At 36.0% G+C, this 140,577-nt stretch overlaps 16 protein-coding genes, 1 long non-coding RNA gene and 4 pseudogenes across 34 annotated transcripts; 9 read left to right on the top strand and 12 right to left on the bottom strand.

Moving 5' to 3' along the window:
- Positions 1–30,948: 30,948 nt before the first annotated feature.
- Positions 30,949–36,845, bottom strand: LOC148917230 (uncharacterized). The gene is made up of 5 exons (XM_089052384.1): positions 36,630–36,845; positions 36,464–36,535; positions 33,972–34,777; positions 33,592–33,665; positions 30,949–32,843 (listed from the first exon to the last, which is right to left on the bottom strand). The coding sequence occupies exons 1-3, from the start codon at positions 36,843–36,845 to the stop codon at positions 33,989–33,991; spliced, it is 1,077 nt and encodes a 358-aa protein (XP_088908510.1). The 3' UTR covers positions 30,949–32,843; positions 33,592–33,665; positions 33,972–33,988.
- A 733-nt stretch (positions 36,846–37,578) lies between these two features.
- LOC103331765 (arginase 1, mitochondrial-like) lies at positions 37,579–40,947 on the bottom strand (annotated as a pseudogene). Its single transcript, XR_016126996.1, has 7 exons — positions 40,870–40,947; positions 40,702–40,767; positions 40,143–40,253; positions 39,526–39,716; positions 39,116–39,120; positions 38,842–39,019; positions 37,579–38,170 (listed from the first exon to the last, which is right to left on the bottom strand). The product of XR_016126996.1 is annotated as an arginase 1, mitochondrial-like (transcript).
- A 4,983-nt stretch (positions 40,948–45,930) lies between these two features.
- Positions 45,931–50,819, bottom strand: LOC103331744 (arginase 1, mitochondrial). The gene is made up of 7 exons (XM_008234394.2): positions 50,515–50,819; positions 50,268–50,416; positions 50,006–50,165; positions 49,475–49,608; positions 47,461–47,670; positions 46,540–46,650; positions 45,931–46,402 (listed from the first exon to the last, which is right to left on the bottom strand). Exons 2-7 carry the CDS (start codon positions 50,406–50,408, stop codon positions 46,142–46,144), a joined length of 1,017 nt encoding a protein of 338 aa, XP_008232616.1. The 5' UTR covers positions 50,409–50,416; positions 50,515–50,819; the 3' UTR covers positions 45,931–46,141.
- A 2,517-nt stretch (positions 50,820–53,336) lies between these two features.
- Positions 53,337–57,498, top strand: LOC103331743 (nitroreductase family protein). Its single transcript, XM_008234393.2, has 3 exons — positions 53,337–55,080; positions 55,630–55,819; positions 57,148–57,498. The coding sequence occupies exons 1-3, from the start codon at positions 53,434–53,436 to the stop codon at positions 57,273–57,275; spliced, it is 1,965 nt and encodes a 654-aa protein (XP_008232615.2). The 5' UTR covers positions 53,337–53,433; the 3' UTR covers positions 57,276–57,498.
- A 1,694-nt stretch (positions 57,499–59,192) lies between these two features.
- LOC148917229 (uncharacterized) lies at positions 59,193–60,194 on the top strand. The gene has a single exon (XM_089052891.1). It carries the CDS (start codon positions 59,289–59,291, stop codon positions 60,090–60,092), a length of 804 nt encoding a protein of 267 aa, XP_088909017.1. The 5' UTR covers positions 59,193–59,288; the 3' UTR covers positions 60,093–60,194.
- A 316-nt stretch (positions 60,195–60,510) lies between these two features.
- LOC103331741 (ABC transporter F family member 4 pseudogene) lies at positions 60,511–62,205 on the bottom strand (annotated as a pseudogene).
- Positions 60,511–65,259, bottom strand: LOC103331742 (YCF20-like protein (DUF565)). 6 transcript variants are annotated; one of them, XM_089052893.1, is made up of 6 exons: positions 65,121–65,259; positions 64,621–64,990; positions 63,510–63,716; positions 62,497–63,206; positions 62,320–62,355; positions 60,511–62,282 (listed from the first exon to the last, which is right to left on the bottom strand). In XM_089052893.1, exons 2-4 carry the CDS (start codon positions 64,650–64,652, stop codon positions 62,735–62,737), a joined length of 711 nt encoding a protein of 236 aa, XP_088909019.1. In that variant the 5' UTR covers positions 64,653–64,990; positions 65,121–65,259; the 3' UTR covers positions 60,511–62,282; positions 62,320–62,355; positions 62,497–62,734. The 6 variants fall into 6 exon arrangements, with proteins under 6 accessions (XP_088909019.1, XP_088909018.1, XP_088909020.1 ...); XM_089052892.1 differs by having other exon boundaries at positions 60,511–62,355; XM_016794109.2 differs by having other exon boundaries at positions 60,742–62,355; positions 62,618–63,206.
- Positions 65,260–66,218: 959 nt separating this feature from the next.
- On the top strand, positions 66,219–69,824 carry LOC103331764 (myosin-4 protein (DUF641)). Of its 4 annotated transcripts, none has more exons than XM_089052887.1 (3): positions 66,219–66,458; positions 66,578–66,638; positions 68,198–69,824. In XM_089052887.1, the coding sequence occupies exon 3, from the start codon at positions 68,261–68,263 to the stop codon at positions 69,527–69,529; it is 1,269 nt and encodes a 422-aa protein (XP_088909013.1). In that variant the 5' UTR covers positions 66,219–66,458; positions 66,578–66,638; positions 68,198–68,260; the 3' UTR covers positions 69,530–69,824. The 4 variants fall into 4 exon arrangements, with proteins under 4 accessions (XP_088909013.1, XP_088909016.1, XP_088909015.1 ...); XM_089052890.1 differs by having other exon boundaries at positions 66,232–66,458; positions 68,259–69,824; XM_089052889.1 differs by having other exon boundaries at positions 66,232–66,458; positions 68,191–69,824.
- A 1,765-nt stretch (positions 69,825–71,589) lies between these two features.
- LOC103331740 (pectinesterase inhibitor 9) lies at positions 71,590–72,467 on the top strand. Its single transcript, XM_008234389.2, is given in 3 exon segments — positions 71,590–71,738; positions 71,740–71,994; positions 71,996–72,467. Coding segments are annotated over 3 exon segments (642 nt in total). The 5' UTR covers positions 71,590–71,645; the 3' UTR covers positions 72,290–72,467.
- Positions 72,468–73,928: 1,461 nt separating this feature from the next.
- TTN1 (ARM repeat superfamily protein) lies at positions 73,929–83,762 on the top strand. Of its 2 annotated transcripts, none has more exons than XM_008234388.3 (17): positions 73,929–74,289; positions 74,776–75,323; positions 75,988–76,090; positions 76,479–76,655; positions 77,210–77,401; positions 77,854–77,970; positions 78,172–78,276; positions 78,830–79,000; positions 79,090–79,305; positions 80,135–80,333; positions 80,658–80,863; positions 80,961–81,185; positions 81,278–81,838; positions 81,924–82,190; positions 82,824–82,868; positions 82,984–83,169; positions 83,309–83,762. In XM_008234388.3, the coding sequence occupies exons 1-17, from the start codon at positions 74,110–74,112 to the stop codon at positions 83,594–83,596; spliced, it is 3,786 nt and encodes a 1,261-aa protein (XP_008232610.2). In that variant the 5' UTR covers positions 73,929–74,109; the 3' UTR covers positions 83,597–83,762. The 2 variants fall into 2 exon arrangements, with proteins under 2 accessions (XP_008232610.2, XP_088908778.1); XM_089052652.1 differs by having other exon boundaries at positions 74,095–74,289; positions 76,475–76,655.
- Positions 83,763–84,170: 408 nt separating this feature from the next.
- Positions 84,171–84,586, bottom strand: LOC148917228 (transcription elongation factor 1 homolog pseudogene; annotated as a pseudogene).
- Positions 84,587–85,241: 655 nt separating this feature from the next.
- On the top strand, positions 85,242–86,370 carry LOC148917227 (uncharacterized). The gene is made up of 2 exons (XR_016127245.1): positions 85,242–85,788; positions 85,909–86,370. It is a non-coding gene; the product is annotated as an uncharacterized LOC148917227 (long non-coding RNA).
- Positions 86,371–91,011: 4,641 nt separating this feature from the next.
- LOC148917226 (transcription elongation factor 1 homolog pseudogene) lies at positions 91,012–91,311 on the bottom strand (annotated as a pseudogene).
- A 7,198-nt stretch (positions 91,312–98,509) lies between these two features.
- MAP1A (methionine aminopeptidase 1A) lies at positions 98,510–104,158 on the bottom strand. The gene is made up of 16 exons (XM_008234385.2): positions 103,957–104,158; positions 103,611–103,661; positions 103,261–103,425; positions 102,907–102,982; positions 102,716–102,763; positions 102,537–102,581; positions 102,112–102,211; positions 101,762–101,813; positions 101,626–101,667; positions 101,084–101,145; positions 100,908–101,006; positions 100,025–100,098; positions 99,864–99,933; positions 99,709–99,774; positions 99,532–99,620; positions 98,510–98,959 (listed from the first exon to the last, which is right to left on the bottom strand). Exons 1-16 carry the CDS (start codon positions 104,028–104,030, stop codon positions 98,882–98,884), a joined length of 1,191 nt encoding a protein of 396 aa, XP_008232607.2. The 5' UTR covers positions 104,031–104,158; the 3' UTR covers positions 98,510–98,881.
- A 784-nt stretch (positions 104,159–104,942) lies between these two features.
- Positions 104,943–107,358, bottom strand: LOC103331735 (Plant invertase/pectin methylesterase inhibitor superfamily). Its single transcript, XM_089053051.1, has 3 exons — positions 106,911–107,358; positions 105,764–106,102; positions 104,943–105,634 (listed from the first exon to the last, which is right to left on the bottom strand). Exons 1-3 carry the CDS (start codon positions 107,356–107,358, stop codon positions 104,943–104,945), a joined length of 1,479 nt encoding a protein of 492 aa, XP_088909177.1.
- A 1,472-nt stretch (positions 107,359–108,830) lies between these two features.
- On the bottom strand, positions 108,831–109,793 carry LOC103331736 (uncharacterized). 3 transcript variants are annotated; one of them, XM_089051533.1, is made up of 2 exons: positions 109,613–109,793; positions 108,831–109,353 (listed from the first exon to the last, which is right to left on the bottom strand). In XM_089051533.1, exon 2 carries the CDS (start codon positions 109,300–109,302, stop codon positions 108,961–108,963), a length of 342 nt encoding a protein of 113 aa, XP_088907659.1. In that variant the 5' UTR covers positions 109,303–109,353; positions 109,613–109,793; the 3' UTR covers positions 108,831–108,960. The 3 variants fall into 3 exon arrangements, with proteins under 3 accessions (XP_088907659.1, XP_088907660.1, XP_088907661.1); XM_089051534.1 differs by having other exon boundaries at positions 108,831–109,345; XM_089051535.1 differs by having other exon boundaries at positions 108,831–109,308.
- Positions 109,794–114,229: 4,436 nt separating this feature from the next.
- On the top strand, positions 114,230–117,288 carry LOC103331733 (Plant invertase/pectin methylesterase inhibitor superfamily). Its single transcript, XM_008234384.3, has 2 exons — positions 114,230–115,173; positions 116,407–117,288. Exons 1-2 carry the CDS (start codon positions 114,321–114,323, stop codon positions 117,087–117,089), a joined length of 1,536 nt encoding a protein of 511 aa, XP_008232606.2. The 5' UTR covers positions 114,230–114,320; the 3' UTR covers positions 117,090–117,288.
- Positions 117,289–119,176: 1,888 nt separating this feature from the next.
- On the bottom strand, positions 119,177–121,137 carry PDLP8 (plasmodesmata-located protein 8). The gene is made up of 3 exons (XM_008234381.2): positions 120,233–121,137; positions 119,468–119,575; positions 119,177–119,373 (listed from the first exon to the last, which is right to left on the bottom strand). Exons 1-3 carry the CDS (start codon positions 120,999–121,001, stop codon positions 119,369–119,371), a joined length of 882 nt encoding a protein of 293 aa, XP_008232603.1. The 5' UTR covers positions 121,002–121,137; the 3' UTR covers positions 119,177–119,368.
- Positions 121,138–123,521: 2,384 nt separating this feature from the next.
- On the top strand, positions 123,522–125,927 carry LOC103331729 (coiled-coil protein). 6 transcript variants are annotated; one of them, XM_008234379.3, is made up of 5 exons: positions 123,522–123,681; positions 123,766–123,851; positions 124,567–124,662; positions 124,773–125,187; positions 125,260–125,927. In XM_008234379.3, exons 4-5 carry the CDS (start codon positions 124,843–124,845, stop codon positions 125,725–125,727), a joined length of 813 nt encoding a protein of 270 aa, XP_008232601.2. In that variant the 5' UTR covers positions 123,522–123,681; positions 123,766–123,851; positions 124,567–124,662; positions 124,773–124,842; the 3' UTR covers positions 125,728–125,927. The 6 variants fall into 6 exon arrangements, with proteins under 6 accessions (XP_008232601.2, XP_088909357.1, XP_008232599.2 ...); XM_089053231.1 differs by having other exon boundaries at positions 124,567–124,668; XM_008234377.3 differs by lacking the exon at positions 124,567–124,662.
- Positions 125,928–130,148: 4,221 nt separating this feature from the next.
- LOC103331728 (auxin-responsive protein SAUR36) lies at positions 130,149–131,405 on the bottom strand. Its single transcript, XM_008234375.3, has one exon. It carries the CDS (start codon positions 130,887–130,889, stop codon positions 130,371–130,373), a length of 519 nt encoding a protein of 172 aa, XP_008232597.2. The 5' UTR covers positions 130,890–131,405; the 3' UTR covers positions 130,149–130,370.
- A 2,977-nt stretch (positions 131,406–134,382) lies between these two features.
- On the top strand, positions 134,383–135,151 carry LOC148917225 (uncharacterized). The gene has a single exon (XM_089051526.1). It carries the CDS (start codon positions 134,672–134,674, stop codon positions 135,071–135,073), a length of 402 nt encoding a protein of 133 aa, XP_088907652.1. The 5' UTR covers positions 134,383–134,671; the 3' UTR covers positions 135,074–135,151.
- Positions 135,152–140,577: the final 5,426 nt, after the last annotated feature.

The raw sequence follows: 140,577 nt of genomic DNA, 5'->3' as shown, positions 1-140,577 counted from the left end.
AGCAGCATTAAATTATAGGGAGCTACTAGGAGTCATTTCTCTCTCCTCATATTTAGGAACTCCTAAATAACTCTCTATTCTAGGAGGTGGATAGGGAGCGTGTTTGGAGTTGCATTTTTTCGATTCCTCCCTAAAATTTATCTAAGGAGGTGGTTTAGAGAGTTCATTGTGGATGCTCTTAACAACTCTTGTATTTGAGTTTGTAATTTTTCTATGAATGTAGTTACTAGATTGTACTTTGATATCTACAGAACTATGATCCCAAGGAAGTCTCATTTGTAACGTAATACTGTTTAAAACAAAAAAAAAATGGTGAGATCTAGAATAAGTGCGGCCCATGCGTATGCTTGGCGTCATCAAATTACGTGCACAATGATGCAATACAAGCTTCTTTCTGCCTAAAAACATGCCTGATCAACACCAAAATAGCTAGCATGGCAACTTATAATTTTTATATCATTAATCCTCACAGTTCTAATAATGTTGTCATCATGCAGCAGTACTACTGCATCAACAATCAGCAGTCGTTCATAAACTTTGCGGCACAACCAACATTGCTCCAAGCTTCAACAACATCTAGCCGTCATCATGGCAAAAAGAATAATATTCTTGCCCTTCACCATTCCTACAATCCTGACTTTGGTCCAGCTGGGATATACACAAGAGGATCTGTTCAAAACACACCCCATATCATGATGGTTGTTCTGTCCAGCGTCCTCGCATATTGCTTGGCCTTCAGCTTGCTAGAGCTACTACTACTAGTTATGAAGCTTGCTATTATTAGTAGTGATGAATTTGACAGCTATGAATACATATACAAATGGTGCCAAATCATCATGATGCTCTTTGGTTCACTCTCAGTTGCTTCACTCTTGTGGCTTCTGCTTTTTTTGTTGAGATTTGGATTTCAAAGGGAGCAGAGAAGTATCAAAAGAAGAAGAAAGAAAGGTTCAGCTCAAAGAAGAAAACAGAATCCTCTCAGCAACCTCCTTTTCATTGCAGAGATCATGCCTTTTTCATTCATTTCTTACATCAGTAATCATCACCATTCAAATACAAGAGCCAATGTGATTATGACACATGGAAGTACAGGGCATGTGAGCCGTTGGCAAATAACAACCTGATCTAAGACCTTACACTTGGTGATGAGTCGATTTTATATTATATATTTATCCCTATTCTTAGTATATTTTGGTTAATATTTTGGAACAATTTTGATACTTTGAATTATATTTCCAATATAGGACTGTCGACTTCCTCTGGAGCAAAACATAATCAAATGGACGAATTTTGGAGTAATTCCAGTTGGAGGACGTACGTGAGTCACTTAACTTGATCGTATCAAAATTTCAGACTTTTCTACCAAGCAATTATCTTCTGGTAATAAAATAAAGGAGCAGTGCGCGATCTGGAACAGTGACGTTTTGGGCTTTTATTGCGTTTTTGGAGCCCAAGATAGCCTGTTTTAAAGATAAAAATATTCTGAACACTTCTCCAGAAGGCCATGAACCCATATGAGGTCATCTCGGGCTCCAAAAACGCAATAAAAGCCCAAAACGTCACTGTTCGAGCACCACACACTGCTCCTTTATTTTATTGCCAAAAATAATGCTTGGTAGAAAAGTCTGAAATTTTGATACGATCAAGCTAAGTGACTCACGTACGTCCTCCAACTGGAATTACTCCAAAATTCTTCAATTTGATTATGTTTTACTCCAGAGGAAGTCGACAGTCCTATATTGGAAATATAATTCAAAGTATTAAAATTCTTCCAAAATATTAATCAAAATATACTAAGAATATGGTTAAATATATAATATAAAATGGACTCATCAAAATACCCCCAAACTTAGCTCTTTACTTGTCCTCAAGCAAAACAAGATTCAAACAAAAATAAAAACTTAACAAACTATACACCTTGGCTAAAACTTAATCAGAACAAAATTTCCACCTTCAAGTTGCAATCCATAGCATATTTTAAAAACTAGAACATCTGTTCAATAGATCCAACTAATCCCACCATATGAGCTCAATCTTACATAATTCTCACTCAGCTAAAAATAAAGGAAGTCAACTATGCTAAGTAAACCATTCACTAATGAGAAATTATTGAGCAATTTACTTTTCAACACTCCCTTCTAAATTGCTAACTGATTTCACACCAAGTAAACTTCTCAAATAACTGAATCTGTCCTTGGAGAGAGCCTTGGTAAAAATGTCAGCAATTTGTTCTTTACCTTTGCAGTAAACCAAATCAATCTCACCATCTTGAATTGCATCTCTGATGAAATGAAACTTCCTACGAATATGCTTACTTCTTTGATGAACAACTGGATTTTTAGACATAGTTATAGCTGAAGTGTTGTCACATAATAGAGTAGTAGCCGTGGCTTGTTCTTCTCCAAAGTCTTCAAGCACAAATTTGAGCCAAATGGCCTATGAGGTTGCTTCAGCTGCACTCACATACTCTGCTTTTGCAGTAGAAAGTGGTACACTATGTTGCTTAACTGAGGCCCATGAAAATACACAACTTCCAAATGAAAAAGCATATCCTGAGGTGCTTTTCATGTCTTCTTCATATCCACTCCAGTCACTATCACAGTAACCAATCAATAATGCAGATTTTCTAGCTGCATACCCAATTCCATAGTCAATTGTTCCTTGTATGTACCTTAGAACTCGTTTGGCAGCTTCATAGTGCTTCTTAGAAGGATTGTGCATGAACCTTGCAAGTAGGCTAGCAGAAAACATAATGTCAGGCCTAGTTGCAGTTAAGTATAAGAGGCTTCCAACAATTTTCCTATACAAGCTTTCATCTGCAGCTTCACTTCCATCCTTCCTTAGTAATTTATCAGTGGCAACCAAAGGAGTGCTCACTAACTTGCAATCTTTGAGCCCAAATTTATCTAAAAGAGTGAGAGCATACTTCTTCTGGTGTATGATCCCTTCATTTTGTATTACTCCCATGCCAAGGAAATGGTGGAGAAGGCCTAAGTCTGGCATTTCATACTTACACATCATCTCAGCCTTGAATTCTTCCATCATTTCATCACTACTTCCAGTATACACTATGTCATCTACATAGATTGACACAGTTAGTGTTCCAACACCTTCTTTGGCTCTCACATAAAGAGTTGCTTCACTTGGACTTCTGTGGAAACCACATTCAGTTAAGTAAGTGTCAATTTCACTAAACCAAGCCCAGCCTGTTTGAGTCCATAGAGAGCTTTTCTTAATCTGTACACTTTATCTTCAGCTCCTTTAATCACAAAACCTTCAGGTTGATCGACATAAACTTCCTTTTCAAGAATGCCATTCAAAAAAGCTGATTTGACATCCAATTGACACAATTTTCAACCTTTCTGTGCAGCTAGTGCAATGAGAGTTCTAATAATGTCTAACCTTGCTACTGGAGCAAAGGTTTCATTGAAATCAATCCTTGGTTTCTGTGTGTAACCCTTGGCTACAAGTCTTACCTTGTGTTTTTGAATGGAGCCATCAAAGTTTTGTTTTGTTTTATATATCCACTTCACTCCAACAATTGGTTTGCTGCATGGTCTGTAAACCAATTCCCAAGTGAAATTCTTCTCTATCATTGATATCTCTTCAGTCATAGCCTTGTTCCAAGCTGCATCTTTGGCAGCTTCATTGTAACTTTCAGTTTCAATAATGCTCATTTGCATTGAGCATCAACCTCACTTAAGTTCTTCCATTTTTGTGGAGTATGATCAAAAGTTTCAGAGATTGAAATGGATGAATCATGTGTAGCTGACTCCATAGTGGTTTGCAGGTCATTAACCACTTGCGATCTCTATGGAGATTGAACAGACTGAAGTGATTCATTAGAACATGAGCCAATTTCTGATATTCTCGGACTTTCTTCATTATTCCATGGAATAGTTACTTGTACTGCTTCATTCAACTCCCAATTCCACATTGCTTTCTCATCAAAGATAACACTCCTTGAGAGTTCAATCTTTTTAGTTTCTAAGTTAAAAACTTTATACCCTTTTTCACAAATTCCATATCCAAGAAATACTCCCTTCATTCCAATTTCCTCTCGTTTGTGTCCTTTTTTGAGAAGGAATATGAATGTAGCACAATAAGCCAAATATTCTCAAGTGTTTGACACCTGGTTTTCTCCCATTAAACTTCTCCAATGGTGTTGTGTTGTCCAAAGCACTTGTTGGACTTCGATTCTGTAGATAAATAGCTATGTTCACAGCTTCTGCCCAAAACTTCAATGGAATCTGCTTCTCATGCATCATGGTTCTTGCCATCTCTACCATTGTACGATTCTTTCTCTCTGCAACACCATTATGTTGTGGAGAGTAAGCTACAGTCAGTTGTCTTTCTAAACCCAACTTTTCACAAAACTTTGAAAATTCCAGTGAGGTATATTCTCCTCCCCTATCACTTCTTAGCTTTTTAATTTGATAACCACTATGCAGCTCAACCATGCTTTTGAACCGTTTGAAAATGTTAAATGCTTGAGACTTGTGCTGTAAGAAAAACACCCAACACATTCTCGTGTGATCATCAATAAAGGTGAGAAAATATCTCTTCCATCCAAGAGTAGTAGCCTGCATTGGACCACATATATCTAAGTGAATCAATTCAAGCGGTTGAGTAGCTCTCCATGTCTTTTCTTTATCAAATGAGCTCCTATGACTTTTGCCTATAGCACAACCAGCATAAACTTTCTCAGATTCTTATAGTTTAGGTAAGCCCTACACCATGTCTTTCTCTTGTAGTAGCATTAAGCTAGTGTAGTTTAGGTGTCCATATCTTCTATGCCATAACCAGGATGATTCTTCCAGAGTTGTTCTATTTGCCATGGGAGGATTGACATATTTGAGGTCTAAGGGAAAACATATGTTCCCTTTCATTTGAACTCTTGCAATCAGCTCTTTCATATGCTTATCTTCATAAATGTCAACCTCATTATTACCAAACACCAACCAATGCCCATGTTCTATCATCTGTCCTACACTCAACAAATTCTCATCCAAACTAGGTACAATCATAACTTCTCTAATGTACCTAGTAACACCTTGCACATCTATAGCCAAAGTACCTTTGCCTATTGATTGTACTAAATCACCAGTACCCATCTTAACTTTACAGTTCACACTTCTATCTATATCAATAAGCAAAGACTCATGGGCAATCATATGGTTACTACATGCACTGTCAACATACCAAACATTCACATTTCTTCCAATAGTAGCAGAATGACAAGCATAAAACATAGTTGCAGGTTCTGTTACCTTACTAGCCAGGTTTGCAAGTCTCTCAGTCTTATTTGATTCACAGTCTTTAATGACATGCCCAAAACGATTGCACCCATAGCACTTTGGCTTTCCTTTAAACCAGCATTTTCCATAGTGAAGCTTATCACAATGCTTGCATTTCCCTTTAGCTTGATCTGATTTTTCTCCTTGACTATGTTTTCCCCTTGATTGGCATAACTTTGAGGTTTAGAATCCCATTTATTATCCTTTGATTTACAGTTCTTCTTGGATTTGTTGTTACTGAAACCAGGATTTGACTGAGATCCATTTTGATTCACACTCATACTACTGAAGGCTTTCTCAGTAGTATTCTCAGCATGCCTATATAGGCACTGTGCATATTCTCAATAGTATTTCAATGGTTTCAATGCTTTTAGTTTGCTCAATTACATAACAGACTAGATCAAAATCTTTGGTCAAGCTTATGAGCAGTTTCTGAACAAACATTCTCCGGGTAAATTTTCTCCATAGCCCTTCATTTGATTCATCAACTCAAGTAAACGTGTGAGATACACAGACAATGTTTTATCATCCTTCATCCTTGTGTACTCAAAATCTCTACGCAGACCTTGTAACTTGATGGATCTCACTTGTTTATCACCATGAAACTCTTGATACAGAATATCCCAAGCACCCTTTGAGGTTTCTTCATTTGAGATTCTGGGAAAAATATCATTTGAGACAGCCCTTGGATAATCCCCAGTGCCTTAGCATCCTTCATTAATGAGCTTTCTTCCCAGAATCCGATGACCTTACATCATCCACCTTCTTCCCCTTCTAATCTGGAATTTGAAACCCCTTTTCAACTAAATCCCAGATTCCATGAGATTTGAAAATCGTTCTCATTCGAATCTTCCAAAACTCATAGTTTTCCCCATTGAATATTGGGGTTCTAAGATCACTCCCACCTGACCCAGTCATCTGAGACTAGAATCAATGAACTGAGTCGGAAATTTCTCATCTGATTTCCAAGCTCACCTCACACAACTTCAACGCCCACTATTCAGATCCAACCTTCGCTCTTGATACCATGTTGAGATTTGGATTTCAAAGGGAGCAGAGAAGTATCAAAAGAAGAAGAAAGAAAGGTTCAGCTTAAAGAAGAAAACAAAATCCTCTCAGCAACCTCCTTTTCGTTGTAGAGATCATGCCTTTTTCATTCATTTCTTACATCAGTAATCATCACCATTCAAATACAAGAGCCAATGTAATTATGACACATGGCAGTACATGGCATGTGAGCCGTTGGCAAATAACAACCTGATCTAAGACCTTACACTTGGCATATGAGCTCAAGCTTACATAATTCTCTCTCAGCTAAAAATAAAGGAAGTCAACTATGCTAAGTAAACCATTCACTAATGAGAAGTTAGTGAGCAATTTACTTTTCAACATTTTCCGAACTCCTCTTCTTGCCTACCTCTGCTCTACCTAACCTTATGCTTCTTGTTTTTGCTACTGCTGTTGGGATTGGCCTCCAAACTGTTGTCGGTCATCACTAAATTCCTTTCTCGGCATTCAATCGAAGATGAATCAGTGTCAAGAGGACAAGTCCACTGTTGCCCCTCAGCTCAGCACAGTGAATTTGTCCCTAAGGTAATCAATCATGCCGAAGAAACTTGCTATTTAATTCACCATTAGTTTCAGATATAATTTGTACTTTTTTTTCTTCTTATGTATTGTCTTGTAAGACTAATAATGTGATAAAATAAAAAGAGGTATATATCTAATTATTTATACAAAAGTGATTACCCACAACCACTGTATACAAAAGTAATTTTGGTCGGGCACATTTGAGAACCCCACAAGCCAAAATCCAATCATAATTTAAGTCTATCAATAGATTAGGTCAGTTGTGGAAGATAAGGGAGCACCGACATCCTTAACTATTATTTTTTGGGAATAATATTAGTCTTACCATAATTGTATACCTCATGATGTGGCAGATAATGTATATATACCACATTATGTAAAATATTAGTTTTTATTTTTCTAATTTTATTTATTAAAATACACTTCATTCATTTAATTGATGTGGCATATGATATGTATATCCTATATCATGTAGTATAGAAATGTGGAATAAAAAATTGATAAGTGTAGTATACTCTTTTTTGGATAGGGCTGACCTCCTGAACCTTTCTAGACCTCAATTTATCTATAAATTAACAGTAATGCTATTTAGACACACAAGATTGACCGCATTAACTGATCATCTTATGTGGCAGCTGATGTGGTAATGTCATGTCAATCAATGAATATTATTATGTTGGATTCTATTTTTATTTATTTCTATTTTTCAATAATCCTTCAATAAGAAGTCAATCGTTGTAATCCTAAAAGCACATGTAAGAAGGCAATTTCATTTTAAGGAGATAGAACCAAGTTCTAGACTCGATCATCATGGGCGGAACCACACTAAGGGCTACAGTGGTTCTCCTATTTGGATTCAAATAAAAATACTAGAAAATCAAATTTCCACAAAATCAAAATATGAAAAATCGGTTTTAGTGCAAAATACAATTTAGGCTAAAAATTATGGCTCATTAAGTCAATATATACTTCATACTAAAATCCCATAAAATCAAGTTTTCTTATTTGATGTATGAGGAATAAAGCCGCCAAAAATTATCTTGAGAAAATGATTATTCTGGAAACCCATTTTTCATACTTAGTCAATATTTTTACATAAAACAACTTTACATCTCCAAGTGTCATGATATGTGGCAATTTGACATGAATGTCAAATAAATAATTATTGTAACCAAATCATTTAAGATAAAGAATAAAATAAAAATAAAAAAGAAAAATAATAAATGAAAGTAATAGTCAATAATAAAATATTCATTTGACATCTTGCTTTTGAGATGTCAAAAATAACATCTCAACCTCTAGCCTTCATTCCACGTTCATATCGGTTGGAATGATGTGAGATGTTATTTCTAGCTGTTAAACATCTATGTACGTTTGACACATCGGTTGGAATGCTCTTACATGTATGATATGAATGCATGAAGGAACCTAAGATCAATCTAGGTATTAGATGTTCAATCTACTATGGTGTTAAACCCTATTTGATTTATGTTAAAACTTATTGAAATTAGTTTATGGAGCTATGAACTAATTTGGCTCATATGATTTAATGTTTACTGTTTATTTCTAGAAAGACTATAGAAATTGGAAATACAAAAAAAAAAAAAAAAAAATATCATTAAATTTTAAGCTAATAACTTTAGCAATCCCACCCGTTGAAAAATTCCTTGTTCAGCCCTTATCGATCATCTATAAAGTATTCTTAAAATTTTCCTTATCGTTATTTTCTTATATTTATTTCTAATTTATAGTGAAGTTTTGTTTTCAAAATTCTGTACATATAGTAATTATCTTTATATTTTACCAACACCATCTTCAATGCCACCTTGTACCCAGTGCCCACTCCACTCCACTCCACCCTCAATTACCCACTCGCCATGCCCAGTGAATAATGAAATACAAATGCAGATTCATTGGAGTTTTGTCCTTTCTATAATTAATTAGGGATTTGGTTTTTTTATTCTATGCATTTTTTTCCATCTAGAGTTCGTGAGAACTCTTGTGATGATGGGGTGCAATGATGGCTAGGTAGTGGGGGAGAGGAGGAGAGGGGATCTAAAAGAAGAAGAAAAAAACTGAGGGGAAAGGCACCCAACTCGTATTCCATATTTTTCAGAGAGAGAGAGCATAGGAAGAGGGAGGGGGAAGGGTGGAAGTTGCATACTTTTTATTATTATTAATTTTCTTTTTTTATGAATTTTTTAAAATAAATTTGTTTTATTCAAATTACGTGGCACAACGGGCTTCCCCAACAGTCATGACGATGACTTACACGTGGGTCAAGATGATTTACATACACGCGGGTCACGTTGAATTTCTACTTGTGTTTGGCCGGCATGCATTTGACAGGTTTGGCTAATAACCGAACTTAAAGTCATCATCAAGACTTCAGACCCAAAAAAAAGTTCTCATCAAGACTGAATTATTGCATAGATGCTTTTCTACAACTTTTATTTCACAAAAGAGATAATGTGATTGGTATGTGGCCCTTGTATACTACAATATTTTGTATACAAGGCTCTGAGTACTTTGCTACCAAAATGGTAGGTCTTTACGTAATATATGATTGGTTGCTCTGAATATAATTAAGTGTAAAATGAAAGAATAATTTTATCCAAGAATGTGAGTGTATGAACAGGTGGTCATGATTTTGTTCTAACGTTTAACTAATTTGATCCAACAACTAATCAATTTGATTCAAGATTAAGAAATAAGGCCTCACCTAAGATATATAAGGTTGGATTGACTTGGATTTTATTTGTTCTCTAGCAGTTTTAATAATCTCAACAAAGTCCCAACTCCCAACAAAGTGACAATTCCAATTACAATGTTAAAAATTTAATTTTAGTCCCAACCCGTCTTGTAACGGGTAACTCATCTCATCTCATCAAAATATTTATCCAATTTCAATTTTCACAAAAGAAAACAAAAAAGACAAAATGGTTGCCTTTATCCTTCCACCTCGCTTCTCCTCCACACGCTCTTGAAACTAGTTCCTTTGTACATCCAGGTAAAGAAAAGTGGCATGTAAAGTAAGGTAGTGAAGCTACCCACATAGCTTCCAGTTGAGCATTATTGGTTATCTAGTTATGACAAGGTGAGGTTCATTGTATATTAGCAATGTGGATTTATTTCCCATATATACAACCTTCACGTAGGAGGAGTTTTCTCTTGTGATTGGGATTTCAGCTATATATAGCTTGTCAGGAATGGAGTTAAAATCTATAATTTGGAGGGCTAAAACTTCAAACTCTAATGAAAAAAATATTTTAATGTTCAAAGTACATAACAAAGGCATATATTTTAAAACACCAAGAATGGTAAAATGAACAAAAGATAGTTTAATAACCAAAACAAACAAGAAAATAGAGCAAAATTCAAGAGTTGCATGCATGTATTGGAAGAGCAATAAGAGTAAAACAATATTTTTTGCACCTATTACTGCTTCTATGTTTATTTGTAATTTCAATAGATTTGGGTGTAGTCAACGAGGGTTGGTTAAATTGGTAAAGATTGTTCTCTTGCTATTAAGACCTAGGTTCGAGTCTCATTACCGACAATCCCTCTTGGTGGCGTAATATGTATAAAACCAAAAAAGGGGCTAAGACCCCATCTGTAAGTCTTCAAAGAACCTTGGTATGCCATGCCCTTGTGATGAGGTAGCCTCCTCTCCCCCCCTAAACTTTTGTTCACCCAAAAAAAAAGATTTTATTTGTTCTCTAGCGGTATTGCCGTCCATAAACTCAACAAAGTGGATGAATGTGAGATAAACCCAATTGAATTTGGAAGGCTCTCAACAAAGATGCTCCTAACAAGTGACAATCCTAATTACAATGTACAACATGTTGTCCTGGCCCAAATAATATGAAGGCACAAGAAATGCAGGAAGGGTTAATATTAATATTCTTATAACCGTTAGAAATTTAGAATGCATGTCCCGCTAACTCATCTTATCACATCAATATATTATCAATTTCGTCAATTTTCACAAAAGAAAACAAAAAAGACAACATGGTTGCACTTTATCCTCACCTCGCTTGTCACTTCTCCTCCGCACGCTCTTGAAACTCTTGTTGTTCCTTTGTGCATCTAGGCAATGAAAAGTGGTATGTAAAAGGTACGTAGTGGACCTTGCTTGAAGCTAGTTATGATAAGGTGAGGTTCATTGTATATTAGCTATGTGGATTTATTTCCCTCATATACACAACCTTCACGTAGGAGGGCTAAATTTCAGCTGTATATAGCTAGCCAAGGATTGGAGGGCTAAAACTTCAAGCTCTAATGAAAAAAATATTTTAATATTCAAAGTACATAACAAAGCATATATTTTAAAACACCAAGAATAGTAAAATGAACAAAAAATAATTTAATAAGCACAACAAACAATAAATAGAGCAAAATTCAAGAGTTGCATAACACAAATATATTATATAGTAATGGTCACTGAATTATACCCATAGTTCAATTTTTGTTCCTAAACTTCAAAAATAGTTGCTATCATCCTTAAATTAGGTCATATATATATATAATAAAATAAATTAAAAATTGATCATCGCAAGTTCACAGTTGCAGCAAGAGATAGACAAATACATACTATATCGTCATATAATATATTAAAAATGCATAACAGCATAGTACAAAAAATAAGTAAACAATTGAGTGCGGCCCTTTGATCACACTGGTCCAAACCTGCCTACGCGTGGGAACGTAAAATACAGCAAAAGTTGAATTCATGTAAAGTTATCAGAATGCAAACGTTATATACAGTAAAAACTTACGGCATCAAATAATGGCGGGGAGGCCTCCTTATAACTTTCGGTATATATGGTTCTGGAGAAGAAATTTCTTGAGATGGGCGGGAGAAATTCTTAGTGTTTACATGCAACCTATTTAGGGACAACCGACATTAATGTTGGGAGTAAAGTGGGGCCCATCTAGGCATGAAGTTATGAAATTACGGGCACGATTATGACAAAGACCTTGGTGGTCTTTGTCTTAGAAAATTACAATTAGTCAACAAACAATGCTTTGCTTTCAATTTCAATGGCAAGCTTGGATGAAAAATTATTACTCAACCTGTGTAAAACTTACTGTATTTTACTCGAATGAATGAGATGGATTATTGGTAATGGTAAAAATATAAAATTTTGGACATTCAATTGGATAAGCTCAAATCTCTAAATAGATGAAAATGTTTGAGATTATATTATTCATGGAACTTGGAATCCTGAAAAGTTATATTCTGTATTGCATTTATAAATTTGTTTGGGGATCAACTTCTAATGGAATTTTCTCCATCAGTTCGGCTACACAAGTTTACAACTTCATTATTATAAAAGAGATATATATATTTATTAGCTTGCTAAAATATGAAAATTTAAAAGCTTCCGAATATTAAAAAAAAAATTCAAGATTTCAACTATATTTTTCTATTTGTCAGAAATCCAAGATTTTCATTAAGGAGCAAAGTGAGAGACTCAAGAATCTATTCTTATACAACTAATGGAGGACTATAAATTCTTAAGTTCTTATTCAATTGTATAAGGGCCAAAAAATCCTTAGATTTCAATGCTTATAATATAAATATTAATGGAGAACTAGAAGTTCCTTAATTCTTATTCAATCATGTAAGGGCCAGAAGATCTTTAGATTTTAATTCTTATACTATAAATATTTGTGGACTTGAAGTTTTAAAAGGCAAATGAAGACCTGAATCTCTTTGATTCATTTTTCATTGGAACTAAATGTTTCAACAATTTATTTTATTGCAATATTTTAACTTTAATTTTAATTTCTTTGTACTTAGATCTTTCTTTGGTTTCATTTTTATTCGTATATAATTAAATAAAGACCCGAAGTCTCTTAATTCTCAATCCAATAATATCTATATAAGGATTTGGAGTTCTACAATTCTCAGAAAGCAAATAAAGACTAGCAGTTCTTTGATTTTTCTTTAACTGGAACCAGAAGTTACAATAATTTATTTTATTCTAGTATTTTAATTATTATTTTATTATTATTGTTATATTCCGTTTTTTTTTTCCTTTCAATAATTTATATTTAAGGACCTGAAATTCCTAATATGACTCGAAGTTCAAAAATCTTAGAACTCAATCTAATTATGTCGAATCTAAACCTGTTGAAAAATAAAGTCAATAGTATAATAATAAATCAACACAATTAATTGAGGAAAGGTAAACTGTAATGAGGGTATTTTTGGAATTTAAAAAGTACAATAAATTAAATTTGTAGCTTAATTAGGTAAGTGGCTTAGTTGGATCCTAGTCACCGGGTTTTTCTTATAAAAGTCAGGGTTTTATTTATAGAAAAAATAACGTGATGGGTTGTAGGTAAGAAAAAATGAATTTCAAGGGAAAAGATAAACTTACTATTAAAATAAAATAAAATAAAAGATGGTGAAATCTAGAGTAAGTGCTGCCCATGTATGTTTGGCGTCATCAAATTACGTTCACAATGATGTTGGAGTACAAGCTTCGTTCTGCATATAAACCTAATATCAAACCAAAATAGCTAGCATGGCAACTTATAAGTTTTATATCATGAATCGTCACAGTTCTAATACGCCTAATGTATGCTTGCAGTACTACTTCATCACCAATCAGCAGTTGTTCATAAACTTTGCAGCGCAACAACCAACATTGCTCCAAGCTTCAACAACATCTAGCCGTCATCATGGCAAAAAGAATAATATTCTTGCCTTCACCATTCCTACAATCCTGACTTTGGTCCAGCTGCGATATGCACAAGAGGATCTGTTCAAAACACACCCCATAATCATGATGGCTGTTCTGTCCAGCGTCCTCGCATATTGCTTGGCTTTCATCTTGCTAGGGCTACTACGACTAGTTATGAAGCTTGCTATTATTAGTAGTGATGAATTTGATAGCTATGAATACATATACAAATGGTGCCAAATCATCATGATGCTGTTTGGTTCACTCTCAGTTGCTTCACTCTTGTGGCTTCTGCTTTTTTCACACTCCTCTTCCTGCTCACCTCTGTTCTACCTAACCTTGTGCTTCTTGTTTTTGCTGCTGCTGGGGTTGGCCTCCAAACTGGTGCCAGCCGTCACTAAATTCCTTTCTCCGGCATTCCTCCGGGGACAGAACCGTGTCAGGAGGACAAGCCCGCTTTTGCCCGTCAGCTCAGCACAGTGAATTTGTCCCTAGGGTAATCAATCATGGGTCCCGTCATACTAGTTCCACCCGTAGAATATAATTATATTCTTGTGTCTCTGTTCTAATTTGCATGTGCAAAAAGGGATCGACAGTTAGTCCGCGTGTCCGTTGTTTACTCTCACTTTCCTCTCCATTTTAATTATATAATTTTCTTCTAGAATTGAATGAATGGGGAAACTCCATTGAGTGGAGGCAAATAACTATATTTCAATCTCTACTAGCTCTATACAACACTAAATAGTACCTGCCATGTTTCATATGAGCACATGGAATTAACCCTACGTGGTTGTTTGTATTGGTCATTGTGATGACTTTTAGGCCTAATGTTTTTTTTTTCCTTTGATGATGACCTTTATGCCTAAATTATGGAAGTAACTTATCTTTACGAAAAATAAGTGTCATCGCAATATATAATCTTGTATGTTAAGGCCTCAGTTTTAGGGAGGACTAGATTGGACTGGACTAGACTAGCAAAATGCTTACATGTTATATAATCAAGACATGATATGGATATTGTTGTCTAACTTGGAGGATGAAGGAGGACTATTCATAAGAGGTTGATGACTAAAACTTATCCCTCCTAATCTCACTATTTTCAAGGGGATTAAGGAGATATAAGTTTTATTCATCAACCTCTTATAGATAGTCCCCATTCTTTCCTCCAAGTTAGGCAACATATATCCATATTATGCCTTCAATGCAAATAAAATATAGGCATTTTTCTAGTCTAGTCTAGTCCTCCCTACCAAACAAGCCCTAAGGGATTGCATCATGCCGAAGAAACTTGCTACTTAATTCGTCATTAGTTTCAGATATATAAATTAACTTTATGATATCACCATATGATAAATTTGTACTTTTTTTCTTCTTCTGTATTGTATAGTAAGACTAATAATGTGATAAAAGAAAAAGAGGTATTTATGCTAATAAGGACCCTTAATTATTTACTAACAGAATAAGCGCCATCTCATTTATTATTTTTCCAATGGGCCTCCGAAATCTCAGAATATGTACACAATTTTTATCTTTATTGACAGATATATAGACCATACTAAATCACAATTAAGGCCAAACTGAGATCAAATACTAAATGCATGGGGCTAGTGATTACACAAAACTAATTATGTATTAACTGGTATAGGGCAAGTAATTAATCGCAAGGGAAAATTATATATTGTAATACAAGATTTTTAGTTTCAATTACCCTAATAATTATTATTTGTAAAGGAGAAGGACACAACACAACCAGGAGGAAATTGTTGACGAAGTTAAAGGATCTTCACAGGCTACAATCTATCTTGGCCTGTCTTCGATCATGACAAAGGGAGTTCGGCTGAGCAATTAGCCACAAAACAAAAAGAAAAAGACTACCAAATCTAAAGCAACCAGCAGTTAGATTACACACAACAGGTTGTGAAAACAAAACATGTTTAGCAGACAAACATGCAAATTCCACGAAATAGCAGAGCAACCCTAATGTTAAAAAGAAGAAAGAATAACTAAGCCACCGAGCTTTGGAATAATCAAAGTCTATATATGTCAAAGTCACAATGGTTTTGATCCGGTCCGTTCTTTGCTGGGATTCAGTGGAACCCATCCTTTAGGAAACGGTCATGATCTATACACTTCACATTTGAAGGCCAAAAAGGTCTTACCTTCAGATATCTGTATTTAATGGATAGACTCAGATGGCTTACCTTCAGGTATCTAAACAATAAGAGCTATCTAGATTCAGATACGTTGCTTTTTCAATAGTTGTTCATATTATGCAATATGCGTGCATTTTTCTCAATAGCTTTTCGGCTCGTTTTTTCTCTTTGATTTATTTGTCTTTTTTTTGTCCGTTTGTGGAATCAGTCTTCATCTTCTTTGCTTTTGGAGAAGAGTAGACAATTAAACCCTGAATTCTTCGACCCAATTTCAATTTTATTAAGAAAACTCCAGGCCTCAGAAACAACATGGAAATGGGAATGGGTAGATTTGATGGAAGATGGAAGGGTGAAGACGTTAGGAAGAGAATAGAACCAACGTCAGGCTACAGATCAGGACACGGGGGTTATTTTTTCTTCTGATAAATTAATTGCTCACTTTTCGGTCATTTGGAATTACACTTCTCTGTTCGTATCGAGTATCAAAGGAATTACTCAGAGTCTCTCTACAGTTTCCAAAGGCTACATGCAGACACACTCTGCAAAATACGAGAGGAAGAAAACAAAGTTGTATATATACAAACCATTCCAAAGACTACATGCAGACACACTCCATTGCAAAAATAGACGTAAGGCGAGGCGTTTTTAGTAGAAGGAGACGTATATCAATGTTTTCAAAGGCGATGCGTATAGGCGAGGCGTTTTTAGTAGAGCTATACGAGACGTAAGCCTTGAAGCGTTGAGGCGTAAGCCTTTTGAACATTAATTTATTTTAATAAGAAAAATTTATGAATAATACAATACAATTAAATTGTACAACTAATTTTTATTGAACCATAACAATCTTTTAAATATAATTAAATATTTAATAAGGGTAGAAATTAGGGTTGCACTATACAATATACATATATATATATATATAGTATTCCATGTGTTAATATATTAATTTAGAAAGAAAAAATGTAAGTAGAAAACGGCTGGAAATAGAAAAGGCATGAATATTGGATGAAGGGAAGCAATAAGTGAGGGGAAAAAGGGAAGCGAAGAAAAAAAGAGCGTGTTTTTTTTTCAAAACACTCAAGTGAAACGACGTCGTTTCACTTTAAGTTTTTTTTTAAAAAAACAGTTCAATCAAACGACATCGTTTCTTTAGTAAAACCTATAAAAAAAGTCGTCTTCCTCGCGATATCATCTTCCACGTAGAGCCGCACCGAATTTGCAGAAGCTGAAAATTCCTTCCATTTCAGAGTGTCCAGATCTCGCCCGCCTTGCTCTACCTCGCTCCGCCTTTCAACACTTTGTAAAGCCTCCTCACCCCTTCCCTCGCTAAATGTGCAACTCGCAAAATAGCCGACCGCCTCGGGCGTTTTTCGCCGCTGCGCGCTTGATGTAAAGCATGCCTTTGAAAACACTGATATATATATATATATATATATATATATATCAATCCCCTTTTATTGAGGGATTTTTCAAATAATTTTATTGAGGAACACCCTTTAGGGTTTTCTATGAAATTTTTTTCAACAATTCAAACCATCTATTTTTTAAGTCTATATTCATAGATCATCCTTGCAAAAAATTAGAGAAATTAAAAATCATTTCAACATCCAATTGTGTCCTACAAAATCAATGAACACAATGCTTTAAGAAAATACTAAAATTTCAATAACTCAATTGAATAAGTGATTTTTTGTAGAGATAATCTTTGAATGAGTATCTACAAAATAGACGGTTTGGATTAGTGAAATACAATCCGGAGTGTATCCTACAAAGGATGTCCCTCAAATAAACTTATTTAAGAGATCCCTCAATAGAAGCTCTATATATATATATATATATATATATGTATATATATATATATATATATCTATGTTCAAGCAATAAACTTCTGGGTTGAATGTTGGGTTTCCCACATTCTTCTTATTATTTAGCTTAGCAATGCATAACTGATGACCACTACTGACCCAGGACAGAGTCCCAACTCTCGGATAAAATAAATTACCTAATTTAAAATTTGCTACCCAAACCTTAGTTAAGCCCAATGAAGCCTACTCTTATTGGGCTGTGTATTGGGGGACTTTTTTTTTTTTTTTTTTTTTTTTGAGAACCTTTGGCTTACTTTTCTTAAAAAACAAACAAATAGGCCGAGCATCCAAAAATTCGTCTGGATACGAAATTACAAAAGCCTTTGGAATAAGTAACTCTGCAGTTGCCAATCTTAATTTTGTACATATGTGTTCTTGGCTGTATGATCAATCAAGTATAAAAGCAAGTATGACTACTTCTTCTTGCAATATTCCCTCGTCTCCTCTGACTAAAACCAAAACATTCTTTTTAAGAATTGGGATTTCAGTTTACCAGTAATTTATCTTGGCCGGGATGATCAATTCTTTCAGTCATGGACGTCGTCAATCTGCAGGTTTTGTCAATGTTTTTTGTCGCAGTACAAGTGATGTCCGCTGCTCCTAGGACATCTGACCATCATGTCATTTTTGCATTCATCATTCCGCTGCTGCTAACGTTGGGCCTGATCAGATATCCAGCTGAAGATCTGTTCCAAACACACCCTATCACAACCATACTTGTGGTGTCTAGCTCACTTGCATATTGCTTGGCCTTCGGTTTGTGGGTACTAATTATACGGCACAATCTTCCTCGTCCACAAAGTCATGCATATGCATATTTTTGGCGTCGTATGGCATAAAGGTGTTTGGTTCAGTCCATGGGCGGTGCTATGCACAGGGCATGCCCAACCCAAATTTTTTTTAAAAAAATTACCTAACATGTGTTATAATTCCATCCAAAAATTAAACAAAATTAAAAACAAAACATATACATATGTTGCCCATCCAGGTGGTCTCATATCTTCTCTCTCCTTCTTTTTTTGCCTATTAGACTTCCACCCATGAGCCTGTTTCTCTCTCTCTCTCTCTCTCTTTGCTACCCGACAGCAACAAATTTCTCCCTCTTTTTTTTTTTTTTTTGGGGTCAAATTCTCCCTCTATTAGCTACATTTTCTATTATTTTGGGTGGGCAATTTGGCAACAATATATTCTCCTCTCCTTTTGTCAACAAGAAGTATTATTCTCATTCTCTCATTTTCTATATATTCTTAATTATAGTTTTAATTTAAAATTGAGTATTTTAGGAATTAAGGATGAATTTTAATTTTGGGATTTTGTTGAAATTAGTTAGGGCTTTGATTAGGGATGAATTATTGTATGGCTTTGATTTGGAATTTTGTTAAAATTGAGTATTCTAGGGTTTAGTTATGGATGAATTATAAATTTTAGTTTGGTATTGTTGATATGCTATTAGGGTAAACAGCCGAAAACCCCCCTGAACTATAACGCTTTTCGAAATATCCACTCTGAATTATTTTTTCAGCCAATTTAACCATCAGACTATTTTAAATGGTCAATTTACCCCCTGCCGTTAGTTTTCATCCAATTTCATCCATTTTTCTGTTTAAATGTCACTTGTTAGGCACGTGACTCACAATTCAATTAAAATTTAAAAAATTTAAGTTTAAAATAATTAAATTGTTAAAACTACAAAACTTTAAAAAAATAAAAAATAAAAGAGAAACGGGCAGAGCTTGATCAACATTAGGGCTTTTGGGGCTGAGAATCGACTATTACAGTGCGAAAACGCTCCGTTTCGTCGGTGGATGGGGCTAGAGGGGGCTTGGCGGAGAGGACTTTTCCCAGGATTTGTATCTGGGAGCATGATGGGGAGGCTTCGATGTTCTACATAAACGGCAAAGGTTTCGATCGAGATGGGTTTGTCGAGTTCCGTCCCTGTTTTTTTGGCAAGCCCAAGAAGCCTGGCCAGACCATATCAAACGGGCATAAGAACTACGATTTGATGCTCAATCTTCAACTGGGTATTAGGTACTTTTTCTGATTTTTCTGATTTTTCGATTTTACAAGTTGTGGAGTGATTTTTTGCTTATGGGTTTTCTTTATCAATGGAGGCTGGTGTTTGATGTTGTGGTGTTTTTGGTTTTTAGATACTCTATTAGGAAGCATGCTTCGATAGTGAAAGCTCTTAAGCCAAGTGATTTCAATCCCAAAGAGAAGTTCTGGACTAGGTTTCCACCGGAAGGATCGAACAAAACGCCACCCCATCAGTCGTTTGAGTTTTGGTGGAAGGACTATTGTCCTATTGTCCTAGAGGTTAATGTAATTAAAATACTATAATTAGAAGCTCTGCTAAACAAGCCACAATTGTTTGCTTCTTATTTGATTGTGAGTGTTGTTTGGGCTTTGTTATAAACATCTGCTGTGTAGACACAGCTTTACCGTCTGACTGAGCACTTCTTGAGGAAAGTAAATCTTCCTGTGATCCGTAGAACTGCAGATACGGAGTTAGCTGTTGCAGATGCAATTCTGTCACGTCTCACAGCTTCCACAAAGGCTCCATGAAGTTCATGTGTCCAACGCATTCTAGGTTTGGTTGGGGCAGACCTGGAGAGAGACGGAGAAGAAAGAAAAGAGAGAGAGGAGGAAGGAAAAGGAAAAGGAAAAGGAAAAAGAACAAAGAAAAAGAAAGAGAGAAGAAATCATTATTTTACATTTTCTTTATTATTTTTGGTATTGTCCTTGTAAAATAACGAACTTGCCCTTATAATTAACAGAAAATTGGATGGAAGCTAAAAACTTAACGGCATGGGGTAAATTGACCATTTAAAATAATCTGAAGGCTAAATTGGCTGAAAAAATAATTCGGGAAAAAATAATTCGTGGACATTTCGACAAGCGTTATAGTTCAGGGGGTTTTCGGCCGTTTACCCTATGCTATTATGAAAATTTGTTTGATTTTTTATTGTATGTTTGAATAAAATTCTTTCTACATATTATTCATAGGCTATCTTTTAAGAGTTTCAAGCCTCGCAGGTTAAATTTTAGATTTAAATAGTGATGTTTTGTATTGCATTGCATTTACTTTTGGTTTTAGTTTTAGCTTTGTTGAACTTTTATTTATGGATAGAGATGCATTTGAGGGTATGGCTCATTATGTCCCCCTAACTAGGTATATATTTTTATGTTTATTAATGAAATTCACTCGTACCATCTAGTTTAGTATGTAAGTTTTGCCCAACCGAGTTTTGAATCCTAGAATCGCCACTTACTTCGCTGGTATCGATTTTGCTTCTGCAAGAACCCTACTGGCAGCATCTGCTTTACATTTGTCTTCAAGATGAGAGGGATTGAAATCACCAATGAGAGGGATTCCATTGCGTACCTCTCCCAACCCAAGATTGTCTTCAAGCTGTATAACGAGTTGTGTCGCGTCATCTTCCATGGTGGACATTCGAAACAGGCCCCTTCTTAGGTGTGGAGCTAAGGAGGGCACAAGAGAAGGAAGTGGAAAAGATTCTGCCTTTGATTGCTCTAGGAGGGGAAAGAGCTTTGGGGGATCATAGCTCGATAAAGATTGAAAGACAGAGGAGGAGGACCAAAATAAAATCAGACTTGGTAATGACGACAGCAAGTTCGAGCGCACAGGTTTAATGATGGTGTGAGGGTTCAGGGAGAGAGAGATAGTAGCAATTTAGGACAAATACCACTCTGAAGGGTATGGGTTTCTCATCCTTTAGGAGAGAAAAAGTATATCTCCTTTTTAATTTCTAGAAGAAACAATCAGCAGCCTTAAAGATCAACCTTCACGTCTGGCTTTTATCCTGTGCCCCTTTCCTTGTCATGTAATTTTTTGTGTTCAACAACTGGTATTTTAAAATTCAAAACACGAGTATTAACTAATACATGGTATAATATGTTATACGGTGGAATTGGTTATAATATGATTACAGATATGTCATTTCAAATGAGCTGAGACTAGAAACGTGGTTAAATGGACCAAGACGAAGAACGAATCTATATTATATATACAGGTCTATTACAAGGTTGTCATACAGAAAAGTAGACAACTGAGGACGTGCTGCTAACAAAAAGAATCAATGTACTTGAGCTCTACCACAAAAGGTTGAATCTTCAAAATGTCAATTTTTTAACTTTTTTTATTTGCTAAATCTTCAGAAGGAGGGTGAAGAGGTGGGGAAGGGGCTGGTGGCTAGGGTTGCTGAGGGGGTGGGGCTGCGTGGAGAAAGGGAGGGGGGGGAGAGAGATAGAAGGCGAGAGAGTTTTAGTTTTAGTTTTTTATTTGTTTAAAATGTTATTTTATTATTATTTTACTTTAACAATTGAAGACTATTTTAGGAATAATAGTGAGTGAAAAGATAGGATTGTATTTTTTGAAATTTACATGGTCGGTGGAAAAATAAGGTGAATGGGAAAATAAGTCATTGGTAGAAATAGCAACACTCATTACAGTTCAAGTGCATATGGTCAATTTTTTTTTACAACATTTTGATTTTTTTTTAGCTTAATTACACATACAATTTTATATCTTATGTATAAAAACAAAACACCAAGTTATATCAATCTTTTAAGTATTTCATTTTCTAAAACCTGCATTTATATACTTTTTAAACCTAATGGTCATGTGAAACGAAACGAACCTTGCAGGTTGAAGCCAATACCATCAACCTAACAATCTTAACAATTCTTTGACAAAAGAAAAAAAAAATAGTCTTGATGATTTCAAGCACATAATCTTTTCTTGCTCTTTAGTGATAATCCGATCTTGAAATTCAATTATCTTGTGCTCCACTTCCATTTTCTCTTCTATGTACCTACAGGAAAGTTAACGTGTTTGTGTTTTCATTAAAATAAATAATAAAAAAATGTTTGCGTTTAGGCAATATGCTTACAAGAAATTTAACATATTTGCCAAAAAAATTGTTTGTTTTTATCCGAAATACCTACATGAAATTTAATCTGTTTGTGTTCTCACACCTCCTAAAAAAATTGTGTTTAGATGGAGTATTTTTTTCATTTATTCGATTTGAAAGGAAGTATAATTTCTTTTGTTACTTGTTTTTTTGGGTGTTTGGATAGTTTATTTGTTGCATGGATAGTGGTATGTATTTCCTTCTATCTACGTAATATAATATCAATAAAATTACAATTAGAGGCAAACGCACAAAGGCCCATTCTAATAAGCTTGACCGCACAATTCTATAGAGTTTTTAGATGCAATAGTTCTTGAATTTGTACCCAAATTGCATTTTGGTCCTTGAATATACAAAATTACTGACTCAACTTCACTTCCATTACCATCGTTGGTCCTTGCATTACATTTTCTATCACATTTAGGGGCAAAACTGTATTTTAATGTTCTTTCTAGTGGAAAACACCACTAGCATCACCCTCTTCCTATTAGCTTTGACCCCTACCCTCCCCACCCATCCATTGTCGCTGAGCACCCAAACCCACCCAAAAGTGATCTTCCCATTAAATCACTCCTTACCCGCTGCACATATTCTCATGCCTGCTGATAAGTTCATAATTCCAAAAGTTTTTAGCATCTCTTTACTTAGTTTTTGTTCTTAGTTCTTTCCTATAATAAGCTAATCTAGTTCTTTTAGTGTTTTGTACGTTAAACAAAGCAAAGATGGGGTTTTGAGTTGAAATTGAAGTTTTCCTAATCAAACTAGAAAATATCAAGTTCCTTAAGGACCAAATAATAGCACAACCAGTTCCTTTTGAATAAGCCTAATTATAAAGACCTATAGAGGCAACCGCACGAATGCCCATTCTTGTAAACTCAACCCACCCAAAAAAAAAAAAACTCGTCCAAGGTGCTTTTCTTTTTTTCCTCATCCACTTTTATTTATACACATAAAGCAAAAGGCAAAGAATGGTGAAATATTCAAAATACCAGAAAATGTCATTGGTTAATTCTAACTTTAAGAATTGAAATTATTAATTAAATGAGAATAATATGGTAAATTCACATTTTTTCATATTAAAAAAATAAAAATAAAAATAAAATCATATAATATATCCTACTTTTATAGAACATAACTACCCATGTTATTTTTTCTTAATTCTAAAAATAAAATTAAAAAAGAAAAAAGAAAACCACGCATGTGCCAAGTGGCTAGTTAATTTTAAAATTCATCTAAATTTCATCGTTTCTGTCATATCCAATAAAAAATAATAAAAGACTTGGAAATATATATATACGCAGACAGGCACATTCTAGAGGGTGTGTTTTTTAAAATGTAAATGCAAATTCCAGGAAGGAACAAGCCAAAGTCTATGAACATTGTATATAGACAAACTCAAGCCTCAAAACCCAGCTCTTTCTACACACACACACACAGATATATATATATATATATATATATATATATATTCTGTCTGAGCAACACCAAAATAGCTATAGTATATGGCATTGGCAACTTATCCTTTTTACATTGGAATGAATGTCATCAATCTTCACAGTTCTAATGTCGTCATCATGCAGCACTTCATACACAATCAACACTTCTTCTTCGTCAACTTTGCAGCACAACCAACAACATTGTTTGAAGCTTCAACGACATCTAAGCGTCACCATGGCAAAAACAACACTATTCTTGCTTTCACCATTCCTACAATCCTGACGTTGGTCCAGATGCGGTATGCACAAGAAGATCTGTTCAGAACGCACCGTATCATCATGATGGTTGTTTGTTCCAGCGTCCTCGCATATTGCTTGGCCTTCAGCTTATTAGGGGTACTGCTGGTGCTTATGAAGCTTAGTGTTATTAGTGATGAACATGATCAGAGTCATGCATACATATATAAATGGTGCCACGTCACCATGATGCTGTTTGGTTCAATCTCAGTTGCTTCACTCTTGTGGCTTCTGCTTTTTCCACACTCCTCTTCCAGCCGCCTTGTGATCTATCTAATCTTGAGCTTGTTAGTGCTGCTGGGCTTGGCCTCCAAACTCGTGCCGGCCGTCGCTAAATTCCTTTCTCCGGTTGGCCGAGGACAGAACCATGTCAGGAGAGCAAGTCCACTTTTGCCCCTCATCACAGTGGATTTGTCCCTAAGATAATCAATCTGGGTCTTATTATGTTGTTGTGTCTCTCATAGTCAAACAATATGGATAGAATATTTTTTAGGTTGTATTTCATTATCTAAAAAAAGGTATTTATAGTACAAAGATGTAACCCTATTAAGATCAAACTAGGAAACAAGATAAAAACCTAATTACACAATATCTGTACAAAAAGGAAAAAAATATAATCCTAATAAACTGGGAAATAAATATCTTAATTAAGTTAGGATCTCGGTAACAATCTCAAGTGACATGTGAAAAAGGAAGAAATGATGACCATTTGTCCTCTGGATCATGATTCGTCCTGTTTTGTGTCTAATATATAACGCCGCCAAGTTTAGTAAATTAATTCACCAAATCATGTTATGTGTAACGTTATAGGTACTTGAGAAAAAGAAAATGGATGGCTTGAACATGAGTTTTGTTGTTTATTTTGCACCTATATATTGCTTGCTTTTCAGTTTCATAGAAAGGGAGTAAAGGCGCGAGCTTTTTCCTCCTTGCATGTTTTTTTTTTTGGGGCACGTGATTAATCATTGAATGACCTCAATGAAACGTTTAATGCTGAAAGCCACACTTGTGACCCCAATGAAACCTTTAATGCTGAAACAACAACTTATATGTTTTGTTGTATCACTAATTAGTAATCAAAATTAATTAATTAATTAATTGAATAAAGTATACAATAAGAAAGGTTGTGCTATAGCCTACAGCTGTTCAAGATATTCAGAAGGCTTGACACTTCCTTGAATTAATTCAACCGCTTATTCTTGCTCAAACCCCGGCCTCCTTGCGGCTTAGGCTCCAAAGGCAAATTCTTCATGTCAAGAACTTGAATTTTCTTTTTCTTGTTCTGGTACTCTTGATAGCCTTAGTGAAGCTTTTGCTTACTACTCACTAATGGGTGCAGTAGATCCTGAAAGGGTATGGACACATTCACTCTCAGTAATATATATGTTTTTTCCAGTTTCAAAAATAGGTACCATGAGGAATCCTTTGCCGGAAATGCAATGACTATGGCTTCTTTCCACCATTTTTCACAACCCCTATGCAAATTAGACACTTGACAAACATTATTCCCACAAATTGACCACTAAATATTATATTGTGGTGAAATTTATTTTATTTTATTTTATTTTAAACAAAACTGACTTATCTTGATCAAATAAAAAATTGAATGTTTGTGGAGAACCAAGGATTTAGTATTATTTAGATAATTAGATACCTTCTTCAGGCCCTAAACCCTTCCGCATTGATTTTTTTGCAAGAAATGAATCCCTCTTAGCCCAATTATTTTCTTTTCGAGATTTTGTTGTGACAGGTTTTTTTTTTTGGTCAAGCCAACTAAATGAAAAATCAATGCATTTGTGTTTTTTTTTTTTTTCCTTATTTGGCTTTGGTCAATTATTGACGTGTCCTTCAATGGAGGTAATGTGTTATACATATAGTGGCTGATTCTTCTTTCAATATTGTCATCTCTGCTAACTGTCTGGCTCTCTCTCTCCTCCCTTGGCTTTCTTCTCCATTTCTCTATGGCCTCCTTCACCTTTTCTTTTCTCACCACCACCATAATCTTCTCATCCTCTACCCACTTCACTTGAAATTCCACACCAACTCTCACTGCAATCTTTAGAATTTGTTCAACAAGTTTCTCATTCATAACTTGGAGGTCTGGGCAGCCAGACCCCCAACTTTGTTGGTCTTTGTCCTTCAAAAGGATGACTCCCATGCCCCCCCAAGGAATTAGTTTGTTAGGCTAGGTGATTTGACGTGCTTCCAGTCTGAAGACGTATGTTTTGTTTTTTATGCCTAGTCTGGTGTGTTGGTGGTTCTTTTTTATTAGTTCTTGCTGGGGACAGTGCATGGGTTATAAGAATCAAGCATGTGAAGGTGAGATTTGATATTTATATTAGGCTAAAAGTCATTTTTGGTACTTGTAGTTTGGCATTTCAATCACTTTTGACCATATAGTTTCAATTCCGTCAATTTTGACCACGTAGTTTAATATTTTTAGCAATTCAAGGACAAGTTAGTATTCCTGTCAATTTCTTTGATGATGCAAGGGGTAATTTCATCAACCCAAAATCCTTGAGAATAAAAGCTCGTCTGAAACTCCCCTAATTTCATATTAGTGCTTGAAATTGGTCATTTGGGTTTAGGTTCTTCAAAAATTGGATTAATAGTTGAATTTCGAGCCCTAATATGAAATTGGGAGAATTTCAAACAAGCTTTTACACTCAAGGGTTTTCGGTTGAAGAAATTGCCCCCTTGCATCGTTAAAGAAATTGATAAGAATACTAACATGTCCTTGAATTGCTACAAATATGAAACTACAATGGCAAAATTTATGAAATTGAAACTACAGGGTCAAAAATGTTTGAAGTGCCAAACTACAGGGACCAAAAGTGACTTTTGGCCTTTATATTACCCACTTAAAGGTCTCACACAATACTCCATTTATGAAATACTTTAAAATCAATAAGTTTTTTAATACCATAGTACTTTTATTGACTACTTAAAAATCATAATTGAATACCAATGTACTTATATTGATTACTTAAAATTCCTAATTGAATACCACTTGACTTTTAAACTTCAAAACAATCTATTAGAATTTCAACAGCATGACGCTTTCTTCTTTGCAGCACTTTGGATTTTCTCCTTTTGCTTCTTGCCTTCAATTTCAGTAGCACGTCGTTCCTCCTTCTGATTTCTCGCCTCTGCTTTTTGCCTCTGGCTTTTTTTTCGCTTTTCATTTGAGCCTTTTTATAGCCATGAAGAAATGGTTGGTGAATCATGGAGTGGGCAGAGATAAAGAAGGAATGTTGCCCACTGAACATTGCATCTCCAACAGACGTGGGGCACTTTCTTGTCTTGGGCTTTTATCTTGGGCCCTTTCCTTGTCATGTAATTTTTTGTTTTCAACATATAGAAATTTGGAAACCACACAGTTCAATTACAAGGCTAAAGCTAGGGACCTGGTTTTGTATATCTACACGGTTTCTTTCTTACCCTAACTGAAACAACATTTTATGTAAATTAAAATGACTAATTATTTTATTTAGAAACTGACCCTTTTTTGTATGTAAATATACCATTCTACCAACCCAATGATTCTCAGAAAAGAAAATTGTGTTTTGGATAAATGAGTCATTTGGCACAATAATTTTCTTTTTTATCCATTTAACCATAAAACAATTCATTTGCTACGCAAATTTAATGAAGCAAATGGGCCGTTGATGTTCAATTGCTGTATGATTACTGCTAAGCCCGTGTTCAATTTGCCGCTATCATCCACACGAAATTTTATATTGACAGTGCCATATATAAATATATATAGCGTGAAATTCTAAATCATTGTATATAGATATATCCACGTGAAATTCTATATTAGTCACGTAATCATTTCATTACAGATATATACACCACCGCCATAAATTTGTAGTACCTGGACGTCACCATTTCATTAACATTAGGTAAATCATACCATGACGTAGACATATAAAATGAAAATTCGAACAGACCTGACTCCAACAACAAATATTATGATGCTGCTGCTAGTGGCTTGATCATGTACTTGAGAAGCAGAGACGCTTCAGTCACAAATGTTTTCTTTTTTTTACCACGCAGTAGAGTCAAAACAATTTGGATATACAATGAGAAGGATAAATAAATTATTACATACAACCATTGTACATAACTCTTCTTTCACAAAACAACCATGTAATTGGTATTATAAAAAATTTATATATATATATATATATATGTTCGTTCGAATGGACTGTTGTTTTTTCAGTAAATATTCTAAACCAATCCAATTAATTAATGACCGGTTTAGTTTGATTATTGTTATTTTCACAGAAGAGGGAACTTGGACTACTGGCGAGAATGAATGGAATCTCCTCTAGAGGAGATTGAGGTGGACAAGTGATGACGATAAAGTATAAATGAGTTTAGTCCTATTCTAAATCTATTAGATCAATTCAATGACTAAAAATGTACCCGTTCTAAATGCATAATTTTGCTAAACCTTTTTTTAGATGCTGCATATAAATAAAGCTCTTGACCATCACAAATTAAAGCTAGCTTTTGACCATAAACTAAAGTTACACCGTAAAAGCTTATGGTCCAAAACTACCAACTAACAATATGGAGGAGAGGAAAGGAAGCATCGTCTCGTCTTCGGTTTCCGCCAATCCAATAAGATCAGAGGTTATTGGAAAAAAAAAACCTTTCTTGTAATAGGATGGTACTATTCTCGATTTATAACACAATAATAAGTAAAAAAATTATTTCGCACGTGTTATTGTATTATTGGTCAAAAATAGCAAAAACGAGAGTTACTCTATTCAGTTTAGTTACCTGATAAACCATGTATGGCAGGACCCATTATGATGTCACCAATCCAACTACGCCATAAAGCATTAATTAATTGTAACTTTTGGATGGCTCCTCATTGTCTTCAAGGGTAGAAATTCTTGCCGCTGTGGGTGGGGTAGGGACTCCACATTGACTGTGGGAGAATGCAATCAAATTTTCACATGAAGATTCCGGTCCCATTTTATGTGGGCTACCATGTACGCATGTACTTTGCATTTCGCAATTTCATGTCACAAACACATTCCGTACCCATTTTATGTGGGCACCACTACGCATGTACTTCAATTTCGTCTGTCAAAACACAGCTTCCGGTTTCATGTCACGCATTTCGTTCTTCATATATTATATATATTCTGTCTGAGCAACACCAAAATAGCTAGTATATGGCAACTGATCCTTGTTACATTGGGATGAATAATATCATCAATTCTCACAGTTCTAATTTCGTCATCAGGCAGCACTTCATCAACAATCAGCACTTCTTCTTCATCAACTTTGCAGCAAGACCACCAACATTGCTTGAAGCTTCAACGACATCTAAGCGTCACCATGGCAAAAACAACACTATTCTTGCCTTCACCATTCCGAACGATCCTGACGTTGGTGCAGATGAGGTATGCACAGGAAGATCTGTTCAAAACGCATCGGATCATCATGATGGTTGTTCTGTCGAGCGTCCTCGGATATTGCTTGGCCTTCAGCTTATTAGGGGTACTGCTGCTGCTTATGAAGCTTAGTGTTATTAGTGATGAACATGATCAGAGTCATGCATACATATATAAATGGTGCCACGTCACCATGATGCTGTTTGGTTCAATCTCAGTTGCTTCACTCTTGTGGCTTCTGCTTTTTCCACACTACTCTTCCTGCCACCTTGTGATCTATCTAATCTTGTGCTTGTTGCTTTTGCTGGTGGTACTGCTGGGGTTGGCCTACAAACTGGTGCCGGCCGTCGCTGAATTCCTTTCTCCGGCTTGCCAAGGACAGAACCGTATCAGGAGGGCAAGTCCACTTTTGCCCCTCAGCACAATGGATTTGTCCCAAAGATAGTCAGTGTGGGTCTTATTATGTTGTTATGTCTCTCATCTCAAGTGACATGTGAATAAGGGAAAAAAGCTTGCGATGACATGACCATTTGTCCTCTAGACCATCGCGACTCGTCCTGTCTTGTGTCCAATATAACACCAAGTTTAGTAAATTAATTCGCAAAATAATGTTACGTTATGAGGTACTTAGGAAAAGAAAATTGATTGCTCCAACATAATTGTTGTACTTTATATATCTTGTTGTTTGTATCCTTTGCACCTATTGCTGCTTTTATGTTTCATGGGAAGAGAGAAAACGCGCGAGCTTTCCTCCTTGCAAAAAGTAGATGAACATGTGTTGGCATTTGAATAACTAATGTTCATAAACGTCAAGTGATACAAAGACACAATTGGTTGTCTGGAATCTGCAAGACATATCTTCACCTATTATTTAAAGCATAGAATGGAACAATTGGTTTTAACTCGATATCATCTTGATTACCTCATAAAATGGTTTTTTTTCATCTTCTTTATGTCGTATTATAAATTCTATAATTTAGATATCATGTGTATATGAGAAATCATATTTTTAAATAACTAAAATAAATCCATGAATGATTCCATAATATGATTTATTAGCTTTCCTTTTTGACTTTTAGGTATCTTGCATGGGGGTTTGGTTTTTTGGGCATTAGCCTTGTTAAATAATTCCTTCCAATGTTACAATGTGAATATCATAATTATTTAAGCTTGACTCCTCTTAACAAAATTTTTGATTACGTTACTTCTTGATATGTATCTGTGGATATAACTATTGTTCCAGAAACACAAAGCAAAGAGTTAACTATGGTTATATCTATGGACACATATCAATTTTATTTTTATTTTTATGCGAAAAATAAAATTACAAACTAAAACCACTAGAGCACGCAAGCCCAAAGAGGTCGAAATAAAAAGCAGAAGCGACAGAATAAGGGAGGCCAAATTCCCAAAGATGAGGAGGAGACATCCCATTGCCTAAGTTACCTAGAGCATCAGCTAAGAAATTGGCTTCCCTAAACACATGGCTAAACTGGACGGAATCACACAGGGAGGCTAACTAGTAACTGCCAAATATCTTGAATCAAAAGCTTCACAATCCATGGGACTATGTTCATTTGCATACTGTACATGAGCCACTCTGCCTCCTACACAAAAGATTATAGTCTATGAATGCAGGGAAAAAAAGGTGCAAATATTATCAGTTAAGAATGTTTATAAATTTTCTCACAAAAAAGTGATGCATTAGAGAAAATCAGCAATGATACATATAGATAGCCAGGTTATGTGAAACTAAAACAGATATCATTTCCTTTCATGAATTTGGACTAATATTCATTTCCAAACTAACTGGAAACTGTGTTTACAGATGAGAATTTACCTGCACGTGAATATTCATTACCTTCAAAGGCCTTATAGATATCCACAGGTCCCACAAGCTTCTCGGAGACAGCTCTTACAACAGGATACGATATTGAGTGGTCGCCACCTAACACTAATGGGCGCAGTGGATCCCGAAAGGGCATGGACACAATATAAATGTTCTTCCAAAAATATCCAAAAGGTATACGTAGCAGGTGTATGTATGTACTCATTGGAATTAAAAGTCTCTAACAAACAAGGACAACATTTACTCTCAATAATATATCTGTGATGCTATCCAGGAAACAAAAAAGGACAACATTACTCTTAGTATAGTATACCACTCTGAGTTTGAATTCGAATATTTCTCTGATGGAATGTTTTGCCCAGTTTCAAAAATCCATGCACCAGGAGGGAAGCACAAAAAGTTGGGATTGCAGCCAAAGGCTCGCATATATACGATGATGATGATAAAAGAGGTACCATGAGGAATCCTTTCCCATAAATGCAATGACTATGGCTTCTTTCCACCATTTTTCACAACCCTTATACAACTTAGACACTTGGTAAACATTATTCCCACAAATTGGCAGGAGGATCCCAACAGGGTGGTAACTCCTAACCGGTTTCCACTTTCATGGCAGTTGAAAACTTCAACAAAGAAAGGAAATTATGAAATTTTAGTTTGGTAACTTCGGCAATTTAATGGATGCAGTATTTTTCTCTCTCTCAATGAATAAGCTTCGTGAGAAATTGGCTAAATGCTGACATGGGGTCTCAGTATTGCCATTGTTGGACCTAAGAACGGGGAAGTTTGTGGGAAAAGTGTGGTTATGATCAGTACAACGGATTCCCCGTTCCTAGTCCAGTGATGCATATATACGATGATGATGATAAAAGAGGTACCATGGCACTGAAGTTTCCAATTAAAAGGAAAATCGCATCACTTCTTAACTAAAGTTTCCTGCAGTATGATGCATAGGGAGTCATCCTTTTCTACCTTCCACTCAAAAATTCTTCCATCTATTTTTTTTTTTTTTTTCTAAGCGTAGGCCTCCAACATGGATATGTGAATGAACGACCTGAATTTTCATCCTAGACAATATTCTACCTTCCATGCATGCATATTATTTATCAATATGAAAACAGGACAATCTCCAAATTTGATTACCTTTCCTGCCTCTTTCTGAGGTCCATAGGAAAGCAATTCCAGCAGAGTTATGTCCGTAACCCTTCGCTCCTTGAAAACACCCTGAAACCAAATTATATAGAAGTAGAACTAACCTTGTCCTCGCCCCCAATGAAGTTGTCCTGAAAAATGACCGGATAGTCATCTTTGGTCACCTACAAAAATAGCTTTTGTTTACATTTTTCCTCTAAAGGTTTCTTCACTCAACCAATTGTAAAAGTAAGAAAATGGAACAAAAGAACAGAAAAGAAATGAAGCAGGAGCAATCAGTACCCTAAATTTGAATGAATAATTTAACACTGAATACAAGAAGAAGACTCTCCACTTATTACATCAACATTGATTTTGTAGCCCCAAATTCCATGACAAGCCAAGGAACCTGTATCATAGTAAAATAAGAAAACAAACTACGGCAAGATTCTACTTTCAAGAGCAAGATTGCTGCTTTTCATGAAATGTTTCCTTTTGGGTGCCCAAAAAGCACAAAGATTATGCTTTTATACAAACGTCAAACTCGACAAAATCCATTAGAGAAATCAGGGAACAGGGTACCCTGATCCCTGTTTCAAATCTGAGGCCTGAAAATGGCATCATACTGCACGAAGGGAACTTGACATCTAAGCATTTAAAATATGAAATATACCAGCAAGCAGTTGTATGGTGTCATACTGGTAAAGTTTTCAATGTTATAAAAGGGGTATGACTGCATGTCATGCGCAATGAACATACATTACATGTGGTTCAACTAATTGCTGCTCAAACTCAGCCCAGTGTAACAACATAAAGCTTTTGAAGCACATCAAGTTACACTAACAATGTATAAACAAGGAAAAACAATAGGGATATCTCAAAACAATTTCCAAGTCCAAAAATTAAACACTACCCAACATGGAAAATAGGTACCTTTAGCACGAGGAACATCTATAACTTGGCTCTGACCCTGTCTATCAAAGCACTAGGAATATTGGTTGGCATTGCTGTCACAAAAACCCACGTACTTATAATCATTTTGTGGTTAAGAAATCAGAGAGATAGAGAGGCTGTGAAGAGAAGTGAGAAAAACTTAAAATCGCTCAAATTAAAATATCCCACTCGTGTATTTTGTGGGTTTCAGTTTGCTTTATAATCATAACTGATCAAGAGAAGTTGGAGTAGAGAAACTCGAATTACAATTGTACATAAACTAATCACAATTACAGAATGAATTGAATAAAAAACGTGCTAGCTCTCCTAAAAAACCATGTACTTATTATCGTTTTGTGGTTCAAAAACCAGGTACTTACATCTGATATCCAAGAAATCAGAAGGCTCGGCACTTCCTGGAGCTAGTCAGAAACTTGTTCTTTGTCAAAACCCGACCTCGTCCCGGCTTAGACGGCAAAGGCAAGTTCTTGACGTCGATAACTTGAATTTTCTTCCGCTTGTTTTGGAGCTCTTGATAGCCTTGGTGAAGCTTTCGAACACTAGTCTCCAACTTCTCTTCATCATCCCAATCTTGCCGATGATGAAGATCATGATCAGTAGATTTTGTGAGCCCCTTAGGGTTTTGTTGGCTCTCCGAAAAATCATAAGGCTCTGGGTACTTCCTCGAACTGATCAACGGCTTGTTCTCGCTCAAAACCCGGCCTCGCTGAGGCTTAGACGGCAAAGGCAAGTTCTTGACGTCAACAAGTTGAATTTTCTTTCTCTTGTTTTGGAACTCTTGATAGCCTTGGTGAAGCTTTCGCTTGCTATTCTCCAACTTCTCTTCATCATCCCAGTGTTGCCGTTGATGGTGAGCATCAGATTTTGTTGGCCCCGTAGGGTTTTGTGGACAAGAAGATGGAGGGTTTGCGCATAGCACCAAGCGGAGGGTCTCCAAATTCTTCCCTTTGCCGTGGGATGGTGGTTTCTTGGGCTTCTCTTGAATTGCCATGTTGTGGTCATCAAGTTTGACGTTGTCGAACAAGAAGGGATCGAAAGTCGTGGTTTCACTTTCAAGGATGACGACAGCTTCAAGGTCGTCGAGAGGGCAAGCGAGTCCAGCAAAGTCGTCATCGTCATCGTCAACGTCAACGTCAACAGGAGGCTCTCGCTCGCATCGCTGTTCCTAAATCATATATTTGGGATTGAGTGATTAGCCAGATTATATGTAATTGATTGTACATGATTTACTTGTCTGATTGTAAGAAATTTGGGTATAGATACCCTTGACACTGTAAAGCTAGTAATCAAATATTCTTCCTTTGATTACAATTTTACATGGTATCAGAGCAAGGAAAAACCTAGCTCTTGAAAAAATCCCAGACGTTAATGGCTAGACAAAGAAGTAGGATGGAAACAAGTAAGTGAAGGCATGGTTCTTGTATCCAAACCGTTGAATGGAGACAACTCATCGATCGAATCTCCTTGAGTGCCAAGAACAAACTTGGTTTTGTTGAAGAGATTGTATGAGGAATTTGATATGATCCTATCTTGGATCTTGAATTCCCCAAACATCACGTTAGTAGCTAAAGCAACGTGTATACACAAAAGACCAAATGCTCAGGCTACATCATGTATTTATGAAAGATAGTTTGAGAGGAATCTGTTTGATTCCTACAAATTCTCTTATTGCCATGCAACATCTATTCCTTAATTTCCCAAGAAAACCACATACTTCATACTATTCTAATTAACACCAGGGACCTTCGAATCTCGCAAGCCTCTTCATTGCATTGCACTTTGATACCTGTTATAAACTTCAACCTCTAACTTGCCACCTGTCCCCACTATGCACGCAAATCTATCTGACAGTGAGTATCAACAGGCCACATCTTTTGTCATGTTATCCTGTGGCTGATTGATAGTGGCGCAACAGATCATCATCCAGTCCACAGTTGGAGTTTCTATTATTTCTTTGGGATGCTTAACTCATCTCTTTCTTTAAACAATGTCTTGTATGTGCCTAAAAGTTAATTTGATGTCTCTTACACAAGGACTTCATTGGGTGCATTACCCGAGGAACATTGGTCTGGGTAAATCTTTACTGTTTCTTTGGCGTCAGACAAGCCTTCCCTTCTCCCACCATTTGCAACCATGCTTTCAACTCTTACAGCCGTTTAGGCCAGTCTTTTTTAGCTAAGAATGTTTTAAATTTCCCTTTTTCAAATAATGCTTGCGAGGTTTGTCCAAGCAAACTCGATTACTTTTAATTTAAGTTCTATTTCTCTTCTAAACCATTATTCAATTTGGGGGCCACATAAAATTGCATCTTTTTCATCGTTATTTTCTAACTATTGTGGATGATTTTACTTTCACATGGTTATTTCTCATGTTTTAAATCATTTTTTGCCTTTGTCCAAACACAATTCTTGTACAACAAATCTTGATAATTTTTTCTTCCATGCGTCGCTTCTTTCATGAACATTCATCTATCAACATACTTGTCTACACACCACAACAAAATGGTGTTGTAGAGCGCAAGCACCGACATATCATAGAGATGGCTTTTTCAGGCACATCTTATTTCAGAAATTAGTCAATTGAAGAATTTTTGGGTTTAGTCTTGTCCAACCTTCCCATAAATTTGGTGTACCCTTTCGGTCCAAAGGATGAGAGTCAGGCCTCCACATGATAATTTCCTCATGTCTATCTCCTGACATACCCTCACCACGTCCTCCATCTCCTTCTACCCCACCCGATTTTCTTTCGATGCCCCCATCTCCGCTCGGTTAAACCAGCCCATCTCCACGATTATGTTTGCTCACAGGTTACTTTACCTACGCTTGACCAATCAACTCTCTCCCCTTTCTACAAGCTTAGCAGCTAATATTAGTCGGCCAGTGGAACCATTGCAGTCAGCTTTGGAATCCCACTTCTCTTCCACCTGAAGCAACCCATCAACAGCATCGTTCATGGCACCATGTCGCGCTGCGGGTTGACAACTGGTCTTTGCATTCAATGACATCTGCATATGTCACCTCCTCCTGGTCTTCGGCGACAGCATTTGGTATGTCGCCTTCACAAATCCTTGCAACAACGTCGCCTTGGAGGCTGTGGAATATTTTAAGTTGAGAACACGTTCCAGGAAAGGTCACGGAAGCACTGATAATTAAAGACTTTGGGAACCCAGGCTCAATTCCAAAATTTCTTCTGTGTGACACTCCGGGAGCAAATGCAGGATTCTTTAATCTCATGGAGAACAAAGAGACAAAAAACAGTATCTCTTTCTTGAATATCAAGGTGATAACAATCTACATCTATCTTGAGGGGGAGTGTTGAGAAGTCAACTAAATCCCAATATATTTGGGATTGAGTGATTAGCCAGATTATATGTAATTGATTGTACATGATTTACTTTCCTTTATTAGTCTCTTGATTGTATAGGAAATTTGGGTATAGATACCCTTGACACTGTAAAGAGAAAACGATCAAGTAATCAAATATTCTTCCTTTGATTACAATTTTACAGTTCCTTCATAGCTTTATCTTGTCTGAAAGAGAAAGTAGCTAGCGAAGTGAAAGAGAAAGTAGCCAGCGAAGTGAAGGGTCTCGATCGTTTGAAAGAGAAGAGATTGTAGGGAATTTTGGAAACCCCAAATCACAGTAGCTAGTGTATACAAAAGGCTCAGGCTACATATGTATTTATAGTTTTCTGTTTCCTAATCTCATTTGGAAAACCAATATTTTATTCTAATTAATTCTATTGCACTTTCTAACCCTAACTTGCCACTGTCCCCAAACGCAAATGGCCCATCTTTGTGTTTTGTGCTTCAAGAAGTTGGAGTTATTTAGAAACTCTCTTGGATTACCCGAAACAAAATACAATTATTTTCCTCTTATTAAGTTTTTTTTTTTTTGTGCCAAGTTTCTTTTAGTTTTCTATTAAATACTAAATATGGATTTCTTTTAGTTTTAAATTTCTTGCTCTTTTTTTTTTTGGGAAATTAGTCTAGAATTTACTTTTTCATTTTTCAGAAATTAGTCTTGAAGAATTTTTGGGTTTAGTCTCCAGGTGTACCAAAGGAAGGCACATGATAATTTCTCATTTTGATATCTTCGCAGTCAACTCTCTCACAAGCTTAGCTGCTACCATTGCAGTCATCCCATCAACAGTGTCGCGCTGCGGGTTGAATTCAATGACATCTGCAGCAACAACGTCGCCTTGGAGGCTGTGGAATATGTTGAGAACATCACGGAAGGAAAGACCCCAGGCTCAATGTGTGACACTCCGGGAGCAAATGCAGGATCAAGGCAATCTACATCTATCAAGATGTACACGCCCTTCACACCTTCCCCTATTCTGTCAAACACAAATTTCTTAAGAGTTACTCTCAGTACTGTTATAAGTACATGCAGAAATATAAACACATACACATGGGACAGGGACGGAGGGAGGGAGAAGAGAGACCAGCATTTCCAAAAAATGACGATCTCGTGAAAAGGTTCGCATTTCATATTGTTCAACGCCAAATCATTTTCCTTGTTCACGCCCTTCTTTGTTGATTGATCTAATACCAACCTAAAAATTCCGCAACCAAATTCAGCAGGCTGGCTGAAATGCTGGTTGACAACTAAAACAGGACATTCAACTTACTTACAGCGCAAGAACATATGAGAACTACATTAGGTTAAATGCTGAATAGATATAAAGGAGAAGAAAAAGAAAAAAGTAGCATAGGTCATAGGATGACAAAGACATGTCGAATGAAACTTGCTGTAGTAAGCGACAGCACACTCATATTAACTAAGATTTCATCCATATTTTAGGCAGAGGCCAAATAAAAAGTGCTACTTTTGCTAACGGCAAAGCTCAAGTGGAAGTTTAAACTTAATCAGAGATACAATAACATATTTGAAAGTCATATAAGGTGATTAATCCATTATTTGAATTTTGAATAAGGTTTTACATACCTGATGCCAAGATTAGAAATACCAAATGCTTATAAAATCTTCTATGGTATATAACATTATCAGCTGAGAATATTTACAAATTTTCCCATGAGACGCTTTACAGAAAATCAACAATGATACATATAGATAGCCAGGTTTTGTGAAACTAAAAAGATATACAAGGTTGTTAATAATCCCTTTTCATCAATTTGTTATTTGACTAATATTTATTTCCTAATTAAGCGGGGAAAGAAAGCCATGAGGAATATACATACGGTGTATTTACAGATAAGAATTTACCTGCAAAAGCCGCCGAGCATAACCACCTTCCATATTCGAGCAAAAGAAGATGCGTGTGAATATTCATTGCCTTCAAAGGCTTTATAGGTATCAGGATGGGCATCCAGATGAAGAATATCCACAGGTCCCCCAAGCGTCTCGGAGACAGCTCTTACAACAGGAGAAGGAATTAAGCTTCCTGACAAATCACCAATTTAGTAATTAAGGGCAAGCCTCCTCTTAAAATTCCTTTTTCCAAGATAATGAAACTGGAAATGAATTCTCAGTTACATACTGCAGCTATATGTTTAACACTTTCAGATAATGAAACTGCAAGAATCCTGTGTTATGCAGGTACAAGATAATTTACTATCCAGGTGTACCAAACGCAGGCACATACGATAATTTTATCATTTTTATATCTTTGCAGTCAACTCTATCACCAGCTTAGCAGCTACCATTGCAGTCATCCCATCAACAGTGTCGCGCTGCGGGTTGAATTCAAGGACATCTGAAGGCAAAAACGTCGCCTTGGAGGCTGTGGAGTATGTTGAGAACATCACGGAAGGAGAGACCCCCTGGCTCATCTACATCTATCTAGATGTACACGCCTTCACACCTTTCCTTAATTTCTGTCACACACAAAATTCTTAAGAGTTACTTTCAGTATGGATGCCATGCAATTGTCACTCTCAATATGGATGCTATGCAATTATCAGACCTTGATTGTATGGTTTCATGATTTGCTTATTTGTCAAAATTATAAGACGCACAAATAGTGATGGATATGCATAGGAAAGTAAGGAGGAACAAAAGAGAGAAACAGAGACGGAGAGATAGAGACCAGATCGTTTTCCTTGTTCAGGCCCTCCCTTGTTGATTGATCTAATACCAACCTGAAAGTTCAGCAAACCAAGTTGATCAGGTTGACTGTTAATGCTGCATAGCAAAATAAAACAGGACATTCAACTTAATTAGCATATGAGAACTAGATTGGGTTGAATGCTAAATAGATATAAAGGAGAAGAAAAAAAAAATTAGCATATAACTAGCATGACAAATACATGTCGAATGGAACTTGTTATAGTAAGTGACAACACACTCGCACTATCTAAGATTCATCTATATTATTTTAGACAGAGGCCAACAGAAAAAGTGCTACTTTTGCTAACGCCAAAGCTCATGTGGAAGTTTATACTTGAGAATCAGAGACGCATTAACTATGTATGGAAAGTTATATAAGGTGACAAAGCCAAAACTTAATGCCAATATTAGAAAGACTAAATCAGAAAAATGCTTATATTCATCGTATAGTATACCACCTTTACTCTCAGTATAGTAGGCCCTTGAAGAAACGATGAGTTATGTCCAAGAGGAACACCCAAAAGAGAAGTGGATGCTACAGCGCTTCCTAAAGCACGCACAAGTTCTCCCTACACAGAAACAAAAATAATTAGGGAAAATCAGCAATGATACAAATAGATGGATGTAGAATTTGGACTAAAACATATAGATAGATACATACATACATAAGTGAAACTAAAACATATATCATTTCCTTTCATGAATTTGGACTAATATCCATTTCCTATCTAAGTTGAAACTGTATTTACAGATAAGAATTTACCTGTATGTGAATATTCATTACCTTTCAAAGGCTTTCTTACAGCAGGATAAGAAAGCGGTCGCCACCTAACACTAATAGGTGCAGTAGATCCTGAACTCGCATGGACACAATATAAAGGTTCTTCCAAAATATCCAAAAAATATATGTAGCCGATAAATAATTGCTTCAAAAATTGAAAAAAAACTACTGCTACAGATAAATAATTGCTTCAAAATTGAACCAAAGATTTAGTATTATTTTAGATAATTAGATACCTTCTTCAGTTGTTGACTTGGTGCTACCACACAAGATAGCCTCTCTAATCTGAGGAGGAACGCCTCCTAAAGCACGCACAAGTTCCCCCTACACAGAAACAAAAAGAACCCATTTCACCAAAACCAATTCCAAGTCCAAAAAATCTACATGAACCAAAAATTAGGTACCTTGAGCTGTGCCCTCTCACGAATGAGAGTGAGAGAAGCAGCTAAACTCGGATTGACATTGCTGTCACAAAAACCCATGTACTAATATTCATTTTGTGGTTGAGAAATCAGAGAAACAGAGAGGCTGTGAAGAAGTGAGAAAAACTTGAAAATGATCAAAACAGAGAGAAAATCAAGTGGAAAAAATGGCTCAAACGTACTCACTTGATTTTACTTGGACCAAAACATCCACTTGTGTGTTTCATTTTGCTTTATGATAAGAGAAGTTGGAGCATCGGAACTCGAATTAATTTCTTTCCATACCGAAAAAATTAATTATTTTCCTCTTTTATGATTGTTCTTTTTCTTAGTTTTTTGTTGTGCCAGGTTTCTTTTTTGTCAAGCCAACCACATGAAAAATCAATGCGCGTCTTTTTTATTTATTTATTTATTTCGAAATCAATGCACTTTTTTTTTAAAAAAATTTAAAAAAATAAAATTTAAGGGAGATTAGCTACTCTCACCACCAGCATCCGGATAGACTCACAATCTTGAGCTGGAAAGAGTTATTTGTGGCACCCAACTGTCAGCTGCTACTTATATGGATTTATATAGGAAATTACTGATCGCATACCTACAAGGATCTGTTGGCAACGAGACTCAAACACTGGTGAGGCTACACACAGTGCAAGGACTTTACCAATTGAACCAATCTTTATTGACAATGCATGTCTTATTTCACTTGAGTGTTACTACTTGTATTTTATAGTATCAACTAATGAGTCTCCTTTAATTAGTGACCTAAAAATAACTCTTTGATAACCATCATTAAATTAAGGGAGTTTCACTAAAACACCCAAAATAGGGGTTGAAATTATAAAAAAACTCAAACACTATTTAAACATATAAACACACCCAAAACCCATCATTACACACACTCAAAACTCATTTATAAACACACCCAAAAAGTTGACTTTGGGGTTGATTTTAGGTGTGTTTCTATGTTTAAATAGTGCTTGGGTTTTTTTATAAATACATGTCTAGGATTGGGTTTATTTATAAATTTGTATATTTTTTTTTTGCCCTAGAAAACACTCTGTCTACCTTTTTATCAAAATTGGTGAATTTTTTTTTTCTTTTCTATTTTCCTTTTCTTTGTCTTTATAAAAAATAAAGTGTAAGTGGTGGAGTTGGAGTTATGAATTTATAACCTATGGATAGAACCAAGTATTTGTACTGGACATAAATTTATGGGTAATTAATCCACTTGCATTATCACAAGTTATATCACATAACAGTATTCAAATATTATAAGATAATGGCTCTAACCTTAGGATGAGAAACGCCACAAATGTCTTTCAATTAAAAAGTAATTTAAAAAAAAGTAAATTTATTAAAACCAAATAAACCAAGAGGCAGCCCAAAAAATGTACAATATAAAGGTCCAACAAACCTAACCAACTCTGAAAACTGAAAATAAAACTAGACCAGCTGATGCAATAGCCGATACCTTGCTCATCATTAGGTAAAAATCAAAGAGTGAATTAATCCGAAAATTAAATACAGCATTGCCACAAACGTCATCCCCAGGAAGGATAACAAGATGAGCGCATGGATGCTGCTTAGTCTTTGCCCTATTGTCATTCTTTTTCTTCTAGGAGCAAGTGCTTCTCGACGAGCATACATGGTTAATTCTTTCTGATATGAATGATAGGATTTTTATTACCTGCGCAAACATGGTTAAAATCACTGAAAATACTTGCAAGAATACAAGGTAATTGTAGTATAAATATTCATGCAAGGTCGTTGTCGCCAAAGATTGTTTGACTAATCTGTAATTAAATTAACTCTTAATTAATAACTAAAATAGATTTTATCAAAGATTTGAAGTTTATGAATTTGAAAAGATTAAACTAACAGTAAAAGAAATCTGAAAGTTGGGAAATAATAACATCAAAGAAGAAAAACGATTTCTTTTTAAAGACTAACAATTTAGAGAAAACTAGGATTTAGCCAACACCGTCGCAATCCTATGAAATTCTATCAATTACTTATGAATTCCCACATATATGCTTTGAAGGTTAGGTTTTCCTAATGCATATTTTCCTTGTGATGTTCAAGCGAAAATGTATATCTAACATGCAATCCTTCCGTGATGTTAAGATCAAATATAAACATGCAAGACTCATTAAGCTTTGTGAAAACCCTTTGAAAAACCATGCAACCCTTAAGAGCGTGATGTTCACCTTAAGTGAACTTACAATTACTAATCACAAGAAGCCCTCCTCAATTTCAGGGTGATGTTCCAACAGAAATTGCATCAAATTACTTGTCTACATATCCTAATAGTGATCAGTCATTAAAATAGATAGATAGTTTTAAACACAGTGATTAATAATTCAAAGTAAACATGCATCCATTCATAAGCAAATTAATAAAACTACATATTCATGCTAAGGCTTACGGCCTCGCCCTAGCAAAAGGGATTTAGTTACGCATACTCATAATTGAAATCCAAGAAAATATCATTAAGAAGAATAAGAATGAACCTGAAAGTCGTGAAAATCCAAAATCCTAGCAATTGTTCCAAAAGCCAAAAAGAAGTCAAAAGGGAGTTCCTAAATTTCTGTGAAAAGGAGCTTAAATATATCCTAAAACCTAGCTACCTAATCCCCACAAGGAAACTAAGTTAAAATAAAATAAGACTAGGAAATAAAGTCCAAATTGGATTAGGAGAATCTGCCAACAATATGCCCAGCCACGTTTTGGTCTCAAATCTCCTCCAAATCTGGTCCAAGATAGCTCATTTTAAAGATAAAAATATTCCGAACACTTCTCCAGAAGGCCTCGAACCCATCTGAGGTCATCTTGGGCTCCAAAAACGCAATACAAGCCCAAAACGTCACTATTCCAGCATTGCATATCGCTCCTTCATTTATTCACAAGGAAATCATCGCTTAGTGAAAAAGTCTGATATTTTGATACAATCAAGTTAAGTAACTCACGTACGTCCTCCAACTGGAATTACTCCAAAATTCGTTCATTTGATTATGTTTTGCTCCAGAGGAAGTCGAAAGTCCTATATTGGAAATATAATTCAAAGTATCAAAATTCTTCCAAAGTATTAACCAAAATATACTAAGAATGAGGTTAAATATATAATATAAAATCGACTCATCAATGAACAAGTAATTTCTATTCACTGATTATGATTGAACAAACAACCTGATTCTCATGTTATTTATAAGCTAGTAAGATGGCTATGATTGAACAAACAACCTGATTCTCGTGTAAAACCCTTTAGATATTGTTAGTAGCTTAATACCCATTATTTTTTATCCAATCAAAATTTAGTAGTAAAACCATGGCTTTTACACTCATAACCCGTTGCTTTATCCTCCTTTTAACTCAATCTTTTTTTCTTTTTTTCTTTTTTTTTTTTGTTTAAAGTTAAGCAGGGTAAAGGGAGAAAACTCACACACACAGTATCATAGGGATTTGAAGTCATGACTACTTAGGAGCACACAAAAAATCTGGGCTCAATTGACCACATAGTATATTGTATATGAGGAATAGGGAGAGGGGCGTGAACCCACACGTGAATTCGAATTGAGATAATACACATGGTCATCATGTGGAAAAGTGAATTTTAAGAGGAGGCTTGGCCTTACTTACTAAATTTATGATTTGTGAGGAAGCATAATTAGTTACAAAGTGGGTTGTTTGTTTATTTAGGCTTAGTGATTAGTGTATGCATTAATTTGGGCATCAAAACAATTTAGATAATATGCCCCAAAATGGGAAGCCATGATGATGATTCAAGGCAAAAACTAGTTGAATTGTTTTCAATACCACAAATTGATTAGTGTATGCATTTATGCCATTTGAAAATTTGGATAATAGTTTTCGTGTTACATTTGATCACAATTAATGAATGAATTGAATAAACTAGACAATAAAAAACGTTTAGAAGGCTCGGCACCTCCTCGAACTGGTCAACAACTTGTTCTTTTTCAAAACCCGACCTCGTTTTGATACTCTTGATAGCCTTGGTGAAGTTTTCGCTTACTACACTCCAACTTGTCTTCATCATCCCAATCTTGCTAATGCGAGGCCACCATAGTCGTCAACAAGCTCGCATCAATGTTCCTTGAAAGCCTGATCAATAACATACTTCATCTTGTCTAAAAGAGAAAAGATTATAGCAAAATTTGGAAACCCTAAATCACAGTAGCTAGTGTTCACCAAAGCCTCACGCTATATATATATGTGTATATAGTTTCCTAATCTCATTGGGCAAATTAATTCTTTTCCTCTTATCAAGTTTTTTTTTTCTTTTTTGTGCCACGTTTCTTTTTGGTCGAGCCAACCCAAATGAAATTTTTTTAATCAATGCTCGTCTAATTTCACTTGAGTGTTACTACTAAACCAAGTATTACCATTTCTAATAACATGTCCTATGAAAATATTATCTTAATAAAGAGTTCACAATAAAAAGAAAAATATATATATAAATAATTCGGGTAGGCTCTGAGCACAAGCAAGCAAAAACAAAATTATACATAAAAATTATGTTAGGCCCACTTTTTCATTAAATTCATAGTAATTAACCAAGTTAAATGAAATTACAAAATTACACTTACCACATTTTTATCCCATATTTCTATACCACATGATGTGGCATGTCCATATTATATTACCACATCAATTAAATCAATGAAGTGTATTTTAATTATGACAATTTGAAAAACAAATACTGGAATAAATCATAAAAGAAAAGAAAATATTAAATAATTTTAATTAGTGTGGTTGTTCACCTCAACTTCTACATAAGATGATATAAGAATGTGGTATACAAATGTGGTAAGAGTAGCATTATTCTTTCTTTTAGTTTTGAATTTCATGCTCTCTAATTTTTTTTTTTTTTGGGGAAAAGTCTAGAATTTACTTTTTCGATCTTGAAGAATTTTTTGGTTCACATATGTAAGTAAATATGTCTTATTATACTAGAATTTGAGATTTGATAAAGGTTGTTTAGATAAACTGTAATTTATATTAATTTACAATTAGTACTACTGAAAATAAACCAAGTTCTGCAAGTTATTCTCATTAAACAAATTAATACATATTAAGCACACCGATGCCCCCACTGAAATATCAGGCTGGAAATGAATTCTCAGTTACATACTGCAGCTATGTTTTAACACTTTCAGATGATGAAACTGCAAAAATCTGTGTTATGCTGGAAGGTCTTGTCTCCAGGTATACCAAGGGAAGGCACCTGATAATTTTATCATTTTGATATCTTTGCAGCCAACTCTCTCACCAGCTTAGCAGCTACCATTGCAGTCATCCCATCAACAGTGTCACGCTGGGGATTGAATTCAACGACATCTGCAGCAACAATGTCGCCTTGAAGGTTGTGGAGTATGTTGAGAACATCACGGAAGGAGAGACCCCCTGGCTCAAAGTGTGACACTCCAGGAGCGAATGCAGGATCAAGGCAATCTACATCTATCGAGATGTACACGCCCTTCACACCTTCCCCCAATTTCTGCCAAAGAAAAATTTCTTAACTGTTATTCTCAATACTCCCAGAAGTACATGCAGACATATAAAAAGAAAGATACACATGGGGCAGGGACAGACACAGAGAGAGAGAGAGAGAGAGAGAGAGAGAGAGAGAGAGACCAGGTTTTCCAAAAAATGACGGTCTCTTGAAAAGGTTCGCATTTCATATTGCTCAACACCAAATCGTTTTCCTTGTTCACGCCCTTCTATGTTGATTGATCTAATACCAACCTGAAAGTTCAGCAACCAACATCATCAGTTGACTGAAATGCTGACAACTAAAACAGGACATTCAACTTAATTAGAGCACAAGAGCATATGAGAACTACAATAGGTTTAATGATGAATAGATATAAAGGAGAAGAAAAAGAAGTAGCATAGGTCATAGTATGACAAAGACTTGTCGAATGAAACTTGTTACAGTAAGTGACAGCACATTCGAATTAACTAAGATTTCATCTATATTTTAGGCAGAGGACAACATTAAAAATGCTACTTTTGCTAACGTTAAAATGCTACTTTTGCTAACGGCAAAGCTCAAGTGGAAGTTTATACTTAATCAGAGATGCAATAAGTACATTTGAAAGTCACATAGGGTGATTAATCCATTATTTGCATTTTGCACAAGGTTTTACATACCTGATGCCAAGATTAGAAATACCAAATGCTTATAAAATCTTCTATGGTATATACAATTGTTATCCATTAAGAAGGGGCTACGTTCATTTGAATATTGTCCATGAGCCACTCTTCCTTGTGCACCAAAGATTATAATCTTCGAATGCAGGGATAAAAGTGCGAATATCAGCTGAGAATATTTACAAAATTTCCCACAAGTGATGGCAAAATCCTATGATATGCTTTACAGAAAATCAACAATTATACATATAGATAGCCAGGTTATGTGAAACTAAAAAGATATACAAGCTTGTGAATAATCCCTATTCATCAATTTGTTATTTGACTAATACTTTTTTCCTAATTAAGTGGGAAAGCAAGCCATGAGAAATATACATAGTGTATTTACAAACAAGAATTTACCTGCAAAAGACGCCGAGCATAACCACCTTCCATAATTCGAGCAAAAGAAGACGCATGTGAATATACATTACCTTCAAAGGCGTCATAGATATCAGGATGGGCATCCAGATGAAGAATATCCACAGGTCCCCCAAGCTTCTCAGAGACAGCTCTTACAACAGGATAAGAAATTGAGTGGTCACCACCTAACACTAATGGGCGCAGTGGATCCTGAAAGGGCATGGCCACAATGATTAGGTGCTTCCAAAAAGAACCAAAAGGTAGCCGGTGTATACATATATTCATTGGAATGAAAAGTCGCAACCAACCAAGGACAACATTTACTCTCAGTATCTGTGAAGCTTTCCAGGAAACAACTAGCACAAACAAGAACATATCCCGGATAATTATCCAGAATGAAGTTCAACCAAATATCTGCTAGGTTTATGGAAGATTCAAAATAACTGAGACATCAGAACATTGTAGCTGCCCACTGATGGCAACTAACTTTTCATTTTCTTTGACATCTTCAAAGTAATGCATCACAGTACAGTATACCACTCTGAGTTTGAATTTCAAAATGATATGAAGTGTGCCCGTATGAATTTCAATGTGGAATGTTTTGCCCTGTTTCAAAAATTCATGCACACAAAAAGTTGGGATTGCAGGTAAAGGCTCAAATATGAAGGTAACAGAGGTACTATGAGGAATCCTTTGCCACAAATGCAATGACTAAGGGTCCTTTCCACCATTTTTCACACCCTCTATACAACTTAGACACTTAGTAAAACATTATTCCCGCAAATTGGCAGGAGGATCTCCAACAAAGTGGTAAGTCCTAACTGGTTTCCCCTTTCATAGAAGTTGAAAACATCAGTAAAGAAAGGTAATTGTGAGGTTTTAGTTTGACAAATTTGGCAATTCAACGAATGAAGTACTTTCCTGTCTTTTGAAAAGTAACCACATGACATAAGTGTTTTGAGAAATTGGCCAAATGCAGATGCTGAATTTAACATTTTACAAAAATGACAATTCTCGGTAAAAAATCGACACTGACCAAAAGTATTCCAATGAACTAATGATTATTTCAGGAACGGTTCAAATTTAGAATCTTGTTGAGAAGAATTTAATATTTCTGAAGAAGTGTAGTTATAGATACTGTTAATCAGTGCAGAGGATTCCCATTCCTAGTGCAGTCATAATCAAATTTTCTGAAAAGGTCTTAACAGTTTGTACTAAACTAGCAAAGTCTTTAATTGAAAACGAAATATAGGATCTGAGGACTGAAAATGGCATCATAGTACATACTACAGGCTGGTTTCTCGACATCTAAGAATTTAAAATAGGAATTGTACCAGCTCAGCTTCAAAGTATACTTCTAAAAAAGCTGAGTTTCAAAGTATACTTCTAAAAAAGCTGAGTTTCAAAGTATAAGAATATTACAAGCAATTGTGTCATACTGATAAAAAATTCAAGGTTATGAAAGGAATATGACTACATGTCATGCGCAAATGAATAGAACATATTGTAGTTCAACTAATTGCTGCTCAAACTCATTTCAGCATGATAAACTAAAGCTTTTGAAACACATCAAGTCCCACTAACGATATATAAACAAGGAAAAACAACATGGATCTATCAACAATTGGTGAATTGAGGTAAAAAAATTCAAATTTTAGAAAATAACATAATCAAATGGCAAAAGCTGATCTCAGAGTTATCAAGCTAGCTGAGCATTTTATCTCTACCAAAACAGAGAAGTGCATAACCGGTGAGATATAATCATAAGCCTGCAGCAGATAAGTGATTAAAAAGGAGAACTTCCTCCAGTTTTCAGTGAACTGGGCATGACTTTAAGTGTACCAAGTCATTTAACAGTGCCCCAAGTTACTCTACCAACAGAACAAGGACAGTTTTGGAAACAGAACAACAGAATTAGTTTTTCCACTGAAATCTTCTAAAATTGCATTTTTTCCCCCTAAAATAAATCATTGTATTAGTTTTAAATTGGAAGCTTCTAGAAATTTCAACCTACCTGTTCCATCACTAGCTTGACAGACTCACTTACGACATTCATCAGTCTGTCATCTTCGACTCCACAATCTCGAATTTCTTGGATAGGAATATCACCAACATCAGTTAGCACCCGTGGGTCTCTTAGTTCTTTCCCTGCATTGCCAGCATCATGTTTCAGTGACTTCAATTCATGCACCATGACATGAAATTTTGAAAAAATGAAAGAAGTCATCAACAACAAGCAATTCACTAAATTGCAGATCTTTCATGAATATAAAATGTGCCCATTAAACAACCTGAGCACACACATGTATAGATGATAATTCTGAGACTGGTTTGGTTTCACTAATAACATGAACTGCTAATAAAACGATTGAGAAGATGAGGAACTGAATTGACCACCAATGTTATATTTCAAGTGACAACACTTGTTGGGTTGTGGGATAATTTTAAATAATAAAAAAAACCGACTTATCTTGATCAAATAAAAAAAATTGAATGTTTGTTGAGAGCCAAAGAAAGATTTAATAGTTTTTAGATGATTACATACCTTCTTCAGTTGTTGAGTTGGTGCTACCACACCAGATTGCCTCTCTAATCCGAGGAGGAGCAAAAGCAGGCCCTTGAAGAAACGACGAGTTATGTCCAAGAGGAACACCCAAAAGAGAAGTGGATGCTACAGAGCCTCCTAAAGCACGCACAAGCTCTCCCTACACAGAAACAAAAAGAACCCATTTCACCAAAACCAATTCCATGTCCAAGAATCCACATGAATCGAAAATGAAACACTACCGAACAAGGAAAATAGGTACCCTGAGCTTTGCGCTCTCACGAATGAGAGTGAGAGAAGCATCTATAAGTCGGCTTTGACCCTTCTCTATCAAATCACTGGGAACATTTTCAGCACTGAGTTTACGCAAGAAATGAATTCCTCTGCGCCCAATTATTGACATTGCTGAAACTACAGAAGAAGAAAAGAAAACACTTGATTTCTCTAAGTCGCAAAAACCATGTACTTATAATCGTTTTGTGGTTGAGAAATCAGAGTGGTCTCTGTACCTCGAGCGAGAATTGAAGGTGATAACAAGTAGCAGAGACGGAGAGATAGAGAGGCTGAGAAGAAGTGAGTGGGTTTACTGAGAAAAACTTGAAAATGATCAAAGCAGAGAGAAAATTAACAGGAAGAGAGAAAAAGAAACGGAAACAACACCACCAGTGACTTCAGCTGTCAATGACCTGAAATACAAACAGTGGGAAAACTGTAATGTGTCATTGTGAAGATAGAGATAGGTTTGATATTTATAGAAAATTAATGATATCTGATATGAGACTAAAGGGATAAGATGAAAATAAGAGAATTCGATCCAAGGATTGATACGAAGATAAGAGAATTTGATCTAATGGTTGAAGATGAGCTATCAAATTCTATCATGTCGTATCATGAATTATGTGTAAATGTTGAATTATTGGCAAAAACGTGAAAAATATGATGAGATAAAATTCTATCATGTCATATTTGGATGGTGCGCAAATCATTAATGTTGAATTGTCGGCAAAAACGTGAAAAAGTGACGACGTGAATAAAAAAAAACATGGTGATTTGCCGAGTCACACACTTGTCTATCAATCCTTCGTCAGACAAACAAACAAATGCCAAAAAAGTGGAAACTGACGCCACGCCACGCACTTCGAGGCGTATTTTTCTGACGTGTACCGAACATTCTGTTAAAATGCGCGGTACCGGTGCATCACGCACTTCAACAGAACAGCAGTGAGCCTTTTATATATTGTGGGCCAAGTTCTAACATTGGCCCATCAGGTCCTCTGCGTCTTTAAGCCCACTACCAATGCGAAAGGGCCAGCCTACCCTTTCTATGTAGGCCAGATCAGCCCTTAAGTTGGGTTCGATCTTATTCTTGTCTTGTTTAAATTTTTTTAGTAAGAATTACACATAAGCTATCCTTTATACTCTTCTTTTTGTCTTGTCTGCTCTCACTATGAAACACAAATTCTTTTATTTTTCAAATTCCTGCTACAAAGATAGTATTAGTATAGTTCAAAGTATTTATGCCTTAATTTAACGAAGAAAACGTGGAATTAAAGCACACATACTCTAAACTATATCACTACTACCTTTGTGGTAGGGAATTTCATAAAAATGATGAATTTGTGTCTCGTGGTGAGAGCAGACGTTAAAAAAAAGAGTTTATGACGGGCAGCTTACGTGCAATTCTTGCTAGAAAGTTTATTTCACAAAACAAGACAAGGATGAACATCTATGTCTTGAAGAGCATGCCAACATCTACGTGGATTTGTGTCTCATGGGGGTGGTGTTGTGGAGGTATGGACTCATAAATTTTCCTTCTTTGGAGCAAGAAAACCCTAATATCAAGTGAATAATAATGAAGATAAATATAAACATATCCATACACAAATAGTATGAAACACAAAATTTACACTTTGTACCTAATTTCTCTATTGCAGGGCATAAAGAGAGAATGGGAATAGTGAGCGGAAAGAACAAGAAGAATTTTTCCCCATTAAAAAATAGTTGGGAGTCTTTTCTTAATTTTTATTTTTTTTAGTAACAGGCCCAAAATAACATCATTGTATCTTAAAAAACCAACTGTTCAAGCCCAACTGCAGCATAAGTCAATTCCTTTGCCCCTTTTGTCCCGCAGCCTTTTTTGAGTCATTTTATCAAACAACTTGCCCCATTTCAACACAAGATTTCATCGCAACTTGAAACCTTCATGGGTATAGAAGTGGAGGCAAGTGCCTTCACTGACAATTTTTCTGCAAACCGACTTTGGCATTGATATATTCATTCATACTTGTGTTTTATCTTCAATTTAGGGATGATCATGATTCGTTTTTCTGTCAACAACATGAATTTGAAGACAAAATAGGTTATTGGATCCAAGGTCATACACAAACATGAATTTTTGATGCCACACGCATCAATCGCTAGGCCGTGTAATTTGACATACCAAAAACTACGGATATCAATATAACAACAACTTGCAATATATGGCAGAGATTTTGGGTAAAACAAACGTTTAATATCACTAAAGAAAAATTAATACGCAAACACAATTGTTTATATGAAAAAACATACATGATTCAAAACCCGAACAGAGTCAAGATGAATTTATAGGTTTTTTGAGTAGTGTATGTATGTAGTATAAAATTGACCTCGAATGCTTTTTCATATAGGCAATTGAAAATTATGAATACAATTCCTTTGCTTTTTATAAAAGCGATTATATTCCCTAAAAGAATAGAATTACGGAAACAATTACCAATTAGTTTAGATTCTACTTTCATCTTCTTCGAGAGTATTTTTGTTCACCACTTTAACCCAAAGTATACCATCACCATCATTCTCAACACTTAACATGTGTTCATGGGCGTAACTATGGTTCCATAAATACAAAGCAAAGAATTAACTATTGGCTAGGTCCATGGACGCATGTTTAGTGTTAAAAAAGGTGGTGATGATACACCTTAGAGTTAAAGTGATGAGCAAAAGTATTTCCATCTTCTTGTTAGCTTGTCCCCTCTGCCTCGGAATAAGATTATACAATGTTACTGTAACATGATTGACATGTTAGTACGTATCACCATGTCAATTGTAATTAAGTTTAAAAATAAATATTGTAATGTTAGAAATTTATTGGTCCCACGTAAGACCAAAAGGATTTAAAAAATCCTAAATAGAAAATTTAATAGAAGAAGGTATGAGAATATGAGAATATATATAATGCATACCTGTGTGTAGCAGAAAAGTGAGACCAGGTGTCTCTGTGTGTTTGTTTTTCTTTTGAAAATAAGCCAAGACAGAAAAAGAAATAGACAAAACAACAAAAAGCAAGAAAATTATGGCCATCCACTTTCCAAAGTAAGAGGAGGGAGGGTCCTAGAAGAAGAATTAGGACCATTTTTCTATAGAAAAAAGAGAAATCAAAACTGTCAAAGATGCCACCACTTCCTTCAACAAGGCTCTCTTTCCCTCTAAACTCTCCGCTCTTCTACATTCTTCCATCCACCTCTCTCTTCCCAAACCTCATCATCACCACCACCACCAACAAGAACAAATTTTTAATCCCCACCATGTCCTTCTCCTCCTCTTATCCATCATCCCCTTCACCTTCTTCAATTTCCAACCCTAAAGAACCAGAACACCCACGAGACCCAGAAGACCAGGAGCTCCTTTTGCAGCAGGTCCTCAAGTACCACAACCAGACCAAGCATCATTTCACCAAATACGCCAGAGGCCCTCATGGCCTCGACTGGGCCAACCAGCCCAACCCCTTTCGCAGGTACGTCGCTGCTCCTCTCTTACCTCTCCTGCACTTCCCTACAGAGAATCAAAACTCCAACTCTTCTTCCACTCAAGACCCTCTGTATTCTTCTCTGTTCCTGAATCTCCCTCCTCCAAAACCCATATCCAAATCCACCATTTCTCAGTTTTTCTACGATTCTTTAGCTCTCTCAGCTTGGAAAACTACTGGGTTTTCAACCTGGTCGCTTAGAGTCAATCCCAGCAGTGGTAATTTACACCCTACTGAGGCCTATATCATTTCACCCCCAATAGAATCGTTGTCTGATTCGAGTTTCGTAGCGCATTACGCTCCAAAAGAGCATGCTTTGGAGCTTAGAGCTGAAATCCCATCTTGGGTTTTCACCAATTTCTTACCCAAGGACTCGTTTCTCATTGGGTTGTCATCGATTTTTTGGCGCGAGGCCTGGAAATATGGAGAGCGCGCATTTCGGTATTGCAATCACGATGTGGGTCACGCTATTGCTGCGGTTTCCATGGCCGCAGCAGGGCTTGGTTGGGATGTGAAGCTTCTTGATGGATTGGGTTATGAGGATTTGGAGAAGCTAATGGGGCTTGAAGTGTTCTCAAAATTTCAAATTCCCTCTCGACCTGTTAAAGGGCGGTTTCCCGAGTTGGAATTTGAGCATCCGGATTGTATTCTTGTGGTTTTTCCTAATGGGGCTGGTGAATTTGATATGAACTATAAGCAATTGAGTTTGGCAATATCTGAGTTTTCCAAATTGGAGTGGAAGGGAAAGCCAAATTTGCTTAGTAAAGAGCACATTTGTTGGGATATAATATATAGAACAGCAGAGGCTGTGAAAAAAGAGATAAGTTTAGGTGATACGTTTTTGGTTGATCCATTTCAGAGTAGTGGGATTTGTAGTGAAGGTTCATATAAGGGTTTTACAGCTAGGGAAGTTGTTAGGAAGCGTAGGAGTGCAGTTGATATGGATGGAGTTACTGCAATGGATAGAAACACATTTTATCAGATTCTTTTGCATTGTCTTCCTTCGGGTTCTCGAAATGGAGGGAAGCAGAAGAAGCCGTTGGCATTGCCATTTAGGGGTCTTCCATGGGATGCTGAGGTCCATGCTGCTTTATTTGTTCATAGGGTGGAAGGGTTGCCACAGGGTTTATATTTCTTGGTTAGGAATGAAGAACATTTGGATAAGCTCAAGAAATCCATGAGGTCAGGCTTTAAGTGGGTGAAGCCAGAGGGTTGCCCAGAAAATCTTCCTCTGTATGAACTTGATAGAACTGACTGTCGTACTCTCGCTGAAAGGCTCTCGTGCCATCAGGTATGTCAAAATGTAAATGGTAATTTTATTAATTTTCATATATAAGTGGAATTGCTTAAAACTGGATGGCATATGAAAGCAATTGTGAGGCAGATGCTGAACAATGCATGTGATTGTGAACATTTAGACTTTGATAGAATATTGCAGATGGAGGAAGAAAAAAAAAAGCTCATTCTTTTATTTTAGCATATTAGGGGAAGAATGTTTATTTATCTTTTGCTGCATTTGAAGGTACTGTACAATATTTTCAAACTTATTTCATACATGATGCCAAAATGTGTTATTTTTGCAATAAAATCTTCAAGTCACATGTTACAAATAAGTGTCATACAAATATGTCGGAATGTAATTCTCAAAGTCTGAGTTGTTTCTCTGGCTACTAATATATCTTGACATCAAATGAAAAACCACTTTACCCAAATCCTCAATTAGGTCCTCTACTTTGAAGAATTATTTTGTTTCTTACTGAAAACAGAATTACCAATTAGGCACTTTAGGTGTGTGTATATGATATCCCAACTCTTCCTAAAAGAATACATCTACATGCAGGAAATTGCAAGTCATGGTTGCTTCAGCCTTGGTATGGTGGCTTGTTTTGACCCTTTATTGCATGATAAAAATATGTGGATGTATCCTCGACTGTTTTGGGAGACTGGAGTACTCGGGCAGGTGTTGTACCTTGAAGCGCATGCAGTTGGCATTTCTGCAACAGGAATTGGTTGCTATTTTGATGATCCTGGTATGATCTCTTCCCTCACCTTCTTTTTGTAATGATTCCCAATCCTATAGAAATATCACATTACATGGTACATTAGACATAAGGACTGAATTGTGTGGATTTCAAAACTGTTAGTGCACTCGTCCACATTAATTGTGGTAGTTTGTGCTATAAACAAGTCTTTAAGAATGTTGAATAGAATTCAATGTCTAAGGTCATAATTAAAAGATCACTATGTATAATCACTTGTTAAATCAGAGTCATCAGCTAAATCAGGTCCTAATATACTGAAGCATGACTGGCCTCAGTAGAAGGCTGTTAACCAAAATATATTGTAATAAATATGACCATATCTGTATTTATATATGGCAAAGCCCACTCCATCGAGGCCTATGCTTTTGCACATTAAGCTGTATGCCTTGTCTATTTCAGAATAAGGCTTTTTGTCATCCTTTCAAAAAAGTCAAGACACATTTAGCCAAAAAGATTGAAATAATCAATAAATTAGTTTGGACGAGAGAATAGGTGAAATTTATTCAGTTCACCCAGTCTGAGACTGATAATGTCTATGAATAAAGAGTATGCATTGAATTATCACCATAAACATCTTTGAGTTCTATAAAATTCAGACAAGTTACTGCTGATTTGATCTTGAAATGTGGTAAACTATTTCCTAATCACATTGGGCCGCCCCATAATACTCCATCTTCAAGATAAGATGCTCTCAATTATTTCCTAGAATGACTCTCATGAGTACGTGCTGACAAAGTCACCTAATTTTTTGCTATTCACCCTAGCTTGACTCACTCCTCTAATCATCAGCCTCTGCCTGATTAAGAGCACCTCCCAATTATTTCTTCAACAATCCTAAGCGTGTAGAATGGATACATTTCACAACACTTTGAAGGTAGAGTTGTTAAAAATAAATAATGCAAAATATGTGAAACCTGAACACTATGGGGAACAGGTTGGCCAGTCACACTCACATATATATGGGTTGGCAGTCTGTTCAAATAAAGCAAGTTTGGTTTCCCTTGAAGGCTCAGGCTTTTAACTACATTTGTAATTATATCTGATTATGCATGTAGCTGAATCACTCATCTTTTTATAAGTCATAGCTATCATAGAGATGGCCTAAGATAGTATTTTCAATTACTTAGGTTATGTGCTGTATGTACTTGTAACTTGTAAAGGATTCTGAAACAATTTTAAAGATGATACAATAGAGTAGATCATTCCAACATGTGCGCTTGTTGCAAGTTATAAACGTGAAGCAAGAATGCTTTTAAAGGCATCTTTGCATATGCCATATGTGTTTTATTAAAATTTATGGTATTGTTGTGTTGCAGTGCATGAACTGCTCGGGTTGAAAGGATCAAACTTCCAAAGTTTATATCACTTCACGGTGGGAGGCCCAGTCGTTGACAAGCGGATTATGAGCCTACCAGCATATCCTGGCCCTGATGTTGATGCGTAATCGCAGGGTTTTAATTATTCTTAGATATCCTTTTAAGGCTTATACCAAAATCCCCTTAATTGTCATGGATGTATATACTAGAAGTTGCCTGCCAATTAGTTTTTAGTTTGGTAGACAAGTACTTATGTACCTCGTATTAGTTAAAAAAACTGCTGAGCATTGTAAATCTTTGAGAAGTTACATTCAATATAATGGTTTTAGCCATATGGTTTTTATGACGTAAGATTCAATTATATTTCTTTTCACTCTTTTTTTTTTTTTGGTTGAGAAAAGACGATCAATTGCATAGAAGATTAAGTGGGGATACAATCTTGAATGAGGGGATCCTGAACAAGCTCAGGGGCCTCACCAAACCAAGAACAATATTGAAGCAAATGAAAGTTCTCACTCCTTAAACAGCTCGCTTTTGTAAACGTTTGATGAGCTTTGTATCCAAGCTGCTTATGCAAATATGCTTTTGCCTTTTGGTGACAGCTTTTCCGGCAATTTACTAGTTTCCAATATCAGTTTTATCTCTGCTTGATTGCTGGAGCTAATATTAGGTCCAACAATGACAAAGTAAATTCTAGACTAATTTCCCAAAAAAAAAATGAAAAAAAAAGAGAGCATGAAATTCAAAACTAAAAGAAATCCCCAATCAGCGCACATATTTAATAGTTCGGACTTCAGCCTTCATTGTATCATTGAGAAAGAAAGGGTAAAGCGAAAAAATGTTTGTTGTTAAGAAGTTTATTTAAATTTACAGAGTTTAAACATGTTAGATGGGGCTCAATGTGTGTAATTTCTTAATTTTATTCAACTAAGTTAATTGGATTAGACTATGAATTTAATGAATAAGTGCGGCTTTTTCAAGCTAGGCTCTTCTTAATTTTGGATTGAATAATTGGGCTTAACATAACTTTTAAGGAGTTTCACTAAAACACCCAAAATGGAGGCTGAAATTATAAAAAAACTCAATACCCAAAACACTTTATAAACACACCCAAAACCCATCATTACATGGGGCACACTCAATGTGTGTAACTCATTTATAAACACACCCAAAAAATATACAATTATTGATTTTGGGTGTGTTTCTATGTTTAATGATAGTGTTTGGGCTTTTTTTATAAATACATGTCTAGGATTGGGTTTATTTATAAATTTGGGCTAACATAATTTTTATGTATTATTTTTATTTTTATTTTTTTTAATTTTATATATAGTAGTATACGTATCATGCTATGTAATGTATATATACAAACTGGAAACCCTGTAAGTTTGGAGGCTCTAGGCGGCCTCCTTTGCTTGCTTGTGCTCAGAGCCTTTCCTGATTATATAGATATATTTATATATTATTTCTTTCTATTCTGAACTATCTAGTAAGATAATATTTTCCTATATATACATATGTGAAAATATTTTCATAGGACGTGTATATATATAATAGTGTGTGGGCTGAAAATGAATTAAAAATTCATAGGACATGTAATTACTAGAAATAGTAATACTTGGTTAGTAGTAACACTCAAGTGAAATTAGACGAGCATTGATTAGGGTTTTAATTGTATTTTGGGTTGGCTTGACAAAAAAGAAAACACTTGATAAGAGGAAAATAATTGTATTTTGTTTGGAGTAATACAAGAGACTTCTCCAACAAAAAGAAAAATAATTGTAGTTATAAAGCAAATTGAAGCACACAACACAAACAGCATTTGTGTTTGGGTGATTTTTTACGTTGGCGACGACTGGCAACTGAAAGGATTTGTTCGGTTGGTTTAATTCATCATGTCTGATAAAAATTTGAAAAAGTACATTATAATTAATCAGAATAAAATATTGGTTTTCCCAATGAGATTAGGAAACAGAAAACTATAAATACATATGTAGCCTGAGCCTTTTGTACACACTAGCTACTGTGATTTAGGGTTTCCAAAATTCCCTACAATCTTTTCTCTTTCAAACGATCGAGACCCTTCACTACACTAGCTACTTTCTCTTTCACTTCACTAGCTACTTTCTCTTTCAGACAAGATGAAGGCTTTGAAGGAACAGCGATGCGAGCGAGAGCCTCCTGTTGACGTTGACGTTCACGTTGACGATGACGACTTTGCTGGACTCGCTTGCCCTCTCGACGACCTTGAAGCTGTCGTCATCCTTGAAAGTGAAACCACGACTTTCGATCCCTTCTTGTTCGACAACGTCAAACTTGATGACCACAACATGGCAATTCAAGAGAAGCCCAAGAAACCACCATCCCACGGCAAAGGGAAGAATTTGGAGACCCTCCGCTTGGTGCTATGCGCACCACCTCCATCTTCTTGTCAACAAAACCCTACGGGGCCAACAAAATCTGATGCTCACCATCAACGGCAACACTTGGATGATGAAGAGAAGTTAGAGAATAGCAAGCGAAAGCTTCACCAAGGCTATCAAGAGTTCCAAAACAAGAGAGAGAAAATTCAACTTGTTGACGTCAAGAACTTGCCTTTGCCGTCTAAGCCTCAGCGAGGCCGGGTTTTGAGCGAGAACAAGCCGTTGATCAGTTCGAGGAAGTGCCCAGAGCCTTCTGATTTTTCGAAGAGCCAACAAAACCCTAAGGAGCTCACAAAATCCACTGATCATGATCTTCATCATCGGCAAGATTGGGATGATGAAGAGAAGTTGGAGACTAGTGTTCGAAAGCTTCACCAAGGCTATCAAGAGTTCCAAAACAAGCGAAAGAAAATTCAAGTTATCGACATCAAGAACTTGCCTTTGCCGTCTAAGCCGGGACGAGGTCGGGTTTTGACAAAGAACAAGTTTCTGACCAGCTCCAGGAAATGCCGAGCCTTCTGATTTCTTGGAGAACACGTTTCTTATTGTCTAGTTTATTCTTTAATTGATATCAGATGTAAGTACATGGTTTTTGAACCACAAAACGATTATAAGTACATGGTTATAAGCACATTTTTTATTCAATTAATTTGTGATCAGTTTATGTACAATTGTAATTCAAGTCTCTCGACTCCAACTTCTCTTGTTCAGTTTTGATTATAAAGCAAACTGAAACACACGAGTGGGATATTTTGGTTTAATTTGAGCCATTTTATCCTATTAATTTTCTCTTTGCTTTGATCATTTTCAAGTTTTTCTCACTTCACTTCACTTCACAGCCTCTCTATCTCTCCGAGTTCTCAACCACAAAATGATTATAAGTATAAATGGGTTTTTGTGACAGCAATGCCAACCAATATGCCCTAAACCACATGTAATGTATGTTCATTGCGCATGACATGCAGTCATATCCCTTTTATAACCTTGAAAACTTTACCAGTATGACACAATACAATTGCTTGCTGGTATATTTCGTATTTTAAATGCTTAGATGTCAAGTACCCTTCCTGCAGTATGATGCCATTTTCAGGCCTCAGATTTGAACACTTCAGGATCAGGGTACCTTATTTCATTTTAAATTAGAAACTTTTGTGCCAAACTGTCAAGACCCTTTCAGGAAACTTCATTGTGCATCACTGGAGTAGGAACAGGGAATCTGTTGTACTGATTATAACCACACTTTTCCCAGACTTCCCCGCTGTTAGGTCCAGCAATGGCAATACCGAGACCCCACATCAACACCGAAGTTAACATTTTACAGCTTGAAATCTTCCCAATTTGGATAGCTGAAGCTGACTTCAACAAGTTGCAAAAAGTGAAGATGTGAGCTTAGTGATAGTAGGTTCAGGAAACAGGAACTCCACACTGTTATCCGTCCACTTCTTAGGAGCCACAACTGAGGCTTTCATCATCGTCAACCTTGCCGTTGGCCTTGTTCTTTTCCTTAGCTGCAACAAACTTTGGCTGAACCCAATTCCCTCTCCTTTTGGCAGCTTTAATCGGCTTCTCATCCAGATCACAGTAGAAGTGAAGTTTCAGATCATGCAGATGAATAATCTTAGTGAAAACTGGGTTAAGGGAATCCATCATGTGAGACAACCCATGCTTTTTTTCTTCCAGCGGCACAAGTACTCCAACCAGAGAACAGCCCTCAAGTCAAGATGGGATTGTGTGTTCATCAAGCAACAAAAGAGTTGTTGCTCAAAAATTTTCCTAGCTAATGACATTCTCATCCTCCCCACCACCACTAAATGACTTAGTGGGAAAACCTTGTATATCCTTTGTGAAGCCCAACCCAGTAAAAACTTTGAACCTTGAGCTTCAGCAGCATATGACCCCATGAACTGCCATTTTTCGTACAACTCAAGCTTATTTCCTGCGTCGTCATCATTGTCATGATCGCCCTCTTCTTCACAGCTGAAAGCAGAAGCTGAATTCTGCAAAGTTTCAACCTCTTTCGGGAGCTTTGAAAGTTCTTCATTAGTTGAAACAACTGCTTCAAGAGCAGTTCTATCACCATCACCAACCGTGTCCTCTTAGAAAAGCACATCAATGTCTTTTTGGTACTAGAATCTTCCCCCAAGCAAGAAGCTTCAAGAGGGTACACTTGCACATTCCATTAGGCCCAACCAAGCCATATCTCTTACCATGTTATCTTCACTGATGCATTCTTTAGAAGTTCCTTTCCTGGAGCCAACACAGAAAAATCTTCTGTTATTATATCCTTGACATTAGCATTGCCATCTTCACCATCACATACCAAAGATCATGTTCGAATAGCAACAGTGAAAGCATCATGATCATTTTTAAGGGCCTCCTGTTTTGCCTACTCATCAGCATGGGAAGCAAGAAGGTCCTTTTCATGCATTTTTAACTCGTCTGTTATGGACGCATCAAGGGGCTTAAAATTTTGTTTGTCTACATTTTCTTCCTCTTGTTCTTCTTCATCCGAGAAAGGAAGATCAATACCATCAGAATAGGGTGAAAGCTTTGGAGCACCTTTTGCCATTCTACTCAAGGGAGATCGTTTCTTGGGCTTATTTGGGTTTCTAGTCCATGCTCGCCAACATGGCATAGACTGAATTTTCCCTTTCTTCCCATCTTTAGAAGCATCTTTTTTCCAGTTGATTTAAACTTCATGGTTGCACCAACCTCTTCCAGTTGACTTAAACTTCATGGTTGCACCAACCTCCTCTGTCTTCTTCTTTCCCAGTGCAGCCGCAATCTGAAAAATAAAAAGAGATTATTATTTCAACTACCTTCAACTGATGTTAAAGTGTTCGACTGAAAAAACAAACTGGCACTAAAGCAAAACCAAATGAGTATGTAATTGAATCAGCACATTTGAAGAAATAGTGTACAGTACCATATTTGTTCAAGAATATGGTTTTCATGGACAGTACACAGAAAATCCCTTGCAAAGTATGAGGCTTTCAACTTCATGTAGGGAATAGAGATGGAAAAGTGGAGGGACGGAGTTCACCCACCTATGCCACCATTTTTTATCCCCATGCCCACTATTGCAGTCAGGTCATGACCTACGTTTACCAATCACAATTTCTCAATCCTCCACATCAGTAAACAGCATTCGAAAGAGCCACGTGTTATAAGAATATTGAAAATGCATCAAGTTCGAAATTGAAGGGGCTACTGAATCCAAAAATGTCATTGCACTCATATTTAAATGAATCCAAGAAGAGACCCATGGAAAGCCCAGCTTTCCAATAATTAAACATAGTTATCAGGCTCCTAGTCTTCATTAGTAAAGGAAGAGAAGCCTTGTACATGAGGGCTCCAATCCCCTCCACAACAACCACAGCAAAGGCAGCAGATAGAATGTCCCAGTCGCCTGTTTGCCCAATCACAGTAGCATAAGCAGTTGCACAGTAGAAACCAACCAAGAAGAAGAGTACTTTAAATAGGAAACCTCTCCTTAGCTCTCGAATTTTGCCACCTAACTTGGTTTGAATAGCTTGGATAGCCCTAATTAAACGTGTTGTGCCAGTAGTGCCATTTGTTGGAGATGGGTCTAACCCACTGCTATCCACACTGCTTCTGATAGACCATGTCATCGTCCTGTACAATTCAAAAGGAGACCCCAAATTATAGGCAGAGGGCAAATTTCAATAAGATTGCCTTAAAACTACTTTGTGGATTTTCCTAATACTAATATGTTTCAGTGCTATGTACTACTTTATAAAGCTAGCTTTCACAAATCTAAGAGTTTTTGACATTCAAATGCCAAAGAGAAGAAAGGAAAGCCTGGGTTTGAAACTAATTCTTAAAAAGCCATCATGTTGCAATAACAAGACACTCATTTCCTATAAGCACACCAAACCACGCATTCCTAACACAGTATCAATTCACATGGTAACTTACTTGAAATTGTTCACTAGCAGAGGCTGAGGTATGCAGAAGAAACAACTGCTAGAACTGAGTTTCAGGCGAAAAGCATGAGGAGGTTTGTAAAACATGGGATAAAGACCCAAAGCTATAACTCTGGACCTGACAAACTTGGAAGAATGAAGCTTAACACTTTCTGGATAGTTACCGGATGTAGCTGCAGCCGCCATTACCATGTAAAACCTACAAGCATCCATTCACTGTGTAATTCTAAGTATGAGAAATAAATTATAATATAACAAACATGAAGATTTATCCTCAACAAGGTATTCTTATAAATTTTTTCCTATACTGACCAGATATATGAATGTTGTGGGGTAAAAAATTACAGCCAACATCACAGTTCTAGAAATGTTAAACACATTACCCCACAATTTCAAAAACTCTCACAATCAAAATTTGTAGCCCAATTTCATTGACACGACATAACTTTCAGTACTTCAGTAGCCATTTTCACTGGCAGTTTTTCTTTCTTTTGTTCATTCACATGTGGCCTTATTTGTTGATCAGTAAACATTTCATAACTTGGAAATTAAACATCAATGAAACTGAACAGATTTTACCCACGAACTTTCAGCCAAGGATTTGAATAATATCTGGAAAATCAAAACTTCTGGGTTTTGTTAATGGAAGCACCAAACTGAAACACACAAAGAAAATGCACACTTCACATGTAAAATGGGAAACAAAAAGGCGCCTGGTTCATTACTATGACGAGAAACTGATTTTTGGTGTTCAAACTGAACAAGGTTTCGAATTTGAAACTCTCTCACTGACTGTCTAGTGTTGAGGCAATTGACTGATTTCAGTTCAATTTGTAATTGAGAGTGAACAATTAGGGTAAGACGTGTTTGCTGAATTATTTTGCATTTCCATTTCAGTAACAAAATGCAGTATCTGATTCATCTGTAGCTCTATTTGCAGAGAAAAAATTACCATGTTCGGACTTCACGGTAATGAATACTCATGATTAAGAGACTAATTAACCGCATGAAAAGAAAAGGAAAAAAAACCCACCAAGAAAGAACGAAAGAAACAATCTTTAAAAGGGAAAAAAAAAACCCAGGTCACGCCCAAGATAGCATACCTGCTTATTGGGCCGAACCCATTTGCCAGCATCCCAATCTTGATGCAATCTGAGACGCTCTCTCTCAAATTCAATCAAATCTGGAGGGTTTTCAAACACCACTCTGTAATTGGAATTGTTGTCACTATCTTTATAATCCGCATCGACCACATCACCCTCCTTAAAGTTTTGGAGTTTTGGTCACCCAATGGAGGCGGTACAGGCCTCAAGTAAGCCGAATCAACGTACTCTTTGAGCTGCTGCAAGCCGTCTTCGGTGACCAAGCTCTTGTACTCCACCAAGGCCCTTTTCCTCTTCTTTGAGGCTGAGTTTGTGGGACTTGTGACAATGGTCGCTCTGAACCAGGCTTTATCTCGCAAGTCCACAAATTCTTTATCGGAAAATATAAAACATAAATGTGTATGTTGCATCTATTGCAATTGACAAAGTAATATTTGAGAAAGATTAAATTGCAGAGAACCCAGAAAGAAAGTAAAAGAAAAAGAGAAGTTTATTCTTACAGTTTGAGATTCTAGGTGCAATGAGCTGGGATATTGAGCTGTGAAAAGTTTTGAGCCTTTCCTTGCTTCTTCAGATATGGCCGTTCCCGTTCAGATCAAAGGTTTCTTTATCTTATATATTTTATGCATTTTTCCTTTTATTTTCTTATTGGGTTTTGGTCACACTACGAAGAAGCGCAAGGAAGTGAGCATTTGGAGTTGCAGTGGAAATACAATTTATCTCCTTGCCTTCGTTTTGGAAGGCACAAAAATCTATTGGTTCAAAATAAAGCCGTTATATATGGATGTAAATAAGCAAAATGTATTTTTTATTTTATAAATAAAGCGATATTATGAGAGGACGGAATGGAAAAAAAGAAAAATTGATTTCCTTCAAAATAATAATAAAATAAAAAGAAAAAGAAAAAGAAACAATAATAATAGTATTTTCCAAAGTTAATATTAATATTAAACAAAAAATGATAATAATAATAATAGCGTCAATAGAGTGGGGCAACTTATCATGCTGATTATTAGACATCTGAAGCTAGGAGAAGCATGTTACAAAAAATAAAATAAAAAACAAGCTAGGATAAGGGGATGATAGTAATGTTAGTAGAAAGGGCATTTACATAGCCAACAGGGTCTAACCCAAAAAAGAGTCTTAATTTGCATACTAGTAGTACAAGTGTTTGAGAAACCTCTTTGTTATTGTAATTTAAACGGAGTCTAACCCAAAAAACAGTCTTGACTTGCATATCAATAGTGCGAGAAACCTTTCTACTTTTATAATTTAGACGATCCATTATATTAAAAAATATTTGCACAATTATCATGTTAACGTGATTGTTAGATGTAATCAAGTGACGGCTATAATTGTCAATTAAGACATGATTATAATGAAAAAAAAATATCCATGCATGGCCGACCGTTTAGTGCTTGGTGTATTGATGGGTGCAAATAAAAGACCCCTTTACTTAAAGATGAATGGGCTGGAGTTGCCCAGCCCACTGTGCTTAATTTTGTCAACCCATGTAACTCCCCCACCAAAAAAAAAAGATGATAAATTATAAATTCTTTTTCTATCAAACAGTGAAAAGAAAAGGACAGAAAAAATGCGTTTTATAGTAACCGATATGGCGATGTAGTATTGGAATTTGGAACAACCCAAAGTTTCCAATTAGGGCTTGCTGAGCCTGATCGTACACCCACCCAGCTATCACACTATTCTGGTCTCGCAGAGAGAGAGAGAAAGAGAGAACGATTGCAAGAGTTGCAATCGTACTCTTAGGGTTAGGGCTTTGAGTGGCGTCAGGATTACGATCTCCGTTGAGGTTGAAAGGGGGGGGCTTGTATTGGGTGAGTGCATTTGGTTATGACGATAAGCTGAAAATCAGTGCAAGCAAACAGATTTTAATGTATTTTATGTCCTCTGAATGATTTGTGCTGTTAATTAAAAATATTCTACTGTGTTTTAGGTTGAAGGCTGTTTATTATGTTTGCCAGATGCGGTCTGTGGCAGATATGTGCTCCTAATAGGTTAGCAGCTCATGCCCATTTCTCATTTTTGCAATTTATGTTTTGGGTTCTTCCTTTTTTCCTATTTTAAATATCTGTCCTGTCATTTCAAGTTTTGTTCTTGGATTGTTATTTGTACCCATTTTCTGAATTTTTTCGGTATGAATCACTGAGAATTGTATAATGCTTTTTTATGTGAACTTAGATTATGACTAATTTCTGTAAATTAACTGACTTTTTTAGGACTCTTGCTTGTAATTTGCTCCTAATGTTCTAGTTACGTATTTTGGGTGATCATATTAATTTCAACTTATTCATTCAATCGTTGATGTGGTGGAGCTGGTCATAATTATTCGTTACTTCTATTTTAGCATCGGCTGTTTTGTGTGATAGTCAAGCATCTCTCCATGTTTTTCGTTTTTTCTGTCAATCATAGTGTTAAGTGTAAGGACAATCTTGAGCATAGGAAAGTGAAGATAATGCATATCATGTAGTCGTGATACATTTAATTACATACACATAGAAAGGCAGGTGTAATGGTAAGCCTTAACTAGATTCCTGCATAAAATAAAAATAAAAATAAAAATTAGCCTCAAGTAGATTCCTGCACTAAAGAAGATCATATCTTATCATAGTTATCATTCTACAAGCCATCAATTGACGACTGCAGAAGAATGGGAGCTGTAATTTTGAATCATTTGTGTTTATAGTGTACATGCATATACGTTACATGTTCCCCATGCATTTCCAAGATATAAGGTCAGCAGATTCGCTGTGTCCACATATAAGGTGTCAATCTGGAACTGATACCTTTAATGTTTAGATTGTGGAGGTATTTGCTTGTTTATCTAGTTTGTATATCTAAGTTATAGGGTGTTACTTTAAGTTAGAACATGAGAAAGAAAGTTTAAACATAATGTTTGGTTGTTGATTTTACAATTGCCCATATAAAATGTCCTGTCAGTTTCTGAAAAGAAAACTAAAACAAAGATTGAGTAGAAGTACTGTGATAAAGTCATACAAGAAGTGCTTTCTAAGTAGCATTAGTACTTCTACTGGGGTGCAATGCCCATTTAGGATCCTTTCTGGGTAGAATTTATTTTCTGATACTACCTGATACATGTCAATGCTTCATTGAAGTGTCCAAATTCTGGAAAATAAAATTGTAATCTTCAAAGATGTATTATTCATGGTGGATTTTCTCCTATACAAGAAATGGTATGTGTTAGAATTTGAAGTAACAATATAAGAAGAGTGTATGGCATATGTCTTGGTTAGGGATTCTAGCATGGATTTGTTCATGAGACTTGTCTGTCAGTTTATGCAAACCTATCATTGTCAGGAAATTTTGTTCAGAATTCAATTCTTTATGCATAAACCTGGGAACACACATCTTTATTGAGTCATATTCATAAGTTAATACTTGTTAATCTAATGTCTATGGACTAATTTTTTTGATATATGTGTATGCTGGATGGAAGAACACAGCAGTGCTATCGTACTTTCGGATAACCTACATTATTTTTGTGTCATCACCTGATTTCAGATTATGCAATTAACACTTATGCTGAAGTTTGCAGGTTTTGTAGTTTTGGTGTTTTTTCTGAAGAAAGTCAATTTAACCACTCTTTTTGGAAGTAGCTATGCTACCCACTGGAGCAAGAGATACTCAATTCCGTGAGAGCAATAACCAAAAGGTTCATCCACAACCCATGGAAGAGGCCATGAATCAGAATCCAGAAGCTGTGGAAGCCTTGATATCTAAGGTTTTTACGAACATCTCTTCCCTGAAGTCAGCTTACATCCAGCTCCAAGCTGCTCATACTCCCTACGACCCTGAAAAAATTCAAGCTGCAGATAAACTTGTAATTTCTGAGCTAAAAAACCTTTCTGAACTTAAGCACTTCTACAGGGAGAACAATCCCAGCCCAGTTTGTGTTTCTCCACAGGACTCCCGCCTAGCTGCAGAGATTCAAGAACAACAAATTCTGCTGAAAACCTATGGGGTTATGGTTAAGAAATTCCAATCTGAAATCCAGAATAAAGATTCTGAAATCCTTCAGCTTCAGCAGCATATTGAGGAGGCAAAAGAGAAGCAAGCAAAGTTAGAAAAGAATCTAAAGCTCAGGGGCATGTCTACCAAAGAATCAGAAGGTTCCGCTGATGAAAATGGTTTTCCGCCTGTGGATCTAACTTCCGATCTCTTCACATCAGTTGTTGAAGCTGCATACAAAGCTATTCATGATTTTTCTAAGCCGCTGATTAACATGATGAAGGCAGCTGGGTGGGACCTTGATGCAGCAGCCAATTCTATTGAACCCAGTGTTGTTTATGCAAAGAGACCTCACAAGAAGTATGCCTTTGAGTCCCATATTTGCCAAAGAATGTTCAGTGGCTTTCAGCAGGAAAGCTTCTCCCTTAACTTAGACAATCTTACAGTCACTAAGGAGAGCTTCTTCCACCAATTTCTTACACTACGGGATATGGATCCATTGGACATGCTTGGCCAAAATCCAGATTCTGTTTTTGGGAGATTTTGTAGGAGCAAGTACCTGGTAGTGGTTCACCCAAAAATGGAGACTTCGTTTTTCGGGAATTTAGATCAACGAAATTATGTAATGGGTGGGGGGCATCCAAGGACTCCTTTTTACCAGGCTTTTCTAAAACTGGCCAAGTCAATATGGCTTTTGCATAGGTTGGCTCATTCTTTTGATCCTCGTGTTGAGGTCTTTCAGGTCAAGAGGGGGAGTGAGTTCTCGGAGGTTTATATGGACAGTGTGGTGAAGAATTTAATAATGGATGAAAGTGATCAAAAGCCTAAGGTTGGTCTCATGGTTATGCCTGGTTTCTGGATTGGAGGCAGTGTGATTCAAAGTCGGGTTTATCTCTCTGGCATGAAGGTTGCTGAATGACGGGCCAGATCCGTGCCAATCAATGTTCATATGGGTATGCAGTGTGTTTTTATAGTCTGTTGCTTTCATAATATATTGTTGTTGTTTGTGGTTTTTCCTTTGTATAATTGTAAGATGAAATGAGCTATTAAACACTTACTCAAATGATCTCTCTCTCTCTCTCTCTCTCTCTCTCTCTCTCGCGGTGCTGGTGCAAGTGTGTGTAATAACTGATACGCACATATGTTCTCACTGTTTGTTAGAAACTGAGTGTATAAAAAACCATGAGGAAAATGAGTTCAGAATTTTAATGTGATACTCATGGTCATGCAGCATTTAGAGATGATTTATTTATTTAGTTTCCGAAATTTATGTATTTGTTTATCTCTTAGGGTAAAAGGTAGTATGTAATGAAGATCAAAGTTCTGATTGAGAATGAAGAAGGGTTTGTGAAAAATAACTGCCATTGAGTATATTCTGATTGCATAGTTTGTCCTCCGATGCATGGAGAGTTGAATCAAAATTTAACTGATTCAGATCCTTTTTATTATGTGATGGTATTTGGTTATTTTTTAAGATTTCTGATATGGCCTGATATGCATCAATGTGCCAATTGATTGTCAAGGCATAAGACGGTGTTTTGTATGGGGCTTTTATTTTCCTTTTGCCTTGTGATTTGGGAGTCTTGGGACAAAGCATGCAATATAGTTTGTCATATCTCTCACATGCTCATCTTGATAGAAAACTGGGCCTCGTTGACATTCATTGGTAAATGGAAAAAAAAAAAAAAAAGAGCATGTTTTATAGAAGGGAATAACTGTCAATTGAAGGTTATTTGCCAGCAGTAATTATATTTTGTCTGTAAAACAAAGACAAAAGTAACATACAATCTCACTCAATGCAAAGCATGCAAGATATTCCAAGATTGTAGCCATGGAAAAGGTCCATTTGTTGATTGACTTTCGGGAAAACACCCACGTGATTGATTGGTCAGTGGTGTGATGTGTCTCCTTGTTGCATTATTCTAGAATCTCAAACCCTTGTGTAAGGATTATGTTCCCTAAACAGTTGTTGTTTTACACTAGTTTAATACAAACAATAATTTTACGTTAATTTCTTAATTTCATTCATCAAACATTTTATCTATATTTACGAGTGGTGATTTCCTCACTTATTTTTCTCCTATTTTATCCACTTACACTCCTTTTTTATAACTAAAAAAAAGAGTGTAAGTGATAAAATAGGAGTGAAATCATTGCCCTATTATAATACTCGAGAGAATTTCGTTGATGGATCGACGGGGATTATCAAATGGAAACAGGATCTGTGCTTATGTTTTATTTGTTGATTTATTTTGGACATGGCGTTGGAGTTTCTAGTTAAGATTTTCAGATTTTCGGTTAATCGAAGGTGGAAGCTCAAAACGTCAAAAGTTTGGACACATAAGAGAAATTTTTTTGTGGTTGTCACATGATGTTATTAATTCACTCATGTTATGACACATAGATAATATCATATTTTTAGATAAAATCTTATATTGTGTGATTTCTCACCTAACCTTCTATTGACTAACAAAATAGATGAATACGATAAGAAAAACACATTCATATTATAAAAGATATGTAAGCTGATGACCTGGAGTGTATCAAATTAAGTGAACAAAGTAGAATGATGAAAACGTAAACTACATGAAACTTTGACAAACATATAACACGTGGTCTTTCCCATGAAGTGCTACAAATGTTGGGTAAGCACAACTACACAATCAAAGGTCGACCTAGCCAGGCATTACTTAAAGTTAGAGCTTCTTGCTTGCATTGTCAAAAATAATGCAGATGGTGGACAGATACTTATCTCTTAGTCATCCCATAATGTTGATCCAATCTTATTTATTCTATTCAGATATTTCTTCTAGACCTCAATACAATAATCCATGCACAAAATTTTGTGTGTGCTTAATGCACGTAAAGCGCACGTTAAGCTAACCATGTGTCCCATGTGATAACCCTAGTTTAATTAACATCTTAACCCCTATATAATCCTCTTGCCCCATTACATCTCTCTTCAAACTCAGAGTTCAAAGTTCAAAACAAAACCCTTCTTTCCATTTCACAATATCTCAATTCTCAACCAGAATATGGCCAAATTCAGCTTCTCCTTGCTGCTCATCCTCCTCTCTATTCTCTCCCTTTTGAGCAGTGTTGAGCCTTCCTTTGCCAGCCATCCTCAACAGACCTCGACGTTCCCGGGCCCGGGCCTACATCGAGGCCTCGTGCCAGACCACCCGTTACCCAAAGTTATGTGTTCACTGCCTCTCCACCTACATCAAGCCCAACATGACCATCCAAAGCCCACAGCAGCTGGCCCAAGTTGCCTTGTCCGTGAGCCTGTACCGCGCCCAGTACGCAAGAGCATATGTCCTCAAGGTGGCAAGAGAGCTCAAGGAACTGAAGGCCAGAGAATACCAAGTTGTGCATGATTGCTTGAAACCAGATCAATGATAGTGTGGCCCAACTCAGTGAGTCCATTAAAGAACTACGTCGTTTAGGGCAAGCAACTGTGGGTGATGACTTGTTCTGGCACATAAGCAATGTTGAGACTTGGGTGAGCACAGCTTTAACTGATGCATACACTTGCGTGGATGAGCTTCCAGGGAAGAATATGAGCAAGTTGAAGGCCACCATTAAAGGGAAGGTGCTGAATGTGGCTGAGGTCACCAGCAATGCTCTGGCTTTGTTTCATAGATTTGCTCAAAGGTACCGAGCTGCAAAGAAGCCCTGAGGGCTGGCTTTAGGTAGCTAAGCCTTTTGAGGATTTCATCCGTTTTGGTTTTGTGTCATGGTTTAATTTAGTCTTGTTCTTTTATATATGTTAATTGTTCATGTTAATATCAATGTATGAAATACACACAATGAAGCCTATGAAGGGATGTGAATATACCAAGTTTTTCTTTGTGTCATGGTTTAATCTTGTTCTTTTATATGTTGTTGCTTAAAGATGTTTTTTTTTTTTCAGACAAGAATAATATGATATATATATATCCGATTGTAATTGAAAATGAATCCTTAAACGCCTATCAATAAAGTCGATTACGTGCCTTTGTACATTAATTGATTAATATACAATACTAATTATGAGTCACTCGGAGAGTCTTGTTAATGGTCATTTGGTCTAATAACATTTATTCTTCACTTTGTTAGAGAAAATTGCAAGTTTGAATTTCGTGGACGGCTATTATAGATACGAAAAAAAAAGGGGCAATTGTTAAAGGAAATCGTGAGGCTTGGTACATAAAATGATTTTTTGGTTTAGCTGACACTCATTCATTGCCATAATATTGCTGCCAACTCATGAGGATGGTAAGCTATTAGCTTTATAGATGAGACTTTGGGTTCAATTTAACTCATGTGTTCAAAGTTCAAACTCAATAACAGCTTCACCGATTGGCATATTATATAAAGAAGAAGTTGATTAATTTGGGGACCTGCATATTTTAAGTGCGGCGAAAGTTTGCCTCGGGTGATTTGAATGAGTTTATTTTTTGGAGACTTGTACAAGTTAATTAGCGCAGATTAACATTAATTTGACTACAAAAACAAAAGGCAATACAACATTGCAAGCAATGATTTTAGTCTTTGAGCTTAGACAAAGCTCACCGTCCATCGAATCAGAGTTTTGGGATAAACTCAAGATTTAAAACTTAAAATCTAAATTTTGTAGGGTCTTTTTGATAATCATTTCAATTTCATTTTTATTTTTTATTTTTCATGCTAAAATAAAGAAGAAAATGAAAGTGAGAATGGAAGTGAGAATGAGGTTTTTTCTATCGTACCCTGTAATCTTTCATTAAGCAATACAGTATCTTAAACCCTTATGAGCCAATGTACTTAGTTCAATTGATTCCTTACACTGAGTTTGATCCCTTCCAATCAATTGTAGTAGTTTAAACTATCATTTTATTGTATAAAAAATAAATTGATCTATTATTAGATTGATAAATTAAATTTTTATTATTTGTATCGAAAACTAATCAAATTAAGTTGGATGCTTAATCGAAAAACGACGCCAAAATTGATTGCATTTTTAGCAGAAGTGCTCACCTGAGGACCAAATTTTGAGGGACTCCAAGCGCCGAACACATATCACCTGTTGGATTAATCCAACGGCTTGTAGTCTTAGTAACACAAACTCGTGAGACCCAAATAGACTTTCCAACCCGTTTCTGTAACCCACTTCACGAACCCTAATCGCAACCCCAACTCCTGTCTCTTTCTTCTCTTTCCTATCATCTCCATCTAATGAAATTTTTTTACGGGTTGCACCTCGCACCCGCAAAATGGGTCTTCTTGGACTTTTAAAGCTACCATATTAAACACCGTTGGATTAATCCAACGGGTGAGATGTGTTTGGCGCTCGAAGTCCCTCAAAATTTGGTTCTCAGGTGAGCACTTCCGGTCAGTTTAGACAGAGACTAAACTATCCCAACGCTCAGTAGCCCCAGTTTCAGTAACAAAGGCGGGAACTGAAGACCTTCTTCTCCCTCATTTCTCTTCCTAGAAAATGGCAGCCATGGCAGAAGAAAACCCAAGCACAAACATGAGATGGAGTTAGCACTATCAGTGCCAATGGGTGAGGAAGATGACGACGAGCATGGTGCCAAGGAGGCAGTGCTCCAAAAGTACTTCCTTCAAGAATGGAAGCTCGTCAAGTCCATCTTGAACGACATCGTATCCAATGGACGCGTCTCCGATCCCTCCGCTCCCCACAAGATCCGATCCATTGTAACTCTCTCTTCCATCTCTCTTATTGTTTGCTGCATTTGCAAGATTGGATTTTTGGTTTGAACCCATTTGGAATTGCTATTAGATAAGACCATTTTCTATCACCTTTGTGATTAGAGACAATTTTAGGTGAAGAAGATATGAATTAAGTTTGCTTATTTAGGTTTGTGATCGACACCCATTTTGTGGCACTGAAATGAATTGGTTTTGATTTTGCATTTGTGGGTTGTACTCAATTTCTTGTATTTTTAGGATCCACGGCATTAGGAGTAGGGTTTTGTGATTGGAGTTGGACTCATTTGGAGCAATTGGGAGGTGAACTGTGGTAAAACCAATATCTAGTGATTATATATAACTTAGGTTTGGTCATGGAGTTTTTGATTTACACTAATTCAAGTTGGTTTCTAAATTTGTCTTTCAAAGCATGTTCAACTTGAAAGAATGCTTTTGTATTACGTTAAGAAGTTGCTCATTTTGTGTATGTAGATGGACAAGTATCAAGAACAGGGTCAATTAGTAGAACCTTACCTGGAGAGCATCGTTTCCCCGCTGATGTTTATTGTGCGCTCTAAAACAGTTGAATTGGGTGCAGCGTCAGATGAAATTCTTAAAGTAATTAAACCTATATGTATCATTATCTATTCTCTGGTCACGGTTTGCGGATACAAGGCTGTTGTCAGGTTCTTCCCTCATCAAGTATCTGACTTGGAACTTGCTGTGTCTCTCTTGGAGAAGTGTCATCACACAAGTTCAGTGTCCTCACTGCGACAGGAAAGTACAGGAGAGATGGAGGCTAAATGTGTGATGCTTTTGTGGCTTTCTATACTTGTATTGGTTCCATTCGATATCTCCACTGTTGATACTAGCATTGCAAACAACAGTAACCTTGGAAAACTTGAGCCAGCTCCTCTGGTATTGAGGATAATAGGGTTCTCCAAAGATTACCTTTCAAATGCAGGCCCTATGCGTACGATAGCTGCTTTGCTGCTATCAAAGCTTCTAACGCGTCCAGACATGCCAAAGGCCTTTTCCAGGTTTCTTTTATCATGCATATAGGTCATAAACCGTTGCTTACCAACTTTCTACTTTAACATTGCATGCTTATGGGTTTAATAATTGATCGATCTTGTAAATGAGTGCTAGCTGTGAAGTTAGGCACGTTGTATTTATTGGTATTTAACCTTGTAGCCAAGAGAATACGAAGTGATCCATTCTTATTTTTCTTTCTGCTTCACCATATATTTGGCCAATTTTTTTGAAGAACACATTTCAAATCTTGATATTGGTTTTACTGATAATTTTTTTTTTTTAATAGAAGGTTGTTCTTCTGATATTTATTATTCCCATAAACATGATGAGCGTACATTTGTGTGTATACATATAGAGAGGACCTGATGTCAACTTATTTAACAGTTTACTTATTTCTCGTTGGATTCATCCAACGGTTAATAGGAAACATATCATTACTTACATGCTAAGAGGTTGTTGTTTTAACTGTTAGATTTTCATCCAATGGCTTAGAATGTGATAAGTTTCATATGAATATACTTAACCTCATGTACACACACACACACACACACACACACACACACATGTATGCTCATGTGCATGCTTCTATCGTAATTTATTTCTTAGCTATTATGCTGAAATTCAAGGGCACTCATATTATTGTTTTTTTCTTACCCATTTCTTCTTCAGCTTTGTTGAGTGGGCACATGAAGTCCTATCTTCTCCGACGGATGATGTCATCAATCACTTCCGGTTGCTTGGAGCTACAGAAGCACTGGCTGCTGTTTTCAAGGTCTGCTTTTACTTCTTTGTTGTTTGTACTATTCTGAACCCAAATATAGTTTGCAATGTTCCATCTTAATTATATAAAAAGATAATGTCTTAAGGAGCAATAACTGTGACCCTACAAAACACTCAAGTATAAATTAGCAAGTATAGTGAAATTTCAGAGGATTGCATGTTGCATATTGCATTTGATGCTTTAACCTGATAATATATTCTACCATTTCCATTTTTGCTTAAAATTGCCTTTAACTTCTGATACAAATGCTTCAATTGTGCTGGATCACTTATGGATGCTACAATTTACTTACATCAGATATCTATTTTCAAAATTGGTTGCCATTCATACTGCCTTGGTCTTAATATTTCAATGACTTAATACTATTTGTCATAGACAGGTTGGTGGGCGGAAACTCTTGCTTGATGTGGTTCCTATTATTTGGAATGACACCTCTTTGTTGATCAATTCTAGCAATGCATCTCGAAGTCCATTGCTTCGCAAGTATCTGATGAAATTAACTCAGAGGATTGGGCTTACTTGCCTCCCTCATCATACACCTTCATGGCGCTATGTGGTTAGAAATGCTAAATTCTTTACCCTTTTTTTAAATTCCGAACTTCAATTGAGTTAGGATAATTTTTGAACATCAATGGTTAAGATGCTTAAATTTATTTAAACTTTATTTCATTTCAACTGGAAAGTATTTACTTTGCAATTCCAGTTATATGTCCTACCTTGGGTATTTTTATTTTCAGTTTTGTTTGTTGCACTTTTTGGAGTATTTAGAAGTATAAATTTTTTGAGTGGGGTCGCACATTAAGCGATTCTTTGCATTTGACTTATAAACACAACCTCTTTTTCTTTTTCCGTACATTGATTAAAATTCAGGACTACAATGGATGAGTGGCCTTTGGAAAGAAGCCCTGATCTCTTCTGGTTACTAATTTTTTTTTTCTCTGCACCCAAAATGGAGGTTGAAATTATAAAAAAAACCCAACACCCAAAACACTTTATAAACACACCCAAAACCCATCATTACACACACTCAAAACCCATTTATAAACACACCCAAAAAGTTGACTTTCTATGTTGCCATGTAACTCTGATAACCATAGACTTTTGATGCAGGGAAAGAAAAGAACATTGGGAGAGAACATTACTTTGTCTGCATCTGGAAAAACTGATCAATGCAATTATGCTTTGAATACTGAGGATTCAAACTCAGAACCAAGTTCCAGCTGCCTGCAAGATGAAGAAATGGATGTTCCAGAAGTCGTAGAAGAGATTATTGAGATGTTACTCACTGGGTTGAGAGATACGGTATGAGGAACAACCTGTCTTTGTGGTAATTACAGTTGTTTAATTTAGCTAACTGGTTCATCCTTTTCACCAACCTTTTTTGATTAATCCATGAGGTGCAATCCTCAAAATAGTTTGTGGTCCTTGAGGAATAAATGCTCATCACACCTCCTCTTCCCTTTTGGGATGTGAGCAATTATTTTTGACATGGACTAATTTCAATATGCCTGTCTTTCATCTTCTTCCATAAGTTTTAAGTCTCCTATCAAACTACAAATGAGAGTTTCTTTTGCATGGATATAGGTTGAACCAGAGAGAAACTGACATTGGCAATTTTTCAACCTTGTTTTAGTTTTTTATTTTTTTCTCTTTTGTTGTTAAACTTATCTTTACTGCGAACGTCCGCCCCATGAAGCGCCGGGGAACCTTTGCTCATGTGATATTTATTTGTTACTAATAGTATGTTTATGCAGGACACTGTTGTGCGTTGGTCTGCTGCAAAAGGTATTGGCCGCATTACTTCATGTCTTACATCTGCTCTTTCAGAGGAGGTCCTGTCATCTGTCTTGGAGCTATTTTCACCAGGCGAGGTATAGTGTGGGTGCTTTCTTTAGCTTGTTGTTCCACACGCCTACCATTAAAATGGTTAAAACTGTTCATGGTGGAAAATCTTTCATACTTAAATGGTGTACCATAACCCTCTAAGATATTGCATTTTATGTGCTTTCATTAGTTGAAATTACACCAAATTTGTAGCTCAAACATTTGTGCTGAGATGTTATATTTTCCAGGGTGATGGGTCATGGCATGGTGGTTGCTTAGCATTGGCCGAATTGGCACGGAGAGGGTTGCTTTTACCTATCAGCCTTCCTAAAGTTGTACCTGTTGTCGTGAAGGTGTCTTGAAAATTGATATTTCTCTTACCCACTTATAAATCTAGTGTATATTAGTTGATATTTTTTGTTCAACCATATCAAAGTGTATGCCATATTAATGACAAAAGTTTTCCCTCAATAATGAAATGCTTTTACATTTACATTATAACTTGAATGCCTTTTCTCTTTTCCTTCGGTTTCTTTTTTCGTTATGTTATATGATCTTGGTGTACTATACTTCTTGGTACATATGTCATATTTGAACTCTACTTTGGTTTTGTGGCCTTAGGTAATGTTGAGCTTGAAACTTTCTCTGCACTAGGTTGTTCTAATATGGTGCTGTTGCTCTGTTGAAGTTTAGTGAAAGATTAATGATCAATGTAAATGCTGAATTAGAAAACTTTGACATTTATAATGCATATATATATATATATCATGATCACTTTTGAATCCTTTTCTAGTAATACCTATCTATATATTTTTTAATTGCCTTTTGGGCATAAGTGCCAGAAAGATAAATGCTTGGCTTGCAGAGGATAGAAATTAGCACTGATGTTGAGTAATTTCTAAACAGGCACTACATTATGATATTCGAAGAGGTCCGCATAGTGTTGGATCTCATGTACGGGATGCTGCAGCTTATGTTTGTTGGGCTTTTGGTCGTGCATATTATCACAAGGATATGAGAAATATATTGGACCAGCTTGCAGCACACCTTCTAACAGTGGCCTGCTACGATCGTGAGGTGCTAACTTTTACTATTAGTATCATTTTCACTATTGTTTCATACAACATGTGATTCAGGTTTTTTAATTTTATTTTTATGATGCTTAGGTGAACTGTAGAAGAGCAGCTGCAGCCGCTTTTCAGGAGAATGTTGGAAGACAGGGTAGTTACCCACATGGAATTGACATAGTGAATACTGCTGACTATTTTTCACTTTCTTCACGAGCAAACTCTTACGTTCATATTGCTGTCTCTATTGCACAATATGAGGGTTATCTTTATCCATTCGTGGATGAGCTGCTGTATTGCAAAATTTGTCATTGGGTACGCTCTAACTTGAATTGTTTTGATTTATTTCAACTGCTTGTACAGTTTCCACCCCTTTGCTAAGTTACTTTAAGCTTATTTTCTCCACAAACATAGCTACCAAATTGTGCCTGGAAAGTATGTTTTTATATATCACCATAGAACTTATAAAGCATGTTTACTGTATATATCACCTAGTTTGTAACTCCTTTGGAAAACTAAATGTGTCATGAACTAGCTTAAGAAAATAAGTTATTGAACCAGCCCATAAAATTGTTGGTTGGTCTCTTAGTACATGATGAGTCTTTGGGCCTTGGGCCATTACTTTGGCAGAACAGTTGTTAAGTCAGTAGTAAGTTGGTTCTCAAGGTCTCTTTTTTGTTGTTAATTTAGATTGCTACTGGTAGACTGTGTACTGTACTGAATAATTTATGTATTCATGCAGCATGAATTCTTTTCTATGTAGTGTGGAACAGTGGAAGGTTGTAGTTTTATTCATTCAGAAGGAAGAAAAGGTCTGAACTTTGAATGTTTCTCTGATGGTTGTGAGAATCCTGATTCCAAGGACCTGTAAAAGTGACTAATTGTGTTTGTCAGTGTGACTGCTACCAGTAAAAGGAAAAAATAAAAACAAAAACAAAAAACACAACAATGTTGTAAGAACAAAAATTTTGTTGGCATACATGATTTTCTGAGTAGCACATAGATTGTGATTTTCTTTTGTAAATTTTGTCCATATTCCTATGTTTTTCATCATTCAGCATCAATACTTTTGTTACTGTAGAATGCTATTGCAAGTTTAATATGCTGACAAATATGGAGATTTGTTATTACTCAATGTCATCAGGACAAAGGCTTGAGAGAACTTGCTGCTGAGGCCCTTTCTGCACTTGTTAAATACGATCCTGACTATTTTGCAAACTATGCTTTGGAGAAAATAATTCCTTGTACTCTCTCATCTGATTTGTGCATGCGCCATGGAGCGACACTAGCAGCTGGGGAACTTGTTTTGGCACTACATCGATGTGATTATGCTCTTTCTGCTGGTTGGTATTCTTACCTCTTGGAAATATAAGTAAAAAGCTCACAGAGTATTTAAATTCTTAGATTTAAAATTTAAAAGGAATCTTTGTGTGTAGCTTTGTATATTTCAAATAAACCAACTTAGGAACCGAACTTGGGAAGAAGTAATACCTGGAAATGAAAACAATATTATAGGGAAAAAAAATGTGTACATAAAAGCATTATTATTATTATTATTATTATTTTTATAATCAATTTAAGATTTTTGTCTTTTCTGAATGGTTCTTGTTTACTGGTTATGGTCTTGATTGCAAAAACCATTATGATAGTGTTTAACTTGTCATCAGATAAGCAAAAGCATGTTGCTGGTGTTGTACTTGCTATTGAGAAAGCACGCCTTTATCGTGGAAAAGGTGGAGAAATTATGCGTTCAGCTGTTTCCCGGTTCATCGAATGTGTATCTATATCTTCTGTGTCACTGCCAGAAAAGATAAAGCGCAGTTTGCTTGATACACTTAATGAGAATTTGAGGCATCCTAATTCTCAGATTCAGGTGGTTATTTCTTATTGTGAAGGCTTGTAGCTAATTGCTTATTTTATTTCTTTGTGATATCTGAATTGTGAATGAAGTTTTTCAATGTGATATGCAGGATGCTGCTGTTAATGCTCTGAAGCACTTCGTCCAAGCATATCTGGTTGCTGCATCTGTTGGTAGTACTGGTGATATAACATCAAAGTACCTGGAACTCTTGACTGACCCAAATGTAGCTGTAAGAAGAGGATCAGCATTAGCGATAGGTGTTTTGCCATGTGAACTTTTTGCCCATAGGTGGAAGGATGTGCTCCTGAAGCTTTGTACCTGTTGTGCAATTGAGGTGTAAAAGAAGTTTTAAATCTCGTCGCCTTTCTCCTCTTTTGGTGCAAAATATAAATGATGATCTCCTAATTGACTATTCTTCATATGCAGGATAACCCTGATGATAGAGATGCCGAAGCACGAGTCAATGCTGTCAAAGGACTTGTGTCAGTGTGTGAAGCATTAGCTCAGGAAAAAGAACATTCTGGTATTGATACTGTGGAGGATGACATGTCTTTGTTCCTTCTCATCAAGGACAAAATAATGATGACTTTATTGAAAGCTCTTGATGACTATTCCGTTGATAACAGAGGTGATGTGGGTTCTTGGGTGCGTGAGGCTGCTATGGATGGCCTGGAGAGATGTACATATATACTATGCAAGAGAGATTCTGTTGGTCTCACTGGAAGATCAGGTCAAGTCGATTCTGGACTGGAGTTGCAGAACAGTGATGACAGTAACCAGTTGTATTCATTGTTTGATACAAATCTTGCTACCAGTATAGTTGGAGGAATATGTAAGCAAGCGGTAGAGAAGATGGATAAACTGAGAGAAGCAGCTGCAAAGGTGCTACAGAGGATTTTGTACAACAAGATAGCCTATGTCCCACGTATACCACACAGGAAAAAGTTGGAAGAAATTGTTCCTAATAAAGCTGATTTAAAGTGGGGGGTAAGTATACACCGCCCAAATCTATACTATTTTTGTAAATAATTGGATTTCTTTGACGGAGAGCCCATCATGTACTTGCTTGTAGGTACCAGCTTTTTCATATCCTCGTTTTGTACAATTGCTTCAATTTGGCTGTTTTAGCAGATCAGTGCTATCTGGGTTGGTTATCTCTATTGGTGGGTTGCAAGATTCTTTAAGGAAGACATCACTCACAGCATTATTAGAGTATCTTCAAGTGGTAGAAAGTGAAAACCAGAAGGAAAGGTCCAGAGAGTATATGCTATCCACTGACATGCTTTGGGTTCTCCAGCAGTACAGGAGATGTGACAGAGTCATTGTGCCTGCATTGAAGGTAGTCTCAGATAAAACCTATTGCTTAGAAATATGAATCTTATCGTTTTATGGCAATTAAAGGAATGGGGGGCCCTTCTTTTCTTGATTGCATGCCCTACTATTAGGTGACCAAATTTTTCTGTCCCTCATTCTAGTAAAAGGGCAAGACTAGTTTATTATTGTACGTATTTCTTGATTACTTTATTTGTTTTCTACTTACCCATACCTATAACTTATGTGCTGGAGATCTTTTTTTATTTGGGAATCAATATCGATATTGATGTTAATGTAATTATGTAACCACATGGTTGTAAAATATGAGAAAGCAGAGTTAAGTAATTAGTTATCTTTTTGTTTCCTTTTACCTCCTTGGCTGGCTTCAGAGAGAGGATGTCACGACCATGTGTAAACAAGTTCATAACCTATTTGCCCATCATCTCAGTAAATTATAGCTTTAAACTTAACTAGATTAGCTCCCTAATTTCTTTTTATTCATTTTCTCATGTTTGTTTGTTTGTGTTCCTTCCCACTTATATTACAACTCGGAACATTAAGCTTGCACAATTTTTTTATTATCTAGTTTTAGTGCAACATTTTCCTGCCTTGCTTGGTCAAGTTCCTTGATTTTGATGAAATCTCTTTGGTATTGCAGACCATTGAGATTCTATTCAGCAAACAGATATTGTTGAGTATGGAGGTTAGCCCTTTATCATCTTGAAACTTTTAGCTATATACGGTCTTTTGCCACTCTCACGATTATATATGATGTGAACATAGTTGTGATTTATTTGGATCTCAATTTCAATTTACAGGCTCATACACTCGTTTTCTGTACTGGTGTTTTGGATTCTCTGGAAGTAGAATTAAAAGGGTCAAGGGATTTCTCCAAACTTTATGCAGGCATTGCAATACTTGGATATATTGCTTCAGTTTCGGAATCAATAAACACTCGGGCCTTCTCTCATCTTCTCAGTTTTCTAGGTCATCGCTACCCTAAGGTTTGTGGTTCCATGAAGTTTAAGTATTTATGAATTAAAACCCTATTCATTAATTGCATTGCCTCCTTTACATGAAGCATCTTGCTTTCAGAGTGAATTCTCTCTTAACGGATTATATTTTGTTCTTTCCTCAACACAGATACGGAAAGCTTCTGCTGAACAAGTTTACCTTGTCCTCTTGCAAAATGGGGGTCTTGTGGCCGAGGACAAGATAGAGAAAGCACTTGAAATTATTTCAGAAACCTGTTGGGAAGGTGACCTGGAAGCAGCGAAGATCCGTAGGCTAGAGTTGTACGATATGGCTGGTCTCGACACAGATATACTTCAGAAGGCTATTAGCAGAGTCTCAAATAAGGATGATAGCAGAAAGCCAACAGCAGATGAAAATGCATCGTATTCCTCGTTAGTTGAGTCATCTGGATTCTAAATGTCTAAAAAACTAATGCTTTGATTTCTGCTAGTACCTCGTCCTTCCCTGTAGTTTGCTTTAGTTCTATCTGTGTGCTTCAAGATACTTGCTGAAATTTTGTTCGGGAATCTCCAAAGATCTAAATACGTATTGAGAATGAAAATATGAGAGCTTGTTTGTGTAATTTGATCTGCTTGTTTATCATGTTCATCATAAGTGTTTGGTAAGAGTGCTTTGTAAATAGATGCACTGAGATGAAATAACTGAGCCAAATTAGAGATTTTTGTCGGAAGTTTTTTTGTGTGAATTTTTTTACCAAATGATACACGAGCTCAAATCAGAGATTGAACAAATTAATTGTTTCTCTTTAAATCACTATTTATTGAAAATAAATTTTAATTAAGTTTTGTATTTCCTCTATCTTCATTTAATTATGTGTTTGCACACTTCAATCACAAACTCGCAATCAATCCTCAGATTTATTTATTAAAAATTGATACAAATTTTACGAATTTTAAAAGACACCTAACATTCCAACCCTCTCTCTTCCTTTACAAGAACAAGACTCAACTTGAACACCGCCATCTGCTAATCTCTCTATCGCTTCACAAAAAATTTAAAAACATCCCCTAGTATCTGCTTCCTAAGCAAGCACCATCATCATGATCATTGATCATCAGCAATGACGGTGTTGACCTGCTCACATTCGTCTATCCATTCACTGTAGACGTCTATAGGTTCAGTCAAAGCTGTGATGGCTGTGCTATAACTCTCTTGGCAAATGCTGCAGAGAGCCTCCCCAATCATGTTCTTCATGTCAATGTCGCATTCGACGCTGCTCCCGTGGTTGCAGAAGGGGCAACAGAATACAGTGTCAAGCTTGTCCATTCGCTTCTTAGCAACAGGCTTGGCCCTCGACTTTCTCTTCCCCATTGAACTTCAACAAATCTCTGTCCCGAGTGAGATATGCTAAAATATGAAAATATGGCAACTTCTGTATGCTGTGTTCTTCTCAGTTGAGAGGTTTTTCTGTCTTTTTTGAAAAAGCTTTGGCTTTTCCAAAAGTGAAAGTTTTTTTATGGCTAAAACTTAAATTTACTTTTTTATTTTTGTTTCTTGGGCACTACCCTTAATACTAATTATTCTTTAAATAATTCCACGGTTGGCCCAACTCAACAATTGATTGGATAAATAACAGTATTACGTAATATGAACGGAAATAATTTTTTTTTTAAAGAAACTCATCAAGTTGGATTTGGAAACTTACGAACCAAGAAAACCCTACTACATATGGGTTTCTATTTTTCTTCTTAAAAAAGGCTGTCACTTGTCAGTTGGATTTGGAAACTTGTAAACCAAGAAATCCCAGCCCTTATCCTAATCCTAATCCTAATCGTATTTGGTTTAAATTCTGAAGAAATCGTAGTTCCTTTTGTTTTGTATGTTTAATTTTTTTATTTTTTATTATTTGATACAAATGTGTGTGTTTCTTGATTTACCCTCTTAGTTTACTCTCCTAATCACCATTCTCTAATTTATTGGAGCAAAAGTTTCATTCAGATGCAACATAAAAGATGTCAAAATGAGAGAGAACAAAACTGCAATGTCACAAATGTACATCAATAAAATGTGTTTTAAGACAAAGGTATATTAAATAAGAAAAATTAGTGTATAGTGACAAAAAACTTTAGTAATTAGCATATGATACCTTATCTATTTTTGTTTTGGATATGGTGGATGAGTTTTAAATTTTATTTTGTTAAAAGCCAATGGCCCTACCCATGTGCTCTTTAAGCTTGTTTAATTTGTATTTGAAATAACATTTTTACACTTTGTATTTTATATGGGAGCCAGGTGACGCCCTAGCTTTGGATTCAATCCCAAAACGGAGACCACGAGGTTGCAACCACCACCAATGACAACCATGGCTAAGAAGGTCACTGCAAAGCGCCAGAGAAAGGCCTTTTCCTGCTGAGAAGCAATAGGAGGATCGACAACGGAGAAGGTGTCTTTCGTCGTTTTCCGGCGGAGAAGCAATCGATGACGGAGAAGATGTTTTCTGGCGGATAAGCAATTGATGACGACCATGGCACGTCCTGGCGTCATGATTGCCCGTGGAGAAGGCGTTTTCCGGTCCATGGAGAAGCAATCGGAGGATCGATGCCAGCGGATTCGCAAAGCTCGGATGCAACTAAGCAGATTTATATATCGTAGTGTTTTTCTGTCATTTGCTTCTATGCAATGACTATTGATCAGTAGTTGGTTTTGGTTTCTTTCCTCATCTTCCTTACTTTTGTTTTATGTTAAAACTCATGGTTATATTTTTCTAGGAGAAAGTGGTGAATGATGCCAGCTAAAATCTAAAGATGAAGATCCACATATAGAACACGCTGCCCAACTGTGCTGGAATCAGCTATCTATGCCCAACCCTGGTGGCGTGGAGTGGGGAACAGTTCATCGTCAAGTGAAAGTGCTCCGGCATCATCTTTGGTGGATCATTGTGATAGTATGGTCATGAATGGAGCTATGCAGTCACAAGCTAATGCTAGGCTGGATGGTGGGGCCAACTTCAACAAAGAATTGCGGACTACAGTAGGATCACAGTCTGGTAGTTACTTTTGCATTATCATTTCCCATGGGAAATTTTCATGTGAACTTCTTTTTCTGAATTGGAAATTTTCACCGTTGCTACTATACGAAATTAACTATAAAGTAACCATTCTGAGAAACCTTTCTTTAAAAAAAATAATATATATTTATAATTATTTACTAAGCCTTTGTCTTCTTTGTGAGATTGAAGGACAAAATGCATCATCAATTTGACATCCTGACCAACACCTTTCAATCTGTGAAATAAAAGGAAATTTGAAGGTTTTTATAATTGTGATAGTGCTTATGATCTAAACTGAATAGAATAATACGTGAATTTTTGTGTGTTATTGAAAATTTTGTAAAAAATACGTGAATAAAACATTAGAAATACGTACATACATGTACAATACGACTATTGTATGTTTGTTTTTTTAAAAACGTAAGACGTGTATAGAACACGAATGTATTATTGAAAAATACTTATATATATATGTATGTACGTATGTATGTATGTATGTATGTATATGTATGTAAAAGACTATAGTCGCTAGTCTATACTATTTATTAAAGACAATTTATAAAAAAACCAGTGCGGCCCGCTATACTATTTACTAAATAAAAAGAACTAGCAGCTGCACAGCGCTTAGGCGCCCATGTGTAAAATCGTATAGCCACGGCTATACTATTTTTAAATATAAAAACAAAGGAACCCCCTTCAATTAGGCGCCACATGTAAATACACGTCTATTTTAAAAATAAAAATAAAAACACGGAGTATAGCTGTCCGGCTCTACTATTTTTTTCAAAAGAACACCCTCTATCGATTAGGTGCCACGTGTCAATAATAAGTGTAGCTGACCGTCTATACTATTTAATTAAAAAAGGACCTCTAGTTGCTTTAGTTTGTACCTTATAAATATTAAGTTGATAGTTTCAATATATCCAAAGTAGATATTAATCTTCCATTATGATATTTTTATGTAATTTTTATAGCATAAGTTATTCCTGTTCAATAATATGTGAGAATTATTTTTATAGTACGTGAATTTTGTGTGTCTTATTGAAGAACGCGGAAGTAACGTACCAAAGGCTTGTCAACCGAATTTTTGCTAAACATATCGGCAACATCATGGAGGTATCGTTGGCGATATGTTGGTGAAAAGCGAACGGCAGGGGAGCATCTAGACAACTTGGCCTCATGTTCGGTATACTAAAGGACTACCGCATGAGACCAAACCAAGCGAAGTGCGCCTCGTGTCCTCGAGTAAGTTTCTGATTCATGATCGAGAGAGGATCGAGTAATCCGAAAAAATCAAGGCCATAATTGACATGGAGAAGTCGAGGACGAAGGACATTGAGCCCATCGACGTGTCGCCGCCTTAACACTTTTCATCTCCAAGGCTACCGATAAGTCGTGCCATTCTTCAAGCCTTAAAGGGGGCCAAACAGCGATATCGCGTGGGCCGAATGCAACCAAGCATTTCAATACTTGAAGAACTATATGGGTAGAGCACCATTATTGTGAAAGCCACTTTCGGAGAAGTACTATTCCTTTATCTCTAGGTATCCAAGACTTTGTCGTCGACTTGGTGTTGATACGAAGTCGGGAAAGCGAACTACCGATCTTCTACGTCAATAAGGCCTTTGCAGAATGCATAGATTCGGTACCCTCCCTTGGAACAGCTAGCTTTAGCCCTCGTAGTCTCAAGACTTCGCCCATACTTCAAAGCACACAAAATTACAGTGCTAACCAACCAACCGCTTTGGCGGTCTGCAGAAACCAGCGTTAGGCGATTGATCAAATGGGCAATTGAGTTAGGAGAGTTTGACATACAGATTCAAGCCAAAACCCACGGAGAAAGGACATGTCATCGCTGACTTCATCTCGAGCTTACACCTTCGGTAGCACCGAACCAACCGATTGACGATGTCTTTGGGAACCGAGCAAGCGAACACCGAACGCTTCAACCTTTCCGTTCCCATAGGATTCTGCATGTCGACGGTTCGGCAAATCAACAAGGTTGTGGAGCTGGTGCAGTGTTAACTACTCCAGATGGGGCCAAGATTGAATATGCCCTCCGATTCAACGTAACCTCCAACAACGAGGCAAAACGAAGCCCTTTTGGCCGGCCTTCGGCTAGCTAAAATCATGAGAGCAAAACATGTCAAGGCATCCACAGTGACTTTCAGCTCATTGTGAATCAAATAACGGCGAACCGTAGCCAAGGACGCCTCATGTCACCGACCTATCGGCAACACACCAACTCTTACAAAAATTCCAGGCCTACGAGATTCGCCGTCCCAAGATGGAAAGCATCATGCGGCGCGCCGCACGACTAGCTTCGACGATCAATGACAAGGTAGGCGAAAAGGTGCGAGAGATCCTATCTCAAGCTAGCACGAAAACTTCGAGGTATGTACCGCACGGTATAAAAATACATGGATGTCTCCCATCTACGCTTTCTTAACGAACGGTATGCTACCCACCGACAAATCCCATGCACGGAAGTTGCGGTCTGGTCGGCAAGATACGCTTATCAACGACGTCCTTTACAAGCGCGGCTATACTCGTCTTTTCAAGTGCATCACCGAAAAAGGACTACGTCCTTCGGAAATTCACGGGCCGTATGTGGCGACCATTCAGGTCCCGATCGCTCGTACATAAGGCCTTTCAACAAGGGTATTATTGGCCGACTATGCACCAGGACGCAAACACACTAGTAAAGAAGTGCGATGAATGCCAATGCTTTGGCAACATACCCCACATCCCCGTTGAGCCTTTAACGCCCATCGTAAGCCCATGGCCTTCGCCTAATGGGGCCGGACTTGATCGGTGCAATGCCGCAAGGCAAAGGCGATCAAGTATGTCGTGGTTGCTGTGGACTATTTCACCAAATAGGTGGAGGCCGAAGCTCGGCAACCATAACAGCAGCTAAGATGGAAGACTTCATCTGGACTCACATTTGCTGCCAATTCGGTATCCCCTATGCAATCATCACCGATAATGGCAGACAGTTTGACTCGGAACTCTTTAGGCGTTCGCACTCGCCTCAAGATCGATCTTTCTTCACTTCGCCAGCTCATCCCAAGTCAAATGGCCAAGTTGAAGCAATAAACAAAATCATTAAGAAACAGCTGAACAAAACTATGGGATTTACAGATTTTCTTTGTCAAGCACTTCAAAGCAAATCTCAAGACATTGTAAGTGCTTTAAATCTTGTTTCAAGTACAAAAATGAAGCTAGATGAGTTGAGAAATGATGGTTAGGATGATTTTATCAAGTGTGTGTTATCATTTTGTGAACAACATGACATTTGTGTACCTGATATTAGTGCTCGTCATAAAATGGGTAGAGGTCGTTCTTGTCAACAAAAGGATTCTATTACATTTGAGCATTATTATCGCATTGATGTATTTAATGATGTAATAGATTTTCAGTTGGTGGAGTTAAATACTAGATTTCCGGAGCAAACAGTGGGACTTTTTATCTGACCTCAGATTGGATCCTCGTAATTCTTTCAAGCGATTTAGCATTGATGATTTATGTAATCTTGCTGAGAAGTTTTATCCTGAAGATTTTACTACAACTGAGTTGCAGGCTTTAAATCAACAATTGGGATTTTATAAGATTGATATGGACCGTCTTCCAGCCTTCAAGAATCTTGATTCCATTCCTGAATTGCTGAAGTGTTTACTTGATACAGGGTTAGCACACACCTACCATTTGGTTGATAGATTGATTCGTTTGATGTTAACTCTTCCTATTTCTACAACAACAACAGAACGTGCATTTTCATCTATGAGACTTATCAAAAATCGACTTCGGAACAAGATCGAGGATGAGTTTCTTGCTGATTGTATATTACTTCACATTGAAAAAGAATTTGTTGATAGTATTGATAATGAATCACTAATTAGTGATTTTAACTCTTTGAAGTCTCGGAGGGTGCAACTTCAATAGTTTTATTTTGTGTTTGCATTGCATATTATTTATTGTTGCCTTTGTTTACTAGTTTCTATCTTATGTACTATATGCATTTTGAGGGGTACGGCTCATTATGTCCCCCCCTGACTAGGTGTATTATTTTTTGTTATTAATTAAATTCACTCGTGCCGTCGAGTTTTATTGTAAGGTAAATTCAGCCCATGCCATTTTGAATTCCTGGATCTGTCCCTGCTGGTCGCCTTGGGCCAGGGCCACCTCTGACGCTACACAGAATCACCGTCATGGTTATAGGGTGTTTGTGAAAGAGATGTTCGTCTGGAAATTGCATCTGAACCAACGTGATGGCTGTGGGAATGGTGAAGGCAAATATGCACGACAATAATATTACTACTCTGACCATTAATAAGCGCGTCATGATCAAAATGATTCATTGCCATCTTACTTACCAGGCTCCTCTCCTATAGTAGTGTATGGAGGAAAGGCAAATGTACAAGTCTGTATTTGTTCCGTGCTACAGCTATCAAAAGTTCAAATGCACCAAGGGCAAGACAAGGACTTATTAAGACACTTGTATACTACTCAACCCATTCCATATGACGGAATTAAGTTAATTATGAACAAAAAAGGGTCCATTGCAACCATTGAAGGGTCAGTTAACTTACGTACTACTCAACCCATTCCATGTGACGAAATTGTTCAGCCCATCCTTCATGTATTTTTAAATTTTATACAAATTTTAAAAGACACTGGTGGAGACAAAATTATAAATTTATAATGGGAACAACGAGTTAAAGATATGGATGGAGTTTTACAGACAGACCACTAAAGAATTTGGAGATTTAATTATGAATTTATATACATATATATAATAATAATAATAAACCCCATTTGCTTCCTAAGCACGATCATCATGATCTTCAGCAACAACAATGGTGTTGACCCGCTCACATTCGTCTATCCATTCACTGTACACGTCTATGGGTCAAAGGTGTGATGGTTGTGCTGAAACTCTCTTGGCAAACGCTGCAGAGAGCCTCCCCAATCATGTTCTTCATGTCAGTGTCGCATTCAACGCTGCTCCCGTGGTTGCAGAAGGGGCAACAGAATGCTGTGTCAAGCTTCTCCATTCGCTTCTTAGCAACAGGCTTTGCCCTCGACGACTTTCTCTTCCCCATTCTTATTCAACAATTTTATGTCCCCCCTGAGTGTTTGTTTATGGCAACTTCTGTATGTTGTTTTAACCTTCTCCACAAAGAGGTTTTATTTTTTTTATTTTTTTATTTTTTTATTAAATATTTTTTTTTTTATCGATACCACAATGAGGTATTTATACAAAGCAACAAAGTCCTAATTTTACAAGGAAATGAGGTTTATTGGAGAATTAAACCAAATATGTATAATTATTGCATTCAAGAAGTTTCAATATGTTGAGGCTTTTCTTATTCTATGATTCAATAAGTTCATGTATTAATGAATTGAATAAATTGCCAGTTTTATGAGTTAGTGGGTTGGTGAAGAGTCTAAGATATAAGAGTGGGTTAATCAGTTATGATAGGAGAAGTCTTTAAATAGGTCCTTTATCATTGTTATTTGTGTGGTGTGCTGAATTATAATGGAAGAGCCTATTCTTCTATAAGAAACTAGTGTCCATTTGTTTTATTTTATTTCTCTTACTCCCACAAATTGGCATCAGAGCCTAGTTGAAACACTTTCAATATGGCAAATGCAAACTCAAGCAACGGGCACAATTTGGCTTCACTTATTCCTCGATTCAACGGCGACAACTATGACTATTGGAGCAACAATGTGAAGGTGTTGTTAAAATCCATGGAATTGTGGAATATGGTTGAAGACGGCTATGAGGAGCCTGAAAATGAACTTACACTCACTCAAGCACAAAGAAATGCATTGAAGGAAAATTGAAAGAAGGATAGTAAGGCCCTTTTCCACATCTATCAAACAATTGAGATGTCGGTGTATGAGAGAATTTCCAAAGCTACAAATGCAAAGGAAGCATGGGAAAAAATTCAGATGACCTATCAAGGCGAACAAAGTGTGAAGAAGGTTCGACTCCAAAATTTGAGGAGAGAATTTGAGAAGTTGGAGATGCAAGAAAGTGAAAGCATTGAAAAGTATTTCACAAAGGTTACAACAATTGTTAATCTAATATCGTCAAATGGAGAGATTTTGGAAGATGCAAGAATTGTTGAAAAAGTCCTTCGTAGTTTACCACCGAAATTTGATTATGTTGTGGCTGCCATTGAAGAGTCAAATGATATTTCTGCTCTTTCCATAGAAGATTTGCAAGGAAAATTGGAGGCCCATGAAATCAAAATAAATTTGAGGAATCCTCCTCCCACACAATCGGATCAAGCTCTAAAGACTCAAGTTACAACTACGGGAGGCAATAGAAATCAAGCTACTGGTTCTAGTCAAAGCTACGGTCGCGGTCGAGGCCGCAGTCGAGGTGGTAGAGGCGGAAGAGGAAGAGGAAGAAATTCTAATTTTCAAAGTGGAAGAGGCTCATCAAACAATTCAAGTGATGGTGAGAAAAATTCCAGTTCTTCATCATCATATAGGGGAAGAGGACTTGGTTATTTCAAGTGTTATTATTGTGACAGGCCTGGGCACGTAATGAGAGAGTGTTGATTCAAGCAAGAAGATGAAAAACAAAATGGGGCAGCTGGGTTTATGCATGAAAGCAAGGTTGGAGATGGAGACTCCAAAGAAACTTTATTGCTCGCATGTCATGGAGATAGTATGGATGATGTGTGGTATCTAGACAGTGGAGCTAGCAAGCATATGACTGGTAACAAAAACCTTTTTTCATCTCTCTCTGAAATTGATCATGGACAAGTAACAATTGGTGATGCTAGAGCCTATAAAATTAGGGGAGTAGGTGAAGTCTCTTTTAAATCCAAATCTAGAAAAATTGAGAAGATGGCTAAAGTTTATTATGTTCCTGGTTTAAAGAGTAATTTGCTAAGTATAGGTCACCTTTTGAAGAAAGAATATGATATTAACTTGCATAACAACACCTGTTTTTTGTCAAAGAAAAATCAGATTGTTGCAAAGATAGGTGTTGCTGCAAATAATTTGTTTCCCCTCAGACTTCGGACAACAAATTTGTCTTGTTTTGTAGGTATTGAGAAAGGAATTTCCAAGCTTTGGCATGATAGATATGGGCATCTGAACTATGCAAGTCTGAAGTTGTTGTCAAGTAAAGAGATGGTAGATGGGCTGCCTCAAATTGATCATATAGATGATGTTTGTGAAGAATGCCAACTAGGCAAGCAGCATAGGAATTCATTCCCTGCACATTTCTAATGGCGAGCAAAGAAGCCGCTGGAACTTGTTCATTCTAATTTATGTGGTCCAATGTCAGTAACATCTCATGGAGGTAACAAGTATTTTATCTCATTTATTAATGATTTCTCAAGAAAAGTTTGGGTTTATTTCCTTAAAGAAAAATCTGAGGCATTTCAAGCTTTCAAAGATTTCAAAGCTGAGGTTGAGAAATTTGTGGGTTTTCCAATTAAAACTTTGAGGACTGACCATGGAGGAGGATATCTCTCCAATGAGTTTGAAAAATATTGCAGAAATCATGGAATAATGCATCAGTTGACAACTCGTTACACACCACAATAAAATGGTGTGAGCGAAAGGAAAAACCGAACTATCATGGATATGGTAAGAAGCATGCTGAAGAAGAAAAATTTGCAGAAAGGAATGTGGGCTGAAGTCGTGGCATATGCAGTTTATTTGATCAATCGATCACCAACAAAAGCTTTGAATGATTGCACACCTTATGAGGCATGGTATGGAACGAAACCAAGTGTTTATCATTTGAGAATTTTTGGAAGTGTTGCCTATACTCATGTTCCAGATGCAATAAGGAATAAGCATGATGACAAGTCAGATAAATGCATTTTTATTGGATATAGTGAAAGAAGCAAGGCCTACAAGCTGTACAATCCAAAGACAAAGAAATTCTTGGTGAGTCGAGATGTTCAATTTGATGAATACTCTGATTTTTATAATCATGGTGCAGCATCAACTCTTCAAGATGATAGTGATGATTATTGTCACTCCACCAATGATTCTACCCAAAGTTCTCCAAGATCAGCAACAAATGGCAGTGAAGGCCCTTCCCAAACTCAGATAAAGATGAGAAGTTTAGAAGAAATTTATGAATCTGCTCGGCATGTAGATTTGCTTAATGAAGCTGTAAATTTTGCTTTCTTTGCAGGAGAAGACCCAATTTCTTTTGATGATGCATCCAAAGAAGAAAAATGGAAGATAGCCATGGATGAAGAAATAAAAGCCATTGAAAAAAATGATACATGGGAGCTCACAGATTTACCACAGCACAAGGATCCTATTGGTGTGAAATGGGTGTACAAAACAAAGATGAATCCAGATGGGTCCATAAATAAATACAAAGCGAGGCTTGTGGCGAAAGGAACAAACAAAAAGAAGGAGGAGATTATACTAAGGTATTTGCTCCTGTTTCTAGGCTTGACACCGTTTGTTTAATCATTTCTCTTGCAGCGCAAAATAATTGGAAGATGTTTCATTTCAAATGGATGTGAAGTCTGCATTTTTGAATGGTGTTCTTAATGAAGAAGTTTACTTAGAGCAACCACCTGGATATGTAAAGAGAGGAGAAGAGAAGAAAGTTTTCAAGTTGAGAAAGGCCTTATATGGTCTTAAGTAGTCACCTAGAGCTTGGTATAGCCGCATCAATTCATATTTTGAGAAGAATGGTTTTCAGAAATGTCCGTATGAGCATACTCTCTATATTAAAAACAATTCGCAAGGAAAATTCATGATTGTAAGTCTTTATGTTGATGATCTGATTTTTACCAGAAATAATCTTGATATGTTGAATGAGTTCAAGCTCTCCATGATGACAGAATTTGAGATGATAGATTTAGGAGAACTAGATCATTTTCTTGGTATAGAAGTTCACTAGTCTAAAAAAGGAATTTTCATTTCGCAAGAGAGTTATGTGAAGGAAATTTTGAAGAAGTTTCGAATGGGGAATGCAAATCCAGTCTCAACTCCATGTGTTACAGGCTTAAAATTGAGCAAAGATGGTGAAGGAAAACTTGCGAACTCTACAATGTTTCAAAGTTTGGTTGGAAATATGATGTATTTAACTGCCACAAGGCCAGACATAATGTTTTCAGTAAGTTTGATGAGCAGATTTATGGAAAAGCCATATTCCAATCATTGGGAGGCTGCAAAGAGAATTTTGCGATATGTTAAAGGGACCGTTGATTATGGTATTTTCTATGAAGCAAATATTCCTATCAATTTTGTTGGTTACACTGATAGTGACTTGGCAGGAAGTGTTGATGATTGCAAAAGTACTTTTGGTTACGTTTTTAATCATGGAAGTGGTATTTTTTCTTGGAGTTCTACGAAGCAACCTATTGTGACTCTCTCTACAACGGAAGCAGAATAAATTGCTGCTTCTTATGCAGGATGTCAAATTCTGTGGTTACGAGGAATTTTGGAAAGTCTTAAGCACGAGCAAAAAGGTCCCACAAGTTTGTTTTGTGATAATAAGTAAGCAATTTCAGTTTCAAATTCCTTATCATTTTCTGAGGGAGCTTGTCAATGAAGGTGTTATTCATGTGGAGTATTGCAAGACAAATGAACAAATGGCTGATGTGTTTACAAAACCTCTTGGTGGACAAATTTACAAAAGAGATGTTGCAAGATTGGGAGTTAGAAGCAAGTTTGGTTTACGGGAGGCATTGTTGAAGAATTAAACCAAATATGCATCATTATTGCATTCAAGAAGTTTCAATATGTTGAGTCTTTTCTTATTCTATGATTCAATAAGTTCATGTATTAATCAATTGAATAAATTGTCAGTTTTATGAGTTAGTGGGTTGATGAAGAGTCTAAGATATAAGAGTGGGTTAATCAGTTATGATAAGAGAAGTCTTTAAGTAAGTCCTTTATCATTGTTATTTGTGTGGTGTACGTGCTGAATTATAATGAAAGAGCCCATTCTTCTAAGAAACTAGTGTCCATTTGTTTTATTTTATTTCTCTTCCTCCCACAAGGTTGTCACTCATCAAGTTAGATTGGGAAACTTAATAGGATTAGGTTTCTATTTTTCTTCTTTTCCTTTTCTTTTCTTCTTCTTTGTTCTACTCCTAAAACTAGTCGAATTAGGTTTAAATTCTGAAGTCTCTCCCCTATATATACATAGGTCTCTTTAGAATGGAAACCACATGTTATAGCTTCTATTTCTCTTGTTGTTGAGTTCGTTTTTCAAAGGCTTCTTAATTGTTCAATTTTTTGCGTTGCTTTGTTTCTGTATTCGTATGGCTTCCAAAAACAGAAGTAGAACACAACTTAAGCCACCCATGCATTTCATGTTGCCACATGAGATTTTCCACGTCACAAAACCAGCACACCAATGGTACGAACATATGGATAATCATGATTACGATGATGATTATTATGACGATGATGATGAGGAGGATTATGATGGTGATGGTGATGAGGATGACGATGACAGAGTTTGCTCACTGCTTGTGCAAGATGAAATTGATCAACATGAGTTTGACAGCCCCGAAAGTGATAATTATACTCTCTCTGGATGGTTCAAATCCAACCCTTCATCAAGATCATGATCAAGATGATGATTATGATGAGGGCTATTTGACAAAGCCATTGTCGTCCCCACCAAGATCTGCATCATATTTTGACTGCAACATGTGCATGAAAATGGCAAGAGAGCCAGTTGTGACCTGTTGTGGGCATTTATATTGCTGGCCTTGTTTGTACAGTTTGTTGAGTCAAAGGGAGTGTCTTGTTTGCAAGAGTACAGTGTTTGATTCTTTGATCACTCCTATTTACAACAACAAACCTCAACTCCGGCTTCAATGTGCCACCAAGACCAAGGAGGCTTTTTCGTCTATCTTGAAGATCTCAATTAATTTAGCCCAGATTGTATTTTGGTTGTTTATTATGCAATCCTTTATGTAATTCAGGTTCTTTTACTATATATTTCCTCCTTTTTGTTGTGTGTTTCTTGATTTACCTTCTTAATTTACTCTCATAATTTACCCTTGTCCTAGATAATTGGTTATTAATACAGAAAAAGAAAAGTCTTAGAAATGGGAATTCAAAGAAAAATGTTGGACAATAGATACTTTTGTTAGGCAAAGCACAAAGTGTTTTAAAGTACGAATTAGAAGAAGAAGAAAAAAAAAGTGCGAGGCAGATACTTTTGTTCTCCTTTTGGCCTATGTTGCACGGATACTCCAAACTGCTAGAGTGTCGGAGTGTCGGACACGCTGACACGGCGACATGGCTCCGACACGCCTCCGACACGCATTGGACATGGTCAACGGTTAGGAAACGGTCAATACATGGCTCCGACACGGTTAAGACACAGCTCTAACACGGTCAAGACACGGTAGGGACCAGTTTGAAATTTTCAAAATAAAATCTGGGGTCTAAACGGATTTTTGAAACTTTGGTGGACTGATTTGAAATATTTTTAAAAATAGGGGCTAAAAGTGAAAAAAGACTTTTTTAAACCTAAATCTCACTTTTTCTGCTGCCAAAGTTCATTTCCTCCATCACAGCTCTTCTCCTCCCCTTCTCCTGGTTTTGCACAAGGTAAGTCTCTTTGCAAATTTTTTTTTCTCTATTTTCAAATGCATTTATTTATGTTCTCTATTTTCTTTTCTTATCTCCCACAGCAGTGGAAGAGTTGGACTTGGTGGTGAGGTGACAATTCTTTCTTCTGTTTTTTTTAAAGAGAAACACAATAAATAATAACAACAATGAAGACATAAATGCTTGAAGAAGATTAAGAGTTAGATCATTTATGTTTTATTTTGTGGTCTATTAATTATTATGTATGGATAATGAACATCAATTATTTGTTTTGTTTTATGGAATTATGTAACATTAAAGTATTGAGAATAAATTATTATTTTAATTGTTGTGTCCTAGCCATACCTGTATCATAATTTTTTGAGATTTTCCATATCACCGTGTCCCCGTACCCGTGTCCCCGTACTCGTGTCCGTGCAACATAGCTTTTGGCTCTATCAATGAAGTAATAGGGGCAAAAGTAGAATTTTAAGTTTGGTGAGACACATTAAACACTCAAAGTTTTTTAAGTTTAATGATCTCATATCTCATTCCTAGATCACGTATGCTAAATAAAACACTTACCTTATTTTCTGAATTAAGTTTAATGGTCTCATATCACATAATTCGTAATTAGGGTCAACCCTAATTCTTCCCTTTGGATTGATAGCTCAAAAAATAAAAAATTTCTATATTGTAAGCCTTTTATATCACATGCGTGCTTAACACGTAATGTTTCGTCTAAGAGAATACACTCTTTCCAATTTATGCTAATAGAACTCAATGATCTCATTGAGTTAAAGAAATCTGTAGAAACTCAAAGCTGTTTGAACATCGAACACGTCGGTACACATCCGATTCTATTACAACGATGATAGTTTAATAATGATTCATATAGCTCTTCTAACTTGGAAAACAAATAAGAACTCTTTAACCAAACCTCAAAATCGACTAACCATTACCCAATAAGTTACAAACATGATATCCTCACCCAACATAAGCGGCAATGGAAGAAGTAACATTTATCACAAGTTTTTATTTTCTTCTGTTACTACCGATGTATGATTAGTAGATTACCATGAATGGCACCCTTATGTCTCTTTGCTACTTTCAATAAGACAAGAGGCAGCCAAACATTAAGCATTTAACCAAGGGAACACTTTGGGTGAAGAAGGCAACCGAGCTGTAAGAACCTCAACTCCTGTCTCTGTCACCTACACATATGTAGGAAGAAATAACAATGAAATTAGAGATGTATACATATATGCATTCAGCACAGACATAATTAACCAGGAATTAAACTCGGATAAACATCCCTTCGACACCAATATTCAATAACTATCCCCGTGTTCCTAAGGAGCTCGCCTACTAAATTTCAGTGCTGTATTTGTCAATGGGTGGCATTGCAATCCGATGTGGATAGATTAATTATGGCAGATTCAATTCAAGACAACTACTAAGCTACTTGTTCTGCTGCTCCAATTGAGTCCAACCTGCAAATCTTCCTTCCTAATTCGTATTATCTATCAAACTTATCATATCCACACCACTTGGAAGTTATAATGCTATGCTACAGCGAATACAAATACTTGAGCTGCCTTTAAACCCAGAACAAGTCTCACAAATGGTTTTTATGATAAATTGAAATACGGATCATTCCAAAGAATTTCAATACTATATGCACATAAGAAAATAATAAAGAAAAAGGTCTTCTAATAATGATGGAGCAGTGACAGTTATATAAGTTGAAAACATATTACGCATGAAACATAAACTGCACAGTTACCAGAAGTGTGTGCTCAAACTGAGCACTGCGCTTGCCATCTGCTGTAACAACAGTCCATCCATCGGGCCACATCCGATCACGCCAAACCCCTACATATTTTATTTTGTTTGTTAATATGTAGCTAGCAAATGAAGAAACCTATCACCCATATGCTCATAAAACAAACTTTCAAAATACCTGCATTGATCATAGGTTCAATTGTAAAAGTCTGTCCAGCTTTCATCACACCAACGGCTTTATTTCCTGCTTGGTTAAGGCAAAAAACATTAAAGGTGCAAGCAAGAAAATGTATGATTCATATATATATACAGAAGCTTCCTTATCGAACATACTTGCATAATGGGGAATATTTGGTGCACAATGAAAAAGCTCCCCAATACCATGACCGCAATATGATTTCACCTGTTGGTACAATACAAAATTACTATAATCTGCATGCCATATCTTAAAATAAAATATGCAGCACAATTCCAAGCTCAAAGTTACAAATTACCACAGAGAATCCCGACATTGTCGCATGGCGATTAATGACTTCACCGACTTCACGAAATCGCATTCCAGGTTTTACTGCACACGACAACAAAAAACAATCAGGAATAATCTTTTCCTTTTATACATTTAATCCGCAAACAATTGAAATTATTATAGTGCACTGTCCAAATCAGGGTTAAATAGGCTGACTTCTCAACATCTCAGTTATCACCAGGTGACAAAATCCCATGTATCACTAAAATATTTTCACAAAATTTACTAATACAATTAAGCAAAAACATAATATTTCAAGAATGATTACTTGCAACTTCCGTGGAACCAAAGAAAATGTAAAATCAATATTGGATAAAACGATTATTATAACATATACATGAATAAGATAGCGGAGAAAATGTGCAATGATTTTAAGCTGTGTATTCTTGGGCCCATGAAAAATCCAGGAAATAAAACCCTCAAAATGAAAAGTCTAGGAAACAAGTGAAAATTTTACAAAAGCAAAGATCACTCGTCAATTTCTGGCCATTTATTTTAAGAATGACACTCAGTGAATTCTGGTGTTTCAGGTGACTACTTTCAGATTTTATGAATATCAACATAAACTATTTTCCTCAAACACCTTTCATTACATATGAAAATTTTACATCCTCCCAAAAGGCAAGACTAATTGCTTCCAAACAAAGAGATTTGAAGCGATTGAATTGCAAGATTGTTAATGCAATACTTGGTTACAGATGCACTAAAGAACTATTAAGAAGAAGCTTTATTAAACCATGTTCTTAATGTCAGTTCCAAATTCTTGTTTAGGGTCCCAAGACAATTTACAAAAACGACACGAGAGGTAGAGTGGTCTCTTAGAATTGTTATACTATTATTGGTGCACATACCAATAGATATTGCTTTCTCCAAGCACTCATAAGTAGATTGGACTAGCCGTTGAGACTCTTCATCAACATTTCCCACAAAGTATGTTTCATTTAGATCACCTGCAGTTTAACCGTTGTTCAGGAAAAGAACTTGTTCAAAGTTGAACTACATCTTAAATGTGTAAAACACTTATTACCATGGACGCCTTTATAATACACGGTCACATCAACATTAACGATATCACCATCCTCTAATTTCCTGGAGCAAAAGTTTCAATCAGATGCAACATAAAAGAAGTCAAAAATGCTATCCAAGGGATTTTAACAACTATAATCTTTTTCTTTTAAAAAAAAAATATAGTAAACCATTCTGAAGTAGAATTAAAAAGAAGAAACAAATGCAGGCAAAACAAAGCGTTAGTGGTTAACCAAATACTAAAAAGCAGTTTCTCCGGTATGTACCCCTAACACCAAACAAGACTTAGCTATGCCAGTCCAGTAACGTTAACAAAGTGCTATTTTATTATAACAGTACTTCAAAACCCAAAACTGAACAGACCAGAAACAAAACAAGAGAGAAACAAAGTACAATATACAGCAATAAATGTGTTTTAAGACAAGGTATATTAAATATACTAACAGAAACAGTTTATCCATATTCTTTTTCCCCCCTTCAGTCCCCTCCCTCCCAAAATTAAAGAAAATAAATAAATCTCAAATGAATAGGTACAATGCATACCTGGCATCAGGAATCCCATGGCAAATTACTTCATTGACTGACCTGCAACAAAGATAAAAAGCAAAATGCAATTACAAAGTCAATACCATACAATCTGAATAAAGATCGTTGAAAATGTACACAAAAAAGTACCTACGTGCAGCAAGACTTGGGGAAGAAATGATAATTGAGAGGAGATGGATATCCACCTGCAGTGGTTAAAAGCCAAAACATCATTACAACAGCCATTTTCTATTCTGGACAATAAAACATGCAAATATGCATACACAAAACATGGCCACTACAAAGCATACAACTGATCTGATTAGAGACAAATAGCAACAAATAGGGAAAAAATAAAAATAAAATAAAACTTGAATTAGGAAAATAAAATTGCCATGTCAATGAGGTATGGTCAAAGTCTTAATGAGTATAAGATATAAACCGTTACAATAATGGACAAGGAAACATAATTATTGGAATACTAAACAAAATGAAAAGACATACCCTCAGCAATAGTAGCCTCATGGACCACCCGATCAATTTCATCAGTTGTGATACCAGGTCGGATTACGCTAGCAGCTTTATCCAAGACCTTCCTTGCAATCTAGCAAAAAATTATCACGAGAACATCAAGATATCAGTAAATTAAGAACATAAAGTCGAATGTAAGAGCAAGATTAATAAAAACCAAACAGAGAAAATCCTCCTTGAAAGAGTCAACTGGTATTATAACTTTGTCTAGCATTCAGTACTTGTATAGCAACACATTAACAAGTTTTTCAGTTTAAAGGCATACAACAGATGTTTGAAGTGAAACGATGCCTGCAGGAAGTTAAGAAAAGGAGTATATATATGACGCAGCAAGCTAACACTGTTTCATTAAAACAAAACTTTAGGGTAACAAAAGGAAAGAATTAACTGGCACTTACTAGGCAAGTTTCTCGCATTCTCTCAATTTGTTCCGGTTTCTTGATCTTCAAAAAGAATATATCATTCATCATTTAGAAAGAAAGAAAAATTAATAAAATATAAAGGAAAAGGAAAACCTAGAAAGGAAAAAGTCTGATTCATTATGTATGACTTGTGAGGTTTTCAAGTAAATGCTTACCTCGACAATATGCTGCAGATCACTATTGGGCTCAACTTTTGGAGTTCCCTGCAATAGATTTCTTTAATAAGGTCAACAATATAATGACAGGTAGAAATGGCAACAAAATGCAGCACTTCATTTCCATTTAGATCACCAATAGATGAAGCACTATATCTACTCAAATTTTGGTCGTTTGAACTACAACTTACATCAGCTGACCAATCAGGTAGATCAATATGAGCAGGTACTAAACGCTTACTAGATATAGGATATGGCCTCAGTGTCCTGCATAAGACATAGCAACTTCCATGAAGAAATTCAAATGCGCGTGTACAAGACACAAAATGAGGTAAAAGGAGTAAACTGATAGCACTTGTGATTTGTTAAAAAAAAATATGTTCTGTCCAATGCTATCAGCTAGCAATAGCCTATCTGACACCATAACCATGATACATAAATTTCCAAATATAAAACAAATAAGTCCAAGCATCAGAACCATCAAACTTAAATATCTGACAAAAATTAATATGAAATAAAAGGGAGAAAAACACATAGAAATATACCCAGTCCAATCAAAATAGGGAAGCTTTGGTGTTCGAGCCTGTCCTTTCTTCAAGCAGTATAGCCAACCTTCATTATCTGGAGTACCTGTCCCAGGTTCGGACGGCTTGGCCTTTAGATGCACTGACTTATGAGAGCTCCAAGAAGCCTTAAAACAATCCTGAGTGCTGTTAAGAGATGCAAACTTTCATCAACACGAAAAACAAATAAATCACTTTCAAGCTTCTATTAACACATCTAAGGTACATTGTCAAACTGAAGTGCCAATGTGTGAAAACTCCTGAATGAAGTTAAACACTTGAAAGTGACACTAGAATTTAGCATTAGTACAAAGAAGGAAATTGTTACAAACCAGAAAGCGGCCGTTTCACGAGGAAGCTTCAATTGCACGCATTTGGGACACCTGCAAATAAAAGTCAAAGTTAATTAACAAAACTAAGTAAAACTAAGAATCGAGCATTTTACAATTAGTAGCACAAAGATCGAAGTTTTAGTAATTGAAATGGGAACCCTCTGCTCCAAAAGGTTTCCAAATGTTTTGAAACAACATATTCACTTTCTCCAAACACAAATAGCTATGAGTCTTCGACCCACCAAAGAAAAAGTACATAAATTTATCATAATTTTTTTTACAGAAATTGTCAGATAGAAGGAGAGGCTTGCTGAAATTGAAAAACTGAAAGTGAAATTTTACATACTGAAGCTGGGCAGGTTTGCCGCAGCTAGCACAGGACAAGCTAGCTGGTTCAGCCACATCTGAACCACCGGCCATAATCGCATTCGATGGTTTTAGCAATGACCTCACGAGAGCCGTCTGATGTGATTACCGGAGAGTTCAATTGCTCGGTTATTCAGTATCAGAGTGGTCACAGAGAGGGGCTAGGGTTTGAGTTGAGAGGGAAATAAGTTGGAGATTTCTGTATTTATACAATTTTTTATCAACTCCTTTTTTTTGAGTCTTCTTTTTTTTCTTTTAAATATACTAGCAGGATATTTAAACTTGAAATTTATTCTAATATTGTCAGGAAAAATATAACTAAATAAAAATTAACTTGTGTATTTATAATTTTATACATTGATTATTTCTTTAAAACCTTTATCTCGGAAGAAAAATTACAGTCTAAAAATAATATGATACTCGTTAAAATTAACATAATATTTAAATATGAGTAATTATTTTTGAACACTTGAGCTACAAGTCTCTTACCGTTAAAAAGTATATTTTTGTTATGATACTTGTCAAAATTAACACAATATTTAAACATGAGTAAATATCCTTGAATACTTAACCTACAAATCCCTTACCATTAAAAAGTATATTTTTGTGTTGAATACTATGGTTGTGATGATATGCTTGTGAGGTCTACCAACAAATTGTCCAACAAATTTCTTAAATAAGAAGGCAAAAAGAGTTTTAGAAAATAGTTTCTTACTATTAGCATATTTTTGGCTTTTCAATCCTTTTGTTTTTTTTTTTTGTTTTTTTTTTTTTTTTTTTTTTTTTATGCCAAGGCTTTTCAATCCATATTATCTTCATATCATTTTACATCAGATGTTCAAAAGTTTATGAAGAGTTGATGGAAAATAAATCACATAAATTTTCTTACAAGATCAAACAGCTACTACTCATATATTTTGGCTTGAATATTGTAGACATACATATATTTTGGTTGTGGTCCTTTAATTATATTCCAGGCCAGAATGGCACACCAGTGGCTGGAAGCCAAAACTGTCCCTGAATGAATTTATTAACTGAGAAAGGGCTAGCCTCCTGAGGACTATTGAGCACATGAAATCCAGGCCACTTAACCCTCTGTTCAGTTGATGCCCCAGTCCCTGTATTCATGTACTCCCCATAGAACAATGTTGAAAGTCCATAGCCGCCCCTCCATTCTGTCCACCCCTTTGGATCAATCAAGCCATCCAGGTCAGTTTTCATAAACACAGTCCTTGAAAACCTCTTCCATGGCCTGCCCAAATAGCTCCTAAACGAGCCCGTGACCCTTGCAAACTCTGGTGCAGGTCTAACGCGACAACCATGGATTACAATCCCTGTGGTCTCCAATTCCTTGTCGCGGCCTTGCGCGGTGATCATGTTCGATTGGGAGTTCATTGGCCTCCTCACAAAAATGTCACAATTTTGTAATACCGCAATGGCGTTACCGAATATGAAATCAATCGTGCCGTATATTTGACAGTCCCTATAAAATTGCCTATTCGTGTGGACATACAGTGTGTCTTGGTACCCTTTGATGCTGCATCGGTAGAACACTGTGACGTCTGAGCTCACCCTCAGTGCCACTGCCTGGTGCATTTCAGGACCTGCCGTGTTCTCAAATGTTATGTCCCTTGCCCAAAAACCATCCCCTGATACACCTGCCAAATGTATTCATCGCCAACCAAATAATCAGAACTCTAAACTTAATTATTTGCATTATTGTCCATGAAATTCAAGGTCACCAGGATCAAAATCTAACGCCAGCCGTAAACCTCTAAATTACTTACCGAATGTAGCTGAGTTTCGAGTTGTTAAACCTCCGCCATAGCTGAGACTACCGGTGACTATAGTTTTGTCAATGCCAGCACCAACAAGCATCACATTTACTATATTTCTATGAAGCTCCACCTTCTCTTGATACACACCGGGTTTCACATAGATTATGACTCTTGGGGGTCGCCTGTGACCCATGCGAACAAGTGCAGCTACTGCCTCATTGATTGTTCTATGTGTTCCTGAACCATCTTTTGCCACCACAAAATCAGCCCTGGATGTTCCTGGACTCCATGATACTAAAAGACCTTCATTTTGCTTGGGCTTGGGTTTTTGTTCCCTTGGTGCTACTTCTGTAAAGGCATCACAAATTATCAGCCCTAGCCCAACTCTTTTGCTCTTCAATTCATCATTTATTTATGAAAACCTAGAATTTAATTCAATATGCACAGGTGGAGGAAGCCTAATCAAATTATGTGGAGCTAAATCAAGAACATTGAGTATAAACTAAACTTCTAACTACAAAATTAAAGATAAATAAACTTACAAAAACTCTGTTTGCGAACAACTGTTTTCACCTATTTTAGCAAGCTTTACCTGCAAGTATTAGGCTTAAAGATGGATTTATATAGAGGAATTCCTATTAGATCGATGCAATCAAGATGTACATGATTAATTATGTGTTTTTATCCTCGGAAAATATATATTCATGTTAGACAATATGCTCTAACTCAAATCACATTAATTAGGGTGTCAAAGGATAGAAGTTTTTGTTCTAATAGTTAAAAAAATCTTATCTCTCCACCTATTGTCTATTGGTTTTGAGCTTATCTCTCCACCTATTGTCTATTGGTTTTGAGCTGATAATCACCTTGTAATATAGTCTGAAATATCATACTTTTTTACATTTTAGGCTTAATGACTACACGTGCTCAAACTTCATCTAATAATATATGTTATTCAAGTATTTAGCTTGAGTCTTAATGACTACACGTGCTCAAACTTCATCTAATAATATATGTTATTCAAGTATTTAGCTTGAGTGACTCTACGTAAAAAACACAATAAATGATGAAAGTTTTGCCTCTATCTTTAAAATATTTTAAGCCTCCATTAGAAAATGGTTATCATTCCCAAATATATTAATTTGATGATACTTACTCTTACCCTCATGCATACCCTTCCCGTAGAAAGCAAGAGCTTCGCAAAGCACCATAGTCAAGTTTTCTGCCACCACACGATGCTCATCAGTCTTATTGAAACCCTTCTCATCCAAGCCATCCAAACAAGTCCTCTGGTTGGCAAGCACCCCACTGAGCCATGTTCGTGCGTCATCACCACTATAACTCTCATTGTTGGACAGCAACACCATGAGCCTAGCCGCACTCTCATCATATAGTTGAGCACAGTCTCTCAGAGCCACATCACCATCATTTGAAATATCATCGCTGCCCAATTCATGTAATTTAATTGAACTCTGGACCCAATCTGTGGCTTGAAGAACCCTATCTAGGGCAAGCTGAATTGGGTTTGGCTGTTGGAGGCAGAAGGTGGAGGCAGCCATGGCTAATAAGAGGAAGAAGGTGGTGATGACTACAGAAGTGGACATTTTTGCTCAATAAAAAGTTACAGGAATTGATTGAAGAAGGGTGATGAAATGCATGAGCTTATTGTTCTGTTGATTAATTTATAGATGGATGAGGAGAGCAACCACATGGACTTTTGTAGACAAGTGTCTTTGTGCTGAGGTGAGGTGGACTTTGAGAAGAGAGTTTACTCAGTGACTTTGAGGTGTCCTGGAAGAGAGCAGTGACAGTTGTACGAAGGGCCAGAGAGAAACTAGCTTGAAATGCACTTCCATCCCGAATTTTATGCGATTGTTCACGATCTTATTATAATTATGTATCTCACCAAAGAAACCCAACAACAAATTATATTGCCACCTTTTCATATTATGTAATTGGGATAGCACACTGTGAGATATCCTAAATGCAATCGTTCATACTCGTAATCGTAAGAGTGTTTAGAAAGTATTAATTGATGTAGTGTGAGTCGTGAATGCATAATCCACGTGCATAAATTCTTTATACATCATCAAGATGCACATATCATTTCTTCGTGCGCATTTCATCCAAAAAAATTCCTTCGTGCACATTGACGACGAATGTAAATATATATGATTTTTAAATACCATCAGAAATGTATCAATTGTCAATCATCTAGATGTGCGCGAATCAACAACTATGATTAGCATTAAATCTTAATCCATGCTTTAATCAAAGATAGACTTGGGTTGGGCATTTATGAATCATGATGCTCCTCCTTCTGGGATTCATTTTCTTAGGAAGTTGAGTCGTGTTCGATAGAGAAGAGAAGGAGCCTGAAACAACGTGGTGAGGAAACAAGTGAGTAGAGGTTGATTTGGCAATGTCAGAGAAGAGCTAGGTGCCATGCAATAATTAAGTAACGTTTCGATTAATGTCTATGAGTTGCATGTGACGCCAGCATGCAAAGTTTTATTACATCCTCAGGTAAATTTGCTGCCTTCTGCTGACGGCAGTTTTAGGTAGAAAACAAATTTCAATCAAAGCAGTGAAAGTGAAGGATTCATTGCACCTTAGTTTGGGTTTTCTGCGAACATGCAATCTGGATCAAGCTTGGACATCATCATGTGACTGTATATATGTAAATATACAAAATTACAAAAGCGAACGAAAGTACCAGAATGCCCTCAACTTCATCCGGATCTAAATTAAAAGGGGCTTCGGTTTGGACAAAATTGCAAAGCTTTTGGGCCTGCTCTGTGCTCCAATATGGATTCTAATTCCCTTTTTTGGGCCCTTCTTATATAAATTTCCAATAAATGATAACTATTTTTGAAGTTGAGTGACCAAAATGTAAGTGCGGTATAGTTCAGGCCCATTGCTACGATTAAGCCAAAAATATAATTCAATATCTTCAAACATGTTGAGGTTCTTCAGCCAGCATAACATATCAAACCAAGCTGATTATAAATCAATTTCTTGACCACATTTTATGAAGTGCATTGGCATGGCATGAATGAACAATAACATCCAAATCAAAACGAAAATACAACCAGAAGATTTATAGAAGAAATCTCTATGGCATCAACAATCAGAATTTGAATTTCCAATGGTTTTCATGATCACAATTAGAAAAACTAAAACTGAACTGATACTCGCAGTCGAAATCAGAGGAGTTTGACACCGGCTTCCACCACACTGTCAACGACAGCTTTAACCTTACCATGATATTTCTGTTCTTTCTTCAACTGGACGGATACAGCAGGGATGTTCTTGAGCAGGAGGCGCTCGCCCAATATCTTCCCTATCTTTGCAGCAGCAGCAACGTCGCGGCGTATCTCCATGCTTTCTCTCAAGGCCTTTTCCTGGGAGCTTGCAGAAGAGGCTACTGTGGCGGTTGGTGTGTGGATTACTTGGGCAGTTACGAATTTGTTTGTAAAGTGCATTTTCAGAACATAAGGCTTTAGATACTTTATGATGCGCGGTGGCCTCACCGGAGGAATGCCCATCTCTCTCTGCAAATAAGTCACAAGTCTAAGACTGGGGAGGCCCCTGAAAAACTAAAGAAGAAACCAATTTAAAAAAAAAAAAAAAGAACAAAATCAATATCAAACAATGTAATACAATGTGAAAAACACAACAATATAACCAAATCAACAGCAACTCGAAAACCCAGGTATTAAAATTTCTCAGAAAATAACATCAAAACGCACAGACCCATACACAACAAGAAATCAAGAATACAGAAACACAAAAATATGACAGAGAAGCCGAAACCAGTGCAGCACAACAAGAGAATATTACAGGGGGAGAAATTACCTCAGATTTGGATTTGGATTTGGATGAGGATTTGATTGGCTTGGGTTTGGCGGTGCGGAGAAGATGCTAGAGGGATCGGGAGAGAAGCGCCGGCTCGATACTGGATGAGTCGGCGAGAAGAGAGGAAGAGGTGGAAATGCAGAGAAGACAAAGCTATGGAAGCAAAAAAAAAAAATTATATGAGAGGGTGATGAAAAAATTCTTTTTATAAAGTATAGCCGTTCGGCTATACGTTTAAAATTATATGTTTAAAATTCCTATTTGTGGAGTATAGCCGTTCGGCTATACTGGTGAAATTTCTATTTAATGAGTATAGATTCCTATTTATTTAGTATAGCCGCCCGGCTATACCTGTCAAATTTATATTTAAAGAGTAGAGCCGTCCAGTTACACTTTTAAAATTTCTATTCAAATAGTATAGCCGCGCGGCTATACATGTAGGCGTTTTATGTTTAAAAAATCAATATAAACTTAATATCTTTAGGTCAATAAATTTTATTTTATTTTATTTCATTTTTTTGTAATTAAATAATATCTTAGCCTTATTTAATCACTTTTATTGGTAATTATATTTTAATTAATATTTTGTTGGTTAATAATTAGTATTAAATATTTTAATTAACTTCATAAATTATATTACTTGATAAATAGTATTTATTGCTTTTGAGTCCCATGCAAGCCATTAGGTGGTAACACTCTTTTTATTGCTAATTGAATTTACTTTACCATGTATTGGATGATGCCCGACTGTAGTAAAACGGGAACCTAAACGTAGTATGTACTATGTACAACGCGATGGACTATAGAGTACGAATTGCAAGCTCAATATAACAAAATATGTAATGAAAAAATATAGTTATTGCTTCAGAGAGTTCCAAAAGGAAATTGACAAAACGTTGTATGGCAAAACTTTCACACACAAAAAACCCTCATAAAAACAAATAATATAAAGACAAAATCGTATTGTTGAGTACCTGTCTAATAGAGGTGAAATCCATAAGTGTATGTGGAATTCATATATATTAAAGAGACATTCAGCAATGTGATCCGTCAATGTTGTCCAAATAGAAACACCCATTGACAAACGAGAGAGAGTCGAATCCCAATTGGATTAGTTAGACAATATTTAGACAATAGTTCGTTATGGTTCTATCTATCTAATCCAAACCAACGTGAAGGAGAAGAAACTTCATGATTGGGCCAATCAACTATAGAATTATGCCGGCCGTCTCATTTATTCCTTCTTCTTCTTCTTTTTTCTTGGGGGTCAAAGTCAAGAAATCTGATGTTCGTGATCTGCCGTCTGTCCATTGATTTGAGCCTAAAGAGCAACCATTATTTGAATGTCCAAATTCAAAAGCAACTTCTGATGGCAGTAAGTCAAACCCTGGTAACATAGTAAAATAGGAGACTGGAAAATATAAATAAAATATCTACGAATATTGTTTGACAAAATTTTCAACATATGTTGTGAATATAATATCGACGGATATCTTTCTGTATCTCTAAGAAGTAAACGGAAAACGAAAATATTATTGACAATTTAGTTTAATATCATTTATATGTATGTGCATATGATGGCAGTAATGACGATCACATAATAATTTTCATTAACATACAATATACGATCAAAAATTCCAGTCAACTTGAAATTAATGACATATATAATCTATATATTTTATTTTTTTTAAATTTTTTTTTAATTTCAACTTGACTTGAAGTTTGGTATACAACAAACAAGGTAAGCTTATTTTAATTTCTATATAGGATATTAGTCATGATCACCCAATAAACCAACACTAACCGGATAGACACGAATATAATTGATATTAGAGAATTATAGCTTCCAATACAATCATTCCATTTATAATTTGATTGCATTAATTCAAATTAGACCATAATATTTGTCAATGGGGGTTGTTTTTGTTGAAAGAATGCATGGCGGACTATTATTCTTCAATGAATTAAGCAGGTTGAATTGATATTTGCATGTATATTTTGCCTAACTATTTACTATGTACCCTTCTATTGAGGGATCCTTTAAATAATTTTATTTGAGGGACACCTTTTAGGATATCCTATGATTTTTTTTCTAACGATCCAAACCATCTATTTTTTAAGGCTACATTCATAGATCATTCTTACAAAAAATTAGACAATTCAGAAACCTTTTCGACATCCAATTGTATGCTACAAATCAATGAACACGATGCTTCAAGAAAGTACTTAAATTTTAGTAACACAATTGAGTGGTCGAATGATATCAGATTCAAGTGATTTTTTATAGAGATGATATTTAAATGATTATCTAAAACATAGACGGTTTGTATTAGTGAAATACAATGCGAAGTGGATCCTACACGGGTGTCCCTCAAATAAGCTAATTTGAGGATCCCTCAATGAATATATAAGCAAGTATAGACTTTTATTTGAATATATTTGTCCAAAATGAAAATCTGGCAACAATAACATATCTAGTAAGACAATATTAGAATCACTAAAGTTCTGACGTCATAGGTATCGATAACTGCCTCTACATATTACTAATGATTTTAATATGTAATTGCATCCTAAATTCAGTTTTTCTATGTCAAAATTGGATAAATTGAAGACCAAGACAATTTAACTTAACTATTAATCAATATAAGAGGAGGGCCAACGGGGTTTAGTCTAGTGAAAAAGAATTTTAACGTACAAACTAGTGGTCTCATATTCGAACTCTCATGACACCTTGATTGTGTGTGTGTCTGGAAATTCCCCCTCCTCTTGTAGTTTAGACTATCGCTTGTACTCAAAACTATTAACCCAGATGAGAGAGATAGTAATATAATGTTTATTAAATCTGGACAATTATTCAACAATTTAATTGGGTCCTTGAAAAATTGGCAAACACATCAACTATACCACTTTATAGATTGTCAACGACCAGCTTGTGTCCATCAAGGTAGTTGGACCAACCGTGAACTCCTAAATCTATCCGTGTGCTTTTAGAACATAGGCTCTTGCAATTGCGTGTGGAACAATATAATACATTCTTAATTGAGTTCAACTATATATTAAGGGCATAGGTAGGACAACAACTAAGTTTCTGCTTCTTCTTCTTCTTCTTCTTTTGTTGTTGTTGTTGTGTGTGGTTGATATATTAATGTGAAGTCTACAATGTTTAGGATAAGATACCATAATTATAAATAAATAAATAAATAAATCAGGGACGCTTGGTCATGTTTTATGTATTTTTTCTATTTTCGTTAAATTTTTTTTTAATTAACTATAGAGAAGGACGTTGGGAGCTATATTATTAGCAGTCTCAAACCGTCATCATGTACTTTTCCCTTATAAAAACATAATCGAGAAATAGTAATTGAACGAGTATGTGATGACTTTTTCATAGTGCCGGCAATAACAGTTTTCATATTAAAAATAATTTTTTTTTGGTGGGTAATTAATATAGACCCCATTAATATTAATGAAAAACACTTTTTTTTTTTCACATTCAAGAATATGAATGTTGGAGAAAGAATACTCATAAAATAATCACTTCTGGGCTTCTAAAATATTCACTTTGGTGGGTGATCTTATCTTATGCAGGTAAGGGCTTCTAAAAACGAAGTATTTTAATTAACTAATTTTGGCTGTCGGAAAAGAATACGAATAATCCATCTAATATCAACCCACAGATAATTAAGCCAAAGACAGATTGTGAATTTGTGAGCCAAGCACGTTGAATTTATATTTATATATATAAATCATGCGAGCATCTGGACTGCTTTCCAGATTTCATATATACACGTGCTATGATTGATGTTTGATCAAGGTCTTCAAAAGAAGTTGTATACGAAAAAGATATGTCTTTCCTGTCAAATCTCAGCCGACTCATTTCATCTTTATTTCCTCCTTCATACGTAATTGCATGCATGATGCTTACTAGATATATTTCAATCAACAACGCGTTTTTTTCTAGCCTCCGTAAAGAAAAATCCAACAAACTTTTAACTTATCGAGTAGCCTAGCTATTACCACCCACTGTTTTTTTTTTCCTCAAAGGACAATTTATTGGTAAAAGGGACAAAAATCATATTTTGAACTTCGAATGTGCGGATGAATGTCTTTAACTGCTAAAGGCAGGAATCGACTTCGGTTGCAAGTGGACAGACACATGTAATGACCAACTGACTTAACTTACATTTGCTATATTATAAAATTGATGTTCAATATACAATATAGTACTAGATATACCAAATAATTTCCAAACTTATTACTACCAGTTAATCTCATATGACATGGAAGCCCATGTCACTTCTTTTTTTCATTCCTCGAACAACCGTATCATTTGCTATGTCATATCGTATATATAAATGGATTTTAATTGGTTGGTGTTCCAAAATTATTGCCACTACTAATTGTAGTGCCGTGTAATATTATCAACTTCCTCGGCTACCAATTATTGCATTTGTATTCTCATATCAGTCATCAAAAAATTCCAAAATGATAAACAAACATGTTGGATATTAAATATTCAGAGAAAAGAACAACAAAGTTGTTCGCCCCCTGTAACACGCTTTACATCCCGCGACCGTTTCCCTTCTATATATAGAACCCAATTGAGCTAGGCCATGCACACCACATTCAAACACGAAAGCTCATATAGCTCTAGTCTCCCAAATCGCCCATATTTCATACACATTTCTTGATCAAAAGCCATCCAAAAATGCCAATTCGATTTCACTCAACACTTTTCTTGGTGCTTTATCTCTCTCCAATCATATTTGGTTACTCTCCAAATGATGTGAAAACATGGTGTACACAAACTCCTCACCCAAAACTATGTGAGGATTTTCTGAGCCCTAACCCAACTACAACCCCCATCAAAGAAAAATCCCAATTCTTCAAGATATCAACCCAACTAGCCCTAGACCGTGCCATCCATGCTCAAACCAACATGTACTCACTTGGTTCAAAGTTCCAAAATGCACACGAAAAAACTGCATGGGATGATTGCCATGAGCTCTTTGATTTCACAATCCAAAAGCTCAACAAAACCGTAAATCCCATCACCAAGTGCACCCAAGATGACAGCCAAACATGGCTGAGCACAGCTCTCACAAACCTAGAGACATGTCGAGAAGGGTTTGCAGACCTTGGGGTCTCAAATAATTATTTCTTCCCTTCAATGTCAAATAATGTTTCTAATTTGATTAGCAACACTTTGGCCATAAACAAAGCTCCATTCACTTCTCAGCCAAACTACAAAAATGGTTTCCCAACTTGGGTGAAGCCTGGTGATCGAAAGCTCTTGCAGTCGTCTTCGGCGAAGGCTGATGTTGTGGTGGCCAAAGATGGGTCTGGGAATTACAAGACCATAAGTGAGGCAGTAAGTGCAGCGTCAAAGAGAAAAGGTAGTGCAAGGTATGTGATATATGTGAAGGCAGGGACATATAAGGAAAATGTTCAGATAAAGTCGAAGAATATTATGTTGAGGGGAGATGGTATAGGGAAGACTATTATCACAGGAAGCAAAAGTGTTGGTGGGGGTTCTACAACCTTCAATTCAGCTACAGTTGGTAAGTAAAATTAGCTATTTTCTAAGTGTTTTTTTATATTTATTTATTTTCTAAGTCTCCCAAATCTCTGTTATTTTTATATATACATGCTTTATTCTGAATATAGCTTAGTTATCTCTCATTAAAATTGATTTTTATATAGTTTTAGTCCATTCACTTTTTATATGAATAAATTGTATTGTTCGATTGTAAATCCTATTATACTCCAGAAAGATAATCATGCACTCCTTCGAGTCAAAATTCACCCTATATTTATTCATACATAATATACTAAACTATTTATAATTTTGTTTCGAATTATGAGTTGTATGTAATACGTTGCTTATAATTTCTTTTTCTTTTTTTAAATGCCTATGAGATAGGTTAAAGAATGATTAGAAGCTTTATTACTAGCTAGGCAGGCTTTAAAATCCATTCGTTGACTTGTACACAATCTGTTTACTTTCACTGGTGTTCGAAAATGATCGACCAGGCCAATTAGATAATGTGACAAGACAAAGTCGACTAATTTAAACGTGTTCATTAATCATTTTGGGACCGAACTGTCTTTATCTTGTTTCTACCAGCCTTGGATTGAAGGTCCAAAAAGGCAGTCAATATGTGTAAAGTACTTTTTAAAAAGTTGGATTCTTAGAGAGCTGGTCCACTTTGAGAAAGTGGCTGGATTACCTTTCTTTCTTTTTTTCTTTTTTTTTCTTTTTTTTATTATAAATAAATTCAGTAGGGAGGGGGATGAGAGAATATTATATTGAGTTGTTTCAAGATTGTCTTCCACGTACTCGGATATACTTTGAGGGGAGAGGGAGAGTTTGACTCATTTTTCCACTATGGTGTCACCCCATGTGCGGTTAGATTACTTTATTCTGTAGAAAATGTTATTCATATAAACACTAATTTTATGAAAATTGTTGAAAATATAAATTGATATAGGGGTTAAGTCATAATGCTGACAATTATTTTGGTCTTAAACTAAGACTTGTGAACCTCAAGTTGCCCACAATATCACTTAATTTGCCATAGTCTGGTGTCTATGGATTTTAACAAACAAATTGTGGTTGAAAATATATTTTGTTTTCCTTTGTTTTCATAATATTGGTCAAAGAATATTTGCAAAGTCAGCAATGCCTCAAATTTCATGTAATTTTAATGTTGTTAATTGTCAACTTGTCTTACAAAGTTAACTCTCTAAATTAAAATTCATGACATTCTTTTCTTTGTTTTGATTCATTTTAGCTGTGGTTGGAGACGAGTTCATTGCCCAGGACATTACATTCCAAAACACTGCTGGTCCAACAAGCGGCCAAGCCGTGGCACTCCGATCCGGTTCAGATCTCTCTGTTTTTTACAAATGTGGCTTTGAGGGGAACCAAGACACCCTCTATGTGCACTCTGACAGACAATTCTATAGGGAATGTGACATCTATGGAACTGTTGACTTTATTTTTGGCAATGCTGCTGTGGTTTTCCAAAACTGTAACATTTATGTTCACAACCACAAAACCAACACAGTCACTGCTCAGGGCCGGTCTGATCCAAACCAAAATACAGGAATTTCTATTCACAATTGTAAGGTTACAGCTGCTTCGGATTTAAAATCGGTTCAAAGTTCGGTTAAGACATACCTAGGGAGGCCATGGAGGGAGTATTCTCGAACCGTGTTCATGAAGACATACCTTGATAGCTTAATTGACCCAGCTGGTTGGATGGAATGGAGTGGTAACTTTGCCTTGAAGACTTTGTATTATGGTGAGTACATGAACACAGGCCCTGGTTCATCCACTTCAAATAGGGTTAAATGGGCAGGTTACCGTGTCATTACAAGTGCCTCGGAGGCTTCCAAATTTACTGTTGGGAACTTCATTGCGGGTAATTCTTGGTTGCCAGCCACCAATGTGCCTTTCACCTCTGGTCTATGATTAATTACCGTTATTTTTTGGAACATAAATAAATTGATTGTTGCCCCCCAAAAAATAAGGAATTAATTTAGGGCATTCAATGGTTAGGTACGATTGTGCTTTCTAATTTAATTATTAATATGGAATTGTATCAATGACTCAATTGTCATTCTTTGTGAATTTGTTTTATAAGAATTTATAATTGTTAAGGTTCTTCTCATGCCTGTGCTTCTGCCATTTGGATAATCTTTTACATTATGTTGCTTCTTGTTTGGGTGTTATTTTCTGGTTATATTATTAGTGACTTAATTAGTAATCAACAACATCATCAACATATAGAATAATTGTACACTTAATACTTGTTTGATCAATTTCCAAATGGGAGAAGAAAAAAAAAAACCCTCACTTGCTTAAAATATTGCACAGCTTGCTCAAGGAAACTAGGGGAAAGAGATGTTTAACTTTTTTTTTTTAGTATAAGCGATAGTCATGGGTGGGGTTTCTCACACACAGACATCCAGAATGCCATGGGGTTCAGGACCTAAGACCTCCAGTCTGCATGTCAAGGTCCTTTTCAACTAAGTTAGTCCCCGTTGGTGAGTTGTTTAACTTAATTAATAACAGAGAGGGCATATATCAAACCCTACTAAAACGATTTGTCAAACTGATTGAATAAGTTGCAAACTCAGATGACATCAAAATGACAAGAAGACTTGGTCAAATTGGTTCGATTCAATGCCTGAATCTTTTTCTTATGAAGCTTCTATCCAATGTATAAACTATGCCTGTTCTAACATTTTGTACGAAATCAATTTGAAACTTCTCTTTGGAAACATTTTTAATGTCTTGGGAGGGAAGACTTTGTTTAAATTTGATCTGGTTACGTACTTGCAAATTATAGACACTAAAGATCGAGATTAATTAAGTGGGAAGTACAAATGGATCACCACAGGTGCTTGTTAATTATATTATCTTGCCAAGTTTGGGCATAACAATTTTTTCTTTCAGAAAAAAATATAGGTGATTTGCTGAAAACTTTTCACTAACTAAAATAATTTAATTTGTAAAGTAGGTCCAACCCAGTCTGTTTTGAAATCAGGTTCAAGCCCTGACACAAGCCTTCTAAATAGAAATGGAAGAATTGGGCCAATAACCAAATTGGATCAGTGGTTCTTCTTGCAGAGATTTGTTGTCCAGAAATATAGAATTCTATAGTAAGGGTGTTATCTGAGGTTTTTAGATAATGCCTCATCTCTTAATTGTTGAATCAAATTGATTAGCTGCTCTATCAAATTAGTTAGTTTGATCTAACAGTTGACCTCATTTAAGAGCCTTAGATAAGACCCTCGCTATAGAATTATCCATCATGTCTAGAGAGAGATTTGCAGGACATTCCATCTGCTTTGGGTTTGCATTTAGTAGCTAGTTAGTTTCTTCTTCCTTTTTTGGGCTATGGCCTCTATTGTATAGAGAAAAAAATGCCTATTGGGCTATTTCTAGTGGTGCAACTTGTAAAGGAAACCCATGCATACGCTTAGGCAAACCAAAAAGAAAACAGCAACAAAACTATAAAATAAAACAGCATTCAGCTTTGTCCAATCAATTCCCAATAAGGTAATGCTGATAAAAGGTGAGTTTCTTCAGATTCATTCATGTTTTAAATCAAGAGTGGTATCACTTTTTAAAGGAGGATTTTGGAATTGATGCCTTATAGAGAGAGATAATTGAATGGTAATGTAAAAGGGTTCAGATGCTTTGCTTATATATATATATATATTGTGATGATACAGTTTCATGGACACAAGTATTGTTTGAGATTTTCATTTAATTCTCTTTAAATTTTGAATTGAAGCCTAAATAGAGGTTAGTCAAAAATAAAAAAGAAAAAGGAAAAGAGAAGGACACATGAAGAGACATACATAGAGAACTTGACCTCAAAAAGAGAAAAAGCAAAGAGATGGGTTTACCAAACAAAGGTTGGTTAACCCAAGAATGAAGTTGAAAAAGAGATGGGTTTTTGTTGGACAGCATGAAGCTAAGAGAATCAGCAGCCCTTTTGAAGTTGATGGAGATTAGAGTGCTACTTTATGCTATAGGATAACACCACCTTCTCTTGTGAAAGAACAAAAAAAACCCAATTGGTATTAAAATAGACAAAAAGTAGAAAACATAGGGCTTTCACTAGAATATTGAAGCCAACATCAATTTGTGGACTTCTGCCATGATTATGTATCCTCCATATCTTTCAAGAAAGTACTCTCTCTCTCTCTCTCTCTCTCTCTCTCTCTCTCTCCATCTCCTTAACCTGTAAGCATGATTAATTATATCATTTCATCAATAATTGGTTAATTATGTAATATTTATTGAAGTGGAAGGAGGGTATATATTTATTTACGTACCCATGGTTTTCCTGCAAACTGAGAGAATAACAATCAGAATAGCTAGACCTGCTACTGTCCCAACAATAATGGCCACTGTCTTCCCCACTTGGTCTTGGTTAGAGGAATCTATACAAACACATAAAAGCAAAAGTGAGGGGAATTAGTACTATATTATATGCATAATTCACAAAGATTTGATTGTATAGAATTTAAAGATGAAAGTGTAGAATTTTCCAAAGAATGAAGGTTCACAAAAGTAAGAAGCTAAAGTTACTGGTGCCCCTTATGCTTTGGCCTTTGTTGACCTTGGGTTTGATGAACTTTAATCCTTTTCTCTTCCAAGAATTGAAGTGTGACATATGTTATTTTAATTCAACAGCACCATTTTGGACCTCAGCTTAGAACTATTTTACTCTTATTAACTACGTAACAAAGTTACATAAAAGTTTAGCTCTCTAGGTTAACCCAAGTGGCGAGAGTGACTAGGGAAATGGGTTCGGATTAGGTTAGGTCTAGGATTCGATTCCCCACATTTAAAAAACATTACACAAAATGTCTTTTAATTAAGAAAATGATGATCTACTCTGTGGATTTCAACCCTCTACGTCTTATTTAACAGTTAAAGACATAATTAATGGCTATAATTTATGATGAAATGGCCAAATAAAGTCTCTGTTTTGGTGTTAATTAATGCAAAAGCAGAGTAAAAATCTATGTTTTGTGTTGTGGTGTTTCTTTTAAGATGTTAGGATTATATGCAGGGAAATGAGTAGAAATTTTCACCTGAGATATCATAGTAGCCAGATGCCCAATACCGAGCATAACACTGAGCCAAGAACACATCAACAGCTGCTGCCGATCCACACAAACTCTTCAACTTTCCCACAGCATCAGCAATGCAAGAAGAGCAATCATTTTGGCTCATATCCCCCAAACACTGAGCAAAACCTTCAACCAAACCAGAGCTACTAACCCTAAAGCCATTTGTTCCTTGCAATTCAGCAAGCACATCATCTCTGCGCCTAAAGAATTCAACATCATCACTCACACTACTTTTACTGCATTTTCTGTACCTAAGACTTGTGTCAAGCCTCCCCAAGAAATTAACATGCTCATATCTTATGAGACAACCCTCAAGCTGCAAAGAAGCCCCATAAGAGTAGGGACAAACCAGAGTAATTTGATTTACTGCACTCTCTATGCATTTTGCGCAGTCGAAAATCTTTAAGTCACCTCTGCACTGGTATAAGCCATATATGGTGCCTTCTAGTGTTGTTGAGCTTCCATTTCCAACTCCAAAATTGTTGTAAGAGACTTGAGAGGATGAGCTAACAACTGATGTTAGAAAAGAGTTGAGGTTGGCTTCAAAGGGTGAGCTTGGTTGGTACTTTTCTTGAGAGCAGCCTGCATAGATGAAGATATGGGCTTGGATTGGGTAGCCATGAATGCTAAGTGAAGAAAAGAGAACGAAAAGCAGAGAAGAGATTATGATTCTCAGGGCTAAGATTGTTTTCTGAGTAGAGTAGTCTAGCTGAAGGTTGCTCATGACCATTTCTTTTTTTCTTCTTGTTTTTTCAACTCGGCATCACTTTCCTTTGTATTGTGGTTTGGTGATGGTAGGGTGAGAAAGGAGAGAGATTGATTGCTTTTTGGTCGTTCTTGAATTCTCAAGTGGACACGTTCCTATTAAGAAAGGGCCTCTATGTGTTGTTCATGGCCTACCTGTGTGTGTTCTTAGTTAAAGCATCTGCTCAAAAATTCTACTTTTGACCCCAATAGATAGTCATAAAGATAATTAATAATCATAAAGATGGTTGAATTCTATAGGAAGATGCCCTATTTTTTAACCGTTAGATTAAATTGGTAGTTTGATTCAACGGTTACGAGATAACTACTTAGATAAACCCTCACTACAGAGTGACTCCATAAAGATGAGCAAGCAAAGCAGACTGCTTCTTTATTAGTGGACTTGACCTTGAGATGGCCTTATATAAAATGACTTGTAACATTGCAGCTGCATTTCCTTTATGCATTATGTCTAGTTGGATTGTATGATTTTTATGATTATGGTGTTGAGCAAATTTATTCTCCTTTTTTTAATTATTAAAAAGTACATTTCATGTGAATTACATGACGAAGAAGTGACAAGAAAAAGTATGAACCTTGGCTACAAAATCCAATCCCCGTTGTTTTGCACCAACATGTTAATTATGGCATCATATTCTATGGTTTTATTTTACTATACTTTTTTGATTTGGGGTATTGGAGTAAACTAAGTTGATATTTTTTAAATACATTTAGATAGATCACCTTCCCTAATCAATTACTTGTAACTCCATTACAGATGTGTTAAGTCATTTTAGGAGAACATGAGTCACAAACATTATCCTTCTTTGCACCAAATGGATTTAAGTATTGATGATTATTTACTGTCTTATTTGGTGATTTAATGTTAAGCTTTCAAGTGTCGTAATAGCAAAGTCTTTCTCATACCAAGCGATGTATAGGGAAAATTCAGACTATTAAATTCTTTAAGCTGCTTTACAATCTCAATAGAAATACCATCTCTAGGTTTTCAATAGGGTATTCATAAAAGCAAGCAATGGGTGGGTATTTGATCTCCTTATGTAAATAAGGCAACTACTTCAACTGTAGTAATGTTTCCTTATAAATGAGACTTGTTCGTAAATTAGACTTATTTATTTTTTTTGGGTCTGAAATTCATGTTGTATTCATAAAACTCAAAAACAGGGAATAGAGACACAAACAAAAGGCTAAAGCCACGAGGAGCCAACAGAACACAAGAACAAATAACAAAAACATGGTTAAACATAGCTAGATTCCAACAGAGCCTAGAACAACAATCCCTACCCAGCAAATTAGCTACTAATAGGAATTAAAACTAAACAACAGATGCAACATGAGATGGACAAGGCAAACCATCAGAAGTTAACACCCCAATGAGAGACAATGGTGGTTTGTCGACCCAACTTTGCAGTTCCATAGCTCTGTTACCTATCGACGCCGCTGCATGAGCCGCACGATTTGCACTCCTAGGCACCCATGACCAAGTATACAATATTGTAAAATACATATAAACAGTGATGTATAAGGATACTTTGTATAAAATGATTGCCTTATTATAAAATACATATAAAAAAAAGTTCGTATTTATTATTAAACTATTTGAACTCACATTCTTAACAAATAAAATGATTGTCTTATTATTAAAAAAATATAAACTTCGTAATTATTAGTATTTCAAAAAAAATCATCATGCTCTTAGATGCAATCCAACAACTAAATTAGAAGTATGTAGCAAATTTTTTTTTTTAGTTACATTGATAAGGGTGGCGGAGCCAAAAATTTAAGTAAGAGGGGGCACCTTTAAAAATTCAAACACTTTCTTTTATGACAAATCAACCTAGTTTTTAAGAAATCCCTAATTTTATCACTTTTCTCTATTTTTTTTTTCTTTACTTTTTGTATGAATAACCTATCACTCTTTTATGATAACAAAATACATGCAATCCAAAAGAAATTTAGACATAAAATGAAAGAGAAACAAAGAAAATATAGGTCATTTAAGAATTTGTGAGGAATTTTATAATATTTGTACAATATACTAACATAAAATTGTATGTACAACAATAGTTGAGAGGGGGCCAGTTGATAAGGGAGGGCCACACACTCTTCAATTCTTAAATTAAATACGAACATAATTAAATATTAGCCCCATGTGCCAATTGGTTTTCTTTTTTCTTTTTATTTTATTTTTAGAATAAAGAAAAGATAAAATAGGTAGTTATGTTCCATAAAAGTATGATATATTATCTGATTTTGTTTTTAATTTTAATTTTTTTTAATACAAAAAATGTGAATTTACCATATTATTCTTATTTAATTAATAATTTCAATTCTTAATATTTGAATTAACCAAGGGCATTTTTTGGCATTTTGAATGTTTCACCATTCTTTGTCATTTGCTTTATATATATAGATTTATTAGATAATCTCCCCAGATTTATTACAGACATAATTGTCAAAATCCACTGGCTTAGAAAAATCTGACTCTCAAAAATACCCTTGTACTGCTCCTCATTTTGCAACTACATCCAGTCCCCATTCTCTCCCACACCATCCCTGCCTCTGAAAGACGAGATCTTTTTCTCCCTACTCTCGTCGCCCAGCACTTCCTCTCGCATCTTTCCTGTGGCGCCACCACTCCTCAGGTCAGTCCGTGAATTTCTTTTTAAATTTTGTGGAATAAATATCTGAATTCAATTTACTGTTTGTGATTATATAATTTGGATCAGATTTAGGCATTTCTTTTGTTATTCGTGGGGCATGCGTGGTCACCTGAGATTGGGGATGGCTTCCATGTCTACACAGTTTTCTGAAGGTGTCTTCTTTTCTTAGAACATTCACAAATTTGTAATGTTTTTTTTTCAATGTCTCTTGAGATGATGTTGGTTTTATTTATTGGGTAATGGCAATTCTTTCATGTGTTAGATAAATTGACGAAAATATCATTTGTTACTTGGATGTATGTGTTGGGTATACCGTGGATGTGTTTGTTCATTTGCTTCTATGTTCATTTTATGTAGGATATTGTTATGTTTTTATCTGCTTGAACTTGTTGATTTGGTATGCCATATTCCAACAATTTATCAACTTTGGGTAGCACACAGACTTAAACAGTAGTTTTGTCATCTGAGGATTTCCATTATTTGTCTCTATTAGTTTGTTCACTATAAGATTTCTAATGTAATTCTCTTAACGATACATGGTCAGTGCTGCCTATAGAACATCTGAAGGAACGCTTCAGTTTTCGAGAATAGTCTGGTTTGTCTATAAATTTATGATTTTTTTCCCCTTAGATTTTTGTGTTCTATGATTCTTCTTGGTTGGTATTTGAGATTGCTTATTATTATTATTTTTTTGTTTGGTGTCAATTTCTGATTTCTAATTTAGGGGTAAAGATGATGGTTTTAAGTGTCGTTGCTTGTGATCAAGCTTTTGATGTAAATGACAGTGGCTTTAAATAGCGTTTTGTTTTCTTCCTTCTCACGTGCTTATCTTTCTTCTAAGAATATGCACTGGTATGCTGACTGTAGTTGAAAGAAGAAAGGAGAAGAATGTAGATTGACCCCGTGTAAATGCATTATTTTAGCTCGGACCAGTCTTCTTCTATGTGGAAGAATTTAACCCTTGTTACGGTTTATCCATATCCTGTTTGCTTTCTTTTTGCATTTCTTACGAATTAAATCAGTGATGAGTTGAATTTAGTAATGTCACTGACAAAAATGACCTGAACATGCAGAAAGCCCAACGACAGTGATGGCTTATGAGTAGTAAAGTAAGGGGTTGTGCTGTTGAATATCAAATTCTCCATGGAAGAAGAAGAGCCTAAATCACAGAGCTTGAAAGAAGAAGACAATGAACCACAGAGCTTTAAAGAAGAGCCTAAATCACAGTGTTTGAAAGAAGAGCCTAAATCACAGAGCTTGGAAGAAGAAGACGCTAAATCACAGAGCTTGAAAGAAGAGCCTAAATCACAGAGCTTGGAAGAAGAAGAAGCTAAATCACGGAGCTTGAAAGAAGACCTTCAATCATTGAGCTTAGAAGGTCGAGATGGTATTGCATTCCCTGGATTCAATGAAAATTCGTTGCAGTTCCTGGATTCAATAGACGGGTATTTAACCCTATTGGATTCACTGTCTTGGACACTCCGACAGGTAAAATTGGATTACATATTTCTTTTGGTTATATTCTTACACTAACAGGGAATAGGATAACACTAAAAACAGGGGTGGCTGCAATTAGCAAGTGCTCGACATTCAATGGGTGAGTCACGTGTAAGCAGCGCTGTGTTGGACCTGAAATCCCACCCTGCAAGCACATTTTTGGAAGTAACCCAGCAATCCAATCCAGGAGTTGGGCAAATTCATCATTTTACATTGCACAAATGGGCATCCTTTGACAATGACAATGGAGCTCCACTTATGGATATGAGTCCACAGATACGACAACGAAAGGATAAGGATGGAGCTCCACCTCCAGTTAAAGCTGAAGCTGATCACCAACATCAACTTCAAAAGGAGCGGTCTAAGTCACTGTTGGTGTTTGGCGGTTTGGTTTCGCCAAAGCTACGGGCAGCACAACTCTCATTTGAATCTGCACTTGACGCCCTTGTAGAGATTGCCAACATGCGTTCTTTGATGCTTTCCACTTTCCATAAGGTCAGGGAAGAAGTGGAGGCCGCCAAAGCCAAATGATGGATGTTATTTCCATGGCATGATAGACGACGTATTATTACTGCGTATTTCAATCCATCGAATTTTATTTCCGTTCTATTTTGCTATAATTGCTTGATTTTGATCTTTACTACAGTAAGTGTATTCTATCATGGTTATCCAGTTGAGTTTGTGTCGGATTTGGAGGTAGTTAACTAAAGCCCTTAATTTTCTTTCATTCATGAACTTGAATTTTTCCCCTTGATATAAAATTAAATAAAATTGGTTTGGCAACTTGGCAAGGTACCGGGTTGAATTTGGCCACTCAAAATGTTGCATAGCTTTGAAAAATTACCCAACTTCATCAAACAGTATACCAATTATTTTGTGTGGATGATTTTGGTTTCTCCAACGTGACCACAACCATGTCGATGTCTACATGCGTCCCGGCAAAATTTAGATGCTTAGCTATCTTTCTATGCTTCTAAATCCAACGGCTCTAATTTGTGTTTAAATTTTAATGGGCTTTATTAAATGGACGGCCGCTATTAAATATCAAATCAAATGCAACCTAAACAATGAAGTAAAAACGAGGCACACCTACCGTTCGATCAAATAACGTATAGTTTGAACGGTTGGGTGGAATTTTGAAATTTTAAGTTGATTTGCTTGCATAAAATTGGGCTAATTGGACTGGTTCTGTAGTGCAAATCCAAATTGGGCTCCTCTTATACATGGGCTGCTTTCTTCTTTGTTGATTTCTTGGTTCGCCCCAATTCCTACTTCAATTCCATTCAGAAAAGAAAATATTCATAGCTAAAAGAATTGAAAGCGCCAATCTTTAATTGTTATAAACATTTGAGCTTTTATCTATTATTAATTGAATAAAATATTAATTAATGATTCACTGGAAAATGAAGAGAAAATCACTAGTCTGCAATTTAGAATTAACATGTTTTACATTTCAACTCATGAGATTGAGATGATGTTAACTCATGATTCATGTTTTACCCACTCCCTGTCCATTTTTTTGTTGAAGGTAACATCTCTCATTTGAATTACATGTTAAAGAAGTCATCCAATCTTTCCAGGTTTTACAATTTAAATGGTTGCTAGTCTCCATTAACATATATAAGTTTGTTATGTTTTACAATTTTATTTCATCATTTCCTTGATTTTATTTGTGGGATATTGGGGTAAACTAATCATGATTTGCTTAATGATGGTCTTGGTGGTAGTGGATGGTATTAAATTAATCCGGTCTTAAAATTTTGTATTGTTTCTCTATGTAGAATCTTATGTTTGTTTTGGTCAATATAATTAGTCTGGTATAAATACCGGTATTCATTTTAGTGGCAAGTAATGCGATTCATTTCAATAAATAACAAATCTTCTTTTATCTTCCTTGTCTCGTGTTTTCTTGCCTATGTCTGTATGAATTAGATCACTTTTATTGTCATATGCATGTTTATAACAGAGTGATAATAATTCAACCCCATTGTCATCTTTGATTCGATTGAGTGGAAGTCGAGGGGAATTATTGTCTAAGTGAGAGGCTCGAGTGGCTCCGAGAAAAGGCGGATATTCCCAAGCTGACCTGCTCTAGTAGTTGGGAGCCGCACCATCGGGTCTCCCAAGGACTAATTAGGATGTTAATACACCTATATCATTTGATCGCTTTTAAATTTCCACCAGCATGTAGTATTTTCCATCACAAACAGTTGATTTATTGGTAAGGAAATATAAGAGAAAAATTTGTAAATGATTTATCTCAAAATATTTGCAATTTTCAATAATATGATGGATTAGATTTGTAAATCGTTGTGGAGAATACGCCATTCAAATGTTCCAAACTTTTCATGTTCTTGTTTTGATTGCTTGTTGCGCAATTCCTTATAATTAGTTTTTTTAAAAAAATTTATAACAAACAATAATTGCGAATGGATGTGTTCTCCATTTAGTTCGGTATGCATTTACATCTAAAGTGTCCCATATTTGTTTCTTTCCTAGTTTGTTCTTAATCTGTCGATTTCGTTCCTTTCCCATTCTTACTTCAATTCAATTGAGAAAAGAAAATATAAATATGTTGGCTGGAGAAAAGGAAAAACCACCGAAAGAACAAATTCGTATGATGACGAAACTCTGAGCTTTGATCATGGATTGGGAAAAAAAAATTAATGAATTCACTGTGCAAAGAAAATTAAGCATGCTATATTTTGAATTTTGAACGTGAATGTGATCATTCATTTCCAGTAAGATGATGAATTTGTTCTGTAAATTGTTACGCATAGGATGTCGATGAGTCTTGTACAAATAAATGGATTTGAAAATTTTGTGATAAAATAACATTTATAATTATGATCACAAATCCAACGAATATAACAGAAATAAAAATTTGAGTAGGAGATAGAAATTATGTATAATTTAGTGATGAACATGACAATACGTATAAAATAAAAAATCCTAACAAGCTAGGCAGCAGTAGGAGAACCCATGCATCGCCCAAAGAAAGAAGAAAGAAAACACCTTTGAGCCACCTTATTTTCTTGCTTAGAAGGCGAAGGTGAACCTCGTGCGTAATTCGACTCAACAAACTCTCGTTCCTGAAATTTTTCTTCAAAATTTGGATGGTGTTCGAAACTTTTGACACCAGAGAAGGGAGGGCGAATTGGACCAGAGAAGGTAGGGCAAATGGGACCGGAGAAGGAAGTCGGCTTTTGATCGAATACTGGAACCCTATCCTCCCAAATGCGGCCGGAGGAGCCTTGCCTCCTAAATGACATAGATGATCTTTGCAATGAACCCATGGTTCATCAATTTCTTATTTTCTGTCTGTCTGTGTCTTTGTCTTTGTCTCTCCCTCACGTTTAGTATGATCAAAAGCCTTTCCTTCAACTAACATAACCGTTTTTGGTTTTTTTGGGTTAGTTTGATATTTTAGGTTGTGGTAATTTCCTTATCAATTATGCCACGACTTTGTTGGGGAGCTATTGTTAAATCCCATCTAGGCCATATAAATTTAGGGTCATTTGACAGATAATGGTTTCTCAAGTGGTTAAAATGATCCTAGAAAAAGTTCCTGTTATAAATAAGTCAATACATTTGTTTTGAGCGTTTATCGGTTACATAGCACCGAAGCCTACAAAGATACTAGTCAGATGTTGGTAAAATTAATAATCCATAAATAAATTTGACTTGTTTTAGAGTACAACTTAAGATGACAACAAATATTATGGTATACTTTTATAAAAGAAACCACCATAATTTTACTTAATAATTACTACTACCAGAACCAAGGACCTCTTTTTAAGTAATTGTGAGCGATAACTTATCACAACCATCAGGTTGATCAAACGATTGAAATCTCAATAACTTATTCTAACCCATTAAACCCCTTTTTTCATTACAAAATCTATATTATAAATGTCATTCTATTGAGTTATAAAATCCACACATACCAATTGACCAGAACAGTGAGGTGCGCCTCATCAAGTTCGAGTCCCACAAAGACAATTCACCATGCCATTCGTCCAGCAAATCCGATACATATTCATGATCTTTCTCAACTACAACAAAATGGGATACAGAGCAACATGGACTGGAACCTTGAAGGTGCCTTGCCTGCATTCAAGTGCTTTCATAGACCTTTTTGAGCTTCTGTGTGGCATATACTAAATCCACAATAATAAAAATAAAGTACAAATGTACTGGCCATATAGCAAAATGGAATAAAAAGACCAATGTATGGTGGTGGAGCTGCGGGAGGTGGGAAACTGCCTCCATCAATTGATTCTAATTTCATCAGATTCCCCACTATGCCACTAGTTTCATCCATGCTTGAGTAGGACACGTCTATGGTGTCAAACAAAGATAATTTTTTCTTCTAGAAAACTTGGTGCTGAGACCGACCAAAAACCTTTTTAAGGGGAAATTGGATTCTCTAACATTTTCCAATCAAATTGGACATTAATAATTAATTCATTAAGCAAAACCTGTGATATATGGAAGTGGATTGAGAAAATTGGACAATTCCCTAAGCAGAAAATCTCACAACTAATCTTCAAACATTAGTTATATTAGCTTTAGCTTAACCACTTGTTTGTGGTTATTATTATTGAAAATCTTATAAAAAGCGTTCTTTGGATAAGTACCTGTTAAAAACAATCGACCGTTTAATAAAAAAATTCGAGCATTAATACCAAGTCAACGTCATCAATTGCCCATCAACAAGACATTTCCCCCAACTTTCTTACGTTTCCAATTAAGAACCAATAATAACAACAACACCAACAAAAGAAACAAAAAAGAAACTCCCCACAACAATATATTGAAGTAGTCAAAGTCTTGACATCATTATCATTTTTATCACCATTTGATGCATTCACATCAAAACCCAAGAAATAATCACTGTCATTATCACCTCATGATCATTATCAACCACATTAAATCCCCATTTGCAAGAATTAAAAGAGAAAAAATTCATCATATTCTTTGTATAAATATACATCTAAAAAGCTACCACACATGTACCAAAAAGTACAAAAAGAAAATTCCAAAAATTTAAAAAGGGTAAAAAAGTAAAAACGAAGTGAGACCACTAAACTCCACAAAGATTTCTAACGACATCACTATCAATTTGGAATATTATCGTCATCATCATCATCATCGTCCTTCATTGTCGCGTCTTAATGGGAGGCGCTGCGCTTCCACGTCAGCCTGCGCTGAGTCGACCCGGCGGCGATCCGGGTCTTGACGCTCTCGAAGTCCGAGATCGGGCAGGGTATGGTGATCCCTCCCTGGTGCTGAAACCCGTACTCTTTTTCGGCCTCTCTCAGAAGCCGGCTGAAGAGGGGATGGTTAAAGTAAATGACAGGCACCAAAACTCGGTGAAAGTCGCCGTCTTTTTGACCCACGTACACAGCCAGGTGTCCCTTTGGAACCGTCACAGGCTTGCTTGACTCAACCGGGTTCTGACCCAACTGTTTGTAGCCCGACCCAGGTTTGCGGCAGCACAGAGATTTGGCTCCGGCGGACAACTTCCGGCCCCAAGTGAGCAGCTTGGACGTGGGTTTGTTGCTGCAAGTCAGGGGAGAATCCGGGTTGAGCATGGAGTATCCATTTCGGGTTCGGGTATTACGGAATAAGAACCACCGGGTGACCCGGCAAAGGCGATTTCCGAGCTTGAATCCTCTGATCTTTGCCATTGATTGGTAAAAAAAAGAGGGAAATTGGCTTGTGGGTTTCGAAGTTTGGGTTGAGATTTGATTTGGGTTTTTTGCTAGAGAGAGAGAGAGCTGGGTTCAGGAAAAAGGCCAAGGGTCTGCCTCAGACATGGTGAGCCGAGAAAGAGTTAAGCAGATTTCAGAGAGAGAGGTGGGTATATTGGACATGGCCTGGATTTGAAGTCCGAGAATAGCAGTGAGGGTATTTCATCAAAGATCTGAAATACCCAAAGTGCTACTTTAGCTAAATTTTCAGTCTTTGGTGTTGAATTGAATTCGATATGGGTTTTGTTGGTGGTTCAAGACTTTCAGGCGGTGGTAGGGCGAGGTGGGTGATGAAAAAGTATTAAGAGTGTTTGGGAGGTGAAGAGAGGGTTATATATAAAGGGGAAAATGTGTTTTTTTTTTTTTTTTTGAAAAGTCAAAATTGTACGAAGGGAAGGGAGAGAGCAAGTGCAAGTGGAGAAAGGAGTTTGATTTTTATCTTTAGAATTGGTCGGCACGCGAATATGGGAAGAATAAAATCAGTTTAAATGGGGGCAGTGGGATGAGATGGCAAGTCAAAAGTCAGATAAAAGAAGGGTCCGATGAGAAGTGGCTGCGGCGAAAGTTGCACGGGGATTGTCATTAAAATGGGGGCGTACAAGTCAGCGAGTTTTTATCAAGTATTTACGGTTAGTGTACAGCCTCATATTTTCTTAAAGCATCTACAATGGGCTCCATAAATCACACTCTTAGACAAATTTTAGAGAGGAATTGTAAAAATGCAACTCCAACCACGCTTTATCCACCTCCTAAAATAGGAGTCCCTTAGGAGCTCATAAATCTGAGGAGAGAGAAATGACTCTTAGTGATTCTCTATAATTTAATGCTGATTTATTTAATGAGTATTTCAAACCTTTATTTAATGCTAACTATTTTTTATTTTATTTTTTAATAGAGATTGACCAATCAAAAAATAGTTATAGCTTATGACTCTCCAAATTAAGGAGTATGGTTGGAGTTGAAATTTTTTAGAGAGCTCCTAAAATAGCTTTATTATATTTTTAGCTAAATTTTAGCTAAGAAATAGATAGCATCATTGTGGATGCTCTTATACAAGATGTTTGAAAATGGAAAAAGAAACGAAGAAAAGAAATAAGAATATAATCAATGATATACATCATCAGAGGGGAGGAGATGTAAATGCAATTTTTTTTTGCATAACTCTAATCTGTCAATGTCTCGCAAAGTGAAATATCCATACGTATACGAACAACTTTAAATGTAACGAGTAAAAAAGCTGAAAATAATCACATTGCTAAATCATACCACACGAGAAATGTTATTTCGAAGAAAAGTCATAATACATTTACTTCATCGGTTAGTGAATATGAAAAGGGTGTGTAGGAAGTATTGACAGAATATCAAACCCCGTATAGTCTTCGTAATAGACTCGGATGTTTCCTGTGAAATTGGTGTTTTAAGCGAAGCGAACGTGTAATCTCCCATAATTTACGTAGGGCTCACTTTGATGAAGGATTGTCAATAATCAGCTACGCGTGAGTAGAGTAGTACAATACGAAGACTTGACCCTGAAGGGTCGCGTTTGGAATGGGGGCAGCTACACAAGATATTTATGAAGTTGAGTAAAATATAAAAAGAATTTAAGATTAGAACAAAAAGCCCAGCTCCCAATTCAACACGCTGGTTTCCAAGAAACTGTTGTATTTGACACGTGGCTCCCTTGACAAAACGGCACGCTCCTAGAAAAGAAGACCAAGTCAATCCTGTAGTACCTTAGGTACGGCCTGCACTGCGCGGTTTCAAATTTCAAATTAATATTCTGTGCCCTCGTGGTATGAGCCTAATCCAAACTAAATCAAAATATATAGTTTGGTGTAGGATTTGTAATATTTAAAATTATGGTTTAACCAAACTAAACTGATTGTATTAAAAAAATATTATACACATAATACATTGTTACAATCTTTTCTTTTTCTTCTCTCTCTATCTCTCAATTTGTCTTGTCTCCATCAGTCACTATCTCTCTAATTTTTTTTCTCCTTTTTACGTCTGTCTTAACTACCTCTCCCCATCTCCCTTTTTCTTTTTCCTTCTTCTCTCTCTCTCTCTCTCTCTCTCCCCCCCCCCAAACCAACCCACTATGTCCATTTAACCGAAATGGGCGCTTTTCATCAATTATGGTTTGGTTTCGATTTCTAAAATAGCCAAACCGAAGCCTACAGTTCAGTGTTTGGGTTGAGCTCAAAACCGAACCAACCCAGACGGCACTTTACTAATAATCTGTGAGACCACGCCGCCATAAGCCTCCTCTAGCACCACCACAATGGTATCAGAATATGCAATTTATGTGTCAAGTTCAACAATCACGCATGCTCTGAAGACAAAGTAATCGACAGTTTTTGCTCACGGTGTATGGCTTGAGGAAATGCGAATCACTTTTTAAAAACTTAAAAAACCCTTAGCATTATGTAGCTCCCGAAACATCGTTTTCGATACATAGTAATTTTGTTTTTCGTTAATGAGTTATGTTATGAATCTTTGTATATAAGTATGTGTGTGTTTGACATGTGAGCATAAAATTTTCTTTTTAACTTTGTAATAATCTATTACTCTGTATAGCAATCTTATAATAATAATAATAATAATAAGGCTTAAGTGCTACAGTGACGTCCGAAACATTGGTTAATTCCCACTAAACCCTTTTAAGTTAAAGTGACCCACTTTGCTCCTTTGACCGATATTTTGTGTCTTCTTTGCCCCTCACCTTCAAGTCTTAAAAACTCCGTTAAAAATGCTGACGTGGCACTAGGCGTGGGTATGGTCCGATTCGAGCCAATTTTTGCCTCAAATTGAAACTGAAATTGATAATATTTACCAGATTTGGTTCGGTCATATTTAAATAATTTTTTTTATATAAAATTGTCCAGTTCAAGTTGAACTGCCTTCGATCTGATTCCTGTTCAATTTTGAACCGGATTATTAATTTTTTTATATATATACAAATTTCAATTTTTTTTGTTTTTGCTTGAAAATTAACAAATTATCCAATTTAATACAAAAAAAAATATTGGGGCTAGAAAAGAGAGATATTTTGAAATTGAGCTTGGGTAAATATTAGTTATGAGATTAAAAATATAGCATTGGATATAAATAAATATTAAAAAAAAATGTGGCCTCTCCGGTTCAGTTTGTTGGGGTATAGAATTGGAACAAGAACATATTAGAATGAGTTTGGTTCAGTGTTTTGAATTGACTTTGACTTTTTGGTCAACACAGTTTTTTTCAGTCTGGTTTGGTTCAGATGATCGGTTCTTCGGTTTCGATACCCACCCCTACGTGGCATCAATAGAATCCACAATTTTGCTAAATTAAGTACCATGTGTGAAGAAAAAAATTAAAAATGAAAAATTGTCTTTTTAAAACCACTAATTTAACTATTAAAATAAAAATAATACTTTAAAACCAAAAGATCCCCAATTCCCCTCCTCTATCACCATTATCCCTTCCCACTCCTCTCTCTTCCTCTCTCGCAGACCCAAAACGCAGGTCCCTCCCTAAGCCAAAACCACAGCCCTCATGTCCTAACACAAATCATCATCACCCTTCTCCAACCCTCGGTCGTCTCCTTCATGAAGCTTTTTTTTTTTGGTTTAGCTCTCTTCTTATATTATATATATATATATATATATATATAGATAAACAACGCAGCTCTGTTTTTCTGAGAGAATTGAAGATCGATCAATTGCACCCCAAGAAAAATGAAGAGGCAAAGACGTGTGGATGTTGGTGGTGCCACCATGGATCAAGGATCAAGGTTTGAGGGTACAGCAGCAACAAAAACAACAACAACAATGACAATGGCAAGCAAAAAGGCTAGGAAAACGATTGACAAGGCTGCAGGGAAAGAAGATGTGAGGATCGACGGTGGAGATCATCAGTTGGGTTTGGTGGCTGCTGAGAATTTGATGGCCGCGGAGGAGAATTACTGGGGTTGTTTGAGTGGTGCTGTGGTGGATGAGCAAATGTCATGGGGTTCAATTTGGATGCCATTTTGGGATGTGGAGTTCATGGGCGAAGCTCATTATGGCTTGTTCAGTGATGTGATTTGGGATGATGACATTTGGGGGTTAAGAACAACCAAAGAGGTGCCGAATCCGTGAGAGAAAGACACAGAAATTTGTATTTATCTTTTTCAGCTTTCGTATAAGAAATTTATGCAATAAATTAGTTTTGGCTTAGGGTTGGAGAAGGGTGATGATGATTTGGGTTAGGAGATGAAGACTCTGGTTTTGGCTTATGAAGGGGGCTGGGTTTTGGGTCTGCGAGAGAGGAAAAGAGAGTAGTGGGAAGGGATAATGGGGTTGGAGGAGGGGAATCGGGGAATTTTTTGGTTTTAAAGTATTATTTTTATTTTTAATAGTTAAATTAAGTTTTTTAAAAGATAATTTTTAATTTTTTTTTAATTTTTTTTCTTCACACATGGCTTAGTTTAACAAAATAGTGGGCTCTATTAGTGCCATGTTAGTATTTTTGAAAAAGTTTTTAATAGACTTAACGATGAGGGGCAAAGTGAGATACAAAATATCAGTCAAGAGAATAAAATGCGTCATTTTAACTTTAAGAGGATTTAGTGAGAATTGACTAATATTTCAAAAGGCACTTTAGCACTTAATCCTAATAATAATATGGACATTTTAGAAAAAGCAAAAGGAGAGAGAAAAATTTTAAAAGAAGAAAATGGACAAAACGCCTTATTTATTTTTAGATTTCAAAGAATCCAATAAATTTACATGTTTTGATTTGAAAGTTGAGCGGTTTTTTTTTTTGAAAAAGCTTTGGCTTTTTTCAAAAGTGAAAAAAGTTTTATGTCTAAAACCTAAAAAACCTATAATAATATGCTTATGGCCATCTACTTTTTGTCTGTTTGTGTGTTTTTAAATTGTTTGGTCAGTTTTGTTTGATTGTTCATTTGTTGGCCATAAAATAATGAGAGTCCCACCCATTTAATTAACTTGTTAACTTTAATCCGTGTGTTTATTAACGACAATCTAATCCACCCACGGTCCCAAGTACGATGTAACCAATGCACAACCACAGAGCAGGAAGCTGCCCTTGTCAGACTACCGTACAGTACGTGGTACCTTATCGTATCCACGTCTGCTGCTTATTCAAATCAAGCAGGGCCCCACCTCGGTGCCAATCGGATTTGACCCCTCCTGCCACGCGTCCTCATGAAGCCTAGGACGTGGACTTTTCCATAATCGTGGGCCGGTGATCCAATACAGCCGAATAGGCGGAATAGTGGGCCGGTCCCTTTCTCTATCCTTAAATCAGGCTCCCCCATATAATCGTGATCGAGAATCTCTGATTTTTTAATAGATTTTGGCTACCTTCTAGAGAATTCCACTTCCAATTTTCAACCAAAATACAATAATAACTAGCGTCCAACAAGACGAAAACAAAGGCCACATGCCAACAGCTCCCTTTCATTTTCTTTCATTTCTTCACGGCTTGTATGTGGAAAATATTATTGCGCGACTCACTTTATTTTTCCACTCATATTATTTTCTCACCCACCATGTAAATTTTAAAAAATATAATTTTATTTTTCCACTCAACCAATATTCTTAAAATACCCTTTTAATTGTCAACTCATTTCATCTCTTCTTTTATTGTCTTTGCTCATGTCCTCTCTCTCTCTCTCTCTCATTTTTGTTGTATCTTATTTTCCATCTCTCACGCTTCATCTCTCTCTATCTCTCATGTTTACTATATATCTCTCTTTGCCTCAATGGAAACCACACCAACTCTCAAATCAAACTTCCCTTGGTACAGAAAGACCTTGTTCTTTTTCATGAAATATTCCACCATGTATTTCACACTCTTCATCACATCTTCATGCAAAATATCCCCCACCAAATCACTGTATTCCTCAAAAACCAACGACCCATTAACCCCCAAAGCCTTCTTCACCTTCTCATGCCTCAAAAAATCCTCAGCCAAACTGGTTTTGTAAGGAACGTTCTTTGTGTAATCAACAGAGCCCAAATCGTAGAATTGTTGATTCATCCCCAGGTTTTCAAAATTTTAATTTGTTTAAGAAAAAAATTCAGAGTCCAAGAAATACTCATCTCCCAATACTTTAAGTAATCGTAAAGATCTTAGAAATTCTGTTCAAATAGGATTTTCTTACTTTTTCGCCAAAATCATTCTCTTCAACATCCACTCTCTTGTTGTTTCCTTCTTTATAAACCATTTGATTGAATGAATAGAAAAGAGAAGAAAATTATTTGAGAATTAAGTTATGAGCACTGAAAAGTCATAAGAGGAATCATGAGAAAGGAGTCGTAGCTTTCTTGTGTTTTTTTCCTTTCTATCAAACGATAGGGTTCGTGAGAACTTGAGAAGTCTACGTCCTTTTTATAAAAAAAAAAAAGTCCTTTTAAGTCATTTTACAATAGGGGTAAATTTTTCTTTAAAAATTTAAAGATAAGGTGGCTGCGAAAATAGGACATGTGAGTGGAAATAACAACACTTAAGGGTTCTCACCACTTTCTTGTGAGAACTTGAGAAGTCTACAACGAGAGCATTTTACAATTGTACTTGTAGTGTATGTATACAAGGACAGCATTTTGCTCACCACTTTAATTCAATGTGTACTTTCACTACATTTCTCAACATTTGACATGTGTCCGTGAGCATTTTTGCTCTCCTTGTATACATACACTATAAGTACATTCTACCTTCACTTTCTTCATTCTCATCTCACACTGCAATATCACGATCATAACCATCTAGTTTGAAGTTATACTTGCATAAAAATCAACTTAAGTCTTGTAACCATTGACTATCATCATAAGTATTTCAATATTTATTAATTGAAATAATGTGTTCGCTTGTTTATCTAAATCTAATTGTTACGATTTCTTTTGTAGGGTTCTTTTTTTTTTTTTTTTTTTTTTTTTTTTGCAAGGTTGATTTATAAGCAGTTTAGTTGTTTCTAATAAAAGCCTCTTGTGGTTCTCTAACAAAGCAAATTAATCATATGGCTAAATAACTACTAAACTGCAAAAGCTTAAGCTATTAAGACCCAAAAGAAAAACAAAAGTGTAATTTCACATGTATTTTACAGATGAATTACCAAATCTCTGCCAAGTAAAAACAAATTGTGTTAAAAAATAGGCTAAATTGTAGCAATGGTCCTTGGACTAAGATCAAACTTTACTTTTTCATCCCTTATATTGCTAAATTGTTATGGTGGTACTTTAATTATGCTTCCACTTTCAGAAATCGTCATTTTCGTCAACTCAGTCAACTTTTCCGTTAAAAATGATGACATGGCATGAACAAGTGCCATTTGGTATGGGCAAAAATGTCTTTTCAATACTTTTTGAGGTTTACTGCTGCTTCAGCTATTTCTGTCCCTGTTTTTTTTTTCTTTTTCATCGAACTGTTCTGTTTTGCTATGCTACAATACAAATGGTACCACCTTCTCAATCTCCAAACCTAGGGATCAACATGTAAAGAGAGATGAAATGTTAGAAATTTTTTAACGAAATCTTAGTATAAGATCTTGGGGGGGGAGGGGGACCTGGAATTGATGGGGGGAGAGAAATCGGGGCTGTGAAGAAATCTGGGTGGATGGGGGGAAGAAGAAATCGGGAGCGAAGGATGTTACGTGTTGGAAGGCATTTGCTTAACTGTAATTTTATCAAAAGATAGATATAACAGAGCTTTCAGACAAGCATCCGGTGCATCAATAAATAGACCTCTCAGTGGGGACTTCCAAGCCCAATTATCCCATGACCTACTGTGATGGTAGCATTAAAAAATTTCATCCAACTTGACTGAACTTCAAAGATTTTGAAAATCTCTCCCAACCTTCGATATTTTTAGCGTAGTGACTCACCAAAAGCACTTTCTCCCTCTCCTTTTCAACTTGGGAACTCATTGCTTTGAATTAAAAAATGGTAAAACATTCTAGATTCTTGCCTTAGCTGTATAAAATTCTAACAAATTAAAGTGTAGGTGGAGGAGAACGACAACGTTTTGGTGCTGAGCGAGGAGCGAATGAGGGAGAAAGGAGATCGAGGAGAGTGGGGTGAAATACGTGAGGATGGAGAGGAGGATTGGGTGGGGAGCGTTGTGTTCTGGGTTCATGGGGCCGGTGGTGGTCATGGGGAATGGGGGTAGAAGAAATCGGTGGTGGGAGAGAGAGTTTTTTTATTATATTTATTTATTTATTTATAAACAAATAAATATTTTAATAAATTTAAAGTTAATGAAAAGACAAATATGCCCTCATTTTTAATGGAAAAGTTGATTGAAATGACAGGAATGACGATTTCTGAAAGTGGAGGCATAATTAAAGTATCATCACCTTAACAATTTAGTAATATCATCACCTTAAATAATGTCAAATCAACACAATAGATTTACAATGTATATCAATCAAGTTAACACTATCCTTTCTCACATGCGTAAAATGCTAAATAATTATGCAAAGAGGACAGAGAAATGTTTGAGATTCAAGATCTTCGAGAGCTGTGACACATATATTGTGTTAAAAAACCATTAAAGATTAAGCTTAAGCAAACAAAATGCATGGATTGGCTGAGATCAATTATCTTAAACAATCATTTTGATCATATCTTCTTATATAAATCATCAACCTCTTTTCACAAAACAATTTGGCTCGGCATGAAAACACCATATAGATATTGTTGTCGGGCATGCCGACTGTTCATCATCAAATGAAAACTACGGTTCTGCTGCGTGCAGAGCTGTCTTCTGTGTGTCTCTAATGCCTGTTCCGAGACATATAAGACAATGTCAAAGCACATGAATTGAATCTAATGCAATTTGCAGATTTCTTGTCTTATTAATGTAAACAAAACAAGTCAGTCGAAACCGAAACAAATGTTGGATCTCACAAGTCCATTTGTCGTCATTTAAATTTAATAATGCAAAGGTCTCTTAGAATAATAAGGCAAAGCCATTAGCTAACTCTTTTGCTTACAGACTTTAGTCAATTGTTTAATCCATGTCTGTTTTTGCATACAGTATGAGAAATAAATTAATCTTGATTATTTGACAACATTAATCTATTTTTATCTAAGGGTGGTAATTGAAAATAATGTACAGATTCAAGTCTAAAATGAAAATTTAATCACAATAGATTTGTAGCTCAATCGGCTAAAAGTGATTACCCTGCTTGAGATCCAATATTTGAATAGGCCAACCACATTGTTCTATGAAAACTACATTCCAAAAAATCTTTGCAGTGAATCTAGTCCTTGGTGGAAGATTGTAATTAACAAATTATGTTTAATTAGCTTCAAATTTAATGATTGTCAAGCTTTCTAGAAGACTTGTTAGTCTCACGTGATCTGTCAAGATAGACTTGTCCACCCCATACGAAAAATTATCTAGTGTATGATTACTTGGTTGATTGTATGGGTCATTATAATTATGAATTTATAAAAAAAAACAAATGCAATGAATGGGTTTACATTATTTGAAAACAAGATTTTCTATTCGACTTCATTTTTCTACGTCAAAGACAAAGACACAATTGCAAAGTTTAAATGTTTCTGCTATAAAACATAAGTTGGCCCACCAACTCGCACAAGAAGCCTTTCCAAGCCCAAATCTGAACGCGACT

Source organism: Prunus mume, linkage group LG5 (assembly GCF_029339155.1).
Source record: "Prunus mume cultivar Tortuosa linkage group LG5, ASM2933915v1, whole genome shotgun sequence".
In the NCBI taxonomy this organism is placed as follows: domain Eukaryota; kingdom Viridiplantae; phylum Streptophyta; class Magnoliopsida; order Rosales; family Rosaceae; genus Prunus; species Prunus mume.
The sequence above is the reverse complement of the archived record's forward strand: the minus strand, read 5'-3'. Positions and strand labels throughout refer to the sequence as shown.

Excerpts from the sequence above, each read along its gene's own strand:
- LOC103331729 (XM_008234376.3), top strand. The coding sequence starts at position 124,843 with ATGGAAGAAGAAGAGCCTAAATCACAGAGCTTGAAAGAAGAAGACAAT. Across the intron at positions 125,188-125,259 it reads TGTCTTGGACACTCCGACAG|GGGTGGCTGCAATTAGCAAG; the intron begins GTAAAATTGGAT and ends CACTAAAAACAG.
- LOC148917230 (XM_089052384.1), bottom strand. The coding sequence starts at position 36,845 with ATGAGATTAAAGAATCCTGCATTTGCTCCCGGAGTGTCACACAGAAGA. Across the intron at positions 36,536-36,629 it reads TCGCCGAAGACCAGGAGGAG|GTGGAAGAGAAGTGGGATTC; the intron begins GTGACATATGCA and ends GGGTTGCTTCAG. Across the intron at positions 34,778-36,463 it reads TAATATTAGCTGCTAAGCTT|GAACAGCGATGCGAGCGAGA; the intron begins GTAGAAAGGGGA and ends TATATGATTTAG.
- LOC148917229 (XM_089052891.1), top strand. The coding sequence starts at position 59,289 with ATGAAGGCTTTGAAGGAACAGCGATGCGAGCGAGAGCCTCCTGTTGAC.
- LOC148917225 (XM_089051526.1), top strand. The coding sequence starts at position 134,672 with ATGAAGAGGCAAAGACGTGTGGATGTTGGTGGTGCCACCATGGATCAA.
- LOC103331733 (XM_008234384.3), top strand. The coding sequence starts at position 114,321 with ATGCCAATTCGATTTCACTCAACACTTTTCTTGGTGCTTTATCTCTCT. Across the intron at positions 115,174-116,406 it reads CTTCAATTCAGCTACAGTTG|CTGTGGTTGGAGACGAGTTC; the intron begins GTAAGTAAAATT and ends GATTCATTTTAG.
- MAP1A (XM_008234385.2), bottom strand. The coding sequence starts at position 104,030 with ATGGCCGGTGGTTCAGATGTGGCTGAACCAGCTAGCTTGTCCTGTGCT. Across the intron at positions 102,212-102,536 it reads GAATGCGAGAAACTTGCCTA|ATTGCAAGGAAGGTCTTGGA; the intron begins GTAAGTGCCAGT and ends ATTTTTTGCTAG. Across the intron at positions 99,934-100,024 it reads CAATGTCGGGATTCTCTGTG|GTGAAATCATATTGCGGTCA; the intron begins GTAATTTGTAAC and ends TTGTACCAACAG.
- LOC103331742 (XM_089052892.1), bottom strand. The coding sequence starts at position 64,652 with ATGCTGGCAAATGGGTTCGGCCCAATAAGCAG. Across the intron at positions 63,717-64,620 it reads GGGTTCGGCCCAATAAGCAG|GTTTTACATGGTAATGGCGG; the intron begins GTATGCTATCTT and ends GGATGCTTGTAG. Across the intron at positions 63,207-63,509 it reads CTGCTAGTGAACAATTTCAA|GACGATGACATGGTCTATCA; the intron begins GTAAGTTACCAT and ends TGAATTGTACAG.
- LOC103331764 (XM_089052887.1), top strand. The coding sequence starts at position 68,261 with ATGCTACCCACTGGAGCAAGAGATACTCAATTCCGTGAGAGCAATAAC.
- LOC103331735 (XM_089053051.1), bottom strand. The coding sequence starts at position 107,358 with ATGTCCACTTCTGTAGTCATCACCACCTTCTTCCTCTTATTAGCCATG. Across the intron at positions 106,103-106,910 it reads GGGTATGCATGAGGGTAAGA|AAGTAGCACCAAGGGAACAA; the intron begins GTAAGTATCATC and ends ATGCCTTTACAG. Across the intron at positions 105,635-105,763 it reads TCGAAACTCAGCTACATTCG|GTGTATCAGGGGATGGTTTT; the intron begins GTAAGTAATTTA and ends TACATTTGGCAG.
- LOC103331743 (XM_008234393.2), top strand. The coding sequence starts at position 53,434 with ATGCCACCACTTCCTTCAACAAGGCTCTCTTTCCCTCTAAACTCTCCG. Across the intron at positions 55,081-55,629 it reads AAAGGCTCTCGTGCCATCAG|GAAATTGCAAGTCATGGTTG; the intron begins GTATGTCAAAAT and ends ATCTACATGCAG. Across the intron at positions 55,820-57,147 it reads TTGCTATTTTGATGATCCTG|TGCATGAACTGCTCGGGTTG; the intron begins GTATGATCTCTT and ends GTTGTGTTGCAG.
- LOC103331736 (XM_089051533.1), bottom strand. The coding sequence starts at position 109,302 with ATGGGCATTCCTCCGGTGAGGCCACCGCGCATCATAAAGTATCTAAAG.
- TTN1 (XM_008234388.3), top strand. The coding sequence starts at position 74,110 with ATGGAGTTAGCACTATCAGTGCCAATGGGTGAGGAAGATGACGACGAG. Across the intron at positions 76,656-77,209 it reads CACCTTCATGGCGCTATGTG|GGAAAGAAAAGAACATTGGG; the intron begins GTTAGAAATGCT and ends CTTTTGATGCAG. Across the intron at positions 83,170-83,308 it reads TAGGTCATCGCTACCCTAAG|ATACGGAAAGCTTCTGCTGA; the intron begins GTTTGTGGTTCC and ends TCCTCAACACAG.
- PDLP8 (XM_008234381.2), bottom strand. The coding sequence starts at position 121,001 with ATGGTCATGAGCAACCTTCAGCTAGACTACTCTACTCAGAAAACAATC. Across the intron at positions 119,576-120,232 it reads TGGCTACTATGATATCTCAG|ATTCCTCTAACCAAGACCAA; the intron begins GTGAAAATTTCT and ends GTGTTTGTATAG.
- LOC103331728 (XM_008234375.3), bottom strand. The coding sequence starts at position 130,889 with ATGGCAAAGATCAGAGGATTCAAGCTCGGAAATCGCCTTTGCCGGGTC.
- LOC103331744 (XM_008234394.2), bottom strand. The coding sequence starts at position 50,408 with ATGTCAATAATTGGGCGCAGAGGAATTCATTTCTTGCGTAAACTCAGT. Across the intron at positions 46,651-47,460 it reads ATGCTCGGCGTCTTTTGCAG|GTTGGTATTAGATCAATCAA; the intron begins GTAAATTCTTGT and ends CTGAACTTTCAG. Across the intron at positions 46,403-46,539 it reads GTCATTTTTTGGAAAACCTG|AAATTGGGGGAAGGTGTGAA; the intron begins GTCTCTCTCTCT and ends TTTCTTTGGCAG.